Source organism: Melopsittacus undulatus, chromosome 6 (genome assembly GCF_012275295.1).
Source record: "Melopsittacus undulatus isolate bMelUnd1 chromosome 6, bMelUnd1.mat.Z, whole genome shotgun sequence".
NCBI lineage: Eukaryota > Metazoa > Chordata > Aves > Psittaciformes > Psittaculidae > Melopsittacus > Melopsittacus undulatus.
In genome coordinates this window covers 71,180,736-71,324,914 of record NC_047532.1, presented here as the reverse complement: position 1 = coordinate 71,324,914, position 144,179 = coordinate 71,180,736, and the positions used below count along the sequence as shown (strand labels likewise).

General features: G+C 40.5%; 1 protein-coding gene across 1 annotated transcript; it reads left to right on the top strand.

Moving 5' to 3' along the window:
* Positions 1-39,428: 39,428 nt before the first annotated feature.
* Positions 39,429-124,643, top strand: SPSB4 (splA/ryanodine receptor domain and SOCS box containing 4). Its single transcript, XM_005153934.3, has 3 exons — positions 39,429-39,881; positions 64,323-65,179; positions 123,357-124,643. Exons 2-3 carry the CDS (start codon positions 64,486-64,488, stop codon positions 123,482-123,484), a joined length of 822 nt encoding a protein of 273 aa, XP_005153991.1. The 5' UTR covers positions 39,429-39,881; positions 64,323-64,485; the 3' UTR covers positions 123,485-124,643.
* The last annotated feature ends 19,536 nt before the right edge of the window (positions 124,644-144,179 follow it).

The following is a 144,179-nucleotide window of genomic DNA, read 5'->3' as shown; positions in this document are numbered from 1 at the left end:
CCTATCTCGATTTACGGAAGGCTTCCTCACCATGCGTACGCTTACCAAACCAATATACAATGCTTTCTACAAGACGCCTTCTGCCACTGCGTCTTGCAGGATCCCCCCTTAAAATATAAAAGAATACCTTTTCTGAAGATGGTCCTTGTCTGCTCCCGCAGTGATCCGAATGAGTCGAGGGGTCCCTCCAGGAAAAACTCCCGAGGGCCCTAGGGAGCCCTGTCCTCAGCGGGTCCTGCAGCCGAGCAGAGAGGGTCCCATCTGGGTCGCCAAATTGATTCGGAGAAAACTCCATGAACAAACTCGCCAACAGAGTTTCAAGTTGACAAGCAGGTATTCTTTATTACGGCGCCGGGAGACACGGGGGATAGCTCCTCCTAACGTGTGTCCCCGTATTGCTCTACAGGTCATCCTTATATGGTCACTGAGAACATTACATCATTTCCAGAAAGTTTCCCGCATTCATACAAAATATGATGGTGGTTCCCAGCTTAATTAACATTACAGATATAGCAATCATCCTGTTCTTTTACTTATCAATAGGTTTTAACTACTGCCATCCTGGCCATCAGCTAGTCCCAGGTGCTACCCACCCCTTGGTCGTTTTCCATTCTGTTCTTGTCACACCTTTTGTATTGAGGTTCTGAGGACCTGAAACTGCCTTCAGGCAAAACGGTTACTTTTCATTACAAAGCCAAACTTATCATTACTTTAGAACTGATTACATTTTGTGCCTCTTTGTTTCAGTCTTAATGTCTTTATTGCAGATCTTTACTTGAATGTTTGTTGCTCATAGATGCCATGTTCTGCTTTCTGTGATAGTTAAGGTTTTCCTCTCAGATGCAGGCACTGGAGGCAGGCAAATTATTGATTGAGAGTGATTTAATTGGAGCGCTGGCTTATGAAGGCATTTACCTCTTTGGGCATGTTTCATGTTGTTAGTACCTGTTAGGAAAATGTTACTTGTTAGTAGTATCAGTAGTTTAGTTGTAATGATTTAAGCAACTGTTGCATTGCAGTCCCTGGTCTGTGTGCCCCTTTAGCAGGAAGCTGTCAAGGGTAGAAATACAGCAAGAGTGCAGGAGCATTAGTAACTGTGAAGAATCACTTCACTCACCACCGACAAGTTCTTTTCATCTTCCTGCCTTCATTTATTGCAGCAGCATACTTCTTTTTTTTTTTTTTTTTTTTTTGCAGTGTGGATGAGGGCATTTGAAAGAGGAGATTGAATTTGATTCTTCAGGATCATTGTGCTTGGAGAGTTCATTACTGGGATAGCAATAAATCCTTCACTGACTGCTTTGCCCAGAGGAAAAAGATAATATTTATATGGACAATTCATATGGAAAATTGGTATTTAAAAATTAAAACAAACAAACAAACAAAAACCACCACAAAACAAACCAAAACAAAAAATAAACCAAGCAAAAACCTCACAAAAACCCCAAACCAACCTGTAGCTTTTATGACAGTTGTTTCAAGTGATTTTGCGCAGTCTAGACATGTTGTAGTAAAGTCATAACCTGAAGGTTAGTGCTCTCTTTGTGTTTCACTTCTGCCTATCTATATATTTACCTTTGTGCTTATCACGGCTGAAATAGTTTTTGTGTCTTTACAGTTCTGGTTTTATTAAAGAAACAATGTGTTCCTCTGAAAAAAACCATAAGTATGCTCCCTCTCCTTGCTCCGATATCTTGGTAGTGCTTGTTCTCTGTTTGTCTGCTTCTCCCTGAGGATCCTTCTGTTCTTCAGTGTGGCTGCTTTGGTTCTGCAGAGAATGCTGTATCTATATTTATAAATAACACAGAACAAGTTTTGGGGTTATACTGACTGTAAAAAGTTGCTAAGTAACTTCCCTGTTACCTCTCATGTGCTACCTAGTTTCCACTATAGATCTACAGGTAATATACACAAAAATGAATCTTTTTCTGATTAGCTCATTATTCCTTAGTGCTCTCAGAATGTTTGGGTTGCCTGTTGCTGTTTTAGCCAAACTGATTTTCTGCCTTCCAGCTTGTGCTTCAGCTGGCTCACTGCAGGAAAGAGCTGAATGTATTTACCTTCCTTTAAAACGAGAGTGAGCTGCGGCTATGAGCACTTTGATACTTTGAGCATTAACTCAACTATTTGACAGAAGGGCTATGGAGAGGTGTTGGAAGGACTCTGGAGTCTGCAAGGTTCCATAGTTGGGTGGTCTGCGAAACAGCCCACTGAGAGCCTGGGTGAGGTAGGAAAGGAAAGAATGCAATTACAGCCTAATTAGAAATCCAGATTATTTCCTGCCACATGTGACATTGCATTTTCTGCCACAGAAGTGAAACAGGCCTTTCAAGCACTTGAAAACCAACTTGCCTGCAAAGAAATTACATGGTCCAAAATAGATGGTAACCACTGGTTAGGGTTTTCTGATTGATTCACATCTGCAATCTCCAACCACTTGCTTATGGGCTACTCTGATGGGAAAATAGAGCCTGGTCATGACAAATCTCCTCCACAAAACTTCCTTGCAGTGGGTATATTCCAAAAAAATGGTTCTTTTTCCCCTTTCTCCTCCCTCCATCTCCCAGATGAGTGTATTCTGACTAGAAGACACTTTTTGGAGTATCCCTAACACCTATAACTAACACCTACCAAGTCCTATTTGGTTTTGCTACACTCCTGAGGAGTGAAATGGTGTGCTCTGAGCAATGTGGGAACTGGCCTGTCTAGAGAAAAGGCAGTCACTTATGAATATGATTAATGACAAATCCATGCTGTGATGCTGACTTTGTACTTGCTTTGGGTAGTGCCAAAAGAATTTATAAGTGGGTAAAAACAGTTTGCAGAAAGATTAAATTACTAAATGGGTCTAGCAAAGGGTTTTCTTCAAATTGATGACACATTTTAGGATTGTGGGAAAGTATCTGTCTTCAAATGTGTCATTAGTTTCCTACTGGAAATGTTTGTGAGATGTTCACAGTCAGATTCCATTCCTGATTTAATGTCTACATAAATGTTAACTATATTTTATTAATTTTCTATGTTCATTATACAACCACTAACATTTTATTTTTTGCCCAACATTTTATATATTGCCCAACTACCCAGTTCTCAGATCATTTAGAAGCTGGTTTTGTCCCATTGATTTGAAAAGTTTTCACTTGATTTCTTCATCTCTTTTGAATCTAACCAAGGAAAGCAGAAAGCAGCAGTATTGCATGGAGCTGTATGAATCATAAACACCAGCCACGTTTGACCTTGGGGTATCTTTCCTTCCCTTGCAATGTCTATTTCGCTGTCAAGAGATGAATTATCTCTGAGTCCTGTTAGAACCAAGTTTCAGATAATGAATTTCCAGAGCAGAGAATGACTCAATACTTTCCAAAAAGCTGATACAGGAAAGAGCAAAACAAATGAGAAAGATCTGCTGTGAGGCTCAGTCTCTCATATCTGAGTCAGTACTGTCTGGCTTGGGCTTCTATTTCAGCATCCTTTTAAAGCATCTGTTCCTCTGCTGAGCACCATCCAGTTGAGGCTGTTTACAGTGATGTAAGCAGATTTTGTGAGCTGGGCCCTCTTAATTAACCTCAAATGGGGAAAAGTTGCAGAGTAAACTGGGACAGAAGTTCCACTTAAATCTATTTCCTTCCTGGAAGACATTGCAAGAGACAGTTTGGATGAGATTAAATTAAAATATTTTTACATAAAAATCGGTATTAAGTTACTATGTCAATGATTGGTATAGTCCATATTGGTGACTGTTCAGCCTGGAGAAGAGAAGCTGTGTAGAGACCTCAGAGCAGCTTTCCAGTATCTGAAGGGGGCCTACAAGGATACTGGAGAGGAACTCTTCATCCGTGACTGTAGTGACAGGACAAGGGGGAATGGGTTTGAACTTAAATAGGGGAAATTCAGGTTAGATATAAGGAAGAAGTTCTTTACTGTGAGGGTGGTGAGATGGTGGAACAGGTTGCCCAAAGAATTCCTGGCAGTATTCAAGGCCAGGCTGGACAGAGCTCTGGGCAACATGGTCTAGTGTGAGGTGTCCCTGCCCATGGCTGGGGGTTGAAAATGGATGATCTTAAGGTCCTTTCCAATGCAAACTGTTCTGTTATTTTATGATTCTATGACTGGCTGTTTTGGGGAAAAATAAATTAAAAAATGGAACAGCTGGAAATATTTTAAGGGGTTTGATGCACAAATGGAAGTATGTAACCTGAATGCCACTGGGGCAGCATGGGGACAGAGTAGGCAGCAATCCTGAGCAGTAGCAGAATCATGGGGAGCAGGGCTATACAGGATTTGCAAACTCATCTAATCTACTTCCCTGTCCAAAGGCAGCATTGATTTAATATTGTGGAGTTTCAGACAAAATAATATTTAAAATGTTCATTTCCACTGCCAGGCAGTATTTCGGTTTGTCCAGATTACAGATGTAGCTGGTGAATATAGCCTGAAGGAATGGGGGAAGCCTCTGCTTTGATGCTAGTCTGGGATCACTAATTCTTAATCCATGAAATACTTCTGGTTGTTCGTTCTCTGTAGTACTGCACACAGCGTTATAAAAAGGACTGTGTTCGCTGTGAACATAGATCAGTGGGGCCATACAGTGGTAGTAATTTTCATTCTCTGAAAGGCAATGTAGCCTCAGTGGCAATGTATGTGACTTACTAAACCTGTGTTGCTGTGACCATGCTGCTTTGTTTTATGTGTTACTTGTAGCTCAAGTGTCTTTTTACTGTTTTTTGCCAATGATGCAGATTTGCTCTGTGTGATATCAGGAAACTCAATAGGACAAGTTTTATAAAGGATAGGCACTTACATGCACAAATGCTTTTTTACCTTATGGGTACTCACACCACATGATATCTACATGGGTTATGCATGTCTCTGTCTACCTGGACATTTACATTGACATTTATATTTGCCAGAGCATTTGTCCCTATTCTGTTGGATTTTTGTGTTTTATTCCTATAGGTTTCCCATCTGTGAAATAAAAATAGCTTACTTCTGTTTTACTGTGGTGATTGTGAGGTACATGGTGACAGGGAGCGTAAAATACCTTTAGCAGAAAATCTGTATCAGTCTTAAGAAGTCTTTTGAGTCGTTTATTCCTTTGCTTTTATGAAGCTATTTCCAATTTATGTCAACATGATGGAATAATAAAGTCTCAATTGAAAATAAGAGCTGAGTCTAGCATGGCTGGAAGGGGAATCTTGAAAAATTCAAGTTGAGAATGTACACGGGTACATCACAGGTATAGTAATACAAATTATGCCTAATTCTGGTGTCCAGTTTCATTGATGGTCTTATTACTTCTCAACCTTATCACTAGTTTTGCATTTGGAAATCTCACACTTGGCTTTGAGGCATGTTTGATTTTTGGTTTTCAGTGTGTGACTCTTTTCCTAAGGCTATCACCAAAAATTCATAAAGGCGTTTGCTCATCCCTATCACATCAAAGGCACCAGGGTGCCTTGCCAATTAGCACCTGATAACAAGGGCAGGGCTCATTTGCATTCCTAAGGAGAACGTGAAGAGCTGTGTTTGAGTGTTGGGTGGTTTGGGGTCGTTCATTTTGGCCTGAGTTCTCTGCAGATATCCTGGTTTATCTTCTTTATGTTGATTTCCTCAGCAAAGAAAAGAAAACAATACTGAGCTGGGTACTTAAACTGCTAAGTACATTTGACTGCTTCCATAAAGGCCAGTTTACACTGACCTGAATCTGAGGCTGTTCTGTACTAATTCAAGTTACTTTTAATGAATACGTTTTATTTCTCCCATATTCACTTATTTTAGCTTCTTGCTGTTGAAATGTGTTTATATGTATATGATGCTATGTCAGACCCTATAAAAAGCTCATTTTAGAGAGCTTCAGAGATGACAGTACAGTATGAAACTGTTACCTACAGTATGGAACTGTTACCTACAGTATTGCTTAATCGCATTTCCCCCTTTTCTTCTTAAGCAGCTGCTATGGGTTCTGCCAGTCAGCTTAGTGTCACCATTCATCTAGAAATCTGCCCGTGTTGTTCTTTATCCTCTCTTCCTAAAGCTGAGTACCCTGATGGAATAGCTCCTCTTCTATTTCCTATTTATGTAATGGTTGTCCTTGAGAGATCTTTCATTTTCCAGCATTCTTGTTGGTCTTAAAAACAAACAGAAAAACCCCACGAAGGCTGGTGATGGCCCATTAAGCACAAATAAATTCAGTGTATGCCAGCAGTTTGCTGCAGTTATTCCTCATTCTAATTATAACAGAGCTTGCCAACCTAGTCAATACATTACAGAAATTCTTCCTGTTACTCAGTATTGCTGAATCTTTTCTCTCAAGCTGAATTTAGCTGGGTTCTTGTGTCTTCTGTCCTTTCATCCCTTTTAAACAGGCATCATAAGGCACCATAAGTAAATGGCTCGCTTTACCACTTCCAGTGCTAATGAGTACAAGGCAGAGTGGTGGGTCCCCTAAAAGCTCAGTGGTGAATTGATTTGCTTAATTCCCCTTCAAAAGAGACTGTTTTGTAATTGTGCTAAGTGAGGTATCTTGTTTGGCAAAGCCATGTAAGCACAGTGCTGTCCATGTAAGAGACAGCTTGATATTGACAGCAATATTAGTAGGTTCATTTGAAGTAACTTAGATTCTGATCATATATACCACTCCCTGCAATTTATGAGCAGCACATTTAGATATCCTTTAATATTTCTCTAGCCCTCAAAAAAGGGCAAAACAAAAAACCCACAACAAGAAGAAAATGCCACCAAAACCCAACCAACAAACTATTTAGAGTTTTAAGGTACTTTGTAAGCCCACAAAAAGTGGGATAGGTGGAATGTGTTGGGTTTGTTTTGGTTTTTAAATCTATCTAAAAACTAGGATGATAGTAGCACTTCAATTTTTTAACTATCCACCAAAAGCAAATCTTGTAACTTGGAATCAAAGGCAGATTTTCTGTGGATTTTATTAGTTGCCATTACATACTAGGAGTTACACTAACCAAGAAAACCTATAGAGAGCACTGTGCAAATCCCAGCTGTCAGTGTGTCTGAGTGAGATGTAACATATTACATCTGATATTTTTATCTTGAGTGAGACTTCAAGACTAGTTTACAGTAGATACAGGTTTACTTTTTTTCTATGCTGATGCTGTCATTATTTCTTATATTGGCACAATCTTGACAGTTTCTTCACTCCAGTTATTTCCCCTTAACTCCGTATTGGCAATTCATATCTCATTTGTTTGCTTGCAAGCCTCAAGAATTTACATACTGTTCTGGAAAACAAAGAAAAGCTCCAGGCTAATAAAAATTAGTGGACCTTAACATTAATTAGAAAACAGATAATAGAAAATAAAAGTAAAATAAACTGTCCAACTTGGCTGTTAATCTACAAGGTCTCCTGGAATTTGTGGCCTGACTCATCATCTTTGAACACTTGGACTTGGCAGTACTGCATCTTCCAGAACCATCAGCGAATCAAAAGATGGCCGTTAATAGAAACAAACCCCCATAAACTAGCATTTAATTTGCATTCCATGTTTAAATTTTAAAGTTCACTTTTGTAGTGGTAAAGAAAGTGGTCAGGAAACTCTTGAGAGCATAGTGGTACCTGGCAAAAACAGCACTACTCTCTCTCAGACACATCGATCCTCAAAAAGACTAAACCAAATGTAAGCAGTTTTTAGGTTATGAACAGTGTTTGTGCTCCCTTTACAACGTTTATTATCAGAGTACATGTTGCCACTACATGGAGATCCTCCAGCAGTGCTCAGATTAGTAGAGTTTAGTAAAGGATGAACTCTCCTTCCTAGAAGGCAGCATGTTAGCAGTGGGAATGTCACTGATAATAAATGTTTTGAAAAATTAAATTCATGCAAAGACATGCAGCAGGTTAAAAAATGTTATTAATTATTTTTTCATGTGCTGTTCTTTCCTGTACAAGTTGTGTCATTCTTTCACTTTTTTATATAGGAGAGCATATAGGGACTTTTTCCCTACCAGATTGCCACCCTAGACATTTTGATGTGGAGTTTACTGTAGGTTAAACTGAACCAACTATATTTTGTGTGAGCTTTCTCTGGACTCAGTTACAGTCAGGAGGAGCAATTAACTTCCTGTAAACTACAGATTAATTCTTATTGATTGCTGAGCCCCTAAGGCTTTACAGTCTCATCCTACAGTTATGCCCATGTATATTTTCACCTGTGAGAAGTCATTTTGTCCTGTGGCTGCAAACAACAGTGATGCTCCTCCCCAGCTGTGGCAGTGGTCCCTGTGGCTTCATGTTGTACCTGTATATGTTTTATCTGTATCTTTAGCAGAGTGTAGATTCTGCTCTCTGACTGGCAAAGGAGGCAGAGGAGGAAAGGGTTAAGAAATGAGCTTTACCCAGGCCACACACAAGCTGTAGGCATTCACGCCTCCCTGATAGTCTGATAGTGGAGAAACTGGGAGAGGTGTAGGCCTCCTGCCAGGATTAGCCCCTAGAATTCTCCCAGGCTCTTGTTGACAGGCTCCAAAGGTGGCTGAGATACCCAAGCCAAGAAAACTTAGAGGAGAGACAACCTGCAGACCTAGACTGGGCAAGTTGGAAGAAATTTAAGCAGCAGCTAAAGCTGGGTTTGTTTGGATTAAGACCTGTGGAGCAGAGCAAGGTGCTTTGGGTGCAGTGAGGCAGAGTTTGTTAGTTGGTATTTCTTTCTGAAGTTCTTTCAATGGTTCTTGTATTGCAAGGAGATAATATATCAAAAGCAGATCATCTTAATTACTCATCACTTGTTCAGTGTGATACATCTGCAGATGGCTGCAGCATGATTAGCTAGGAAAGGGGCTGTCCATATGCTGTTACATTTGGCTGCATGCTGGTCACTGCAGGAATGCTATCACAGACTGCTTGTATGCCATAGGAAAATATATGTGTTTTACAGAAGGTTTTCAGAGTTACAGATTTTTCTCTTAATAACATGGAAGGAAGTTTTTGAATCCCTCACACGTTTTGCAACTCTTACTTGCTCATGGGAGATAATATTGTGCTACAGGAATTGAGATGCTCAGGTTGTTAGTAGGTAATGAAGCAGAGTGCAGCCCTGCAACTGGAATCTTCCTGGCCAGGTCAAAAACTGAGCTGTAAGTAGCTGGGTATGTCCAGATGCTTTCCCTGGCCTGGCCAGGTGGATGGCTTAGTGGTTATTAGCACCAAATAGTGATCAGATAGAACATGCCACACAAAAGCTGCTGCTTATTTAGAATATTCTTCTCAATCAATGAAGTGACTGTAGTGGTGAATAATAGTTCCAAATTGATCTCACTGGCCAGTTTGTCCAAATGTTTAGCTGAAAAAAGGTTCCAATGCTTCAGTAATTTTTCTGTTCCTAAAGTAGAGCATGGCCTGGTTCCAGGTGCACCCCCTGCTTTACTCAGCATTGGATATAGAATTTTCCATGCAGAAGGAACTCAAAGTAAGCAGTTATTTTGGTTCTTTTTTAAACACCTGTCCTAATAGCCTTTTATGCTTAGGAACCACATATTAATCAGAAATAAATGGTAGGGACAATCTAAGTTTAAGATTGTTTTCCATAATATTTTTGCAGACATGAACAGTAATTATAAACTCTCCCTGAAAGAGTTTGAAATCTTAATGTTAAATCACTTGGGACACCTGATTGCTGTAAATGCATAATTACAGTTGGCTGTGCAATCTGCAACTGATTGATAGTGCATTTAAACGGATTCTAAACCCAGGAATGGCCACATGCACATCTTCATGCATGTAAAACAGGTATAAAGTTACAAACAGTGTGAACAACTGGGTTTCTTGCTTTCTGAGAGGGCTTGAGGATAAATTTTGTAGCAAACATACGATGTTATGAAATTTTCCTGTAATTCTTAACAGGAAATACCACAAACGCAATATTTGAAATATTAAACCTATTAATGTGTACATCCTTTAATATGGTTTCTTATAAGCCTAGTGTTGGTACTTAGGTGGTACACATGTTCTAATTTTCCTCCTTAATTCTTTTTTCTGAATGGGTTGATTGTTGTTGAGATGATGAGTTATGCCAAGAGAAACATGCAGGTCTTGTTCAGAGAGGTCCTACAGAAGTTGTTTTTTTGGAATAAAATCATTATAATAGGGCTGACATTTAGCAGGAATATCTTATGACTTTAGAATTGATAGTTGATTACTCCTAGAAATTGTGAACTTTTCCAAATAAAATCCCTTCATTCAATGGGATCCTACTACATTCTATAGGATAGTTTGGAATTAATACATTAAAAACTAGCCGTTTTTTATTTTACTATCTTTTTGATAGCATACAACCCTCTACTGAAAAACTAAAACAATTAAAAAAGAACCATGTGTGTGATTGACAGTCTCCTTGTCTTCTGAATTCAGTATAGTATCTAATGTCTTTTTTTCTTTTTAGTTGAAGTAGCAGCACAAAAGCATGTTGCTTTAGCCTTAATTTTAACTAATATTAACCAAAGGGAAGGATTCTGTAAATCTGTATGCTCCTGAGTCCCACTGGAGATTCATTTGTGTAGGATTGCACAGAAATGAACTCCAGTCAGCAAATAGCACCAACAGCATGCTCTTCTTTCTTTTTAACAGTTCATAGTAAACAATTCTGGGTACACAGCTACATGAAATCAGTCATTTATTTAAATATAGTTTTAAGGAATCTTTTAAATCCTTGTTTTTATGCTGTAGACTTTTTAATTTGCTTATGCAAATGTTGATCTCAGCTTAACTCTGTTCAGCTGAAGGTGATCAAAGTTGTGAGTCTTGTAAAGCAGTTCCTTAATGGCCTCTTTTTCTGTATGAAGTAGATTCCTTTCAATTATTTAAGTATTCAATTTAAAACATTTCTTTACAAAATTGGGAATGATATACTGTGGCACTGATTGTCTAATATGGGATGCTATTGACTGTACCCTGCTGCTGCTGACAGAACTGCTTTTCTTCCCTTTGTTGTTTTTTCACCTTCAGAACTTGCCTAAGCTGATTCTGGTGCCTTCAGCCACATCTGGTGATACATGAAATGGATGAATTAAAATATCTCCAAGCAGTCTGTAGCTCTATCTAAAAAGAATTCCTTTTTCCACCCAAAATTTATAGGTGTTCACAGGTAGTCAAATGTGTAGAAATCGAGTTCTCTGAGGTTTGCAATCCAAGGGACTGTCTATGCCATGTTTCAGAGTCCACAAAGGAGGATCTCTTCTTTCATTATGAAGATACAAAATGAAATTATATGTATATAAAACTCCCCACATTTTGTTTAGTCTCAGTTGAACCTAATTTTCTCCAAGCTTCCTCTTCTTTTGTTCAAAATAACTACCTTAAACTTTTCTTAATTTTATTGCAAGGACCTTGCAATTCCTCTTACTCACCACCACCCTCATTTCAGCAATCCATGAATTTTCTTGTGTTTAAAGAATAAGCAAGGAAGTAAGCAAACGTTCAAACTTTTTCTTAGCCTGGGAACAGCTAGAGATACTGCTCCCTGTAAAGTCCTCATTTGGATTTCTTATCTCTTTTCACTTTTGACATATTGTTTTTTAGCATTCCCATGTAGCTGCGTATTCTTTGCTTCCATGATTCCTGTATTGTTGAAGATACAGTTTGAGCACATTTTACCCATCAAAATGGCTTATGGAAGGCCATTGAGTGCCATTGGCACAGGGTCAGCAGCATCTTTTGACTTGAGCTTAGAGTAACCCCTTCAAAGAGATGGGGAAGCAGGACATGCTCCTGGGCTTGCTGAATATTGCTTCCAGCCCTGGAGGAGTGTGGTGCAGATCTGGACCTGGCTGGTCTTGCACTGGCCCAGAGGTGCTGCTTCTCTGATGCATCCTAGCAGCCCAGCATGGAAGTGTGAGCTGCAGCCAGCTCTGTTGCTGTAGGTAACCAGAGTATACATAACCTAACACCCCCCAACTTCTAACATTTATTTTCAAGCTTCTGCTGATTTCTATATGACATTAATACATGCACTGTTATTAGCACAGACTGCAAATATACAACTGCAAATCCCTTATCTAGTTGCTCTTTTGTGCTTTGGTAGGAATGGGTCCAAATCTAAAACCAACAAGCAAGTGGAAGTAGTAAACAAGAAAATGATCCAAACTCCTACAGCCATCTGCTTGAAATACTAGATTTGAAATCTATGTAATGGCAACCACCAGTGTTTGCTTTTCAGGCTAAAATGCCATTGTAGCTCAGTGAATAAATTAGTAATTGTGAATTAGCAAATGAGTCGTGGCTTTTTCGTCTTTTTTTTTTACCCACTGTTTTCAAGCAGATTGTGGAGAACTTTCCGTTTATTTGGATTGTGTTATTCTCAGGTTATCAGCAAATCATTTGAGTGCTTTGCTGTGGAAATTTGCTATTGGTTTTCTGATGGTTTGGGATTCTGTTCCACAATATGTTTCATATGTACAGAGTCTCCTTTAGCTTGATGCTCTTACATGACATTTTAGGAAGAGTCATGTAAGAGTAGAAACAGAAATTAACATCTCAAAACTGTCAGAATTGAGGTGTATTTTAATGTATGTTTTGGGACCTTACATACCTTGAAAGAACTGTAGTTCATGTAACCTGTACAAAATCAGAGACGGAAGTTGTTAGAAAAAAGGAATGGTGCAACAGATTTTCCTGTGTATTACTTCCATTGATTTATAATCTGAACTACTTTGGAGTCATAGGTTATTTTTGAACTGCAGAAATAAATTATACAAGTGTATGTGTAGAAATCTTCACATACAACTTTTGTTCTGATACTTTTCTATTTAAAAGGGAAACTTTTGTGTTGCTGTGGCACAGATTTTACCTAGTGTGTCAGCAAAGAGTGGGGCACTTGATAGTACAGGTGTTGTAACATAATCATTGAATCATAGAATGGTTTAGGTTCGAAAGGACCTTCAACGCTCATCTTTAAAGTTGAGTCTAACCCCTCCTGCAATGGGCAGGGACACCTTCAGCTTAGAACCACATCCACCCTGGCCAGTGCTCCTTATTTCATAGTTACTGCTGTGTATTTGAGGATTTGAAGGGGGAAGCAGAGAATCACTTTTTAGATAGAAAAATATGATTTGAATCTATGGGGTTTTTAATCTTCTTTGCAGGAAGTGCACTTAAGATGTGGATTGGTTTTTTGTTTGTTTAAGGTTTTTGTCAACTTACGGCCACCACTTTCCAAAGCCATCTGAATTCCTGGGGAATAAAGAGAGTGACCTCGCTTCAGTGCTTAGATAAAGTTGAGGCATTATGATCCACCCACTGGAGATGGTAGGAAAACTCCAGTGTTACACTGCAGTGGAAATTGACACAGGACTTACTGGTTATATGTGAAGCATCAAATGAAAAAGGATTACGTGAGTCTTGCACGGATTTGGATGTCTCACTGCTCTCAAAGCATTTTTAGACTTTTCAACTGTATACTCAGAGATTGGCTGATGCAGCATTTTACTGACAGTGTTTTCAGTGTGTAGGTGGCTGTGTCACTTGCTTCTAATTGTGCTCTGATTATGCTCTCCAGAGCATATGCTCTGGTATGCTATTTGTTTTACTGCTTGAGCTGTCATGGAGCTAAATTCCATGTTTGCCTTTCTGAACTAACCAGCAATAAGATATCCTTGCATAGCTATTCTGGTTTTCACACTCTTATCTGGGGTGTAACTGGTAGTGGAGTTTGCATGCAAACTATGAACATGTTTACATTTCTGAGGACTGAAGTGGCAGAAAAAGAAAATGATTAATGCCTCCCCAAAGAGTCCTACGCTTTCTAAACAGCTGGGAAATCAGGGTTGTCAGCACTTGCACAGATGCTGAAGAACATGTTTGATTTGATGGGAGATCACTATCGAAGGCAAAGCAGAAATTGAGGTGTTCAGCCAGTCTTTTGTTCTGCCCTTTAGACTCATCTGTTTGGATGGAGCAGCCCTTGATGCTTCCTACAATGAAATACAAGATAGACAAACAGGAGGCAGGGGTGGAATACAAGAAGTGTGCAATGCTCATCCAGGTCCATATGGGTCCGGTTACTGCCTATGACCCAGTGGATGCAGTTCTCTGTGCATTAACAAGTGGTGATGAGTTTGGACAAGTCCTTTGAGGGACAGCTTGATTGGTAGGTTCAATCAATGGCACTGATGAAAAAGGGGAGGGAAACGTAGGCCTCTTTCTGCTTTGCACTGAAAAAAACCCTAGTCACCATTTTAGAAAATTATTTATACTCATATCCTGTTGAGGGTTCCTTGGCTTTAAAAGCAAGATACTGTCTGTATGTGCTGGAATGAGATACACAGTTCTGTCAAGTAATGACATTTATTGGCAAAAAATAATCATGATAATGGCTTTGCATAATTGCAACTACATTTCATGTAAACATGATATTCTAGGCAAATATCTTCTGTGCAGTTGTACTACAGTGTGTGTATTCATCCTTTCCCTTGAGAGCTGTTGAGTATAATTTCTATTGAGTCATCTCAGACTGCTGTAGATGGGAGTGTATTAATGGCTGGTAGTAGTTGGTCTATCAGTAGGAGATCGGCATTAGATAGGATGTTACTTTAATCTGTGGTGGGGGGAAAACCATGTTTCAAATATAGTGATTGCAAAGTAAAGCTTCCTCTCTTAGAAAGAATCTGAAATATGTGCCTGTGGTAGGCACAAATCCATCCTGATTGCTTGTCAGCAAACACTTAATTTCGTGAGACCCTCCTTTCCTAAGGATCAAACCCTCTTTTTCCCGATGGTACAAAGAGTGAGATCTGATAACGGAGATGTTGCTATGCAGCTAGCATGCTCAATTTGGTCCAGAAGTCTTTTTCAAGAGAATGAATAATACAGAATGATTGCCTGTAGGTCTCAGAACTCATTTTGTCCCAGGCCTGCTAATGTGAACTCAATATGTATCTTGGTTTTTGTGTGTCTTTTTCCATAAAATACCCTGTATTCTATACCTTCATTTTTTTGTGTTAATGGAGGAAAATATTTCTTTTTAACATGGTGCCATTTAATCCAGAGTGTTTAAATTTTACCATTAGAGCTGCAGATCATTTGTCTGCATTAATGATAGGAATATCAAACAACATACATAAAGGTTGTCATTGCTGTGGCCGAAGGTGTCTAATTGTAGTACTTTAAGCACAATGAAGGCAGGCTACCCCCTTCCATGCTGCATTACTTCCATTTTCTACAAAGATCCCTGTGGAGTCATTGTCAGGGCTGGTTGAAGCAGTGTGCTAAGTTCTGAGAAGCTGAGTATTTTCCTTGCTTGACATTTTGTTCCAGTATAAAGAAAAGCTACAGAAGACATAACTCAGCAACATGACTACCAAACTGATAGTGAGTTTGGTATGTATGTCTGATAATGCTCTCTAGGAAAAAAGGTGTTCTTGCTTTCCCACACTTCATGATCCAATTGGAGCAGCAGCCCCTGTGATCTAAAACAGTAGCTGAAATGTGCAGACATGAGTAGAGCCACTTGTGCTGAAGCAGGACCAGTGGTACCAGTCCCACCCTGGGAATCTCTCCCCAGGGATGTGTCAGTGGAAGCTGTTGCACAACATATAGAATCATAGAATAGTTAGGGTTGGAAAGGACCTTAAGATCACCTAGTTCCAACCCCCCAGCCATGGGCAGGGACACCTTACACTAAACCATATCACCCAAGGCTTCATCCAACCTGGTCTTGAACACTGCCAGGGATGGAGCATTCACAACCTCCTTGGGCAACCCATTCCAGCACCTCACCACCCTAACAGTAAAGAATTTATTCCTTATATCCAGTCTAAACCTCTGCTATTTAAGTTTCAACCCATTACCCCTTGTCCTGTCACTACAGTCCCTAATGAATAGTCCTCCCCAGCATCCCTGTAAGCCCCCTTCAGATACTGGAAGGCTGCTATGAGGTCTCCACGCAGCCTTCTCTTCTCCAGGCTGAACAGCCCCAACTTTCTCAGCCTGTCTTCATATGGGAGGTGCTCCAGTCCCCTGATCATCCTTGTGGCCCTCCTCTGGACTTGTTCTAATAGTTCCATGTCCTTTTTATGTTGAGGACACCAGAACTGCACACAATACTCCAAGTGAGGTCTCAGGAGAGCAGAGTAGAGAGGCAGGATCACCAGCTTCGACCTGCTGGTCACGCTCCTTTTGATGCAGCCCAGCATACGGTTGGTTTTCTGCACTGCGAGCGCACACTGCTGGCTCATGTTCATTTTCTCATTGACCAACACCCCCAAGTCCTTCTCCTTGGGCTGCTCTGAATTTCCTTTTTGCCCAACCTGTAGCTGTGCCTGGAATTGCTCCGACCCAGGTGTAGGACCTTGCACTTAGCATGGTTAAACTTCATGAGGTTGGCATCAGCCCACCTCACAAGCATGTCAAGGTCCCTCTGGATGGCATTCCTTCCCTCCAGCGTATCAACCGAACCACACAGCTTGGTGTCATCAGCAAACTTGCTGAGGGCACACTCAATCCCATTGTCCATGTCAGCGACAAAGATATTAAACAAGACCGGTCCCAACACCGATCCCTGAGGGACACCACTCGTTACTGGTCTCCAGCTGGACACTGAACCGTTGACCACAACTCTTTGAGTGCAACCATCCAGCCAGTTCTTTATCCACCGAGTGGTCCACCTAACAAATTGATGACACTCCAATTTAGAGACAAGGATGTCATGTGGGACAGTGTTGAACACTTTGCACAAGTCCAGGTAGATGACGTCAACTGCTCCACCCCTGTCCATCAGTTCTGTGGCCCTGTCATAGAAGGCCACCAAATTGGTCAGGCAGGATTTCCCCCTAGTGAAGCCATGCTGGCTGTCACCAAGCACCTTGTTGTTTTTCATGTGCCCTAGCATGCCTTCCAGGAGAATCTGCTCCCAGATGTTGCCAGGCACAGAGGTGAGACTGACTGCTCTGTAATTCCCTGGGTCATCCATTTTCCCCTTCTTGAAAATGGGGGTTATATTTCCCTTTTCCCAGTCATCAGGAACTTCACCTGACTGCCATGATTTTTCAAATATGATGGCCAGTGGCTTTGCAACTTCATTCGCCAGCTCCTTCAGGACCTGCGGATGGATTTCTTCAGGTCCCATGGACTTGTGTACGTTCAGGTTCTTAAGATGGTCTCGAACCAGATCCTCATGTACAGTGGGCCCAAGGTCTAGGTTTTCACAGTCCCTGCATCCTCCTTCCAAGACTTGGGTGGTGCGATCAGAGCCTTTGCCAGTGAAGACCGAGGCAAAGAAGCCATTCAGAATCTCAGCCTTCTCCAGATGCTGTGTAGCCAGCTCTCCCGAAAGCTTCTGGAGGGGGCTTACTTTGTCCCTAGTCTGTTTTTTATCCGCTACATACCTATAAAATCCCTTCCTATTATCTTTAATATCCCTTGCCAAGTTTAGCTCCAATTGGGCCTTAGCTTTCCTAACTTGGTCCCTAACTTCCTGGAGAACATCCCTGTATTCATCCCAGGCCACCTGTCCTTGCTTCCACCTTTTATAAGCCTCTTTTCTCCTGTGAATTTTTCTCAGCAGCTCCTTATCCATCCAAGGAGGTCTCCTGGCCCTCCTGCTGCACTTCCTTCTAGTCAGGATGCAACACTCCTGAGTTGTAGCAGGTGATCCTTGAATATTAACCAAGAGTCTTGGGCCCCCCTGCCCTCTAGGGCTATATCCCATGGAACCATGTGTGTGTTCCTGCTTGTGCCAAAGCTAAGAGCCTATGTGGCTGTATCTGTGGCACTGTGTGTGTGTTTCCTTTCATCTGGATATTTCAGTTTCGCTTAGGAGTATTTTCAGTGCAGCAAATCCTCTTTACTGAAAGTTTTAAGTTAAATTCCAAGTAAAATTGCTGTATCATAATGAAATCTCCTGTGGTTTATTCTGGCATAACAGTAGCTGCTGCACAACTGGCAAATGCTTTCCTCTGTGCTGAAGGTCATTTTTGGTAATATGCATCATGCACAGTTTTCAAGTTAATGCAGTTTTCTGCTTGTACCAACTAAGGGCACAGTATTTGGCAGCATTCCTGCTATGACATAAAGGATCAGGTTTTAGTGATTCCTATTATTGTTTTTTTTTTTAACTCGAAGATGTATTCAGATCAGAAGTTAACCAAAATGATGACTTTAGAACATACCTTTGGAAATTATACCCAGCCAGAAGCTTCTAGCTTCTCTCTGTTAAACACAAAGGTGCTATTTTAGAGGTTCTGTTACAGAATCAGAGAAACAGAAATGACAGAATTCTCACAGATGTTAAAAGGTCAATTGAAAAATCTTCGCTGTTTCAGAGCCTTGTGGGTATCAGATGTTGTATCTCGTGTAAAATGCTTTCCCCATCATTATATGAGAGTTTATTAAGAATTCATGAATCTTTTATTGACTGTTTCTAAGTGTATCTTAACATATTATCAAGGAGATGTAGGCAAGAGTAATTCTGAAGAAAGCAGTGATATATGGTGAGAATTCCTATTTCTGTCTGCTGCAGGTTTTAAAATTGCTGTAAGCTCTCCTTGCTCAGGGGACAGCTGAATGTCTCCCAGGCAGTTTCCTGATAAATGGGACTTTCAGGTTCCATTCTTTTTGCCACTTCTTTCCAAAATTGTCAATATGTTTGTGACAGGTTTTTTTTCCCCAGTGAAAAGCAGGAGAGTGCTTGTGTTTCATTGCTAGGTTAGGTGGATTTCTAGATGCCTTGCTTATTATGTGTCAGGTGAGAAAAGTCCACACACCATCTTCCTGGGCAACAAACTTGGAAAAGAAGCCACCTGCTCTTGAGATAGGGATGCAATAATAGCTCAGGTCAAGAAGAGAAGGAAAGAACTGCTTGATGTGAGCAGCTGTACTGCAGGCTGGGAGAAGAGGAACTTCCAAGTTGGTCTGCTCAAGGTGTTTGGATGGGAGACCACTTCCTTGGAATAGTTATTAAATGCTGGGACTGTCAAGTTGGATTTAACACAGAATTTCCATTTTAACTCGCTCTGGTTTACTGTTCAGCTCTGTAACAAGATGTAAGTGAGGAATGCTGTCTGTATTCCAGTTCCAAATCTGTTTGGGATTTAGCTGTTTGGGGAGTGTGCAGTAGATGATGTTATTTAAATAGAAAGTTTTTCTCTTTTGGTGCCTTATGTTACTACTACTTCTGTTGTTTTGGAACTACTGGAGGACACTGCTGACCCATCTGGAGCTTTCTCTTCCAATTATATTTCTAAAAATGAGTTTCACAAATATGCCAGACTTACTACATACACACTAAAACTGTTCCCTCAAATTATAACTCACGCCACTAAAATATGTGTCTCCCTCAGATCTGTTTCATCTGCCTGCCCTTTTTGTTTCACTTGGCAGATGGAAGGTGGTAAGGAAAGTCTGTAGGATAAATCTTTAGATTGGAGTTGTCAGAGCAGCCTGGGGGAATTCAGGTGTTCAAATCCCTGCCTCAGCCAGAGGCTTTAAACCAGTGTTTTATTCCTGCCTACCAGCTCATCAGCAGTGATGGGGCCAGATTAAGTCTTTCAATTCAATCCATTTTTGTGGGCTAATGTTTACTAAGTGTTTGACACTGAGCCGCTGGCTTTTTTTCTGCAGCACCTGCTGCTACACCCCAGGGGTTTCCCTTTCAGCCCAAGTGTTAGTGAGACCCACGTTGGCTTTGCTGTGAGGTCAGTATGCGATTGTGTGTCTGGAAAATATAGTTTCTCAAAAATATCCTTTTTTGGGGGTAAGATTGAATTTTCCACTATTGATTTCATTTTAATGAGGGATTATGGTACCTAAACAAAAATGGGTAGTGGCTAAAATTTTCATCTTGTTATAGGATTGTGCCTATAAAGGATTTTATTGATTACAGTGTTGTGGATGTCTTGTTAAAAACATTCATCATTGCATGCTGGCATCTTTTATTATGTCATAAAACTGCAGTGCTACATAATGTCTATTTTTTTACCCTCCCATGGTATAAACCTAAATCCTGCATCCGTTTGAAAAAGCAGAGATTTATACTAGTAAGACTAGTGCTAAATATTGCCAACCACAGCCATATTCCTCAGGGGAAGATAAACCAAAATCCAGTGAGATGGCTTTGAGGTAGAATTCTTTTTAATCATAGTCTCTGCCACCCGATAGGTAGTGTATAAGGCAGGAAGTCTGTTAACTGGCTTAAAGGGGAAAAAAAAGCTGCCTGATTTAAATTTAAATTGTATTGTTCAACAATGTTGTGTAATTAGATGGGAAAGCAGGAAAGTCCTTTTATTAGAGATGTCTTTGTAGACAGTAGCCCTGAAAGCCACAGTGGTTGATGCTAATTACCATATTTTGTTTAAACTTCCATCTAAATGAAAGGATCATTCAATTCAGAAGCTGCAGCCATACAAAAAACCACAAGTGCAGTTGAATTGCTGCTGCCAAGCAGATGGGGCTTTGATCAGAATAAGTTATTTGCAGCTTTATTGTCTGGCTGCCAGGGTGGGTCTTGTGTTGAAGCACCTCGCTCCAAGGAAGGGGAAAGGGAGAAATGGGTCTTGCTGATCTTAGTTCATGGGAGAGTTTTCCCACTCCTTTATTATTTTTGCAGATGAAAACCCAGGCTTGAAAAGAACAGCAGTAAGGTACTCGATATGGGGCTACTCTGATGCGTAAGATGGTTTTTGTAGGAATATGTTGCATATTTGTTTTAGTTTTAGTATGGGAAGAGGGGGAATGGAGAATGCTGATCTGCATATTTTTCCAAGAGCAATACTTTCTAGAGCATATGAATTAAAACTTGCACTGCTATACTTTTTCACTGATGTACTCCATATTGTATGGGACAGACAAAAACCTAGCAGCTGCACACGTCTGAGATGCTTTCTGCAAAGACATTGTTGGAAACTGGTTGATTTACAAAGCTATTGAGAGAATAGGATTGGGGGTAAGTGAGAAAGAATGCAGAAGAAAGGACATGCTAAAAGTTTAGTGTGTTTGGGGGAGGGTAGATTTTTTCCAGTTATATAGCGTTCCTGCGATGTAGAGATTGATTGCAGCAATTTACTGATGAAAAATGAAGAAAGAGTGGAGAAAGTAGGAAACATTACCTGACACTGTGTAGATATGAGGTGGGAAATCTGTAGCGATGGAATATTCTACAGTGTATATATGAAAATAGAAATGACCACTGGAGAACAGGACTAGCCTGAGCAATACTTATGTTCTTATTTTAAAATTCTGTTGACCATCCTCAGTCTTGTTTCCCAGTGAAAGCCTAAATTAATAACTGCTTCTGTGATCTTGTTAGTCAAAAAAGGATAGCTATGAACATGGTCTTATTTTGACCTGTACCATAAGTATCTACATTCAGGCACTGAAGCTTTCTCCAACATAGCAAATCTTTCACATGCAAACCCAGAAAGCAGAGGAGTGGGAATGGAGGAAAAGCCAAACCCAAACGTGGTAAGTCTTGAGTTTCTTCAGTGTTGCACTACAGATACCGTGACGAAATGGTCTAATTTCTAGGCAGTTACAATTGAGAGTATTTGAAGGCCACTTCAGAACTAGGTGTTTTTGCTTTCTTCTGAGATGATAGGCTTGTTTGTGTGCATGTCAATACATGCTGGTGGTGCTCAGAGTGTTTGGGATTGGGCCTTCACTATGTTTATGAAGCTTGATAGTGGTTTACCCACAGATAACACTTCATGGTCTTAAATTGGTCTAGTTGTTGAGATAGTACAGACGAAGGGGACTCCAGATAAACCTGTAGATGTGCTGAGACTGACTTCCATATTCACTGAGTTGATACAAACCCAAACCTCACAAAGAAGCCTCAAACCTTTGAATCCAACAATTTTGATATATTTTGCCTTTTTTTACTTCAAGTCCTTTCTCTCTTTTACAATTTCACTTCTTGTAACCTCTCTGAAAACAAGAGGTGCTTTACACACAAGAGGATTTGAAAAGAAAACGTTATAACAATCTATTCTTTGTGTCAGACTGTCTTAAAAAAAGGCAGGAGAAAGTTTAGAGTCAAAGGGTAGTTCTTAGCACTTAGAAACTTTAATCACATTTTATAAGTCAAGCTTTGTTTTAGAAGCACAGCAACACAGATGGCTTTGTTCTACATAAATTGAGTGCTCCTCCTAGAAGAAATAAGTGTGAGAACTATGTGTATAGTAAAAGAGAAACTAGATTTGAGATGCTGTGTTAAATCAAGCAGATTTTGATGCAAATTCCTGCACTTGTTTGAGGATTCTTACCGCCTACCTTGTCTCCCAAATGAAACTGTAGTAGATGGTATGTTACAATAGCTTAGTCAGCAAGAGTGTTATCATGAGCAACCTGCTTTTCTAAGTGTAGTGAGCATCAAGTCAAAGGAATTTAAGAGGGTGTCTCACTGTCAAAAGTATGGTACCATAACAAGTGAATGAGAAGCTCAACAGATCTCCAGCTCTTCTGCAGAGGTGGCATGCTGTAAGTATACACTGAGATGTAAGGCATTCAAATACATGTTCCAAGATTGTGTTAATCTGATTTTCTGAAAGATCTTTTCAGAAGATTTTTTGAAAGAGGAATTTGAAACTTCCAAGGACATGATTTTTGGAAAGTCTGTTAAACTGTAGGACAGGCTTTTTTATTTCTTCCCAACACCCCCTCCATGAGTAGTTGTGGATAAACAAAACTTTTTTGTCTTAAGTTTGGCATTAGTATAACTTATAACTTAAAAAAAAAAGGATAGGAGAGGAGGAGAAGAAGAAAATAATTTAAAAACCTGCTTCCTATAAGTTTAGGCTTTTCTCCAGGTACAGAAGGCATCAGTGGTGGTGGAAAAAGCAAGCACTGGTGGCAGAGCAGAGACTTTGGGGGTTTTGGTGGGGTTTTTTTTCATTGTGATGGGGGAGTTTTGATTTCTCAGCTGTATTTGGTCTAATGAGAAGGTATGGGTAAAAGGCTCATGTTTTGATCATAAACATCTCAAATTCAGCGTGCTGCCAGCATAACAGAAGAGTTCAGTTGTCTTGCTCTTGAAAAGCCTATAGTGGAGTGTACGTATAAGGTTTGAGTAGTTAGTATAAGGTTGAATAGCTGAACATATCTGAATTGCTCCAGGAGATGAGCATGCTGCTTCTCACTCTGTTACTCTCTCATATCAGTGAAACTAGTGTAGGCTGGGGTATATGCAGTCTTGGCTGTTGGCTTTTGAGGATTTCACTACAATGTCAGAGAGCATTTCTTTGTTTAGTAAAAACTTCGCATCAGTAAAATGTTAAGATCAGCCCTCAAACTCGATTTGTAGGTTATATGTTACTGTATAATTGAAATAGTTTCTGCTGTTGAAATAATCATTGATATACAGTAAGATGCAGTTCTAAACTTTCCAAAAAGATGTTGTGGTAAAGAATAACGTGTCTCCATACACTTTAAAGACCTGTGCAGATGGCTAGTACTTCCCCTTATCCTGTGCATGAAGCTAAGGGCAGGTGCTGCAATTTGTTATCTTGATAGTATAATGAGTGTTGCAGTCTAATTTGCAGCTTAAAGAATTAATGGTGAAGTGATAAGAGGTGATAAAGATCATAATCTGTGTGAAGTAACAAGGACTGGGGACAGAGTTGTGTCCTCTTCTTTGATTCAAATAAGGTATTTGTTTGGCATTGCTCTGGTAGTTCAAATGGGATGGAAGAAATACATAAAGTCTGGGAAAGCTTGTTTATAAACAAGAGTATTTCTTATAGATGTCCATTTATCACTAAGTTATACTAGAGACCAAATGTATCTTTCTTGGCTGGATTAATATCTTCATATTTGGATATTTTTACATGACTAAAATATAAAATAATTAGCTAAAGAGCACTATACTAATGTACCTTGTTTTCTTCTTGCTTTCTTTTGTGAGACTTCAAGTTATTTCATGAAGCATTATCATAGTGACCTTCTGATTGACAAGTTTCTGTTCTTACTAGTGGTTAATTAAAACATATAAGGTCACAGCTTTGTGGATGCTGGAGTGAGGGTTTGAAACTAAGAAATGCAGCTTTTTACCCAGGCAAACCAGCAAACCAAATTCATGATCATATGTAAGGAATCTAAAACTGGCAGCAACTCGGACAAGAACTTCCCAAATGGTGTGGATTACAGCCATTTGGCAGGCTTTTCTCAGTTGTCCGATGTCATGTAATACAGTAGCTGGATGATTTTACCATATTTTGGGAGACTATGTAAGGACTTGAAAAGCTTTCATGCAGTGACTTCAGACTTTTCAGCTTCTTGGGAAATAGTGCTATTTTTGAGTATTCGAGTTTAATTGGTGTCTGTGAAAAGCATTAAGGGTTACTAAAGGAAAAAGCACTCTGGGTTATGGATTTCTCTTCCTTAGTATCTGCAAAGCTAGTGGTGCATTTTGGGACATTTTTTGTTTTATCTGTGGAAATGAGTGTTCCATAGGTTGAGGCTGAAATTACTGAGTATTCATACTGTTGTGCAGAGCAGGGATTCAAGCCTTTAGACTCTTAATTGAGCTGCAGAGGATTCTGACATAGCTAAAAGTAAGACATAGGTACCCCCAGCAGGTGATGTATAATGTAACTATAATCCTAACTTGAATTTAATTATAAATTAGATCATAAAATATCAGTAAATTATAATTATATACCATTAATTAATATACATATTACATAAATTAGAATTATAACTTTAATTTATAGCTTAAATATCATTATAATGTAATGTCTTCAAACTGACAGAGGGGAGATTTAGATCCGACGTTAGGAAGAAGTTCTTTCCTGTGAGGGTGGTGAGGTGCTGGCATAGGCTCCCCAAAGGAGCTGTGGCTGCCCCATCCCTCGCAATGTTCAAGGCCATGCTGGAGGGGCTTGGAGCAACCTGGTCTATTGGAAAGTATACCTGCCCATGGCAGCTTTTAGGTTCCTTCCAATCCTAAACAGTAAGCACTGTGGCCATCCTCCTTTCTGTCTAGTGGGTATGACTATATGGGGGCATAAATATAGCTGAAGTCACATGCTGTAAATTCCCACTGTTGCCTGTTGTGTGCTGTCTTCCATGGGCAAGTGCTTGGCAAAAGGATGGGAGCATTGGCTGTTCTAGTTCTGAACACACCCCAAACACTGTGGGCTCTGGACTTCCAACCACAACTCAGCTGTTACACTTCTTCAGATCTTCAGAGCTTTTGATGTTTTCATTTTCCAAATGTACTTGCTAGTGCCTCTGAATCACAACAGTCTGAGAACTGCTGATGTGGAAAGGTTGCTCCATACCAGATTTTGTTCTCAGTGATGTGCTTTAATTTAGATGTTGTTTATTCAATGGCTGTCACTTATAGCATGTGTAGTGAGGTATGATTAACTTCTGTATTCTGCATAGTGGGATTTTCATTACATAGTATTTAAAGAACAATGCTTATGCAAACAAATGTTCCTCATACTCATTTCAAAGGGAGCCTACTTAAAAACATGTCTAGGCATTGTGCCAAAACCAGGGTTTATTGCCTGGTGTGCAATAGCCATTAGGTCATCCTTACCTTTTAGGAGGCCCTTGTATCTGTCCAGGCTTTTTCCACAGTAACAAAAGTTCCAACTTCTAATTATCTGCCTACATAATATAAGTTCCAATTTTTGTTAACTATATGCCTACAACAGATTAGCCCTTTGAGAGTTACCCGAATTACTTACATTTCAGATGAGTCTCTCTTTCCAATTATTTGTCTCTAGAAGCTTAACATTTGCAGGTGCATTGAATTAACACATAATGCAAACAAAAACCTCTTCTTGTTTGGAATCTAAATGATACAGTGACTCTAAATCACTCCAAATGCAGTACATGTAGATTTCAGAAATTTCATCTTTAGTGGTTCCACTTCCTCTGAAATACACTCCTCATGTGGTGCCCTCTTTACTTGAGTGCATTTGACTCCTTTAACCTTTACGACTGTATCTGGAGCACTGTGAAAGGTCCTTTCTGCTTTTCTCTTAGGGGTTCATTCTTCCACATCCTGATATACACTTCCTCCCAGGCTGGAAGTCAAGGACCAGTGTGTCCAAGGGCAGAGGATTGTGCTTATTTAAATACATAGAGATAAGAGTCTGTGACAGAGAAAGTAGGTATTCCATTATTATAACATGCCCCTTTATATTCATTTAATCTGGTTTCTCTGTCCACATGGCAAGATACAGCTTTTCGTGTAGAATTCCCTCCCTTATCCTCAGTTTGAACCGAATTATTTATTAACAATGCTGTCAGTAGAACTTCTACCCAACTCAGCTGAGTCTCCTAACACAGTTTTGATAACTGCCTCTCTGATATTTGATTCATTCTTTCTACCTTTCCACATGTGGTCTCCATGTAATCTCCACTGAATCGGTAAAAACTTTACAATCCCTTGAACTAATTCAGCTATAAAAAGAGGTACATTATCTGATGATATCTCTTTGGGAATACAGAACCTGGGTGTTATTTCCTTGAGTAGAATACTCACTAACTCTTTAGCCTTCTAAGCTTCTGGCTATCCAGACAAGGTACCTACCAAACCCAAGAGATACTTATGTCTGTATTTAGAAAAATCTATTTGCCACTGCTCCCCTGGCGTTTATCTTTGCCTTATTTCTCCCAAGGGTGCCTTCCTTACTATTTTAGGGTTATTACCACAGTATAGATGACATTGACACACTATTCCATTTGCCATTTTGTGCATCCAAGTACCTATGATGTATCAACTGAGGCTAGCATCCATAGCACCAGCTCCCATATGGGATTCATTACAAGTTCTCTTCAGGGCTTCTCTTACCTGGATGTATGATTGCGTGATAGATGTGTGAAAATATGTGTTAATATTATTACTTTTCTAAATAAGAAAAAAAAGCTTAAAATAACAGACCCTAATCTGAGAAGATTTTCCTGCATATTACTAAATCTGTTTCAGAGTAGTTTCACTAGAACACTGAGTTGTAGTAAACTGATCCTTTTTGCTCTACCATAAGAAATTCTATGTGGTGAGTTGCTTGAAGAATTGTAGTTAACTCATACATTGAGAGTTATTTTTTTCTGAAGACAACCTAATTGCACATTTAACCAACCTGGGGACAGTCTCTTATTTAGAGCAAACTTTCCTTTTGCAGAAGAGGCTGCAAAGGAAACATGGAGAGCTTTCTCTGGGTTGTTTTGTTAGGATGGTTTTTCCCTTACAAGACTTCCTCCTCTCTGTTGGCACAAGGTCAGCAGTGACTTTCCTGGCTCGCCTGAAGTGCAGCAGTAATGAGAACACACTTCTGGAAATGTCTTTGTTGTATGTTGCCCTTGGAATCAGTCCTTAAAAAGGGTTTTTGTCCTTTAAAATGTGGAGGAGCAACATTCAGCCTTAGCTAAATTGCTTTTCATTAGATTAATAGTTTGTAGCATAGGAGACCGTATATGTTACTTAGGCTCTCTGAAGATTTCTTCCTCCTCTGTCACCTCCCTTGCTGACCTTGCAGAGGTATGTGGCTGCAACCAGGGCTGCAGTGGTGGTGGTTGATACAGAGGAATGGGAGAGAAGGAGATCCAAGAACTGCATAGCTATTAGAGCTGCTCTTCAGTATTTGCCATCAGTAATTCTTCTGGAGTTTTACATTAATTAAGACTTCAGTGCATTGTCTGGAAGATGAGTTAATCCTGTCATTGTTTTCCTGCTGCTGAGCAATACAATTAACAAGTATTAGTGCTATGCTTTTAAAGAAATGAACAACAATAGTATTTGCATATCAGCTCCTTTTTTTCACAAGCATCTTTCCTGAGCTACACCTTTATGACAAGATATTGCTAAATGGAGCTATTTGCAGTTCCGCTAGCTTTAAAAAGTCCATTTAATTTGAAATGGCTTAAGGCGTCCTAAAAATACATTTGAGTTATAGTCAGCTGCTTAACATGCTTCAGGGGCCTGTACCAAATATTGATTTTAACATTTCTTTTTTAAATTTCCATATTCTCAAAACAACATGACTTCAAATTACACATTCAGTTGTCAGCAGCGTGGATTAATATTATCAATCAATCTTCCTTCCTCCAGACAGTAATTTTCTAGAGCCTGCATTTTGCTGTGTTGTGATGAAAAGAAAGCTGATGCCTTATTTGGCTAAATCATACGATCATAGAATGCTTAGGGTTGGAAAGGGTCTTAAGATCATCTATTTCTAACCCCCCTAGAGCACGTTGCCCAAGGCTCTGTCCAACCTGGCTTTGAACACTCCCAGAGGTGGGGTATAAATGATAGTGGAGATTTTGTTATGTATATGGTTTGGCTATTTTTCTATTTCTTGTGTCTCAAATTGGTTATAATGGGTCCTAGACATAATGGGTTTTAATTGTTTCCCATCAGCACTTTAAACTACATGTCTCATGGTCTCAATTAAACAAGATCTTAATAATAAATGAGATCTTAAAGTTATTTAATTCAATTTTCAATAGACATGTTTAGCATCTTCATTTTAATAATCTCATTAAGAGATTATGTTTTACTGAGGAATCAGATGTTTCTGTTGTGTTGATAAAAGTCTGTAGATTTGAATTAGGCTTTTTCTTAGCTGGAATTTTTTACAGTGTAATTTTTTTTTAATGAGGAGAAATACCAACACACTTTTTGTGTAGTGAACAAACTTCTGTAGCGAAAATCTGCATGCACGTACAGCTGAACTAACATTTTGAAATGTTGGTTGAATTTAATTTCATTTTTTTCAACTGTCTGGATCAGCTTTTAAAAAAGAACCCTGAGAACATTCCTAAAAGTTACTTATTCGAAGTTGAGTATAACTAGCTAGAAGAGCAGAGAGGGAAACACGTTGTGCTTCTATTAATTAATGTGCTCTCATTTGTTCTCAGTGCATGTGTTCTTAGTTTTTCTGTAGCATCCTCCTCCTTTCATCTTCTAGATTTTTAATAGATTTTTGACAGTGTGATGTATTAGAGAAGGAAAAAGCTTTATGCATCTTCTATGCGGGTTTTTTTTTTTAACCTAAGAAAATTGTAAAGGAACTTGTCAAAGTTGGTATCTTTGTATTGACCTAAGGAACTGGAGTTAAAAGCTTTTTGAAGTGGGTAGCGACTGCAGCAGCAATTTTATATGGATGGGAGATCATAGCTATATAATAAATATCTAGCTGCATGTATATGTAACTTCTAAAAGCCTGCTATCTTGTCCATCAAATAACTTTTTAGTTTAATTAAAAATAGCTTCTAATTAACCATGTGATAATATTGTGCTATGATTAAGGGAAGTTTCATTTGAATTAGAATTCATTTATTTGCCAACGTGAACAGAATCTGGCAACATGCTATTTAACTCCGTCTCTGAATTGAGCTTTCTGCATTGTAGTGGTGTTATTGCAGTTTAATGACAGAGCTGCTGACTTACAAGTGAGCTAGCATGCAATTACAAAGCTTCTTGAGCAGCCTGTGCTCACCCCCAGCTCTGCTGTTAGAGACTTCCATGGGTGACTGCTCCAGAGATGTCTGACACACTGTGATCATGATTCACTTCAGCATCCCATGGCAAAATATCTGGCAGAGGGAGGCCTGTGTTCCTGAATTATTTCTGGAATAGGCTGTATCTTTAATTTGTAAGAATGCAACTGACTGTATGGAAGGGGTCAGAAAATGTCTTTCTGGCAAAAATGTTCTAGAAGCTGGGCTTACAACAGGAAAGTGCAGTTTTATATGTCTATATATGTATGTCTAGATATCCTCAGTGACGTATATGTATGCTTCGAGAGGTTTGTTGTTGTATCTTGCAAGTGTATAATATGGAGGGTAGCTAATGTAATAGACAGGTTGCCTTGCTGGCTGAGAGTGTGTGCTGGCTTTGGCTGGGACACAGTTAATTTTCTTTATCATCCCTAGCATAGGGCTGTCAGATGAAGGCAGGACAGGGCAGAGCTAGGTCAGTCAGCACCTTCTGTGGCACTGAATATAACTTTTTCTCTTTAGATCACAACTCAGCAAACAAATATTTGGGAGTGTTATTAGCATTTTTGGTGCTGAGGTTTTTTTCTAATAATACTACATAGACTTCTCATAAAGAAGAGAGGGGGCTTGGCAATAGTGTTAATTATCCCCAAATATGTTGCAGAGTGAGTTTGCTGTTTTGGAAGGCAATTTTGATGACTGTTTGTTCTGGCAAACTATGGGTATGTCTGACCGCTTGACTGTGCTGTTATTATCAGTTAACTTTCTGAACTCAGGCACTTTACAACACAAGATTGCTGTTAGGTTTTCTTTTTCTTTCTTGGCCAAACTGTTCTTCTGCCATTTGTCAGAACTGAGAAGAAGTTATTGTTGAAACAGATCCATTTTTCTTGACAGAACAATCTACAAATGTAGGTAAGAAATGTTCCATATCATAACATATATAGAATGCATCAAATACTTCATATTTGGGTGTATACCCTGATGAAATGGTTTATTAATAGAGGTAAACAATAACTAATTTGTTTCCATTAAAGATGTCTATTCTTTTAGTCAAAAGATTAAAGAAAAGAAAATGCTTCTTTCTCTAAAAAAGTGGAAGCAGCTGGAAAGTTCAGTATTATACCATGCAGTTATTATGTGAGATGCAAACCAGTTAACCTTTCAAAGGAAAGGAGCTCTTGGCATATCCAGTTTCAGGTACTGGGTGTGCTTCCTGGTGTCATCAAGAGAGATGGGTGACAGCACTTCTCCAGACAAGAAGTTCTGTTTCAATGTTTGTATGGTGGCATCAGGAAGAAATCAATTAGACGTGAATAGCTTGAGGTAAGAATGCTGTGTTGCAGACAATACATTGATCCAGTTAACTGTGTGTGGGAGAAGTAAATGAGAGTTTATGAAGCACTTATTTAACATCCAGAACAGAAAAATACCAGTTTTTCCTCTCTTGCTCTCCAGAGTTTCCATTAAATGTCCTTTCCTCCCAGTGAATTCAAAGAAGCTGGAGATGTCAGCTAGCTTTTAGGATGGTGTTTGTAGCATGTTGGAGTTTGTCTCAAGCTAAATCCAGGCTAAAATGTAGAAAATAGACTCACCTTAAAGATGAAATGTACAGTAGGGATAAGTCCTAAGAAAAACTGGTTGATACAGTGTAAATTCTGCCTAGCTCTTGGCTACATCAATATGAACAGGACCACTGTATTTATGACTTCATGTATAACTCCAAAGGTGGAGAAATAAATCATGTCTCCAACTGTACACACACTTCATTTTCATATTTGAGGGTTGGAGCTCCGCTGTCGTAGAGATACAAAAGAAATTGTGGGTCTGAAGGTTTAAGGGCTTTTATGCCAAAACTGCAGATAACAAAGGGGACTGTACAGGGGTCCTGAGACTAGCTCTCCCTTCTTGCCCTAAATAAATTAACATAGTCTTGTTTGATTTCCTCTTTACATCTTTAAGCTCATACTAGGTCTTCTCTGTGCTGCTATGGCAGTGACACATTTCTATCTTTGCTCATCTTGATCTCATTCAAAATTCACATACTTCCTGTATATTAGTTCTCTCTCGCTTTACTTCTTATCCTTCTGTGCCCTGCTATACCTGTGTCCTTATTAAAGCAGCTAAACACCACACAGCTGCACACTTACTCCCCACTTAGTAGGATCAGGGAGAATATTGGAAGAGTTAAAAGTGAGAAAACTCATAGGTTGAGATACAATCAGTTTAATGGGTAAAGCAAAAGCTGTGCACAAGCTAAGCAAAACAAGGACTTCTCTAAGCACTTACCATTGCAGGCCAACTCTAGGAAAGCAGGGCTCCATCACGCATGATGGTTACTTGGGAAGACAATCACCATTACTCCAAATGTCCCCCCCATTCCTTCTTCTTCCCCAGCTTTATATGCTGAGCATGACATCCCATGGTATGGGATATCCCTTGAGTTAGCTGGGGTCATCTGTGTCCCCCCCAGCTCCTTGTGCACCCCCAGCCTGCTCACTGCTCGGGTGAGGAGCAGAAAAGCCCTTGGCTCTGTGTGAGCTAATCATCAGTAACTAATACATCCCTGTTTCCAGCACAGATCCAAAGCGTCACCCCATACCAGCTGCTATGAAGAAATCTAACTATCCCAGCCCAGACCAGCACAACTTGTTGAAGCAGCTGTTACTATGATATTACCTTTTTCCCCATCTGCAGGGCAGATGGCCTAATCCACAAAGAGCCACTATTTGCTCATGGATCAGTTTTCAGAGAGCCTAAAGTGAACAACTGACAGTCTTCCCAAAGATGCTGAACATGTCCATGCCTGGGCAATGTTCTACGAAACAAGAAAAGGCTTTCAAGACTTTTATATACTCCCCTTTCTCTCTCTCAATAGGAAGACTGACCTTGGTAATATATTTTTAATTTAAGAGATTGTTTTGGGCAAGTGTTGGATCAGAAGACTAGAGCTTGCTTGCATTGACCTATGATCCCGTAAGTTTTTCAGTTTTCCTGCTGGCATCTGCTCTTTATTTCAATATTTGAGCTTTGTTGCCTGAAGGGTCACTCTATCCCTGCTGTTTAAATATGACGTAAAACTATTTATCCTCTGCTTTTGAAAACACTGGAGAAGAACACGAACAAGATGGGCTAGAAGTACACTTAGTCTTTGAGAGTTTAGTTAGCAGTGGGATGTATGCCATAACATATCTGACATCATGTAAACTGCAGGTACCTTACCATAAGAAAAAGCTCTGTTGGAGGGCAGCTTGTTATTTTATGACTGCTATTTAAAATCAGTTATAACAGATTAAAAAAGAACTGAATAATGGTTTTCAAGTGTATTTTTTTTGAGTGAGTTAAAGGATGAGATGATTTTCTTTTGTCTTCTCAGACCTTGAGTTTCAATTCTAAAAGACAGTGGGATATGTTCCCTTTGACGAACAATTAAAACAGACTGGTATCTCTACTGCAGGTCACACTGTTTTGCTTCACAGAGATTGTATCTCTCTTGTGAGCCCTGTGCATTGTCCCAGGTAGGGCAGGTAATCCTTCAGGGAAAATATTAACAGAGAATCTGCAAATACGGTAACTTGTTACAGGAAAGTGGCCCTTTCAGTGTGACAGCCTTGCAAAGACAGTGATACATTTTCACTTCACAACACAGGATGTCCCAGGACTTGTACCACCATGTAACTGAGTAGTGGAACTGCTTTCTTGAATAAGCTGGTGCACACATATTGTGTGTTCCTCACCATCTGTCCTTGCTGGAGCTGATGTCAGCCATCTGAGGGCTGCCTCCCTGATGCTTAATTCTCTGATTAGATGCTTGTGGCACCCTCAAAACCCCCTCCTTCCCCAATAGAAACTCAAAGACAATTGAGTGTCTTTGTACTGCACACACTTCCATATCCCCGTGGTGCTTTTGTGCATACACCCTTACGAACAGCCTTTTGTGTGTCCAGACCCCAGATGGTTGCCTGCAGTCACAGCCTTTAGGGGAAGAATCATATTCGAATTGTCTAATGGATAATAAACTGTACTGACTTTGCTGCTGATGTGAATAGACGTTTTCAAGTTTAGGAAACAAAAGATCTCCTTGGGTAAATTGTGGAGACATGTATCATTGTATATCTTGGGGGGGGGGGGACAAGCTGAATAAATTACAACTATGTATTGGGTTTGCCGAGGAAACAAGCACAAGTTGAAGATTTAAACCCAGAAAACGTGGCAGAATTAGAGTATCTCTTAAATCCTGTTGTTGAGATTATTATAGCTAAGCAGCTAGCAGGCACTTTTTGTATGTTCTGAATTCATACTTAGCAGTTTAATTTTACTGAAGCAAAATGCTTTCAAGAAGACTTTCTAGTTGCTAGAGCATTCCCAGGAATTTGCAACAGCTAGAACTTAAAACCTTTGAGGCTCTCTTCCCTGCCGTTGGCCCTTCACATCAGGAAACAGAAATGTGCTACATCCTGAGAGTTTCAGAAGGAGTTTCCTGCAATTTCAGATGCTGGTAACCAGCAAAAAGAGAGGCTTAAGTGGTATCTTCAAGTATTCCAGGGCTCGGAAAACAAAGTTGTGGGGTTTTTGTTTGTTTATGGGTTTTTTTTTAGTGTTTTAACATGATGAAAGATGTATTAATATAAATTTTTGTCACCTATGAAACAGTACAAGTCTTATTCCTGGTGTATTATATACATATATATATGTATGTACATATATATATAAAGCTTATAAACCTAAGGTGAATGTCTAGGATATGCTGAGCAATGGCAGTAGTGTATTTTTATAGGGAGAATGTGAATAAACCCATCTTTGATCCAGTTTCCATAAGTTACAGAAAGCGTGGGATTTTTCTGCCAGAAGAAAGCAGGGTAAACTCTGTCTTTTCCAAAAGAAGGATCTTTTTGGGGCCTACTTCTTCATTTATCTGCTAGTTGTATTTTGAAATCCTATAGAAATTATCCACTAAGTATTTTAGGAAAGCAGTTTGAAACCAAAACCAGTCTGTTTCTTAAAAAACTTTCTGGGCACTGGGTATAAGAGGTCCATTATTACTTGTATTTCCAGAAATATGTCATTGGGAAATCTGGGTGACAGATCTACCCACATTAGCCCCTAAAGACAGGATTTGAAGAAACAGCTAATGTACTATGGTTTTGCATACTCTAGCTGCCTGTGATCCAAAGTATGCATCTTGTGGCTTTCCATGGGTCATTATTTTGGGATGTTGTATCTGCATTAAAAGATAGGAGAGAAAGATCATCACAGTCATTTCTTGCTAACTATAAAGTCAAAACTTTTCCCATGGGGGGCTGTGCAGACCTTTTCTCTCACTTGAGTGGCTCAATGACCAAGTACCAGTGGTATCAAAAGCATAATTTAGTATCTCATCTGGGTTTTCTTCCTGTACAGTAGCTAATGTAACAGAATGCATATACAGTGACCTACTTACCTTGGGGGGTGTTGGATCAGTTACAATTCAGTCCAAATCAAACTAAGATGATACTGATGAATTGAAGAGATTGAAGTGAGCTAATGAGGATCCATTTGCACCCCAAACTCATTAGTATCAATCCCCTTTTCCAATACAAGCTCATCATGTACTGCAGTGGAGGCAGTCTTGTATACTGACTTGGTTTGAGGTGTTCCTGTGACAACCATCATCCCAAACTCTGCACGCATCTTTTCCTACTGAAAATTTTGTGTTTGATTTCTTCTCTGAAATGGACCCTTATATATTTGCATTTGATTGCTGTAATAGGGAAGTATTATGTAGTAATACCACTTGAAAATTAAAGCATGTGCAATATATGATTATGTTCATTATTAGATTTTAAAGCAGAGACCACAATGTCAGTCTTGTGATGGGAACTAGCTGCCAGTCAGGTTTTGATGGGGTTTGTGGCATTGTAATGACTCGAAAGGGTCTAACATAGTTTCAAAGCAAGTTCTAAGAAAACCCCTCTTTGTACCAGGCTGCAGTAGCCAGTGGAGGTACAGGCTTTTGGGCTTCCCAAACAGGAACTACCTCCTCAGAGTTCATTCTCCAACAGAGTTTTTTTAAATTCAGCTGCTGGAATTTGACCATTAGGTTGTGCAGAACCCAAAATAATTAAGGAAAATTAATTTTGGATTGTTTTCAGTACTGTAATAACTATTGTCATCAATTGATTCTGTTCTGTCCCTTGAGATGTCTTTGTGTACTGGTGGCAAGTACTCACTACAGTGTTTAAAAGAATCCCTTCCCTAAAAATCTTGAAGGGGCTTGTTTATGTGCTGGTGGAAACTTATGCATGTCTATGTACAACTAAATTTTGCATGGAGAGACCTGAATACCAGCTTCACAGAGCGATCAGTTGCTTCAGAAAGTCCTTGAGACCAGGAGTTCTGATTAACATAATACATGAGCAAAATGGAAGGGGACTTAAGCTGCTTTTAAGAGTATTGTGTTTTAAGAGTATTTTGTGGTTTTTTCCTTATCTGATGTGTCTGGGGAAGGGACTTGACTATGTTCTAGGATATGAAATATATAGTAAGCTTTGGAAATACATGGGTAGTTCTGCTTTTGGATAGGTGTACTTTTGACATTTTAAAAGAAGATACTTTTTCAGTGTTAAGTGTTTCTGAATGTTATCCTTATTTCTCAAACAGGGCATGCAGAATTTTTATCCTCTGTTTAGAACCTCTGAACTAATTAAACATTTATGCAAGTGCTGATTTCCTTACCTCTGTAGGTTTTCCTCATTATGGTTGCAGGAGGATGTACTCTAAGAAGGTAAATTCTAACTTCTACCTAGAGGCCTATGGGAGCAGATCTCGGTCTCAGCAGCAATTTCTCAATTCATTAAGAGATGCAGATGCATTAATCCTAGCGTCCTGGTTAATTGTTTTGGTAGACTCCAAGTGGCAGTGATTAAGTCTGAATTCACTGTTATAGGAGTACGTGGCTGGGTCAGAATGAAAACACCTATATAGAGAAGCTCTGTTATCAGACAATGCTTTGAATTGTTGGAGGAAGGTGTATGCCTCTGTTTCTCTGGAGCCAGCATTCGTGGAAGCAGCTTTGGGACTGGAATACTCTGAAGATTTAAACATCCTGTGTAGGAATTTTGTGAACGTTAGAGAACTAGAGCTAAGGTCATGTCTTTTCATATGGGTATCTAAAATGCATGAAAACAAAGATTTTTAATCATAATTCTTCTCTTTGGTTCCTGTCTGAGAATGATCACTGTAGCATTGCTGTACCTCAGAGGGATGTTAGGAGTAATACGGGTTGCTTAAGCACTGTAAATGGAAAAATACAATGCAGTAAAATATAGTTCTTTACAATCCATAAATCTCAGTTGTGTATTTGTGGTATCTTGTGGACTTCAAGGTGGGCTTTATTGATACTGTCCATTCTGCTGATAACCTTTTTTTTTTTGGACCTCACCCAACTCTCCCCTCTTGCCACCCCGAGTATAGCAATGCCCAGAAACCAGGCAGGTAAAATAATAGTGAATTGGTTTGTTATTTAGAAGGACTGCAGGATCAGGACCTTTCAGTACTTATGGCATGTGTGTAGGAAATGTTTTGTGATTACTTTTGAGTTGAGGGTGGATGAAGTTTCAGATTTGATAAGCATGGAACTAGCTTCTGAGGTGAATGTGTTTGGGAAGAACAAATTTGGGCAATTAATTCATTTTGGTCTGTTAGCCAAGCTCAGATGCCGAGATACAACTTCAAACTATGATTGTCATGTGTGATGCATGTAGAAAGCAGATTATTGCCTCACCTCTCTTGATCTAAGCTTTCTTTTTCCTCATCTTCTTAACTGCACTTAGTCTTTCATGGGCAGCAGTGGGCAGCTTTTCCTCTCCCTGTTTGCCCAGTGATTGCAAGCAGATAAGAGAGGCAGGGATTTCTAACCTGCCCTGGTGTTTCCCAGTCACGTAGAGAAATGTAGGTTATTCTTAAGACTTCCTTTCTGCTTGTGATTTTTATTCCATGAGGTAAATCAAACCAGTGGAAGACCTGGGGAATGAGATCAGCTCAAAAGAATTGGCTGCATCTATGCCATGTTTGAAGTCTGGTTTAAGATCGTGTTAATATTTAAAATGTGATAGTTTCCTGTTCCTTTAATGAGATCTGTGGAGAGGTGTATATACATTCTCATCTTTATACAAATAGCGTGTTCTAGCCTCATTAATCAAAATGACATTTTCTACACCCTCAAGTGTTTTCACATTTGCACATGAAGCATACTCCCAAAACTCTGTGCTGCCTGATTGATCTCTGCATTGTTCAGTTTTCAGATCTACATGTCTAAAGCTGGCTGAAAAGATACAAAAGTTGACTTCTGATGTAATTTCTTTAATCTTCTCTTATAGCTTTAGTATTACAAACCATTTAGAAAGTCTTTCTAAGTTTGCTTTTTGCATCAAGCTTGGCACAAGCACGAAGGACCACATCCTGTCTTACACTGGGAAACATTCCGCCTAGTGCCAGAAAAAGTGTTAGGAGGCACTGCTGCTTTGGAAAAGTGTGGAAGGGAAGTAAGCGTGCAAAAACTAAGGAAAAGAAACCAAAACATCCTTCACGGCACAGGCTTGCCCCATGTACTCTGTGCAGACATTACCTGTTCTAGGGCTCCTCTTCCAGATGAGTGCTGTGGAGCAGATATTAGGTGGTGCTCACATCCAGGAGGAGCATTTAAGTTCAGCAACTTGTCTGCTAGTGAAGTGCACAGACTCAGACAACTACTCATTTTAAGGCTTCCACATGTGTATATATAAACCAAACAAAGACCGCCTGAGGGAATGGGGAGCAATAGAAAGCCTTTGCTAGGCTAGAAGAACAGTGGAGCACATAGAAAACTCCCATTCATCCTTTGTTTCCTATTTTACTGTACTTCTACCAATTATCCCAAAGGTTGGGGGGGATATGCAGGGCCTGGAGAGAAACTTGAGTGTAGTGCTTTTCTCTAACGTATTTGGTAGGGTTCTGCAGTGCCTGACCCCTGGAGCCACCTCTAGGTCCTCGCAGAAGGGGTGCCGCCATTACCTGACGCCTTTTCTGCTCTCATGGCAGGCATGAAACACACTGCTGGGTTTACTGCAGCTTGTAATGAGGATTTCTTGACTGAAAGCTCTCAAAGGATTTGCAGAATTTCCTCTTCATTTTTGTGGGGGTATTTCTCTTGCCCAGCTCATTTTTTTTTTCCTAAAAGCCTGTCTAAAGATTTTAGTAAAAGAAAAAAGTAGAAATAACTATCACCATGAAAGAGCAGGGAGGGGGAGAAGTCTTGCCCTCTCCATCCCCAAAAGTGGAAAGCATAGGTAAAACAGTATTTTTTTGAGGAAAAATACTTAGTTCTTTACCTCTATAAATTTTGATTGTCTCGTCACCTTTACAGACTGCTCTAAAGTCTCTGAGAGAGGTTAATCTGGTTTTTGGGGTGGGAAGTGCACAAACAGCATGAGGAAAAGCAGCGTCCAACATTTCTTGTCTTGAGCACAGTGTGTGTGTGAGAGGGAAAACAGAACATCTCTGTCACCCTATGCTGGTGTTCCTGGTGGTGGTGGTTTTAGAGCCAGAGATTATTAGGATTAGGAAATGCCAGTTTTCGGGTTGGTATTTACTGATGTTAAGGCACAGCGATGGAAGTGCTCGCCTCTGGCAGTTTTGTACCCTGCACTGGTTCGACAGGACTTGCCTTGCTTGTAGATCACTCGATGCTTACCTAAAAGCGTGGGTTTGGCATGCAAAAGTGTAATTAGAGCTTCACCTGCATGTATATGACCTAGAGAGAGCAGATAACGCAGTCTCACCTGCTCTATACCCACCAACCCCAGGCATCTACGTGCCTTGTGTCTGTGGCCGGGCCGAGTGCCCGTGTGGTGGCCGTTTCTTCCCGGCGGTGCCCGGCACCCCGCCGTGCCGAGCACCTCCACCCGGTTCCCTCACACGAAGGCCGGCGGGGCGGCGGCCGCAGGGGCCGGGCCGGGGCAGGGCGGGCGGGGTATGTGTGTGTATGTGTGAATGGGGAAGGGGCGTCGCCATGTACTGTTAATTCCGCGGTCATTGGATTAGTAACCCGCGGGGATGAGATCAGCGGGATCGGCTTTCGCGAAGGGGGCACGGCGCTGCCCGCGCTCCCCACTGCGCCGGCCCTCGCATGAGGCGGCGGCGGGCGGCCCGCAGGCAGGACGCGCACACAAAGCCCGCCACAGGCCGCCGCACCGGGCATCGGGCGGGGCTCCCGGGCGGCCCGGCCCAGCCGAGCCCCGCAGCCGCCCTGGTGCCGGTCCGCAGCCCCCCGGCTCCCCACACACCCGCGGCGGCGGGAATCGAGCTTAATCCCGGGGAGAACAGCGTGTGGAGGAACGCCCCTGCAAGTCACGGCGACCTGGGTCTTGGAGTTTGTTTACTTGTGATCCGCGTCTCTTCCCCTGGATTCTCCTTCTGCCGGCGTAACGGATCGATAGAGGTGCTTCCATGGGGGTTAATGGTAAGTTTGTGGTGGGGAGTTCTGCTGTCGGTGGGAACGGTGCGTTTTGTTGCACAGCGAGGCGAGTTCGGTTGGTTCTTTTTCTTTAAACAGTGCCGTTTTTCAAGCTGCTGCTTAAAAGAAATGCACTTCTGAACCGTTTGCTCTTTTGTGATGAAATGCTTTCACGTTAGAAATTAATTTCCTGAGCTCTTAAAGAGGTTTATTTCTAGATGTTAGATAGCTAGAGGCTTAACGTTTCTTATAAACTGAGTTTATTTGACTTTGGGCTGGTGAAAGCAAAGCCTTCTGCCTGTCTGTTGCCACAAGCTAATATTTCACAGTGATTTCTTGGTGCTTTTTCAGGCAGTAAAACCCAGAGCTCAGTTCAGCTGTTTATACGGGTCTGAAATACTGAACTATCTTCTCAGCAAAGCTAACACGCAAGCTGAACCTCTGTCAAGTCAAGCTTGGATTTTTATGCGAGACTTGGGTTTCCACAAAGAAAGGTATTGACCGAATTTGCCCTCACGTTACTTGGGAAAGCTCCCAGGCAGGCAGCTGGGTTAGCTGTCGGGAGCTGTTGGCGGAGAAGAAGCAAGGGCTGGGAGCTGGATCCTTCGCTCACAGACCCCTCCTGACCAGGGCTTCTGTGTAAGGGCAGTGAAGGGAGTCGATGTGGCAGCGTCCATGCTGGCAGCAAAGGGTTCTTATTTCTTTGTGTCTGGGACTCAGTGTAGATTGCAACAGGGGGGAAAGTGTCCTGTATAGGGAGATGGCCAGCTACTACTTCAGCCTCTACAGCCCTTCGGTGCTTAAGTTAGACCTGGTACATTCTCAGTGCTCTGTTTGCCTTTTGGTGACAGAAGCAATCCCCGATAAGGTATCTCCACGTTATGAAAGAGCTTATTCTCCAGGGGAAAAACAACCCCAGAGAGTTACTCTCAATGCCAGTGGCTGAAACTGGCCTGGCTCGTGCAGCATATCTCAGAGGATGCTACATATTTAATACTGTTTCTGTAACTAAAGTAGCCCGCCAGAGACGTGAATATCAAATTGCTGTTAGATTATTTGGTGCTGCTGACAGAGCAATGCCAGATGCCGTATGTTCTCTTAACAACAAGCGGAAGTCTTATAACTGGCCTTTGTAATGGGAGTCTGGTTTTCTTGGTAGCTAGTGCGCCTCAGTGTCTTGCTGCTGACTCTGGATGTCCTTGGATGACCGTCCTGTGCCTCAGCGTCCCTGCCAGGGCTGGAAGGAGACCTGGTACTTGCCTGCATCACAGAAATGATAAAACTTCACAGCTCTGTGCCTCGTTGAGGCCCTCATGTGGGTGTTGCTCTGGAAGCACGTACTGGTGCTGTTAGGCTCGAAGAGCCCTGTTCATTCACACTGACACTGTCATACCAACAGGCTCTCTGGACCTGTGTTTGTGTTGGCAAATGTCACTTCAGCCAGTTTTGAAGCACCAGGCTTCCTGTTCAGCAGCCTCGGGGGCAGTGCCACCTTTCTGAAACGAGTTTTTCAGAGTTATGAGGGTTTTGTTTTGTTCTGTTTTTCATAGAAGCATAAACCTCCCCAGTGAGGTACTAATCAAGTATCTTGCTTATTGAAAGAATCAGAACTTCTTATGTTTGGTTTGAGCTAATCAGAGTTATCTTTATGACTTTGTGCATTTGTGCAGTTTAGGAATTTCTGAATGATAGGCCATCTCTCCTACAACTGCACAAGCAGCAGCTCATTAACTTGTCAGGCTTCATTGTTGCTGTGTAAACTTCTGTAATGGGTTTTCCATGTACCAAGAAAAAGTGAGCAAGCTATTTTTGTCTCATTTTCCTTCACACTCACTGCCTCTCTTTTGTCTGTAAGCCACTGTCCTCTTTTTATGGGCAAGGAAAATAATTTTCACAGTGGCACTCAATGCCTTGTCACAGGACTGTGTGATGGTTACTATGAGTTGGCTTTTGTTTAGCTGAGAGAGCTGGAGACTTTTCCTTTGAGGAGCTGTTTTGCCTGCACAGTTGAGGCATAGTGGTAGCAATTGAGGAGAAAGCAGAGTATGGTTTTCTGAGATGTTAAGTGTTGAAAATACTTAGAAGTTATTTGCAGCATCAATATTAGATACTCACCTGCCTCATCTCCATAATTCTTCCTGGCCAAGAAGAAGAGGGATAGATGCTTTTACCAGGTTCAAGTTCTGTAAACCATGCTGCATTTTAGCTGTCTCCTCTCTTTAGTCTATTTGGGGGCTCACTACTGCTGCACTAGCACCCTTTACCCCATTCTTTTTGTGCTGGGGCAGCATCACTTCAGTGCAAATTTGGGTCTTTCAGAGTCTTCCAGGGGTTGTAAATGCCAGCTTGAATTATAGCAACACAGAGCAGCCTTGATACCATTTCCTCCCTTGGTTAGTGAGGATAAATGCACTCTTCTTAATAGTACATCTGCATACAGGAAATAGATGTATTTTCTCTAAAGCAGGTTTCCCAGGAGAGAGTTTTGACGTAAATGTTGCTGGACTTCATAAACCCTGGCTAAAGGCCAAGTCAAGACTGATGGTAGAGAGAAGTAGAGGCTGGTATCATGGAGTGCTTACCTTCTTGATGCCATTCAGGAAGTAAACCTGGCTTAACGGCATGAGTGATGAAGGCTTCCATGCTAGCAAAACTCTGTTTAGAAGGTTGCAGCTAACTTGGTGTATTGTCTTGTGGAGCTATATTAATACAATACATGTGCAGCTTGAGGCTAGTGGAGATGTAGGCCATGAATGTCCTGGGAACATTTATTAAGCCAGTATAGATCCATTTTCTGAGGTAAAGGCATGCTTAAGGCTGTCCATGGAACAGTTAAGTGATTTTTTTTTTGCAGCCAAAACTCAATGTAAGGTTGCTATGTATAGCTAAATACTTGTTAATAATTCTGGAAGTTAACGTTTGTTGGGCCTGCTGTTTGAAAGCAGACATGTGCAGTAGATTCTAACTTGTCAGACCTGGTGGCTACCTTCCCACACATAGTTTTCATGGGATTGTGTACACGCTATTGAATCTATGCATGCTATGTACATGCATCACTCCCTGCAGCGCACACGTGCTTTGGATGGCTTTAAGCTGTCTTTGACATGCAGTTTGGGCAGTTGAGAGCTCTTGTTAGCTGAGGTACGGTTGTGCTGCCAGATAAGATGTTAATGCATCAACACGCTTCCTGGAAGAGTTGATTATGTCTTCAGACTTCTTTAGCTTGTATTCAACTTATGGTCAGGTTGGTTGGTTTGGGTATTTTGCTTATTCCCTTTGAAAAGGTGTGTGTGGAGCACTACACAGTCAGTAGACCGTATCCCACAAGTATACTAGAGTGTGTATATATATAGACCAGTATGCCATACTCCAAAAGGGCCGAATCCAGAATTTAATGATAATGAACAATCAACTCTTGTCCTTTGAGAGAGCTGTTATTTTACACTGCCCATGCTACTGTTGCTCAAAGACAGCTATGTACTCCACCTGTGCTCTCTCTGGGGTGAAATTATTTAAAATGGTGGGTACCATCTGAATCCACTTTAAGGTGATGTCCAGTATGATGTCAGGAATTGCCTCAGCTGCTTGTACTGCTTTATAGCCCACAGTCCTTTAGATTGAATGGCAATCAAATTGAGTTTGTTTGGGGTTCTTTTGTGTGCTTGGAAAGCTGACAGTATAATCAGTAGCATTCACCACCTATCAAGGAAAAGTCCTTTCCCTGAAGTAATCTAATTTCAGAGCAAAGCTTGAAGAACACTGTGCCCTGTTAGCCTTGATGGCAGCATGGAAAAAAAGCATTAAAGAGGGGAGCAGGAAAATGTGCCTTATGTTTTGAGTGCAGTGCTGCATAAGGGAGAGCAGTGCTCATGGGGTGCTATGACTTCAAGCTGAGAACTGCAGTTGCAAGTTTATTGGCCATGTTTGATTAAAACCCAGTGGCTATATTTTGGCTACCTGTACTCTTAAGTCTGGGCCTGCCCATCAGGAATTCTGGGTCGAGCTCACTACTTTCCTTCCTTTTCCACCAACAATGGAGTAGTGACAGCTACTAGCTTATTTAAATATACATGTGTGTGTTTATATTGTTTTCAGTGGTGTCTTTCTTACATGGATATTGTATTTGCCTCAGAGGCCAATGCAATGTGGCCCCTCATTTATGTAGCAATTGAAATGCTGAAATTAAACATAAAACTGTGTTTTGGCGATAGCAAAACAACACAGGAGAGATAGTTTATGTCTTATTTTTTAACTTAGCAAGAGGTGAAGTGCCTAGGCTGAATATGGGTGCAGAGCTGTGACCTAAATCTGTTCGTACTGATGTCATGTGAACTTGGACCAAGGCTGAGCAGTATTTTATGTATTTATTTTTGCTTCTCTGTGCTTATTTAGTGTACCTGTGGGTTGAACGTCACCAGGTAATCCTGCTTCTGACTCGTCAGATGACAAGGTTTATTGTATTGCACTGCAGAGCAGTGACTTGGCAACTTTATCTTTGAGGATTTGTCAGAGGCTGAAGTGACAAGTCAGCCTTGGTGTGCGGCACAAAGCGCAGCAGTGTATGAAATCCAGTCCACCTCTCAGCTGATTGCAGACTGATTCTTTGAGAGACATAGATGAGACTCTCCAGTTGAGTTTGTTTTCTCCATTTAAATACATGCATTTCCAAAAGCATATTCTACTACTGCTTTATTTTAGACTGGTTTGTCCCTTTATGTGTTAATAATTTCCAAAGATGATCTTAGAAAGGGATTTTGAGAGGGAGGAAAAGATTGCCTGTGTTTGCACTCTTGTCGGAAGAACTATGATTTCCTTCCTGCAGAAACAGGTTTGTGCCTTGGGACATAACCATGGTTCGAAGTGCAGTAGCTCTGTCCCCCAACACCTCCCGCTGGTGGGTACCTGCTGAGCCTCACAGTCATTCATTATCATTAGGGTTGGAAGGGAATCATATAGCCCAACCCTCCTACTACAGCTCCTCTGCCTTGAAGATGTCCTTGTATTAAAGGGCTGCAGCAAGGATTGCTGGCTTGCACTTCGGTACTGTATTTCCTCAGCAGTTTTCTGCTTGGTCCCTGAGCAAAGCTCTGTGTGTGCGGAGGGCAAGTGAGGCTGGGACCTGGAGACTATTCAATTCCTTCTACACCTCACAGCAGTAGCTACCTCATGTGACTTTCAGCTCTCCAGACCACACTACGATGTTCAGCAGTCTGAGCAATGCTTTTTCCATTTCATTTTATTAATCCAGTAGTCTTTGTTAGAAACGGTGTTTCTTGAATATTTAAAACCCATCATATTTAGAATTGCCCTTTCAGGGGGGTGTTAATCATGTGACAGCACTTGCATAGCTTTAGGCATGGAAAAAGGTATGATTTCTCAAAACTGGGGAAAGTTGTAGGTACTTAACTGTTGTTTACTTTTAACTGCTTCTCCTCCATCTCTTCTTCAGTGAATGCAAAACTAAACTACCTCCAATGGAAGGATGTTTCTTTTTTTTTCTCATCAGATACTGGAGGCCATAATTTTAAAAGAAGGCCTGGTTGCACAAAGTATGTATGTCAGTGATACGTTTTATACGGGGAATGTGCTGTCCACAGCAATCCCTAAGTGATCATTTTAGGCATAGTCATGACCTATGTGGTTGGATTTTTGTTTTCCCTTAAGAATTTCCTGGAAAATAGTTTTTTTTAGGGAAGGACAGAAATTGCTTGGAAGACTCCTAGAATAGTTTGGGTTGGAAAGGACCTTAATATCATCTAGTTCTAACCCCCTGACATGGGCAGGGATGCCTCATACTAGACCATGTCACCCAAGACCCTGTCCAGTCTGGCTTTGAAAACTGGTTGTTGTCTTTGAACACTGAACTAATTCCCCAAAATCTTGAGCTTATTTTCTTATTAAAGAAACTGTTTTATGATGGAAGCCACACAAAATTAAAAAATAAATGCATGATGCTGTTAATGAGGATTGTATTTCTCCCAGGTGAGAAAATGCTGTGGCAGTCCAATGTGTGTATAGCCAAGGAAATAGCTGGATTAAGTGTTGCGTAAAGCGACTTGAATTTGGAGCTCTGTTTTGTAAGTTTCTAGCTAAATTATGATAGGTTTCTGTGGAACACAGCAGCTAGGTGGTTATTTTGGGTGTTGACCCTGAAAGGAGGTTTAGGTACATTGTGATGTCTTGCTTTCATAAATTATGATGCAGCATGAAGAAGCCAAAATACCATGTTCCCTATTGTTAAAAGCTGCTACCAAACATGTCAGAGATGACAGAAGTTGAACTAAAAATAATGACATTGAAGTGTATAAAAGATGGCAAATATTGCCATCCCCACCTCATTTTGACTGTGTTGCTGCATATCAGTATCACACCTGGTTTGTGTCAGCAATTGGCTGTGTCTGTGCATCTCAGTATTGTCAGTCTGTGATGCTGTTAGCATCTGGGTAATACTTACTGTGATACTCTCACTTCTAATTCAGAGTGTGCTGATCACTCACTAAGTATTTACGTAGTGCTCTGGTTTTGATGTTGCAAGATAAAAACGGTGTGGTTTCTGTCATCTTTCATATTCAAAGGCAAATAATGCATTGAGGCTGCTGCTGATTGAAGATGATTACAACATGAAATAAAGAAGTTCCTTTGTACATCAGTCAGTGCTGATGTAACTGTTTCCAGTAGTCTAGAAGCTCTCATAGTTCACTGATGGCTTGTTTGGAGCAAGATGCAGTGATCACCTCTCAGAGATGTGAGAATGTGCGCAGGAAAGATTTGTTACAACATGTACTGTATCTTATCCTTTGAGGTTTAAATATAACAAGATGTATTAAACAAGCATGAGCGTGAGACCTGCAATATGTACTTGGTTCTTCTTGACTTTCTTAACGTTCATATTCATGGTATTTGAAGCAAAACGTGTGGGTGAAGAGAATGAATTGAGGCTCACCTGTGTGAAAAGTCTCCCAGTAGCCGTGTGCCAAAGCATAGATGTAGTGAGAGGAGGGAAGGAAGGAACATTCAAGAGCCCAAGTTCTTGGAGTTCAGTGGAGAAAAGGGGATAATTTTGACAAAGGGACTAAGCCTACGTATTGGTCAGGATTTAATGGGAGTGAAAATAGACTGACTTTATAGGTACAGTGCACAAATGTAACTGTCGTGAGTTGCTGCAAGATACTTCTGTGATGCTTAAGCCCCTATGAGGAGTCAGCACTGATGTGGTAATGTACCTTTCTTCAACTCAGTAAGCTGCAGTGGGATGGGAGAAAAGGCATGAGACTGCTGCCTTGAATTCATGTTTAGGTAGTTTTTCAGTTTATACTTACTTGTTTCTTTATTTTTTTCAGTGAGCATGATTGGTTTGCATTTGTTACTCTCAGGCCCTATAACAAGAAACAACAGGGTTTTTTTAACTCAAATACACCTCTTTCTAGCAGTGTTGAATGATAGTGCAAGAGAAGAAAAAATCCATACGTGCTAGGCCATCACAGTTTGACTGCTGGAAGAAGGCAGCAAAGGGAAATTCAAGCTGAAATGTATCGACACCACAGTGATGTGGGAGTGACTGATGAACCAGCTTTTACTGTTGTTCTCCATCTGTATCCTGCTAATAGAGGATGTTGGAGCAGGAAGTCCTAATGAATACAGAAGCCAACCCTCTCCCTTTACTCCCTTTATTTTTAGACTTTCTGTTTTCCCTGAGGTAAAATAGTTTGGAGTTGGGGGAGCTGTGTCTGAGGCTGGGCAGAAATGGGACTTAGTAGTGAATGCTGCCTGGTATAAGATTATTTGGGAGATGAGGGGAGACTGTTATTGCTTGTACCTGGAAGTTGGTAAAACAGTTTGCTTGATTGTTGGTGTAACACAGTTCCAGTGCATGGAGACCTGACACCCTGTTTGCTTCTCAAGATGGGTGAAGATGGTGGATTAATGCAGAAGTGTTTCTTCTGTTCATTTTGGCTATTGGAAAGAGAGGGGAAACCACTGCCTAAATGTGGCCTCTAAATTTAGATGCTTGTATTAGCAATGCAGGAAACATAGTAGCGAGTGTAGCAGGCAGCTTGGTTCCCCTGTGGCACTGCTGGCAGCAGAGACAACTTGGACATCTCTTTCTACCTGTTGAGAAAAATCTGTGTGGGATATGCTTCCTCTGGATATCCTTACACCAGAGCATAACTGGCACTTTAATATAACATTCCTCAGACTTCCCACTGACGTGGTCTTCCCAGTGGGTATTCTGCTTGTACTGTTTTTTGATCTGAATATTGGTATGTAGTTGGTTTTGCTTCCACAGCTGTTCTGTGTTTGGTTTCCTAAGAGGTAAGAAACGTGGTATACTGAAATCAAAGCTGAGCCTGACAGTCTATTGTACAAATGTAATTGTAAGGGGAAAATCCCAGCATCTACGGTGTTACAGCAAAGATGTGTGGGTAGATGGTCTTGGTAGAACTCAGTTTTTGCGTTTAGATCTCTTACATTGCAAGAAGAAATCGTTACATGTAATTAGCTTTTGAAATAAAAGGGATTATCTTTCATTTTAAACACTCTGCCTTAATAGCAGGGAAGAAAAATCATCATTTTATAAGAGTCGCAACTCTGCTCTCGGTGTTTTCTAGAATGACATTTTAATTGAACTTTATATTGATGTGACAGGTACTGAAAACTTGCCGTTCTTGTGGGTTCCTACCCATTCCCCCCACTGTATATTAATCAGTTGTATCTTTAGAGAGTGTCAACTTCTGTCCTGCTTGTCTTGTAAACAAAAATTCAGTAAACAGTGTTTATGAAGAGAGTTGTTACTTTTATTGGTCATTTTTTAATGTGTGTCTCTCATACTCAGCTGCACTTCTCTGTTAACACGAAGCATTACATAGTTGCTTCATATCCAGTATTTGTATAGCTTGTAAATAAGAAACACAAGTAGGTTACAAACTTCATGCCTGTGTTTAGCAGAACTGCTGGATGGTAATCAGCATGAGGGACTGTACTTTGCCAGCTTGTGCCCAGGAAAAGTTACGCAAGATGAGGAACAGCTGGAGACTGCTTGGCCAATGTGTTCATCTCCAGATGCTTTCTTAATCCCTTCAATTAACTTGATTAAGCAGCTTAGCTTAAACAAGCAGAATTTGTGACTTGGAAGTTCTCCCATGTAGTATTTTCCCATTGCCTCAGGAATTAATTCCTTTAGTATTTAGTGTGTGTGAAGCAGGCAGCTTTGGTTGCTCCTGTGCCTCACACAGGCATGAGATGGTGTGTGCTTAGTTGAGAGGCACACACAGGGTGGGTTTTTTTTTTCCTCCCTGCAATTGGGTCTAGTCAGAAGTCATAAATCACAGTGATTTCTGCATAGTGCAATTGCAAACCTTGTATTTTTTATTAGTACTGAAAGAACCCCCCCTGCTTAGATCACTGTGGATCCTCTGTTGGTGGGGAAGAATGTGCCCTCTTTTCCCTGTGCTTTTACTTTGCTTTGGAGCTGTGGAGTGCAAGGTTACCTCCAAATGCCATCCTCTGGTACTTGAGCTAGGTAGCTGCTGCATCCATGGTAGAGTCTGGACACAGCAGTGACTAAGAAGATTTTATACATGGAATTCTATGTTTGAGAAGACTGTGTGCCATGTTCCAGTTATAGCATTTGTAAGGTGTGTTTTCTCATTGTTCTGGGGTGTCTCTGTTGGCTGCAGCACGGTTCACCAAATGTTTTTGCTCCTACAGTTGCCAGTCAAGTGGCTGCTCTTGTATTCTTCTGACCAACTTATAAGACAGTGGTTCCTGAGCAAGGGAATAGCTCTCAGGGACCTCTTGGCGAGTATAATTCAGCTTCTTTATTGTACCACCTATGTCCTTACCAGATGACCTGGTGAATCCTCTTTCCTACCCAAAGGCTCTGTTTTCACAGTGTGTGTCATTAGATAGGGAATAGGAATAGGGATGTTGATATGGATGTTAGATGGTAGCACAGGGTTCCTGTCCATCCATCTCTGCTTTCCTTGGGGATGTCTTCTCCCTTTCCAGTAAGGATGGTGGTTATGTTATAGTGTTCTATATTTTTCAAAGCACAGAAAAGCGTCCTTAGGTGTAGAACCAATTTCTGTGTATCCTACATCCACTGATGGTAGTAGTGAACCCACCCATTAAGGCAGCGCAGAAAGGGTTGACTTTGTGGTGTTGTGCTAGCCTGGAGCTGTGTGTCTCATCTCTCCTGTTCTCAGCTGCTGGTCACATAAACTTCCAAATTACAGTTTTCAGTCTGGTTCTGGCTTGCCCTTCAAGCAGGAATATGCTCTCAGTCCCACTGATATACATCCATAGGTTATGTTGAACAGTTTTCTGAATAAATACAAGTATTTCTGCAGTATTAGACATTGTAACGTCTTTCACAGATTGTCATTATTTCCATGCAGTAACTTTAGAAATTGGAATTCGTGTTTATAAATGGGATTGTTTTTTCTCTTGACAAGAATTTCAACTTGGTTTCAAATTACTTCTACCTTTCCTCCTCCCTGTGATTATACTGTATTAGTCAAAAGTGATAACATGCTTTGGTAATTACTGGCAAATCTAGATTGGGATTGAACCAGTTATCTGCTACCTAAATGAGAGGTGGTAGTTGAGCTTCCATGAGATTTTTCTTTCCAGAAGTGCCAGGGGCTGCACTGGCCTTAAGAATTTGTGCTGCAGAGTTGGAGGTGAATGTCTTAAAAGGATACTAGAAAGTAGGAAAAATATTAGTGTGGGTTTAGTGGTCTTGGTATATGCCTCAGTTTCTTCCCCTTTATGTTGATTATGAGGGGAACATTAAACATTGTTTGATTATGAAGGGAACATCATGTTGATTATGAGTTACTGTGTTGATTCTGGAAGTATGAGATTAATTCCTTTGTCTTTTCTCCTCTAATTTTGAACAAGATTTGCTTTTATGTCCATTGTTCAAAATGGGCATTTACTGGGCCTTAATTTTATGCCAGCAATGAGCTCATCTGCATCATAGAATTTAGATTTAGTCCAGTGAATCCCATTTGTGGGTCTGGTTTATATATCCACCTGCTTTTTGTAATTTGGAAACAAGAGGTCTTTCAGGAATTGAAGTGGGCCAATGCCTGTGGAGAAAATAGGAGATGCATCCACTGGTGATTAGTTGTAACGATGAAGCTTCTGGAGTGAGATCAGGAAGAATTATATGGAAAAGAGCTCTGAAGTCAAAGCCTCAATTCTTAAGAAGGGAAAATGCAACAGAACCACACAAATAAGGTCTGTCCTGTCATGTTTGGTGTAGAATAGTGAGTCCTGAAGACGGATGAAAGCCAGTTAGCTTTTATAAACTACTCTTGCATAATTTCAGGCAAATCTTTCTCTATTTCAGTGAAGTTGTGGGTTTTTGTGAAGAGTTGAGTCCTAATATGAGAGCAGATTCAAGTCCATTGGGAAGGTTGTATGACTAAGCGAGACACTTGTGGTTTCCCAGTGTTAAAGAAGCTGACAATAGGATCTAGAGGGAAAGGAGGGAAGGAGAAGGGAGACTGTTAAGACAGGGATTGTAACAGAGCCCTTGCGTCAATCTGTGATGAGGATGGTACGCAGGGCATTTGAAACTGCCTGGTTTTCATTCCTTCCCCCACTGTGGAGAAAGATCTCTGTTCATGAGAGATTCTGCAACTAATAAGAAGCATTATAAACTCCTGGATTTTAACACTTGGCTTAACTTCCATACTGTGTAAATGACTTTCTTCACACTTGGCTCCATTTTTGACCTGTCTTTACTGTAAATTTTAAGAGTTAGTGATACATATGAAAGTGTACAACTGCTCTTGATCCCACAAGTCTAACGAAAAATACCACGTCTGCACAATGCTTCTGGGAAAAGTATATGTCAGTTTGTCTTTTGAAAGAATGGTTGGAACTTAAACCCCTTCATATTTCTAGCTTCTTTAGATATTCTTTTTTTCTTAGCCTGTTGCCAAAGGGCTTGCTTTCCTCTACGGAAACCATTTGTATTGTTTACGTAGTATCCAGCATGGTTTTGCACTCAACAGGCTGGAGTGGTATACAAACTGCCAAGCCTTGTGTAAGAGTAAACCACAGTTTGCTTGATGAATGCATATCTGTGTTTATGCTCATGCGAACACTGGTTGGATGTCAAATGATTCTGGAAGGATCTTTGTATTAATCAGCTGGGTTTTATCTTGCCTGTGCTGTTCTTGGGGGTGTAGTAAGCAAAACCAAGTCTAGCTCTGATAAGATTGATGAAATAATCAAAACGAACAGTATTTCCCCGGGATTTGGGAATGCAGGCCATATTGAGTGTGTAATGGTTTTTAGAAATGAAAAGGCAAATGATTTATTTTTTCCCCTCCTGAGATAGTCTGTGGAGACAGTGTTCTCACAGGAGAATGGATATTTGGTACGTGAGCTCTGAATAACTCCGAGGGATACAGCAAGGCTGTGGGAGGCCCGAGGAAGCTTAAGCAAGCAAGATAAGAAGCTGTAATTCACTAACTTATGAGAACTGTGGACTGTTGGCAAGCGTTCGAGGTCAAGTTCTCACACCTGTGCTTAACCAATTATATGTTAGTCACTAAGGGTCTTCAAGACAAGTATCCAATCGTGATATGCCAAATTGCTGTAGGTGTGTGTAAGCAATAGTATATAAGGAGTTAATGCTTTGCAATAAATGGCTTTTTGTCTGATCATATTGATCTCTGACTGAGTCCGTTCCGGCAAAGCATTAACTCCTTATATACTATTGCTTACACACACCTACAGCAATTTGGCATATCACGATTGGATACTTGTCTTGAAGACCCTTAGTGACTAACATATAATTGGTTAAGCACAGGTGTGAGAACTTGACCTCGAACGCTTGCCAACAGTCCACAGTTCTCATAAGTTAGTGAATTACAGCTTCTTATCTTGCTTGCTTAAGCTTCCTCGGGCCTCCCACAGCCTTGCTGTATCCCTCGGAGTTATTCAGAGCTCACGTACCAAATATCCATTCTCCTGTGAGAACACTGTCTCCACACCTCCCCCTTTTTAGTTTTACTAAAAGTTTTTTACAATTTGGTGTGTCTGCTCTATCATTGCTTGACTTGTGTAACATAACAACCCACTACTCCAGGTAGCATTATTTCAGTAAGATTAGTCTGATTTGAAGTCACTTGAACCTTTGTAACATGTGGCATACAGGTAGTTTTATACACAAAATCACAACCTCTAGTTATAGGTACTTTACAAGCATGCATATTCAAGCTGTTACTTTTCAGTTGCCCCCAAGTGATGTTTTACAATCATTCATTTCTCTCTATCTCATTCTGCTTGGGGTTTTCACGGTCAGCTCCTGTAGCTGATGCATCGAGTTCTTCCACTCATCTGTCCAGCTCATGGCAAGGCTTGACAAACTTTGCAGACAGCCGCTGTGGACCTTTAGGTAGGAGGACAGAAATATACCCCTTCCTCCGGGTTATCAGTTCTTGAGAAATAGACAGGTTAAAGTGATTCTTTAAAGCAGAAGCATTCTGATGCAAATGGAATGTGAAGCAGCTGCAGAAATAGACTGCACATTTTTAACAGTCAAAGGGGTTTGCTCCATCAATAGTTAATTTTAAAGATATTTCTAAATGTTACTTTTATGCTAGAAGGTATTTCCTGATCTACATTTTCTTTGTGTGTAGTATTGCCAATCCAGATATAGACTGGGCATACTTTTTCTCTATGGCAGAACAGGGGCCTGCCTTGAGTTACTGGAGAATAAGTGTCTGGCACATTTAGACGATGTTTAAAGGTTCTTTGCAATTATATCAAATATAGGGATTTTTTTTTTTGTGGTGATGGGGCAAAGATTAATTGGAGCATGCTCATTTTTTGTATAGCTTTTTCAAGATTTCCAGAATATATTGCTAGTTATTTTCAGTGATGGTCCACATTGGCCTTTTTTGTCATCAGCGCACTTGTAGTAAGTGTGGGTAAAGCCCTTCCCAAATCTTTGTTCACGAAGTCAAGCCATGACACCTAGAGAGTGAGTACTAGTATCTTTTTATTCCTATCAAATTCCCAGCATTCAGCTCTGGGGGTAACAACACAAGAGGAATGTGGAGCAGTCGGAATGAGTCCAGAGGAGGCCACAGAGATGCTGCAAGGGCTGGAGCAGCTCTGCTCTGGAGCCAGGCTGAGACAGCTGGGCTGGTTCAGCCTGGAGAAGGCTCCTTGAGGGGAGATCTTAGAGCAGCTCCAGTGCCTAAAGGGGCTACAAGTAACCTGGAGAGGGACTTTTGACAAGGGCTTGTAGGGGATAGAAGCAGGGGTAATGGCTTTAAACTGGAAAAGGGTAGATTTAAATGAGATTTTAGGCAGAAGCTGTTCCCTGTCAGGGTGCTGAGGCGCTGGCACGGGGTGCACAGAGAATCTGTGGCTGCCCCACCCCTGGCAGGATTCAAGGCCACATTGGACAGGGCTTGGAGCAGCCTGGTCTAGTGGAAGGTGCCTCTGCCCATGGCTGATGAACTTCAAGGTCCTTTTGAACCCAAACAATTATCTGATTCACCCCTCTGAGACCCATCCTGGGTTCTCACCAAGGTGTCCCTTGTGTTTTCAGGAGTCATAACAGACCCCTCTGTAACTGGCTGTATATCTTTTAATTCTTTAAAGCCCTGTGGTCTTTCCCAGCCTCTCCTGCATCCCTGAGTGCCCTATTTCCTAGATAAATAGCAAACACAAATGCAAATATTACTCTGTAAAGTGGGAAAGCTTTTATGTGCATAAGGAAAATCAATTTTGTTGCTTAGAGCTGGGGCGTTTTTTTTCTATATTACTTTTTTCATCATCCCCATTTGTCTGTGCTATTGTTCTCTACTGACAGATGGTCTTTAGCAGAAGTGTGTGTTTAAGACATGAAATGCACTGCTGTTGCTTTAAAAATGTTGAGGGTTTTTTCATCTTTTATTTGTGAAAACATTTGCTTGTTTGTTTACCAGAAGGTTGGTTTGCCTGCTAGAGTTTAAAAGCTGTATGTAACTTCATTTGTTGCCTTACCTGAGAAATACAAAATCCTCTGTGGAATCTGCATTTGTGAGGGTGCTTCCTTAACATATGTAAAGTATGTTTACTTGATTCCTGTTCCTTAGAAGCAGTCACTTGAGAAGCTGCATGACTGGTGAAGCTTTGCTTCTTGCATTTGTCTTGTGGCTGACTTGACATGAAACCTTTAGGACGTATTGCCTGCAGTTACAGCTTTGAAGTGAGCTTATTCTCATCTGGGTTTCTTGGCAAGATGTGAACTCACAGTCCAATGTAGACTTCCATGTGGTCACTTCCAAGATGTCTTTCCTCTCCTCAGCTGCTGCTTGTGTAGAATCATGGTCATCTTTGAGCATGCTGCTGTTCTGTCAGCTTTGCCTGATGGTGACTGTTGACTGAAATACTTAAGGGGGAAGGGTTAAGGAGGGGTGCAGATGGTGTGATTGTGTAAACCTATTCTCCTATTAAACAAAAGAATATGCTTTTGTTCAGGATGGAACTTGTTCTCATTTATTCATCTCCTACATGTTTGTGCAAGTACAATGGCTGGGTTCCCTCCAACCCTGCCCTCCCACTCTTCCAATGCAATCCCGAGTGGAGAGAGTGGACTGAGCCCATTGTCTGTTTGTGGCTTCCCTACAGCAGATCACCCATGGTTTGTCCAAGGCTGCCTTTTTGAGCATCTCTCCTGCATCAGTTTGTTCAGCTCGTTGCAGGGGGAAGAATTATCTTCAACTCCAGTTTGCTGTGTTTGGCCAGAGGCACAGTATAGTTTCTGTCACTGAAGTTTGGCAGCGCTATTGAAGGCACTGAAGTCATCCAGCTCAAATCAGGAACTGCCTCTAATGGGCTTTTTGAGCTGGAGCATCCAGTGGATTTTCCTCTGGCTAACCAACAGTGAGAGCATGTGACAGGTATTGTCTGTATGCTGCCACCTCAAATCAAATGAGAATTAAACCAAGTAAGGCTTGAAAGCAAAAGAAGACAAAAGCATCCTGATCATTCCAAGAGCATTGCAAATGTTAAACCATTAGTGAATGTCTTTTTATAAATGGCACAGAGGCTAAGCACTAGTCATCCATTGGATGAGTGCTGTGAGAGTGAAGACATTGCTTGAAGAGTCTGGTAGGTGAGTCATGAGGATTTCAAGGGAGACAGTGTCAAAAGCCTTGCTTGAAGTCCAGCTTTACAACATCCACTGTTCTCCCTTTATCCTGTCCCATTGTGGAAGGCATCATGTTGGTTAAGCATGGTTACCTTGGCATTTAAGACTAAAGCAAAGAAGGATTTAGCATCTCTGCTTTCTCTGTGTCCTTTGTTGCCAGGGTCCCTGTTTCATGAAACCCATGACTGTACTGAATTAATACCTGAAGTTCAGCCGTGCCCCTTAGGGCAGCTTGAAGTGACTGGAAATTCACTCCACAGTTTGGGCTGCTGCCTAAATAGATGGTGAATTCAGCATTGTCTCTTGTCTCATGCCAGAGCAAGTGTTTACGTGACTGTCTGATGTGCCAGATCCAGAGGGCTTTTCCACCTGAAAATAACCTGGCAAAATGAAACACTGGATTTTGCCCACCTCACTTTCCTGAGGCAGACCCATCTCAAGGCCATTTGAATGCAGGTGGCTGCAAGACAAAAGGGAAAAATGAATAAATGGGTATTCCTGTTAAATACTCTGAAAAGAAAGTAAATGTTTCCTTTCAGTAACTTTAGAAGGGGAATGTGTCTGCTTTGAAGAGTACTTGCAAAGTGAAAAAAAGAGTATGTTACTGTATCTGTTTTTCAGATTGAATTGCTGTACTCTGAGAAGTCATTACACAAAAAACCTGTTTACAGAATTGAAGTGGGTTTTTTGTCATCTTTCTTCTTCAGAATATAAATGATTGCATCTAAAACGAGCTTTCAGTACTAGAGAGGCAAATTCCAGGAGCACATGGAGTAAGGAGGAAGGCATAAAACCAGCCCAAAACCTCAAACCAGCTCAGTTCCAAAATACAGTAGATGGAAGTATTTAAAAATATACACACTGCTGTATTCATAACTACTCAAGATTCTTTCTGCATTCTTCATCATGTGACTAAACTGCTTCTAACTGTGGTGGTACAGATGGTGTGGTATTTCAGATTATTCTAATTCCAAGCAGCTAAATGCACTGTCTATTTCAATAACAAGCATATATTGAATTTTGAAACAGCTAATGTCTGTATCATTACCAAAAAGTTACTCTTTACGGAGGAACATCTTTGGAATTTTCAGGATTTGCATTCCTTTCAGGGATTGAAGATGTCATGGTTTACTCCTGCATTGTTCATCCCACATGTTAAATGTCATTTGATAAGTGTGCACGCAGCATAAAATATTCTCTGTATCATGGGATAGTTTATAGAGTATCTGAGCATTTTTGGCTGGTTGCATATTGTTACTGTATATTCCCAGTTTGACAAAGAAAGCCAACATTGTTCACAATGGACAATATATCAGCACTGTTGGATACCAGGATCTATAGCTGAATCCAAGCTGGCCAGCCCTTTTAGGGTGCCAAAAATGTGCTTAATTCTTTGTCACCCTCAGAACAGTATTGTCATGGTTATGTTGCGGTTTGCACACTGGGAACATAGTCAGTGCACATTGGGCCTTGTGCCTTTACGTTGTCTGGGTGGAGGTGAAAGTCCTTGTTCTTGAATTTATAAACTCTTCTTCATTAACTTGTCCCACACAGCAGAGCTGGTGGTTTTCTTCTCCCTATTCCTCCTGTAGGGATGTTAGGACCAGTGTTAGATTCAGAGTACACAAACACTTTGGGTGTTGGTTCTCTTCAGGCATCTGGGGAACAAACAGCTTTGGTGCCAATGGAGAAGAGATCTTGGTTGAGAGTGTTCTGCTCCAACTCTGTTAGCATTCAGGAATCTTTGCTTGCTGATAATGAAGCCCAGGTTGACAGAGAGTTGGCACTGAGATCTGGCTGCAGCAAGGAAAAAACCCAGTGAGGGTCAATAGCAAAAAGAATGGGAACTGCTTTGTAGAAGTTTGAACTGCTGGTAGATAGAGGCAGCACCTTCCATGCTTTTTCTGATAGACATTTTCACTGGCCAGTACTGTTAGTCAGGACTAGCCTACCTGATTCTCACTTCTTTCATAAGTTCTGATGGTTCAGAACATCAGAACTTAGGAAAACCATAGCACATTTACTGTAGTTTGGAATTGCGTTTATGTGTGTCACTTCTTGTGCATGTTTCTCAAGCTTTCTGCACATCTGGCTCATAATCCAGAGGGGAATACTACTATAAATGCTGAAAGCTGACTTTGCAGAAAGCCCGTTTCTTTTATCAGCAGCAATGTTACATTGATGCCAACATACTGAATTGTTAACAAACCTCACCCTACTTAGTTACAACAAAGTGATGTCCCAGCAAGTTGTTCTCTGGTAAGTATAATTTGTATTTTTATTGTGAATAACTTCCCTAAATATTTTGGCAGCATGCGTAAGGACACTGTTAAGCAGCGCTGACACACTTTTCCTGTTGGGAGTTGGCTTGTTCTTGTACAGTAGGTTTAATCATCATATCCTAAAAAAGAGTAGCATGAGTGAAACTGAGACAGAAGTAATTTAGGATACAAAAACTAACAGTCTTTTTAACCAGAGATTTCCAGTTGCTGAAGGAATGTACTAAAATGATGCTGCTTCTCTTGCTATGAAAATACTCCTTTATTTTCCATAAAATAACTTTTATCACAGGGATAACTGAAGAAATTCAGTGTGTTACTTGTAGCTGCTGAAGAGATATAATGGAGAGATTGAAATGTTTTTTTATTTCCAACCTCCTGTAGTGGTTTGAAATCACTGAGAGAGCAAAACTTCGAAGCAAAACTATGCAGTAAAAATTAATGTGCTTTTAATTGCAGACTATGTATCTAATAAGATACAGGCAGTGTAAGAGTACAAAAAGTCACAGCAGGTCAATGACAGTGCTGTACTTTGGCAAGACTTCATTAATTCAGGAGATGGTAAGAAGGTTTTATAAGGAAATATTTCTGTAAATGGATTGAATAGTACATTATCTGTAGGGAATAATTCTCTCTCCTTTCAGACTGACCCACAGCTTTTACTAATCCTATGTGGTGTATCCATATAGTCCTGCAGACAGGAAGCCAGGTTATGGTACTTTTCCTCAACTTCCCTTGTGGGTGTTGTGCTTGGCTTTCTCAGCAGCCTCTGGTGTGTGGTAATTGTGCAGATCCTTGGGGAGAAAGCTGCTTGGTGATCTGACAGTGATGGTGCAAGTGTGATATTCCGAAGGCTTCTGTGTTGGAAGTGTGATGGTACCTGTAGAAATAGGGAGGGGGATGTTTTTTCAGTGGACACAGGCTGGGCCTTGGTGAGCTGTGCTCTTCCAACAGTAGCTTCTGACAGGGTGAAGAATAAGGTGATGCCTCTGCTGCTGTTTCTTGCCTCACTGTGGGTCTCTGCCATCTGCTTGGTGTAAATGGACAGCATGTATCCAAGAAAACAGAATAAGTGATCTTGCATTGAGACAGGTTGTCCTGCAAGCAACCAACAGGACTGTTGTGAGCTGCCGAGAAGACTTTTTGTATGAGTTTCTCCCTGTGGAGCTCGCATTCCTGTTGCATGGGTTGTGAGCAGGAGGTATGTGTTGCAACCCATCACTGCTTCCACATAGAAAGTTTTCAAGTCAGCCACTACTAAGCACCACCCACCAATCAGAGCTGTTAGACCACAGCCAGCATGTGGTTACACCTTTATTTCTGTACTGGTACAAATGGTTAAATGCTGACTTCCTTTTTTCATTTACTTGTTTAAGTCCACTAATATTTGAATGAGATCAGCATGGCTGTAAGTAGAAACTAACAACTACCAGCTACACAGAACTAGGATGCAAGAGAATGCAATATGATGGGTGGGAGAAAGTAGTGGATAAAAAACAGAGTAGGGACAAAGTAAGCCCCCTCTGGAAGCTATGGAGAGAACTGGCTGGAGGTTCTGAATTACTTCACTGGCAAAGGCTCTGATCGTACCACCCAAGTCTTGGAAGGCGGATGCAGGGACTGTGAGAATGAAGACCTTGGGCCCACTGTACGAGAGGATCTGGTTTGAGAACATCTTAAGAACCTGAATGTACACAAGTCCATGGGACCTGATGAAATCTATCCGCGGGTCCTGAAGGAGCTGGTGAATGAAGTTGCAAAGCCACTGGCCATCATATTTAAAAAATCATGGCAGTCAGGTGAAGTTCCTGATGACTGGAAAAAGGGAAATATAACCCCCATTTTCAAGAAGGGGAAAATGGATGACCTGGGGAATTACAGAGCAGTCAGTGTCACCTCTGTGCCTGGCAAAATCTGGGAGCAGATTCTCTTGGAAGGCATGCTGGGGCACATGAAAAACAACAAGGTGCTTGGTGACAGCCAGCATGGCTTCACTAAAGGGGAAACCCTGCCTGACCAATTTGGTGGCCTTCTATGACAGGGCTACAAAACTGATGGACAAGGGTAGAGCAGTTGACGTCATCTACCTGGACTTGTGCAGAGCGTTCAACACTGTCCCACATGACATCCTTGTCTCTAAATTGGAGAGATATCAGTTTGATAGGTGGACCAGTCAGTGGATAAAGAACTGGCTGGATGGGTGCATGCAAAGAGTTGTGGTCAACAGCTCAATGTCTGGCGGGAGACCAGTAACGAGTGGTGTCCCTCAGGGATTGGTGTTGGGACCAGTCTTGTTGAATATCTTTGTTGGTGACATGGACAATGGGATTGAGTGTGCCCTCAGCAAGTTTGCTGATGACACCAAGCTGTGTGGTTCGGTTGATATGCTAGAGGGAAGGAATGCCATTCAGAGGGACCTTGACACACTTGTGAGGTGGGTTGATGCCAACCTCATGAAATTTAACCATGCCAAGTGCAAGGTCCTACACCTGGGTTGGAGCAATCTCAGGCACAGCTACAGGTTGGGCAAAAAGGAAATTCATGGTAGTCCTGCGGAGAAGGACTTGGGGGTGTTGGTTGATGAGAAAATGAACATGAGCTGGCTTCAGTGTGTGCTCGCAGTGCAGAAAGCCAACCGTATGCTGGGCTGCATCAAAAGGACCGTGACCAGCAGGTAAAAGGAGGTGATCCTGCCTCCCTGCTCTCGTGAGACCTCATTTGGAGTATTGTGTGCAGTTCTGGTGTCCTCAACATAAAAAGGACATGGAACTGTTAGAACAAGTTCAGAGGAGGCCACGAGGAGGATCAGGGACTGGAGCACCTCCTGCATGAAGACAGGCTGAGAAAGTTGGGGCTGTTCAGCCTGGAGAAGAGAAGGCTGCATGGAGACCTCATAGCAGCCTTCCAGTATCTGAAGGGGGCCTACAGGGATGCTGGGGAGGGACTATTCATTAGGGACTGTAGTGACAGGACAAGGGGTAATGGGTTGAAACTGAAACAGCAGAGGTTTAGACTGGATATAAGGAAGAAATTCTTTACTGTTAGGGTGGTGAGGCCCAGGGAGGTTGTGAATGCTCCATCCCTGGCAGTGTTCAAGACCAGGTTGGATGAAGCCTTGGGTGGTACAGTTTAGTGTGAGGTGTCCCTGCCCATGGCAGGGGGGTTGGAACTAGATGATCTTCAGTTCCTTTCCAATCCTAACTATTCTATGGTTCTCAGTATTTGATGAAAGGTACCTTTTGAACCCGCATGTTGCTTAGGAACTGCCATGTCTCAAATGCATCAGTAAGTGCATAACTTTGACACTGTTGTTTGGTCCTGTGTCCATTCAGAGCTATTTGGCCAAATGTGTCATGATACGTGATTTTGGTAATGTCTGAGTGAGGAAAATGATCTAATCCTGTGATACAGAGTTTCAAACCTAAGTGGCTACTGAGCACATCCCAGAGTAAAGGTAGAGTTGTACATGTATCATGGTAGTTGCAATGATGCATTTTACTCCTCTCTATTACTGATCCATCTACTAGCAATGTGCCACGATTTGGTGTACGTTAGGAAGAAGGTCTGTGGCTTGCCAAGGGAGTCACTGCAATGTTTGTAATCTCCTGGTGATTTGTCAGGTAAGTCATTTGTGCCAAGTTTATTTTCTCATGTAATCAGGAAGTGATGAAGGAAGATTCACTGAGGACTTCCCTGGCCATCTCCCCTCAACACTCTGACAGGAATGGGGCAATTGTCTTGTGTTTTAAAGAGGGAATTTTCCAAGGCACGTAGAGCTAAATCTCATACAGAAATAACTGAGGTTCCCTTTGAATATCTCAAATTTCCCCTTTTCATACCCTTCTTTAAAGCTGAAATAACTAAGCATGTTTTTAAAAGGATCTACCCAATCCCTGACCATGTCTCATCCAGGAAAGCTTGCTTACCTGTTGTTTTCTTGTGTGCATATTGCTATGTCACTTTCCCCATGATTAGAATAAAGTATTGAGCTTGCTTTCGTGGGCTAGAGTTGTCATCACATCTTTGGAACAACCTGTGAGTGCTTCTGCAATAGTGGAAATGGCATCAGCTTAAATGTAATTACTGTTTAAACTTTTGGATTCCTTTTATGTGGTTTGGAAAGAAGGGATGGAGACTGAGCTGATTGCAGGTGGGGAGCTCCTGTGAATTGTTCTGAATCCTCATGCCAGAGTGATAAAAGGGGCTGGGGGGGCTTATGTTTAGTTTTGATTTTTGAAGGTTAAACCCAGGTGCAGTGGAGGTTGTTTGATGCTGAGGTATGTGCATGTACCCATGTGGGACCAAGGCACCAGAAAATAATGCATTACACAGTAACTTAATCATCACATGGATTTGAAAATCAACTTTTTTACTTTTGTCTTTTGGAAAGAAAACTGTCACATAACAAAGGTGTTGTTTCATTCTGTATTTAATACATCCAGAAAACACTTCACATGGTATTGGCCGTTGTTAATAATACAAGGGCCTAATGTGCTTCTAAAACATGTTTTGGATGGTAAATTTTACAGGTGTTCTTTTTCTAGACTTCCCTTTTTGTTTCCTTCCATAGTGAGTGCATGTTTCTTACTCATCAGCTTTCAGTAATGATCTTTGCAATGGGAGAATATATCTGGGGTTAAGAGTTCTTTAAAAAGAAGAACATGAACTTGGAACTTTAAAGTCTTTTTGTTGCAAGACAGCTATGTCCCTGTGTGCTGTTTGATGCTCTATGAAAGAGTTGTCACCTACTTTCCTTAGACTTTTGAAAGTGTGGTGATTTTTGCTGCTGCTTGAAACACTTCATCACAGAGTGGTTTTACTCCGATATATTCAGCTATCCCCAGACCTGGCACTTGTTTTTCTAGAAGGCAGAGGTATGTCTGCTGGTGCAGATACTCTCAGTGATCCCATGTCAATAGTCTACTTGAGTTTATAGGACTTTGACTTCATTTTTACTCCTTTAGTACTTTGAGAAGTTCTTGTCTTCCCTTTACACTCTACCCAAGCTCTAAAATATGCATGAATCTAATTTATCCAGGCTGCAAAGAATCTTTCCTGGGTGCTTTTGACCATTTCCAGCTAAATTACCATGTTTGACTGTGGAAGCACAGGAATAATACATTTCAAAATCATGTATTCTCTTTAAATGTGTCTTACTGCCCTTCTCATCAGTTGTATGCTGAAACTTGGATTAGCCTCCTGTCCAGGAGCATGAGGAATTTACCCAGCTGTAGTAGCTGCCCATTAGAAAAGTCTGCCAAAGAACTGGAACTGCCATCCTTCTTTCTTCCTTTGTCCTTCCATGGCTTCTCTTCCCTCATTCCCTCTTTTTTTGTTGTTTTTGATTTTTTTTTTGTTTGGTTGGTTTTTGTTTTTTGGGGTTTATTTGTTTGTTTGTTTGTTGATTATTTTTATCTTTTTGTTAGCTCCTTTATAAAATACCTAAAGCTTAATGAATTTTTTAATTCAAGTACAGGCTATGTTAAAAGAAAACACTTAAATTTTGCAGCCATTTGCTGTTGGCTGCATTTGTTTGAATAATGGCACAGAAGGTTGCCAGTTGCCCTTTGTTGCCAGGACCCAGAGCAGAGAACAGCTGGAAATAAAAGGAGATTCTCACATAGTGCCTATTTCTAAGGCTATGAAACAAAAGCAGAAGTGAAAGTGAAGCTGCAAGTTTATCACTGTTGCTGGGGAATAGCATACGCCTTCTTCAGTACCACTGTGAACTTGGCCATACAAAATAGGTGGAAGGGCAGAAGCTGGGGAATGTCTGCATCCTTTTATGAATAGGAGGAAATGACTGTCTGCTCTCTGAATGCTGGTGGGCTCAGTGTCCTGCTGGCAGACTGGTTAGTGCTGTAGGATACGGAACAAAAAGTGGTGAATTGTCAGCTTTGGTGTTTAAAAATAACTGCTAGGTATGAAACAAAGTTCTTTAAAAATAGGGTTTTCTATTGGATTTCTTAAACTAACTGGAAGTTTTCTGCTTTTTTTCAGGAGCATTTTCTTCTCTGAAAACATTGCTGCTGAAGAGCTGCGAGCAGGAGAAGTAAATCCAGTCAGCTTGTCGGGTCACTGATGCGGCGTTAAAGTGCTTTCATGAGGTAACACTGGGCCAAAGTCAACTTTTCTTTCTCCTTTGTAAAGCTGCAGCCAAGCAATGGGCCAGAAAATCTCAGGGAGCATAAAGTCTGTGGATGTGAGGGAGCCCCCTTATAGACCTGTTAAACGAGAGCTGAGAGGCCCAGATTTCTGCAAGCCAGCACGCCTGGACATGCTGTTGGATATGCCCCCTGCCAAGCTGGAGATCCAGTATAAACACGCTTGGAACAATGAAGATCGCTCCTTAAATATATTTGTGAAGGAAGATGATAAACTGACCTTTCACAGACACCCTGTTGCCCAAAGCACAGATTGCATCCGGGGCAAGGTTGGCTACACGAGAGGCCTCCACGTCTGGCAGATCCACTGGCCCACGAGGCAGCGGGGAACTCATGCTGTGGTAGGGGTCTCCACAGCAGAAGCTCCACTGCACTCGGTGGGATACACGTCGTTGGTTGGTAGCAATAGTGAATCGTGGGGCTGGGATCTGGGACGCAACAAACTCTACCATAATTGTAAAAACCAGCCTGGGGTCACGTATCCTGTCTTTTTGGAACCGGATGAGTCTTTTGTACTCCCAGACTCCTTATTGGTGGTTTTGGATATGGATGAAGGGACGCTTAGCTTCATGGTAGATGGACAGTATCTTGGAGTGGCCTTCAGGGGACTCAAAGGGAAAAAACTTTATCCCATAGTCAGTGCAGTTTGGGGGCACTGTGAAATTACAATGAGATACATCAATGGACTTGACCGTAAGTGTTACCATGTTTCTTCATTACACTAACGTTTCTCACGTGGGATTTTCTTTATCCTTTTGTTGTGAACAGAGTGTTCAGGGAGGGGAAGGAGTTGGCTGTGAGTACATTGCATCCCATAGTTACTGCCACAACAAGTAGCTATCAGTTATGTCTTGTAATGATTGGATTGTATCAAAATGCCTTCCCTTCTGGCAAGCAGAGTGGCAAGAAATCTGGGTCCACAGAAAGTGAACAAGCTGAGAAAAAAGATCTTGGGGAAGCTTCCTGGCTGTGTTTAACAGTAAAATTCTTGTTTAATGGAGGATATGTTTTAAATCTGTGGCTTTCAAATAGGATTTGTGGATCCTGTAAAAATTTCCTGTAGTAGTGGGAACTCTCCCATAAACATACTTGAGTTCAGGCCAGTAGGTTTTCTTTCTGTAGTTGCCTTTCCAGGACCCTCAGAAGCAGCTGTGGATCCCAAGGAATCTGGGAGCTCAGATCAGATATAGCTTTCAGCAGTTTTTCTGATAGAGAGCTCAATTCCTTAGTTAATTTCAGAAGATGCTCTCTCAAGGTACTTTGTTCTCCAGGAATATAGAGTTTTGGGTAAGCATTAGCTGGTTTTAGTCTAAAGGAGTAATATGAAATTAAATGGTGATGTAGTAAGGAGCAATGTTTTGCTGCTGTGAACTTGAAGTAGTAACCCACCAGAAGATGAGTTGCAGAGCTGGGTATTGTCCAGTTCTTCTTACTGCTCAGGAAGACATGTGCTCTGCCAGGCCCATACAGAGCACAGCAGACATGCAGTCGTGCCCGGTCATCTGCAGTTGGCTTACTGGCTGCTGTGAATGGGGAATGGAAGGCTGAATGAGGCAGTAAGTGGAACTTTGTTCTTTTTTAAGACTGTATTAGCTGGACCATAGGAAGAATCACAAATATAAATACATAGATTTAACAAAAATAGATGATTGCACAAAATTTTCATGGTTTTGGGGCTCTATGAATGTAGCTCATTTTTGTAAGAAGGGAGTATTAGTGTGTACAACCCCTGCCTTTCAATTGGTGATTTCTAAAGGAATTTACTATTCTTTCCAAGTGGGATTGGGTGGTCTGTTTTTTGTCAAAAATTATCTGCTCATTACCCTACATCTGACATACAAAGTAGATAATTAAATAATTTGAACCTGTTGAAGATGGGTTTTTTTTCATAAACATCTGTAATAAGCAGTGGGGGAAAGAATCTTTATCCACAGAAGCCCTGCAGGTTATTGCAGCCAGATGCTAAATGGCAGCTTTCTGAGTGCTTTTGTAGGGGGGAGTATGGAGGACTCTTAAGTACTTTGCTATTTGCTGACAGCATTTTGTTTAATTTCATTTTGGAGTGTGGGGGAGAGATACTTTTGCAAACTGAATATTTCTGTGCAAGACCAGGTTTCATAATGCTGGGAATATCTCCCAGACTAAGCAAAGTACAGCTTGGTCTACCACATGCATACATGGAATTGTCCTGCATTCTTTCTGTAGCCTTCACAGGGCTGCTCTAGAAAGATGAAAACACAGGATGAAGATGTGAATGATATAAAATAAAAGGGGCTAAGTACAGGAGGATAACTGTGGTCTGTGAGATGGCAGAGAGAGAAATTCCCATCCGGTTTCTCATGGGATAATTTTGCTGGAAGAGGCAGGATGGCTTCCTAAATTATCCCTGAGAAGTCAAAGTATTAATTTTTCTTGAGTGTGAATCCATGGCTAAAAGTAAACTTATAAACTAAACTTCTGTGTAGGCCTGGGTGTTAATCTGATCATGTGAAGAGGAAGTTTAAAGCTACTTCGCCGTGGGGCAGTTTGACATCCTGGAATCACATCATTTATTATCTCATGTTCACTGGTGCATTTTCTGCAACAAAAACAGTGTTCAGGAAACCAAAGAAGCTTGTTTAGCTAGTGCTGTAAAGCAAACTCATTCTCTTCTCTGTTGAAAGGGTTTCAATCCAGCCAGCTTTTGTGTAGCAGTGCAAGTTTGGTTGTGGCACTCTCATAGCACTTAATATTGCAGGTTTTTATAATTGCTTGTTCCTGTGAAAATCAGAGTAGATCTTGTGGACTGCAATGCTCATGTTGCATTCATAGTTAAATGTTTGAACATACTTATGTGAGGGGTTTGTTGTTGTTTGCTTGCTTTTTAACCTCACAAATTCTCCTTTTCTCTTCTTCTCCTGTCCCCTTCCCTGGGAGTATCTCATGCTGCTGATTTCAGCTTTTAGTAGATTTGGCGGTAGGAGCTCTAGCTTTCCTTGAAACTGCTGTCAAACAGTGAATTGTAACTTGCTATTTAGTGATTGATTGTTACTGCTCAGAATGCATACCACAGCTTGCAGTGGTTGTTTATATGGTGTCTTACAGGGCAAATGGAGACCTTGACTGCAGGGATTTCTAGTGTTTTCAATACTTGCTATTTAAATGGGAGACCTCCGAATACTTTAAAGGCCTGTGTATTTCAGTTGCCTGGCAAAGAGCAAAAGGCTTGCAGGAATGGAAGAGTGAAAGGATCAAAAGATGGGCTTGTGCAGCTGCAGTGAACTTAAACATATGTTGTAGTGGTATAGAGATGATGCAGACTTTGAAGTATGTTAATTACTGCATAGATGGCAGAATCATAGAAGGATAAGGCTGCAGGTCAAAGATCAAGAACCTGTGTGCCCTCCAGGCTCTGGATATTATGCCTAGAATAATGCTGTAATTAAAATCAATCACAGTTCTTCCAGCTGCATCTGGTACCCAGAGCATTCTGCTTCAGAAGCTACTTTGAGCATCACATGCTGATGTGCTGTGACTTTCACAAGATGGATTCTCTCTCACATTTGAGAGACTCAGAGTTGCAAATATTTGTCATGGCTTGTGGGGGAAAACAGAGGGGCAGGATGGAGAGTGCTCATCAGAAGCACAGTGTTTTTTTTTTTCCCCAGGACAAACTTCTTTGGTCAAATGCTATCAGTATTTACCACACTGATATTTGCCCAGTGCCTGTTGCACTGAATTTTACATCAGACATCTGCCCATTGCCTATTGCAATAAATAACCCCCCCAAATATAATTTTAGTATATGTTATTTTTCAGATACTCTTTTCATCAGGGTATGTGCATGTTTAAAAATAGCTGGGCTATCTATAGCTGTTGTCTGATGAGGAGTTCTGAGGACTATTTATAGACTGAAGCAGAGAAATAGCAAACTACTTTTGTATAAATGTACATTGCAGGATTGCAGATCATGGCTGATACATCAGTATTTGTGTGTTTAAATGAAGTGGTGGGAGCACAATGTAACTGCTGTGGTAGAAAACTTGGTCATTGAGTAGGTGAGTTGAAGGCAGTGATTTATATTGATCCTTAAAAGTACCTGACAGAATAGTCAATAATTTGACTTCTGGAAGTCAAAATGCTTTTTTATGAGCATGCCTTACAGGTCTGGCTCTGCCCTGTTCTGAATCAGTGTGAAAGAGCAAAGCAGATGGTCTGTGTTCTGTTTATAATTTCTATAGGTGATCCATAGACATAACATTTGATAATGTTGCTATGGTTGCCCCTGCATCTGCAGCCCACCAGGTAGAAGCCTTTGGCTTGTTCTGTGTCACAATGTAGGGAAGGAGGAAAGGGAGCTCAGGGCACATCTCCTCTGTTTGCTCATACAGCTACAGTAGTTTTGGGATGTGGGGTTTCCTCAAACCTTTTGCTCTTAGCCTTGTGGAACACTGCAACTTAACCCTTGAATCACTTTCAGACCTTAGGTTACATATATCTAATGTTGTGAAGTAAGGATATTTCTATACTAAAATAAAAACTTCGGAGATATGGAGCTAAGCACAACTTCTTTCCTCTTTCCTACAGTTCTCAGTTTATTATTATTTGCATTGGTCTATATCTAACATACAACAAATGCTGATAGCAAATATGGACTTTTCCCCCTGAGAGGCCTTTTCACCATTAAGAGATCTAAGTCAAAACTGCAGATTTCTTAACTGCCAGGAGAAATACATAATCTCTCATTAGACTCTGAGTTTTCCCCCAGATGGTTATCAGTGAAAACTTTTAGATGGGTATGTTTTTTGTTTATCTAAACCTGTTTGTTATATGCTATTTGTGTGATGCATTACTCCAGAGGCTGCAAGGGGAATAATGTATTCTGAAAATCCAGTATTGCTAAACCTTGGGAAGAATTTTCCCTATAGACATGCAATCAGAGGGTGAAGCGGTAGTAATTAAGCAACTAGGACTGTGAAGAAGCAATCTTTAGCTTTCAAGATAATTTAACAGGAAGCAGCATTTTCAGTTCCAACTTTAGGAATCAGCTCATGGTTGGGTTTTTTGCTTTCCTCCACATGCACCCCCCTTCTGTGGGTTAAGTGCATTTCTTGTCCTTGAATCTTAATTTGTTGACACTTTAATTCTCAGCCTTTTCTCAGCAGGTTGAAACTGCTACATTGTCAGTAGAATATGCCATTTTGTTAAGTGACTTTTTGCCCCAGCCACCTCCTGCCCCTTCCTTGCCCCTGCATTACATCTCTCAGATACTCTTCTTTTCTACAACTCTTGCTTCTTTGCTCCCTTCCCCAGCTCAGTTTCTCTTCTTTGGTGTTACCACACTCCGAGTAATAATAAATTCTTACCCTCCTCCATCCCTAACTTCAGGTAGGGCAGTGTGTTACTTAAAACATCAGAACATTTGGTGCAATGTTGCTCTTCCAGAGGAAGAACGTTGTGGATTTAAGGGTGTGGCATTAGCTGTAATGGTGAATGGTCTTTGTAGTGTCTTTTTGGGTGAATGATGACTATTTTTTCATTTGTGTAAATTAACCGTAGTTATGCAGAGAACCATATGATTACCTCATGTTGGCAACAAATAGCTGCTTATGGAAGTATGTAGCTAGAAAGATCTAAAGTTCCAACATGTGTAAGATTAGCCTTGTCTTGTTTTATACAGCTTTTATCTCTTAAGACTTCCAGCAACAGAGACTCCTCAGGCAATCTAAGGCACTCATCAGCTTCATAGATAACATGCTTTATTCCACACCCCCCACCCCCCTCTGCCGCCCTCCCCTTACAATCCAGTCTAGCTTGTTTATTTAACAGGGAATCCAGTTATTGTTGGCCTAAAACATAAGGAAGTGCTGGCATACTCTTATTTTAAGTTCAGTAGCTCCTAAGGCTAAGAACACAGCTGTGTTATGGTGTATTTGCATCCTGTTATACTTACGCTTTTTCTTCCCACTCTGATTCATAGCGAAGTTGTGGCAACTGCCAAATCTGGCAGTTTTAAGGAAAAATTATATGATGGTGTGTTCTGATCATGTTTCCACTGATTTCCCATGTATCCTCTTTGTAAGACATAAGAACCTTCAAAAGCAACGACTACATCTTTGCTCTAATAAGTGAGATGAGTGGTGTTATCTAAAGTTAGTCTTTGAATATCAAATTTTTCACTCTAAAATAATAATTAGAAATTTGATAGCCTGGCTTAATCCTATCATGAATTTGCTCTAGCTATGATGCTGGAATTGCTCAGCAATGCGAACTGAGTCTCACAGGTTTGTATCAGCGTTGGGAACTTGCAAAGGGTGTTCGGTTTTGCATTTGTGTTATTCTCATTGTACAGTGTAAATCCAAGTTTCAGTGCAAATAATGATGCTTCTGCAGTACACTATTCAGTGATATATTTATTGCCAAAAATGTATGAGCTATGTTCATTTTGACTGTGATTTCATACGAATTTCCTTGTAAGTTATGGTTCTCCTCAAGATACTACTTTATTTGTGTGTCTAGCCACGGATGTTTCTTCCCTTCTCTAATCACAGGCTGTTTGTGCAGATGGTTTCTTTTTGATTCCCTTAAAAACAGTGCATCCTCTCTATTATGAGAAGGAGATAGCAGCCTAATTCCTAGTTCGGACTCACAGCAAATTCCACTTTAAAAAGATAAATATGAGAAGTCTCTGATCTTCCTGGAGCATTTATATATGAGTCTTCATATTATGGCAAAATCCATCTTTTAATAGAAATTGACAGGCAATGTGCCTGAAAACAAGCATGTCCAGAGATGCTGCAGATGGTTCTACTGACAGTAGTGCTCCCTGTGTAAATGAAGGGAGAGCTGACCCAGAAGTAGCAGTGTTAAAATGATGCTGAGGCTGTGAAGTCAAACACTCAGAACCTAGCAAGTGGCAGAATGGGATTTGCTTTTTTGCAGCTGTAATCCTGAGCTCTGCAGCCTTCAACTGTGCCATGTCCCACTTTCTCCCACATAGTGTTTCACTCTGGTAAAAGGTGGTAAGTTCTACTGCAAGTCATCCTTTGTGTTCCTTTTCTGCCAGTCATTTTCACCTTGAAGCTTTTCTCCCCAGTCCTCTGTGTCTGTAAGCTATTGTGTTTTTGTAGTTTCTCCAGGGTAGCTAGTGGGGAAACCTGACAGAGCGTGACAGTCCTTGTGTCCTTGGATTCAGTTTTGTTTCCCTTTGAAGATAACGAATGGAAAGTCCTGTCAGTGAGGACAGGACTGGATCAAAGCTCCCCCTCATCTTGTTTCATTTGTGCATATACAGAGAACTTAAGTCTTTCACTTTAAACTGTGTTGGGCTGGGACTGATGATCAGATCTGTCTTCAGGCCTGTTATCAAACCTGACTTGTGCTGAAAAACCTCCAACTAGTGCAAGATGAGGCATTTTGGTCTTCAGTGCTAAAAGTTGGGGTTGAGGCAGGGGAGATGTTACTTTAGAAGTTACTGGTACAATTGAACTTGATGTACAGGAGCTATGAGCATTCTTTCAGTTATTAAAACATTTTAGAGTATTAGTTGGTGGTGAAATACAGCAGATAAAATGACACTCCTAAGAGGATTTCTGTTGGTAATTTGAAACAAACCAAGCATTTCATATAGCCACCTGTGTGTGCATTGGCCAGGATTCAGCATTGACTGGTTTGGAGTTGCACATCTTCAGTGTTGGTGCTAGAGAGTGGCTGTTGCAGTGGGAAGATTATTCACTAGGAGCATTGGATAAAATGTTGGTAATGCACATTTGTAGAAGGCAGGTGTCTAGTGTTAACTTACTTCAGATCAGTTAGTTAAAGCTGTACCTGTATTTTCCATGGGCATGTCTAAGAAAACACAGATTTTACAGATCTGTCCAACTTGTATAATGATTAACGATAGAAGAGTCTCTCCCTGCCTTAGGTGAACATTTCTTTCTGAGAGTGATGAACTTCCAGACCTGCCATATCTTTGATATGAAACCAAAATGTATTTTGAACAGGGGAGTAGGTAACATGAACAAAGGATCATTTTTGTTTGAGATGCACAGTTACATTTGCTCCCAGCAGACAGTGATTTCTGTAGCATGCTGCATCCCTGTGCAAGTGGGAATTCATGTCTGTATGTATTGTGTGGGTTTGAAGTTTAAAGACAGCATGCTTCTGCTTTTCAACAGAAAGTCACTATAAATGTTTAGTAATACTCTTCTTGAGTATACTGCATATTTGTCTGCCTGTTCAGTATGCCACTTGAATAGGCCACCAAGGCTTCATACACCACCTTGAAGCTAAAAATTTGCTTCCTCTTCTGTGGTTTCAGCAAGCTTAACAGCTACAGTATATTTAACCAGGAAAAGTGATTAGTTTCTTTTATATCCTGGTGCTTTTCCTCATTTCTTGTAGTCTTTGCCTTTTATTGTTTGGTCTTATCTTAAGCTTGTAGAGCCTCTAATTGCACTTCAAAATCCATTCCTCTGTCCATCAAAACAAAACAAAATGTAGGGTTATATTAGTACCCCATTCTGCAAATGCCTTGTTCCCAAATAATTCATATTAACTGAAGTAAGCTGTTCAGAGAGGCTTTTTAAAAGTGAATTCTCTATAAAGGTTAAAATAATTTTTCAAGGCTTAGGAATTAGTCTATTTTAAGCACTTAATATTTTTTAAATAACAAGCCTTAATTTTAAAGCTGGCATAAGTATTATGAAAATAAGCTTTTCCCTGCAGGAAGAACTTCTCCCCAGTAAATTACCTCTGGTGAAATGCATCATCCAGCCATGGGCACCAAATCAGAGTCTGTTGCCCAAACAAAGGCAACCCAGCAGTGTGCTTGGAGTTGTGTATCTTCATGACAGCTTCTCTTCCAGACTTCCTTTGTAAACTTCTGTACTCCTAGCAGTAAACTTGTGCTTAAAAACTTGTGAAGTTTTGGCATCGATAGTGTCAAAGGCTGCCTCTTCTTATGAAACTAGCTCTGTTACAGTGAATGACCTGGATTGTGCTGGACTAGAATGTGTGCATCAGCTTCTGAAGAAATACCAGTTAGTTTCTTAGTTCGTACTGAGTTTCATTGCACTGGAAGGGCTCCTCATCATATATGTGGCCTCACTGTGCCTTTGTTATTTTAACTAGAAGCAATTGCTTTAATGTGCTGTGCATGGTTGTAGCCATGACTACATTACCGCTCATGCATGCTTGCCATATGTATAAACAACTTGCTGATTTTAGTGGTATGACCTATTGGCCTCTGTCTGTATAAACAAATGAAGGCCAAAGTTCAGAGAGATCAGAGGGGAAACTTTAAACATCCTGCAAAATCTGCAGTCCATTAAGTGTACCTTAGGGTTTGGTTACAGCCAATCCTTTTGTGCTTCTAAGTAATTTGTTCATGGCACATCTGGGAAAGGAGGAGAGCTTCACCTGGAGCATAGAGACCTCAGGGAACATAATTGCATTGGTCTGATGTTAAGAAACCAACCTCGATGGTGTTTTTCTGTTTCGGGAGGGTAACTGATGCTAACACACAAGCTCTACTTACAATCTACTTTTCGTTTAGAAAATGTTAAAGTTGTGGGGACAGACCATTGGAAAAAGGGCTATGGTGTTCAAAGAATGAACAGTATCATGAGAGACAGATGACCCACAGGAAACAGAATGAAATACATGTCAAGGGAGGAGGAAAAGCAAGACGAAAAGTGAAAAATGCCAGCAAAATCTAGGAAGATACATTTGAAAGAGCAAATGTGGAGAAGGCACTAGCACTCAAGAGGAAGAGAGGAGACAGAGAAGTTCAAGAGGGTTGAAAAAGAAAAGATGCTGAGATTTTTACAGAATATTCTTCATATACCAGATCTTGTATTCTCTGACAGTATTTTATTAACTTCCAGGTATAACTGATCACCAGAAAGAAGTTCAAGGCCTTTTATTAATTTCATTAGCCAAGAATAAAGCAGAAGCTAAATCATCTGTGAGGCACATGTTTTAAAAATCCAGCCTGTAACTTGATGTGCTTGAAATACTGGAGTTACAGCTTTCATCCTCATCTTGGACAACAGTTCTGAAGTGAAACTGATAAAACTTGCAGCATGAACGATGCTAGCATCTGTATGCAAACAGCAGCTTCCCAGATCACTTATGCAGAGGAACCCATTTTTTCAAGTGCGTTTAATACATAATCCTTATATAAGCTATAATATTAAGATATTAATGCAAGTAAGTTTGTCTTTAAAACAGAATGGAGACAGAACAAAAGAAAATGGCAGTTTGGACTTTGATGCCTACAGCAGCTTCTCTGGCTGTGGAGCAGCAGAAGTTCTGTACTGGTGTTCCCTACCTATGTACTGCTGCTCTGGGTATCTATGCTCTGCTGTGGCCTAGAGGCACTGGATGTGAGAAGCTACTTGTTTGGGGGTGTATATGAGATGGTGCACACATGAATAACTCATGGGGGAAAGCTCTGCTGAGAGGGAGTTGCAGTAGAAGTTGGCTAGAGACAGATTGTTTCCAAAAGTGTGTCTTTTTGGTCATGGTGGTGTGGGGTGGGTGTCCGTCTGCTCAGAAGGGCCTTCCCTGCCATGTTTTGCTGTAGTTCCTAGAGGTTTTTCATTTGGGAATAGAGTGTTGTGAAAATAGCCCATCATTTTGTGTATAGTGCTACTTTCAGAGCAAGAACAACCATGACGCTGTTGTGGCTGATGGGTTTCTCAGCAACCCCCTTGAATGTGCTGGTCAACAATTTTCAGAGCTTCAAGTAATGTCTTATCAGAGTATTTGACTGTAACCACTGTAAGTTGCTTTCTGTTCCCCAGATTCCTGTGTTTGTGCAAAATTCCTCATAATACAAGTATCAAGAAACATTTTGTGTATGAAATACAAATAAGGATAAAACCTAAACATCACTTTTGCCATAGTACACTAGATCACTATTCCCCATTATTGTGAATTTGTGTCATTTTGGTTTAACAGAAATTCACTTTAAGTAGTACCTGTTTAATTTATAAGACATATTAATAAACAGTTAAAGTAAGCATGTTACATTAAATAAGGAAAAGGTTTGCTTTTCTAGGTAGACGATAACAAAACACTGTGTCTGGCAAGGATGTCAATTGTCCTTTGTATACTTTGTAAAGGACAACTTCCTTGCAAATGTAAATATTCAGAACTCTGTATTAGCTTTACCATTAAGTGGTTCTTATACTTGTACATTTTCACAGATCCTAACTGACCCATAAACAGAATTCTGATTTTAAGGATTCTTGGTAATGTCATGAAGCTAAAGTCCTTTGCAGGTAGAGGATGACTACTATATGAAAGTAAAAAAAAACATGCTAATAATCATTAGGCAAGAGGGAGTTGAATTAACATTTTGTACACTTGTTTGGTTTTCCATCATTGACTTCTAATAACAATGTTATTTGCTGTTTTTCCTGTTGGTCACCCTTTTATAAACAGGATAAGCTGCAGATCCAAACCTCATTAATTTTAATGTCTTCTAGGTACATTCTCTCCTCAGTGCACAATTGCCTTTGCAGTGTTAATGTTTAAAAAAGATTTGGCTTTTGAAGTAGAGCTTTTGGCTGACTTTACATGGTTAGTATTTTAAGTAATACATGAGAGTAGGTTTGATAGGAACTGACCTGCTCTTAGAGCAGATGAAAATGGTAATCAAAAGCTCTCTGAACTTGGAAAGTTGCTCAGTACTAAGAAAAAAAACCCCATACATTCATATAACCAAAATGAGAACACATATTAACTGTAAAAACCTTGTTTTTCAAGCTCTTAGGATTAAGATTTTGAGCCCAAAAGGCAGATGGTAAATCCATTACCCAATGCCAATGTTCAGATGCTCTGTGGAGTTGGGTAAGGCTGTGTGCTTGTCTGAAATCCACAGCCTCACAGTAAACGGTATCTCCTTGTGCAAAAAAGGACTTCTGTTGATTTAGCTGGTGATGGAGGAATGTCTCCTGTTTGTGAGCAGGTGTGATAATGCTGTGTCTCTAGTTTCTCTCCAATGAGTATTACAAAATACTGTGTTTTTTCAGGAGGTGAGAAAGGAGAGCGCTGTGTTGTCCTTATATGAGAGGATTGCTATAAGCCATCTTTTACTCATTCTTTATCTCTTACTTTAATCTGCAAATGATACCGTCTGTTCCTATAGATTTGAAAAACGGGCTCTGTTCAGCCGATTCTGCCGGTCGTTTTGCAGAAGCATTATTTAAAAATACTCTTTGGAGGTGAAAGGTGAAAAATAACTTTTGAAGAAATTAAGGCAAGCCAAGTGAATGAGCCACAAAAATGCAATTGTGCAAAGCTGTCCGGATATGTCTTGAACACCTTAAATTTCAGTTAATCCCTTGAGTAAACTAAAATTTTAGGGTTTTTTAAGAACTATTTTCTTTGGCCGAGAGGTCATTACTTTTGCTTTATGTAGAAAATCACAACAAAACTGATTCAGTTGTCAAACAGTCCTTTAACCTTAACCTTGCAAGAGTAAGAAGCCACCAAAAGGATGGGTTTTCAGCTGGGGTAGGTGAGGGAGGCACTGACTGAAGACCCTTCTGGACCTTCTTGCTGCTGATGTAAGGGCCTATTTTGCTTCTCTTTCTGTGTCAAAGTTGGTGTCAGTCACAGAGCCCCTTACGGGCTTTTTGACTAGGTTTGGCGGCTTGCTTCTCTGTTTCACCTGGAGTGCAATAAATTGGTAAGCAAATAGAGCCTATGTCACATAAGGGCCAATGTCTGGTATTACATTAAACTTTTAAAGAGCAAAATGCTCTGGATTAAACAGGATTAGGTCTGTAATATTTCCAGATCTTTACCTGTTTTTTTACATGATGATTTCCACATTTGGCTGCATTATAACTTTACAAATAGGCTTCTGTAGACAGAGCCAAAGTAACCGTCCCCCCATACGGGTCATCCAAGATGAATTAATACATGTATTTCATTGTTCCCCATTTTAGGGCCTATCTTGGAATTCTCATAGTTGTTTTTGGAAAAGAGAAGCCAACTGCTTCATTAAACACAATTGTGTGGTGCAGACAGCAGTCTCTGAAGGTGTTACTACCTCTTTTTGTTAGGGAATTGTAGTAGGGAATTCAATGCCCTCTGGGGCACTTCTCCTGCCATCAGTCTCTGGTAGTTTCCTGCCTCACAGGAAAAACAGTGAACAGTAAATGATTTCTGGTTTTAATTAGGCTGACAAAGTTATTTGCCCTCAAGTCCATTAGATGGTAGTAGTCATTAAACATAGTGTCCCTGTGGGCGTTTTCCTGGATGTCCCTTACAGTTGCATGTGTTCAGGGATTTTGCAGTGGTGTTTTTGATGAGTGCTTTAGACTCTTCATATAGAGGGGTTTAAATGGTGTCTTTTCAGCCACTGCAATTTGAGTTCAGTCCCTTCTTAATAAATGTATGAAACTAGTTTCCACCACTGGAATGGTGACTGCAGCACGTCAACAGGCATTTTTATGCTCAGACTACAGAAATTTTCATGTTGAGGCCTCAGACCTACTTCTTCAGTGCTTTTCAATTTATCTAGGTGTTCCAGTTGATAAAACAAGTATGTTTTGAATTACTTAGTCAACATTATGTACAATAGATTCTGTTACAGAGGGGGGAACTCATTGAGTTTTTGCTTTTCTTTGGTCCAGGCTGGAGATAATTGTGTTCAGGTAAAGATTAAATTAAAAATGTGAGAAGAATTTGGGCCTCTCATATTAGAAACCTGGTTATGTTATTGTGGCCAGCTTGTATCTTGAGTACTGTGTGCTCTGGTCTGTATCTGCCCTCCTTTAGCCCTCCTCCCCACCTGTAAAAATACGTAAATACTAAACTACATAAATACTAAAACTTGATAGGCTGAATAAGAAGGAAAGTGTGGTTTCTGCACAATGGAAGAATAAGTAAACTTGGATCTACCTAGCTTGGTATTCAGCCTTTAATAAGAAAGAGTATGAGAACTGGGTAAGCTTATAGGGTAATCCATATTCTTTCCCTGATTCCTGGGAGTTTATTTCATCTGGGCAATCCCATTAGTCTCTAATCATCTGTATTTCAGTGACTTAGCCAGATGTGTATGTGTTTAGTAACCTTTAATAGTTAGTTTCCTAAATTCTAGTCTCCTTTTCTGGAGCTGTGTAAGCTTTTTGCATCCGGAGCATGTTGTGGCAGCTTATATAGGTGTTATGTGACAAACCGCCTCCTTTGGTTTATTTTGGCTTCACTCTTCAGCCTGAAAAAGAAATGACTGCAAAAAATACTAAAAGAAATGTCTATACATTCATAAATGGCACAGGAAAAAGTGACTGTGGAAGGTGTTCTGTCAAAACCTGATGAGTGAAGTGTTCCAGGGAAACATCAGGTGCCTTATTTAAAAATAAAACCCATACCTTTAAAAAATCAGACCGGTGAATCACTGTGGTGAGATTATGTGGAAATCAAAGCTGTAAATAGGTTTGAGGATGGGATGAAATGTAAAGGATCAACTGATACTGAGTGTGGCAATATGGTTACATCCTTCAGCACCAGAAGTGTCAGAAAATGGAAAACCTAATTGCATTATCTGCTCATAAGCAAAAGTTGAACTTTCATACAGTGCTTCCCTGTACGTTAAAACAAATACAAGATTAAGCTGTATGTGTATTAAAAATAAAATGCTGAAAGGTAACAAAATTTGTGGCTCAATTTATAATGATCTATGATAGAAGGGAAATTATCTATGATAGGAGGAAGAATATAACTTGATTTTTAGTAAAATGTCAAGTAATTTTGAAGAGCAGTGAAGATGTTATATGAGTTGCAGCAGGGATTACAGGTCTGCTTTTTTGTCATATAGGGTGAATTTCATTTCCACTTCGCCTCTATGAATAAGATTAAAATAAAGTATGGAAATACTACTGTTAGAATTATTTGATATTCTGTTTCTCACATGTGTTTTCTATTACCAGCTAAATGCTTAAAATAGTTCCAGGAGACTAAAAACAAGTTTTTGTCAGACACAGTTTATAAAATATTTTCAACAACTTAAAATGGAAACAGCTTAAAATGGATTATTATAGGTAAGCCTAAAAACTGCCCTCAATAAGGGTTAGACCATGGCAAAACTGCTGTTGCTTGATAGTGGAGTTAATTCCACCTTTTTTTCTTGAGCTGAATACAGGCATCTGTTCATATTTAGGTAACCTTTAAGCCTAAAAGGAAGCTGTACATGTTGTTTGCTTGTATCCTTATACCCACTCACTGATCTTTCATTCAGAACTGGTCATCACAAGCACGTAAATATAAAACCTTCCCTGCTAAGCAAAAGCAGCCTTCTCTTTTTCTTGAAAGTAGATGCACCCAGTGTGTGAAGCAGGAAAATACTCTATTTAGAATGAAGCACATTACTGAGTCTGATCTAAAAATTCAGCTGTTTAACCCATCACCAGTGCTTCAGGATAGCCAGGAGGCAGCATTTGCTTCCCTTGCTAATTGTGTATCTGCTTCATTAGGCACATCTAATGTTGGCAGTTATGTTAGCAGGGTGGCACTGATCAAGTAACTGTTAGAATGTCTGAAATAGGATTTCTGTTCAGAAAATGGGTAAAACCTGGTATTGATAAAATTGCTGATATGTACCTCGAAAAATGGTTCACTTTAAGGGAGTTTTGTTTGAGTACATGACAAATTTGACCTTCATGGTTTATTTCCACTATATTTGTGTGGATCAATTCCTTTTAAAGATCATGTATTTATATCCTAAATGTTTGGTGATTGACACTAGTCTCCTCTGTCTTGTTTCTGCTCATATTTGGCAATAGATGCTCTGTATTATATCCCTAAAGCATTATGCAGCATGGGACAAAAGCTGCCTTGTGTTGTTGCATGCTGTTAATATAAGTGTTGGTGCAATTTCGGTGTCAGTAGGCTAGTTGGGGAACATAATTGCTATTGAATCTGAAGGCAAGGGAGTAAAGCATCAGAATACCTTCCTGGCAGTCGCTGGAGTTGGTATGACACTCTTGCAAATCTTTGCCTCCCCAAGGCATCACTAAAACATACATCACTGAAGCAGTGTCCCCATGAAGCTGTCTATTAGCAGTACTTTGCTATGTAAAAAAGATGCATTGCAAGAAGAAAAAAACATTCATTGTTAACTTGCCTATTTTTAAGCCTGAGTAGTTTATTAAAGAATACAATGAGTTTTAAGAAAACTAGGTTATAGATTCTTCTAATCATTTGAACAACCCTGGAGAAGTTCATTTGCAGATTGACTTATCTACCAGCAAGCTTAATGTATTTGATATGCATTGATCCAGTGCAGTAAAGAAAGCCACCTTCTCATTATTCCTGAATTGCAGCTTAAAATCCCAAACTGCCCAAATTTGGCAAGGTAACCAAGTCTTCTCCCAGTCCAGAATGACACAGCTACCACCTCTGCCTTGTTTCTGCCATGTTTAATCCTTTAGAGGCACCAGATGTTCAGTAAGCTTGTGTTTTCAGCAAAAATCTTGGGCTTGTTTGTTTTCAGAGTTGCACTGGAGAGTGTTGGGGAGGTCAGAGCCTGACCTGTTTAAAAACAAAAGAAAGGAATTGATTTCAGAGGAAAATTGAATGCCTTTAGTGTGTTGATAATGTTTAATTTTGTATGAGAGAATAAGCAAGCCAGTGCTGTTTTGTTGTTGGTAGCTGGTGGTAAGTTCTTAAATGAACTAAGGGGAAAAAAAAGAATCAAACTGGCTTTTAAATTCACTGAGCAGGAAAACGTGTGTTAACTTCTGTGTGATGATTAAAAACCATAGCAGAAGTCTGTACTTTTAATTCCCTCTCGTCCTCCCTCTCCCCCTCCCCAGTTCAATGCAGTTCAGTGCTCTGTTCACTTTCACTTAAAAGGTTTTCAGTTTGAGGTGTAAATGCAGTGATCCAGCCCTCTCAGATGCTGGTATTGTATGTCAAGACAAATTCTACTTGCTATCTAATACACTCTCATGACTTTTCCACTCTTCAGTTAGATCTTAATGCTGACATTAAGAGTTTATTTTGGAGCTAAGAATGCGTTCCTCTGGAGGAGTTACCTGAACTCTGTGTATTTTCTAGTTTATTATTTTTTTTGTCTCTTAAATGCTCTTTTTTTCTTCCAACTGTTACTTTAAATATGGGGTTTACCTTGATGGTTTGGTCTGTGCATTCCTCCCTGTATATGCCCTGATGCTGATTTATTGAAGGAAATGAACCTCTTAAAAACCTGTAAATTAACAGTGCTGTAGTGATGTTAGGGGTTTGACATGCTGCATGTTCTTTCCTGATATTAGGGTGCCACTAAACTGCCAAGAATACAAAAAGAATTGATGACATTGTGCACATCAGACAAAGGACTTGGCCATGGACAATTTTGTTTTCCTTTTAATGTTTCCTTTGATTGTCAGTTGTTTCGGTAATTATCTTTAGTAGTCTTGATTGATAAGCCAAAGAGGGGTGCATTTGAGGGAAGTGGTGGTCTTCCTCTTTTTTCCCCCATCTTTGCATCTGTGTTACATGTACTTTGGGGTCAGTTTTGGTGTTCAAGTCATAGTTTGTCTTTTTCATCCTTCAGGATAATAGAATTTGCTTTCACTTGAGAAAATGCAAGTACTGAAAGTAAGCAAACTTTGACTGCAATCACAAGATAAGAGACTTAGTGGGTCAGTGTTGTCCAGTGACATTTGATACGTGACTAGATTGCTTACCAGGCATAGGAGCTAAGTTTAGTTACTGATGCTGTGTAGAGCCTATTGAGTTAAGCTTCAAGGGGGAAGAACAGCATGTAAAATTGCACAGCCTAATCCTTTGCCTTATATTGGATGTATATATTGCCTTAGATTTGATAAAAGGAAGAAATTCTTTACTGTAAGGGCAGTGAGGCACTGGAATGGGTTGCCCAAGGAAGTTGTCAATGCTCCATCCCTGGCAGTGTTCAAGGCCAAGTTGGACAGAGCCTTGGGTGATATGGTTTATGGTGAGGTATCCCTGCCCATGGCAGGGGGGTTGAAACTAGATGATCTTAAGGTCCTTTCCAACCTTAACTATTCTATAATTCTATATATAAAGGTCTGTTCTAAACTATCTGGATAGTGTATTGTATAGTATGTTATTGAAACTGTAATGAATTCTGGACTGGGGAGAGAGGATTGAATCCTGGACTGAAAAGAGAAGAGAGTAAGATAGATAGTCGCTTTTGAGTATACGATGATTTTGGGGATAGGCTTCTTAAATGTGATTCCTTTAAGAGAATTATTTGACCTTCCTATTGGGATTGTCTCCCATTCAAATAGAGAGCAACATGATCAAAAATAAGTCTTGTAAGAAACACGGAAAATGGACACGACAGGCTTTTATAGAAGAGTTGGTTTTATCAGATGGTTATTTTTATTGGTGTGCATTCATGTACTTTATTTTGGAAGCATTTGTTTGTTGCATACACCCTTAGTGCAAACTTTTATTCGCTATTAAATTTTACTACAAAAAGCTTTTGGCTAGAGTACTACTGTATCAGAAACACAGACTCTATTATTTCACTTCTTGCTTGATGTTACTTTATTACAAAGAAACTTCTTGTGGAGAAAATGGTTCTGCCTGTTTTGCTTGAGGTAGCTGTGATTACTGTCGAGTTAATGTGGCCATGTGCTCCTAGAAAGTTCATAAGGCAAGGAAAAAAGTTTGGCACTTCTGGAGCTAAAAAGCTTGTTTTGGGATAAGGCCAAACTAAACATCAGTACCTCTCTGGGTTTATGATTTGCATCTCTCTCTTCAGCTGTTGGGCTTCCTTGGGATTCCTATCATTGCACAGGGTCTGCCTGCAGGCACTATGGATGCCATTATAATATAGAACAAATATATGGACTGCAACTGGGGAGAAACATTATATATTATATATTATAACCATAAGTCCTCATTGAAACTTACTGAAATTACTGATGTGTGTATTTTTATTAAAATCACACTCATGCCTTGTTTGCTTTGTTTGGAAAAGTTCAGAAATATTTAGAATCCCAGGCTGGTTTGGGTTAGAAAGGACCTTAGATCTCATCCAGTTCCAACCCCTTGCCACCCATTACCCCTTGTCTTATTGCTACAGTCCCTGATGAAGAGACCCTCTCTGGCATACTTATAGGCCCCTTTCAGTTACTGGAAGCTGCTCTGAGGTCTCTACACATCTTCTCTTCTCCAGGCTGAACAGCTCCAGTGTTCTTAGCATGTCAAGAATTTTCTGAAGATGTCATTCAGAAAACTCCACATCAACTCCTCTATCAGATTTTTCTGTCTCTCTATATATATACATTTACCTATCTACACAGATAGAAATAAATGAAAAAAGCAAAAGTTCTAGAGCTCAGAAGAACCTTCTGTCTTTGTCTGTCAGAGATGAAGTTGCTCTCTGCACTGTGGCTGTCAGCTGCCTTGCTCCCTTCCCTGCATGGTTCCCTTCTCCTCAACAAATGCGCCTTTGGCCAGAAACTGCATCATGGTTTAGGAGTTTGTATTCGAGGATAAAAATGATGAGGAAAAACTCAGGTAATTTATGCAGGGCCTGGAAGAATTTGCTGGTTAGAAGGAAAATATGAACTGGAAGTTGCATGTTTTAATAGTGAGTGTAATATATTATCTCTTTGAGCACTTTATCAGGGGATATGCAGTAAATTCCCTAGTTGAGGTGTTTTTAAATTAAAATGAAATTCAGCTACTTTGGTACAAGTGTTCCATTTATCGGGTCTGATGGGGGGTCTCAGGGTGAGATTGTGGCTGTTGTTATGCAGGTTAAAGTCAGGTGGTTTAAACTCTTGTGGTTGAAAAGGAGCTACTGAGCTTCATTCAGTCTCAGCAAAGCCAATGCTGATCTGGTTTTGTTCTGCTACAGTCAGGGCAGTTCTGCTCCTGATTCTTCAGTGGGAGCACAATTAAGTTTGTAGCTATGGCAGCCAAGGTTACTTGCCTGTTGCTACTTGGGGCAGGTTTATCACTCTTACAAGTAATGTGAAGTGGCCATTGCACTCTCCATTTCAGAAATGGAAAGTCAGCACAGGCTGGTGTTCCCTCTGTGTTCAGGAGGCAGCTGCTATTATTCCTCTCTCTAGGAGATCTGGAAGTTAAAGGTTTTCGGGAACATATGTTGCAAAGTAACCTTTAATACTGGGTGATTTACATGGTTCATGGTTTACATGAATCTCTTCTTCATCTCTATGGGACTGGAAGCTTTCTTTCTGTTTGAGATGCAGTGTTGCTATGTAGCAAATACTTCAAAAGTGTTATTGCTGTTACTGTTAATCCATAGTTTAATATAGATTAGTCTGGGTGTTGATATTCCTAACAAGTTGGATAGGGATTTGTACAGAAAGGAAAAGGGTTTATAGATGTGGTCTTCACTTTGGCTGTTGTGGGTGGGCTCACCTGGAGAGTGGCACCACAGGGTCCTTGTCTTCTTCATTGCATATCGTGTACTTACTAACCTTTCATTTAGACAGCAGTTTATGGCCATTTTATGTCATCTGTACATCAATAATGCAGTATGGGCCACATAAAGAATTGTTTTGTTTCTTTGGGGAAGGAAGCAGAAAGATAATTTACCTCTTGGTAGTAGTAGATTTCTTTTAGTACTTGCAGTCTGATGTAAAGTCTCGCTTTGACCTTGAAGTCACATCTAGAAGCAAGGAGGCTTATTAGTAAATTTTTATAATGACTTTGGGCAACTCCCTAAATTATAGCCATGCAATAAGATCAATATCCCCTGGAGCAAAGCAAGTTCTACTGCAAAGACAACTTAGTGCTTAGGACTATACTGGTTGTATTACTATGCTAAATAGGTTGTAATGTCAGTATTTTATTGTGTCTAGAAACCAGGTTGTTGGTTGGTGTGTTATTGTTGTGTGGGGTTTTTGCATATGTTGGTTTTGGGTTTTTTTTTCCCTCCATGGGATAGCCTGTGAGTAGACTTGTGAATTCTTCCATGTGCCATGTCCATGCCTGTTCTCCTGCAGTCAGAGAAAATCAGTGCCTTGGTTTGCTGGTACCAAGTTTGCTGTGTCCTTTGAAAGGATCAGTGGTGTTCTCTTAGCTGTTTGCTAAAAGAAGGAATAACTTCACTTTGTGCCTTTGCAGATGGTAAGGGAATGCCATGACTTAGCAGAAATGATCCAAGTCAGGAGCATATTTAAAAAGAGATGGTGATTCCATGGTGCTGTGGAAAGCACTTGGAATGTTTGCCACTTCTAGATACAGAAAGAATGGACATTATAAGCTGCAGTTTTGGTTGACAAAACTTGCCCCAAAGGCTGACAGTAAACATGGAATTCAGAATTTCAGCAGTCTGAGTTTTGTATGCATGAGTTAACATACACCTGTTTAGTTTGGCTTATCCTGAGTTTTAAGGACTTAAAAACCAGCATTGATGTGTTTATTGCTATAATTTGATGGTTTTTTTTCTTTTGCACACTGTAAATACATATTCAAACATCTGTACCAAGCATGCATTTGGGGAGATGATGTGCAAGAACTGGAGTTCTTCACATATCATTGCCTTTTCTGAGATAAAAAGATTTCAGTTGAAGGTTTTCCTTATCCCTGTGGGACTGGAAGCTTTCTGTTTGAGATGCAGCATTGCTATGTAGCAAATACTTCAAAAGTGTTATTGCTGTCACTGTTAATCCGTAGTTCTAATACAGATTAATCTGGATGTTGATATTCCAAACAAGTTGGGTGGGGATTTCTGTGTAAAGGATAAGGGTTTATAGATGTGGTCATCACCTAAAGTTGCTAAAGAGAAGGCTTCTTTGGATACTTCTTCTCTTCAATTAATTCACTTTGCTAAATTCCCTTCCCCTCCCCCCACCCTGTACTCAAGATTAATCTTTTTTTTTTTTTTTTTTCCCTTGCCATTTTGGTTCCTTACACTGTGAAGGAAAGTAACTAATTTATGAAATATGCTTTTTTATTTTAGGCTTCTAGGCTGCCTGAGGCAAAGTTCATTTATCAGATCTCTACCCATCACCATAGTAGGATTCTTACAACTGATGAAATATGAATGTTGCTTTGTCTAGAAAAACACAGGGCCAAGTGGATGATTGGTTAGGTAAAAGTTTGATCATGTCCTACTCAGCAGGTCATTGCAAAGATGAGATGATAAAGATGTGTTTAAACTCCCATTGCTTTTGATGGAAGGTATGCTTCAGGTAGCATTTCCATATAAAATACCTTGCTTCTTTCTTTGTTTTACACGGCAAAGTGTAAGTACAGGTTCTCTTCTGTGTTGTTTTCTAGTGGTTTCTGAGTAATTCCTTCAACTGGCAAATGGGGTACTGGGAAATGATGAAAGCCATTTTGGTGCTGAACACACACACACATGTGCACACACCCACACACACCCACACCCATATACCATTCATTTCAAGGGAAGCTTTCATTTGCTAGGCTAAATCTTGTGTCTTGATGGAGTAATTTAGCAGATGCATTTTAACTTCAAACCATAAGCAAGCTTTGTAGCTGAAGAACCATGCAAGTGGTATGAATGTGTTGGATGCTTTTTACATACTACACAATACTGTATTTTATTCAGCTCAAACATCCTAGTTCCATGGTATACAACAAACTGCTCCAGGGCTTCCTTGTGTTGCTCAAGAAGTTCATATGTAAACTGTGTGTGTTTACCCAGAAGCTCTTCACCCAGTGCTTATGGTCACCAGGAGAGTAAAGCAGTCAGATTTCAGTGTCCTTATCTTGGATAGTAAGAAAAGCTGAAAGTGCTGATGCCATGCCTGTGTGCTGAGCACCAATCCCAGTTCAGGGCATCATCTCTATTTAGCAAATTCTCCAAGTGTGTGCCTAAATTAATTTGAAGTCAATGGGCTGCAGGCACACACTTTACTGTGTTTGAGGACTTCCTGGTGCCTGGCCGAAATCTGTAGAAAGAAACCAACTACCAGTGAGGCAGAAGTTGGTTAAATGCAGGTGTTAGTGAGCTGATTCATTAGCACTGAGAGAGCTTACTCAAGACCTGCTCCTCTGTTGGTACACCATATATTAAGATAATCAGTTGGGATTATAAACTGACTTACCTGGTTTTAAAGAAGACCAAATCCATAAACTCTCTTCAGTCTTTCATCAAATACTACTTTGCTGATGCAGTCAGAGAGGCATGCTCTGAATACATTTACCCTCTTTTACATTTGTCTGTGACAATGGAAACTCTCATCCTTCCCCATTGACACAAAGGGCAGACATGCTTTTTGCTCCAGAGTTGCTGAGCTCACAGTCTCTGTGGCGCACTCTGTGCTATCAGCCCATCATCTGGTCACAGTTTTATTCTCCCGGCAGATCTGTGCCATCAGACATGTGATGGAAAAAGTCCAGGTTTTATTTTTATTGACACTTCATCTTCCTGTGATATACTTGTGTTTATGGTCATTGGTTTTTAATTTCTTGTATCCTGCTTAATGTGTAAGGCCAGGCTGGACAGGGCTTGGAGCAACCCGATCTAGTGGAAGGTGTCCCTGCTCATGGCAGGGGTTGGAACTGGATGGGCTTTAAGGTCCCTTCCAGCCCAGACCATTCTGTAATTCTGTGACAAGGGGACCTGAAGTCATGGCACTGGGATATTAGCCTTTGCAAGTGCAAAGGTACTGGGACTTCAAAACAAAGGCCAGTTTATTGGTGGCTCTACATATACTAAAATCTTAATAACGATTTATTTTCTACGATTATTTTTTGTCATTGCCTACATGCATTAAGACTTATGTTTTCATGTTTTTTAAATAGAGAGCAAGATATTTTTAGCTCATCAGCTTGTGCAGGAGTCTCCTGTGGCAGGAGAGGGGAGCAGGGGCAGGGATCCTCTCTTCCTGCTGCCTGTCCCTGTCTCCATCCTACTTTTAGTGATTTCAGCTGAAGTGGGGAAAAAGGATGAGTCATCCATCAGCTTATTGTAAGACAGTGTAGACAGCTGTAAATATATCCTGTCTGGAGATTTAATTCCAGTAATCAGCACAAAATAGCCATTGACATCACACAGGGTAACTCTGAGCCCATCTTGCTGGAAGGAAGCTGGGGGATGGAGGGAGGGAGGGGTTAATGGTGCTGAAATAGCAAAGAGTAATATTTCTTCTTGTGTAGACTCTGTGTGTGTGTCCCCCTGTGGTGTTTGTTGGGCTCACAGACTACATGGAAACAATTAAACTGTACACTGTTGCTCTGGGCTGGGATCTTAATACAACTTTCTTTAAAACAATAATAATAATGAAAATCTAAACATGAGGATAGGGCAGTTTCTGTGCCTGAGGCATGGGGAATGTGTTTCTTATAGTACATTTCTTAATTGTACACAACTTGGGTTGAAATTGTGAATTTAGTGTGCAGAAATAATTTGAGGAGGATGTGGCTGAAATGGGCAGTGTATTTTATTTTTATGAGCATGGCTTTTGTATTTCTGTGGTTAAAGGCTTACGAATCACATGTCTCCATCTAAACTTTGAAATAAGTGTGTGAAGTGAACCAATTTCCTCTGCATACCTTGTGCTGGTTTATTTGAAGTGCTTGAATCTACCAAGGTGTTAAAGCAACATAGCTGCTTTCAAAGGCAGGTCCAAAACATGGCCAGAAATTAAGAACACCATGAAAGTCTGACTTTCTTTTCTGTCTGTCTGTTCAGCAGCCATGCAGACAGCAAATATCCAGAATGGACTGAGTAAGGAAGAGGTTCCACTTCCTCATTGTACCTGTGGCCAGCTCCTCAAGAATAGTATTTTAGGAGTATGGGTGTTTATTAAAGCCCCTTTTGCTTTCTGAAGCTGCTGCTGCAGTTAGGATCACTGCATAATAACATTGTTCAAAACAGGATTTACAATTCATATGTTTTCTTTTATCCAAGATTATGAATTTTTTAATTGTTAAATATGTGCATAAAGTATATTAGGGATTTTGCATTCATTTGAAAAAAGCTAATTTGTAATGCCCCATACAAATCACCTCTTTAGCAAAAAGCCTCAGGGAGCATCTGTATACTTTGTTTTCATGCCTTTCTCAGATGGATCTGTAGGTTGGAAGCTTTCACAGAACAGAAGAAGCAGGTTACTTCTCTGCTTGGCATATGGAAATGAGATTTAAGAAATCATTCAGACAGTGATGTCTAGATTTGCTGCTTTGAAATGGAAATTGGTTGCAAAACAAAGATGTTGCTTTCATATGGGTCTCTGATAGTCTTGCTAGTGCTGCTACAGGAGGCAGGAATGAAGTGTAAGATATTAAAATGACAAAACCACCAAATCCTCTTTTTTTTCTGCTTTCAACCCAGCTGTATGCGGTCCATGTTCAAAGAGCTGCTGCTTCTGTCAAAAACTTCTCAAATTAACATAAAGTCTATAATTCTGCTAGGCAAGTATTTAAAGTGTTCACATCAAAGGTACATGCAGCAGGATCCCCCTAAACGGGTCTGGGAGTGGGTAGCCTGAAAATCCTGCCTAGCGTGTGACTTGCAAAGCTCCTGTGCCTTCATGAGTCCCTAAATTCAATAAGTACTGACACTCCTGGGCCCCAAGTATTGTGTGTGGCTCAAGACAAGCAGGAAACTCTATGTCCTAGACTGGAGTTTTAAAATGCTTAATGTCTTGGAAGTAATGAATGTTTGTGAGAGCATGTATGAGTTAATCCTTGCTGCTGTGTGTTTTTTCCTGCTTGTTTTTCTCCACATTTTTGGAGCCCACTGTTATAAATGTAATCCTAGGTGTTTTAATGTGTGTATTCTTCCCTGAAGCAGGAGTGGGTCTGAAGTGGCTGTGCTGTACATGGTGGTGTTGAGGTCAATGTACAGGTGACTGCAGCCCACACGATGCTGCTAATTAAAGAACACAACCAGGACTGGGCAGAGCATCAGTCCCCTCTCATGCATCAAGTACAAACGATGAGAAGTTTCCTCTTCTGATTCATGACTGTGGAGTTTTCATGCATTAAAAACTGTAAAATAAGAGGGGTGGTGATTGTGTGTGGTCTGAGGAAAGAGATTCACCAGTTTAATACTAAAAGATGTGCATTAACTACTGAGTCATCCTCTTGGGGATCCTTTGAACTTGAATGCAGCTGAAAAGAAGTGAACATGCTTTTTATGTGCAGTACAGCATAAATACGATGTCTTCCTCTTAATGGCTTAGTATTCAACAGAGATTTTATTACTTGCTTTAAAAAACTTAGTTAAAAGTTTATAAGTAAGCACCACTCACCAGTTAATGATTGGAACCAGCATGTGAAAAACGCGTGGTCTTTCCCAGAGGGAATTTTGGACGAGCACTTTGAAGTTTATCCTTTGTGCAGCTACCTAATTTTTTCTTTTTGGATGGCTGAAAGGCTGCCAGTTTCTCTGCTGATTCAGAACAAGCTGATAGTGTTCTCACTCTCTGCTGTAGAGATAGCTGTGTCTTTGATGACTGGTCTGGATGAATTAATGCAATGTTTATGGGGTAGAGTCCACAGAGCCAGTCAGAATATTTTTTGGAGAGCAGTGGTCTCTTTTGGTGTAAAATCAAACAAACAAACAAAAAAGTCTATTTCATATACTTGTAATTAGGAAATTTCCATGAGGTGTGCAGTGAGCATTATTTCTAGGAAAGGTCAGAATAGGGTGGAGATAGATGTTAGTATTTGTGTGTTTTCTGGTCATTCATAGAATCACAGCATGATTTAGGTTGGAAAGGACCTTAAGATCATCCTGTTCCAACCACCTGCCGTGGGAAGGGATTCCTCACACTAGAACAGGTTACTCAAAGGCTGGTCCAACCAAATTAATGTTCTGCTTTTTGCTGTTAAAATACAGCCCTTAACATTGCACCAACACAGTCTGATAATGATTCAAGATAGTTTTGCAGCAAGCTTGAGGAAAGGAATAAAGCCAGAAAAATGCAGAATATGAAGAAGCAAGTGCAGTCAGTGCAGAGAGGGTGTGCTGTTTTTCAGGATGGTTCTTGGAAGTTGAGTCCATTCCTGGCTGGTCATGATCCAGGATGGTGAAAGCCTGTTGGGGTGCAATTGCAGGCTATCAGATTTAATTATTTTCACAAATCCTGGGTATGAGAGTATGAGGAGAAGGAATTCGGTCCAGGTCGTGTGTGTGTCTGTGGATAATATTCCTTGGGAAAGCAGGCTCAGAATAAGTATGTTTTCCATGAAGGAGCACTTGTTGCTTTTCATGGAAGCGATAATCCCAGAGCAGCTGCTCTGCAGGACGAGTACTACCAGCTCTTGGGCCTGCTATTAGCACAATGTGTTTAACACCCCATGTGTGGACTCGCTGATGTGCTTTATGACAAACCCAGGCAGTCCTTGAACTGAAGGGACTGGCAAATGGAAGGTTACAGAAGGCTCCTTGTTGATGCTCAGCATAAGTTTCTTTTCCCATTTCAAGAGGCAGCATTAGTCATCTGCAAGCGTTAGATGCCATGGGTCCATGCTTGCTTTTCTTTAATCAGCAGCTCTCCCAGACTGCTGTAGGTACTGCCTACTTCTGTCTTTCCCTTCCAGCCTCTCCAGAGGACAAAAAAGGCCCAGTGTCTTAAAGTGAATAAATGTGTGTATTTCAGTTTCTTGAATCTGATTTTTTTAGATGTCACAGCATAGAAAATTGCATCAGCCCACCTCACAAGCGTGTCAAGGTCCCTCTGGATGGCATTCCTCCCCTCCAGCGTATCAACCGAACCACACAGCTTGGTGTCATCAGCAAACTTGCTGAGGGCACACTCAATCCCATTGTCCATGTCAGCGACAAAGATATTAAACAAGACCGGTCCCAACACCGATCCCTGAGGGACACCACTCGTTACTGGTCTCCAGCCGGACATTGAACCGTTGACCACAACTCTTTGCATGCAACCATCCAGTCAGTTCTTTATCCACCGAGTGGTCCACCTATCAAATTGATGACACTCCAATTTAGAGACAAGGATGTCATGTGGGACAGTGTTGAACGCTTTGCACAAGTCCAGGTAGATGACACCAACTGCTCCACCCCCGTCCATCACTTTTGTAGCCCCGTCATAGAAGGCCACCAAATTGGTCAGGCAGGATTTCCCCCTAGTGAAACCATGCTTTCTTTCATTCCTATACCTGTGCCAAGGTATAAAATTGTGTGGCTCATGTAAACAGACACATATATTGATAAGCAGAGGATAGTACTTCATAATTGACCACTGCATTTTTATGTGCCCTGTGAAGAAAATTCCATATATGCATATGTATACATGTGCACACCCTCTCAGTGTCAATACCATGGAACTTTGGTTGAGGCACAGGATGAGCAGAAGAGAAGCTTTGTTCCCAGAAAAGCCTTCTCAGCCCTGATGGAGCTCACAGGGAAGCAACTCTTACTAGTAAAGAGAGCTGTGGCTTCGTCAGTCATCTGAAGGTCACAAAACATGTCATAGTCATGTGGAAGGAGAGATTAAAAATCCCTTTTTCTGCTTTCTCTCTTCCCCACTGTCTCTCCTTCTCTTGTTTTTGTCTGTTTTGGTGTATGTCTTTGTAACCAAGATCTGTTCAAAAGGAGTGGAAAGTTTGGGGTTTTAATCAGTCAGGGTGTTCCTTTAATGTATTAGAAATCAACTTTTCCTATCTACGTTTACACAGTGTCTCTTGGAAGCTGGGAGGAGGAAACCTGTTGAATGTTCGTGGCAGCAGATGTAATTGCAGTATTTTTAGGCATGCAATGCATACTACTGCTTGTAGTAATTTTCTTACTATGCCACATTTATTCATTCTGTGTTCCGTTTGCAAACTGTCAGAAGAAATGGTGCTAGGTTGCACAGCAGTGTATATTGGGCCTTCAGGGCACAACTTGAGATTGATGTGTGTCTAAGTTCTGTATATTGACTTGAAAATGGGGTATTTGACAATATGTTAATTGATTTGGGTAGCAACAGTCAGGCACCATAAAGAAAAATGTATAAATGCTATTTAAATAGCTAAGGGATCCATAGCAGCCTGTCGTGGTTTAAACCTAGCCCCGCTGCTTGTTCGCTCACTCCCCCCCTTCCTCCCCCAACTCCCCAGGAGTTGGGGAGGAGAATCAAAAGAATGTAGCTCCCATGGGTTGAGATAAGAACAGTTTAATAGCTAAGGTATAACACAGATTACTGCTGCTACTACCAATAATAATAATAAGAAGAAGAAGAAGAAGAAGAAGGGAAATAACAAGTGAAGAGAATACGACACCTCACCACCCGCCAATCAATAGCTCACCTCACTCCACATTCTTTGGAATGTGCACAGATGGATAATTGTAGGCCATGCTCACATTGTATCAGCAGAAAATAAGGTCCATAGTTCAGAAGATGGAGTACGTATTACACAGCATGCAGCCTTTCAGGAGTGAGCTGTGTTTTGTACTAGAACAAGTCTTGTTGGGTAGAGCAAGGTAAGCTGGTGGGTGTGTCTCCTGAGTCTGAGAAGTATTAGAAAGATTAGGCCATTTTTTTGATAGCCGCCTTTTGGACGTTTTGATGTTTGCCTGCAGAGGATGAGCCTTCGTCAGTAAGCATCTACTGTTACAAAGCACAGCAGCATTCTTTTGCTGACTTCAGTGGTAGCAGATGAAGTCCTGTCATGTTCATAACAGCTGAAGCTCTGTTTTCTACCTCACTTTTCACTATGGCAACATCTGGAGAGCATCTGCATGCTCTGTGTTGGAGCCACTATAATGAGGCTTTTGTTGCATTGAGTATTTTGGAGAGGAGGAGTGTGAAAGTTAGTTTTGGGTAATAGCTCATCACTGTTAGCATGTTTCCCATCCCCCTTCAGTTGATGCTGCTGATGCAGTTGTATGTTTCCTGGTAAGGGAAACACAAGCAGTGTTTTCACAATGGAAATCATAGAATCATAGAATAGTTAGGGTTGGAAAGGACCTTAAGATCATCTAGTTCCAACCCCCCTGCCATAGGCAGGGACACCTCACACTAAACTATATCACCCAAGGCTTTATCCAACCTGGTCTTGAACACTGCCAGGGATGGAGCATTCACTACCTCCATGGGCAACCCATTCCAGTGCCTCACTACCCTAACAGTAAAGAATTTCTTCCTTAGATCCAGTCTAAACCTCCCCTGTTTAAGTTTCAAGCTGTTACCCCTTGTCCTGTCACTACAGTCCCTAATGAATAGTCCCTCCCCAGCATTCCTGTAGGCCCCCTTCAAATACTGGAAGGCTGCTATGAGGTCTCCGCGCAGCCTTCTCTTCTCCAGGCTGAACAGCCCCAACTTTCTCAGCCTGTCTTCATATGGGAGGTGCTCCAGTCCCCTGATCATCCTCGTGGCCTCCTCTGGACTTGTTCTAACAGTTCCATGTCCTTTTTATGTTGAAGACACCAGAACTGCACACAATACTCCAAGTGAGGTCTGACGAGAGCAGAGTAGAGGGGCAGGATCACCTCCTTTGACCTGCTGGTCACGCTCCTTTTGATGCAGCCCAGAATACGGTTGGCTTTCTGGGCTGTAAGCGCACACTGCAGCTGGCTCATGTTCATTTTCTCATTGACCAACACCCTCAAGTCCTTCTCCTTGGGCTGCTTTGAAATTCCTTTTTGCCCAACCTGTAGCTGTGCCTGGGATTGCTCTGACCCAGGTGTAGGACCTTACACTTGGCATGCCAGTGTAGAGGACATAATGTCAGGAGGAATAGGCAAGGAGGAAAGGGTGGAGGGGTTGCCCTCAACATCAAGAAATGGTTAGAATGTGAAGAGTTTTTTTCTGAAGAATAGCCATGAGCAGGTCAAAGGCTTGTGAGTAAGAATCAGGGACCGAGGCAGCAAATATAGCCTTAGATTTGATGAGTGAACTGTTCAGTGGATGAGGAACTGGCTGGATGGCTCAATACTGGGCACAAGTGATAAGTAGCATCCCTTAGGGATCGATATTGGGTGATTCTGCCCCTCTGCTCTGGTGATACCCTAGTGGAGTACTGTGTCTAGCTCTGGGGTCCTCAGAAAAGACATAGAGCTGTTGGAGAGGGGCCAAAGGAGAAACACAAGAATGGTAAGAGGAATGGAACATCTCTCTTAGGAAGAAAGACTGAGAGAGTTCGGGTTGGACTTAGATGAGCTTTGAAGGTCCCTTCTAACACAAGCTATTCTATGATTCTATGATTTGGAGCTGTTTGTGGTCTCCTTAATGAGTGGGAATTTTGCTTTTCAGCAAACTGTAGAAATGGGGGAACTCTCCCTGCCTTGCATCTCTGTTAGCTTATGATTATGAACTTGTTTTTTATATTCAGTTATCTCATTTTGTCTTCTACTGCAGCAAGGTTTGGATACACATGCTTATTAAATTATTTAGTAGTAATAGGTCTGAAGCACTGAGGTATAAATTTACAAGAATAATAAAGTAGTCAAATGCTATTCCAGGTGGGAAATAACATGTTGAGCAGATGATTCATAATAGCATGAGCTCTTAAAACTTTCTCAGAATTGGGGGAAGGGAGGTAGTTTGGAAACACAAACTCTAAATGTCAAGTTTATTGCTTGGTATTGTTAATATTTATATATTATTCATAGTAATGTCTCTCATAACTGTGTTTTCAGTTAAGCAAGAGGGTTTAGTATCTGTAGGTATTGAAAAGCAGGGCATGAAAGTAAACCATTAGTAGTCCATGTTTGTGTTTACTGTCAGCCTGTTCCTTATCACAGGGATAGTACCTGTTTGAGAGACATGTTAGGTGTTTGTGGGGTTTCTGTCTGTTTGGTATTGTTTTTTCCAGATGTTACAATGGAAATGTTCCATCGCTGGTCACACTGCTGTCCTCTGTCCTTCCTCCCTATACATGATACAGGAGTAGGACGAGTCTGTGCCTACCTGATTTCCTCCTAGTTCAGTGCTTAGTTACAGTTTCTCTTTTCATGCATGTCAAAACTTACTCTAGTTTAGCTTTTAAGCAGTCAGTAAGGTTTCTACATTTAAACATTTGTAATAATGTCAGAAAAGACAAATGTTGGCTTCATGGTGAAGGCTGAGCAAATTCTACTAAAAGCTAAGAAGGTGCAATGGGTGATACAAGTGCATTTATTCCCTATTTACTGAATGTTAATTGCTAGGCAGCCAGCAATGAGACTGGTTTGGGCCCTCCATCACATAAGGCCCAAGGGCGGGAAAGGAGTGACCTTTCCTTCCTAGGAAGCAGCCCTGTCTGCTCAGCTGAGGGGTGGAAGGGGACACAACCCAGAGGTGTCCTCGAGCTCTGCAGGACTCTGGAAGCTGCTGGGAGGAGCCGATGCACAGCCAAGGTGTGTGTCTGAGGTAATGGGGAGAAACAGCTTCTCCAGGGACATGGCAGGAGGAGCTTCCAGCTCCAGCCCAGACAACTGCTGAGTTGATTAGTGAAAGGCAAGCCAGAAAAGACAAAGGTTTCTTTACAAACCTTTTAGCTTGAATTGTCATACCTATGGGAACCCAATTACTTTATCTGATATCATCTTGTTCTAGTTTGTTCTGATGAAATGAAGTTTTTAGAATGAGATCTCCTGTTGCGTTTCTGGGGTGCTTACTCTAGGGTAAAGGTTTGGGAAGATTTTTCCCAAATATTTGTGGACTTGCACATCCTTTTCTGTGGGTGACTGTACCTATTCTAGTGTACCTGCCCAAGCGTAGTGTCCATTTGGTTTGAAGCTAATGTTCCTACTAGAGGGGAAACTTCTGGGTTCTGTCTGGAAAGTGCCTCATATTGTTAAACTCTGTGGGAGAGTTATCCTGGGGCTATAATTTGTCCCCTTGTTTGTTTTGGGTTTTTTATAAGACTATTTTTCACATGGTGCATATTTTACTGGGCTCTTGCAACAACCCATGTCTTTGGTAGGGCAGGTGCCTTATCCTGAGATAGACGGATGAATTATTTCCCCTCTTTTGTTCCCCCCCCTAAATGCTAGTTAAATAGAATATTAAACTCTCCATGTGATCAAATTGTGGATATTACCATTTTAACACTGCATCAGTTGAGACTAGAACTGGCATCCAAGAGAGGAACTTGTGATATAAGCAGGAAGACATGAAAGGCTGGTTGTATTCTTGTAGTTCTTACAGAAAGGGTGAGGATATACTTCCTGATAAACTGTACAATATGTGGCCATTAAGTTTTATCCAGAGGTAAAATGACAGCAGTGTACTCGTAGTTAATTTTACTCTGTTTTACAGTTTGGCTCCATTACCACATCTGTGGGACTGGACTAGCACATAGTATATCATGTGATAAAAGTAGAGCTTTAAAAATAAAAGAGAAAAGGCTCTAAGAGTACACCACAGTAAGTAAGAAAAAAAACTTAGGAATGACTGGTGTTTATACTTCTGCTCTGAAAGTAATTACTTCTGAGAGAAAAGCTTCTAGTGACAAATCAGTTACTAGTTTCATTTCTCCAACAATAGAGGGTTTTTTCAAGCTCGATTGCCAGTATTTGGACATTATGTATTACTTGGTCTATATTGAACATATTTTTCCTTAATGATCTTAAGACCCAAGTATTAAGGAATGAGTAATTTTTTAAAACTAGAGTGCAACTGGAAAAATAATGCTTCTGTGTTACCAACTGAAGCAACTTCTTGTTTCATATTTAAAATCTATTACATCCATAAATAGAATAGCAAGCCAAAGATAAAGGATTTACTCAAAATACTTGAGAGCTGCAGAAGCAGCATGTATATGTTATGAAGTAATTGACCTATGAAGGAATATTACAGAAGATACTGCAAACAAGGTATTTGACTGAGGTCACATGTGCTGATGAGTTCAAAGCTGAGGTTTGTCATGGGATTTAATGTCTGTATCCTCTAGAGAGGAGGAGAGGAACTTGTGAAAGGAAAGTAGCTGCATAAAGCACTGAAAAGGTCTGTGGTGCTGCTGTAAAGAAGTAGTAATTCATCAGTTAGGTGGCCAGCAAAGAGAGGAGGGGTGTGGGGAAACTCATGGCTGAAACGATGTTTGATGGATGAGTGCAGCTTTTCCATACATTTACAGAATAATAGAAGAAATATACTTGAAAACTCTTTAGATTTATATTCTTAGTTAAGCCTTCATTATGGCAGATGTGTGTGGGACAGCCAAGCAAGTTGCTCTTCTCTGTCTCCACCCCTGCATTGTACAGGCTGGGGGGAGACTTTCTCCCCATTTGCCCTGCCCACAGAGAAGCTGTCAACAGGAAAAGACAAGATTCAGTGGGGGAAAGTACAGCTAAATCTGTAAACCATGAAACTACAAATACCTTAGTCTTTGTCATGAAGTTCTGGAGGTTCAAGTCAGACCCCAGCCTGGGAAGCAGCAGCAAGCTGGATCCTTGGGAAACTCATAGCACCCTGGCAGCCCTCATAGTGGAAGAAGAAAGGAGCTGTTACAGGTAGAAAGATGATGAAGCAAAGAGGTTTGGACAGTCTCAGTGAGCATTAAATATTTTCCTCTGGGGAGGGATTGGGCTTGTAGGTGTAGGAATAGGAGAAATCACTTGGAGTTTATTTGCAAGGCACAGTAAATGCTACCAAATGCTTACAAACCAAGCTGGAGCTGGGGTGAAATTTTCTACAGCAGCAGGGCTTTCTGTGAGGCACCTGGCTTGTGTAACCCCCCTCAGAAAGCACAGAGGGTCCACCTGTGTTGGAGTGTGGAGAAGGGGTGAGGAGGATGGAGTGAGCAGTAGTAGATCTCCCACCTCACTTCACTGGCAGTAATGGGGGGTTTCAGGGCTGTGAGAGCAGGAGGTGACAGGTATGTACTGCAGCAGGACAGAGTGTCAGCTCCCTTGCAGTGCTCTTCCATTGCTGAGCACAGCTCAACATGCTTCTGTTTGGAGTGTTTTGCTCAGATACCCACCATGGGACAGACCAGCAGCTATTTGGGTATAGAAAGGCATGGCTGAAATAGAGATGATGAGCCTAAGGCTGTACAGGAAAGGAGGTTTAGATGGTGGAGGATGAGCACACAAAGCAGAAAATGGGGGAGGAGGAAAGAATCAATAGTTCATTAGATTTGTAGAGTAGAAGGAGAAAAAGGATCGATAGTTCATCAGATGTGAAGACTCGGCTTGTGAGATACGGTTGGTTAACACAAGAATATTTTAGTGGAATAATTGTTCATGTTCCATGCTTTAATTAATGCACATCTGTAACAGCTTATATCAGTATATGTAAAAGAATAAGGAATAAGTAGAAATTAAGTATATTCAGCTTGCAAAGCCTACTTTAAGGGAAGGCATCCTCCTAAAGAAAGCTTGTTGACAAATATGACATCGTTCTTTGAGGTTCTTCATCCTTCCTTCGCCAGCACTGTCTTTGCCATTGAGAATTGCTCAGAATTCTGCAGTTTTCCATGAGGATTTCAGTGAGTGTGAGTTCTGTCTGCGAGATTTGGTGTTGTGGTTTTAATAGTTTACAGCCAGAGTGAAAAGTAAATACGGTATTATAACAGATTTCAGAAATGGGTGTGAAATTTGCTACAAAATGAGCTCACTTATTTAACACATGGGCTAGAAGTCATGCAGTCATGCAGTTTCCATGATTATACTGTTGAGCAATAATAGCTACTGTACTCTAAAGGTGTATTTTTAGAAAGAAGGTTGCACACATCTAGTATTAGTTTGGACTGGCACTTTGTAGTGGATGTAAATAGTTGGAGAAGGCTACTTGTACCACAAAGTAGCTATTTTCTGTGGTTTTATTAATTTAAAAGATTGTGTATTGGCTGGATTTAAATGCTGACGGTCTGATTAGGGCCCATGAAAGCATGATGTATGACAGTCACATGCTCTGACATTTTCTAGTAACACAAGAGTTCTTCCTTGTGTTCAGTTGGTTTAAATATTCCTCTGTGTTCCCTTGCTGCATCCAGGGGGGAACAGTTAACCTCTCATGTTAGCTCTGCACCAGCAGGCTGTGAGAACTGGGAGCAATCCCTGTGCCTACCTGTGGCTCTGTAAGAAGTACAGCAGTTAACTATAATTTGTTTTCAGATAAAATAATGCAGCTAGCCTTCTTAATGGCTACAAATTATGAGAGCTTCAGATTCAGAGTTCCCCATAGTCCTCAAAGCTGATGAGTGTGCTCCTGTCCTCCGTACATGAATAATGCATGGACTTGCTAGCTTTAGTAAGATAGTTAATTCTCTTGGCCTTTAAGGGTTTTTTTTCTCTCTGTTATTACTTAGCTGTCATCCTGTTTGAAGGGAATGAATTAACCACAAGTCTAAAATTGCTGGTGAACTTAGGAGACAGTTAAATTATATGGATAAAGCAGCTCCAGTGTTCAAATTCTTCACCCGACACAGAATCACAGAATCAGCTAGGTAGGAAAAGACCCTCAAGATTATCAGTCTTTACCCCAGCATTGCCAAGGCCACCACTAAACCAAGTCACTGAGGGTCTGGTCTACACAGTGTGTGAACACTTGCAGGGACGGTGACTCCAGCACTGCCCTGGGCAGCCTGTTCCAATGCCTCAGCACCCTCTGGGGAAGGAATTGTTCCTTAATATCCAGTCTAAATCTCCCCTGGCAGAGCTTGAGGCCGTTTCCTCTTGTCCTGTCCCTTGTTCCTTGGGAGCAGAGCCCAGCCACCTCGTGACTCCATCCTCCTATCAGACAACTGTAGAGAGTGATAAAGTCATCGTCTCCCCCGCCCCCCAGCCTTCTTCAGGCTAAACCCCCCCATGTCCCTCAGCTGTTCCATATCACTGCTGTGCTCCAGATCCATCACCAGCTGCATTGCACTTCTCTTAATTAACGCTTAAATCTGTTGCTTTCTACCGGATAAAGCTGCAGAGAGATTTTTTTTGTGTGTGCTGTGGTAGTTATAGCCACATATCCTCCTGACATTGAGTAGGTAAGGCAAAACTTGAGAGAATGGCAGGGATTGACAGTGCACCTGATAAAACAGACTGCTTCTTATAATCTGTAATTCAAATGTTTGTTTTAAAAGGAAACACTGTGGTTGGCAGCCTATGAAGTGTGTGATGATAGCTGAGGAAGCCAAAGCCTATCTGGATAGCAGGAGGTAGAACCAGGTCGTGACACGCTGTGCTTTCACTCGAGGCACTATGTTCAACTGTTTTTCAGCTAGTTAACTTGATTTGCTGACCCCCATAAAGAACAACTGAACCCTAACCAAATTATTTTTGATTCACGACAAGCTGTGGCTGGCCTGAAGAATTGGGAACATTAAAATTCTTGGGTAGTATCTAGTGACATTTACAGTCCTTAAATAGTTGAGAATAGGTGAGATTTATGGGTCTTAACATGCTACCAGCTGAATGCTGGATTTCAGGATTTAGTCTTTATATACTATATTGCATCAGTTTGCTGTTACTACTGGTACTGGCAGGCTGGCGGTGAAGGGCTGGATTCTCTACTGGTGTGCATCAGCCCAGCTTTGGCTTGATCACATTGTTACAACAAAAGCTTAGGCAGTAAACTAAGGAGTCTGTGCCATGTAGTCAGACACTCTGTGGGCATCCAATCAGTCTGAATAGTTTTCTTGCTAAGAAATTGTTCTACCTGCACTGCTGCTGCCTTCCCTTCCACTGCTGCATTTCCAAGATCAAATTGCTTATTTCCACTGTTTGCTCTGAAGTTGAAAAGTATTTGTAGACATTGTCCCATAGAGAATGATCATGTAGCATCAGGAGAGCATGCAGCTTTTTATTAAGAGCACTGGATGGGATGAATTGGCACAGAGGGTGCTGTGCTGCCTAAATTGCCTTTACCTGTGTGGTGCCAGAGGTCTGTGCAGGCAGAAAGCTCGGCAGAAAGCTGATGCAATAACCAGCTGAAATGGTTTTGTTGGATCCCTTCATTGCTTTTCAGGTGGAAACAGTCACACTTCTTCCAGACTCATTTAATGTTGAGCCTGAATAATAATTATTATCTGTTTCTTTTTTGAATACTGAGAATCATCCAGGCATTTGTATGTTTTTCTATATATACATATTCATACATGTGTGTATATATATATATTTAAATTGTAGTTATCAGAATAAGATTATAAATGTGGTGTATATAATTCAATCACTTTGTAATATTCAATATCACTATCATGCTAAAGGCATACAAATGGCAAGAAATTATTGCAGCAGCTAGCTGGTTTATTCCTTGGATAGCTGGCTCACTTTATTTAGCATTGCCATAGATAAAATGAGGGCTTTTTCATAGATAAAATGAGACTGTGCTATTTCATGGCACAGGAGAAACTTTGGAGAAAGTAATTTGGTGCTGGTAGAAGTGGTAACTCAGGGTGACAAATCTGTGTCTTGCTCGCTATGCTTAACTTTGTTAATAGAGAGAAGTGGCATTGTTAGATAAGATTATAAATCCACATGTTATATGCTGTATTTGTCTGACTTAAGGTTTTCAAGTTCTATCAGTTGTTTAATTGTGGTATATAAATTACTTAACTTTCTTGTTCTTCTCCCTGATGATGTTCCACTGCATTTTGTAAACACTAATTACTGCCATCCCCAGCAGAGTTGCTCTTTTACATCAGTAATCATTCACAACTTGCTGGATGCCTGCAGCTACAAATCAGCCAGTTAAGCAACCCTGGGAGGTGTTTTGTTACTTTATTTTTTACATTATATAGCCCATCTGATAATGAGAGCAAGCAGAGGCCGTGGCCGGGCTCACTCCTGTGCTCCTGGATATGGCAACACCCAGCCTCGGATTTCAAAAGGAAGGAAGTGGTAGTTTGAGAACTGATCTGAAACTGAAGTGTGACCAGCAGGTCTAGGAGGTGACCCCTCTGCTCTGCTCTCAGGAGACCTCACTTGCAGCACCGTGTGCAGTTTTGGTGTCCCCAACATAAGAAGGACATGGAGCTCTTGGAGCAAGTGCAGAGGAGGGCCATGAGAATGATCATGGGGCTGGAACACTTTCTGTATGAAAACAGGCCGAGAAAGCTGGGGCTGTACAGCCTGGAGAAGAGAAGGCTGCGTGGAGACCTCAGAGCAGCCTTCCAGTGTCTGAAGGGGGCCTACAAGGATGCTGGAGAGGGACACTTCATCAGGGACTGCAGTGATGGAACAAGGGGTAATGGGTTCAGACTGAAACAGGGGAGATTTAGGTTGGATATTAGGAAGAAAAACAGTTTATACCTTGAGACCTGCTGCTTTTGAATGAGCTTTTATCAGGGTAGTGGCAAGCTTTAATTTGGGATGTAGTGACTCATCTGCAAGCCTAAGAACTAGAAGAAGGGGAGCATGGAGCCAACTCCCAGGATCTGGCTGGGAAGAGCGGTGCCTCTGTGAGCAGCCCTAATGCTCCTACCTGCTTGGAGTGTGCTGCAAACCAACACAAACACAACATGAAACCCCTTAGAAAGTCATGTTTCATGTTGGTCCATGGAGATGGGAGGTACATTTTACAACAGGAGTAAATGTAAGATAAACCAACAAATTTAAAAGGAGGGTTTTCTTAGAAATGCTTTGGTTTAAACACACTTTGAACAGAAGCCAACCAGAAGTTTACTACAGAAATGCAGAACTTTTCTGTAGGTCAGTCAATACTTCTCTTTAGATTATAGCTGTATATGTAGTGTTTCATTTTCCAGTGCCTGTTTGAGTAATAGAGGGGGTTAGAAAATAAAAGTTTTTGCTTATCCCTTTTCCAGTTTACCCAGTCTGATGACAGATGTTAGACCTGATCCTCTGCTACTCTTTCTAAAGGCTTGTTAGAAGGGAAAGACATTTAGGCTGCTCTAAGATAAGGCTCAATCAGTTAATGAAATAGTCTCTATTGCACTACTTACCATGGCAAGATTGTAAACTTACTGAGCTAGGGTGGTTTGTGGTTCTTCAAAAAGCTTCTGTCCATCTCCCAGAAGACTTAGTTGTTCTGCGCTCAGTGGTTTTAGCATCTTGCCCCTGCATCCCCTTCCTGTTCTGCAAGTATCAAATGATGAAATTCCCATACTCTGGCTCAGGAGGTTATTCCACAGCTTATTTCTGATACTCATCTTGGACCATTTTTGTTTCCAAAGCTGTATGATTTCCGAAGCAATTGCTTTTCCTGCTGAGAGCTGTGATACTTGATTTTTGTCTGCCCCATCATCTCCTCATTGCTGCCTTAATTTTAAGAAGTTCTGTGGTGTGAGTTATTTTAATCTCTCCTTCCAAGCTAAATTTAGTCAGTCTTATATCAGGCTTAGATGTTGAATTATTGCAAGGAAATCTTAGATAGAACATGAGAAGTGTACTAATGTAATCCATTCATATTGCCTATATTACAATTTAATGGTTCTGCACCAGGAAACTGGATTAGGGATTTCATTTTCACCAAATCTGGGAAACTGAAGGCTGTTTTTAATTCTTGTTACAGTCTAGAAGGAACTTGGGATATGTCTGAACTTTGCTTTTGACTCGCACTCCGTAGTTCACTACTGACACTGTCCATCTCTTGACATGTTTTGCTGCCTGTTTTCAGAACAAGCCATCTGTTTTGCTCTTAGTATATTTCAAAGTCACCTTTATTTAAATATGCTGAAAGCTGCTTAAGGAAGAGATTTTTTTTTTAGTCAATTAAGTCTGACTATGTGGAATGAGTGATGTCTTTATCGTTCTTTAAGACGAAATGGTTTAATAATGGAATTAGGCTAGGCACATCCAAATTGTAGCACTCCAATGTCATTCTTGCCTGCATGAGCAGCCACAGTGATTCTTCCCAGCTTGTCATGATAAACCAAAGACAGATGACAGTATTCACCATATGAGGAATTAATTTGACAGGCAGTTTTGATACTGAGGTAGCACTAAAGAGTGTACTCAGGCAGTCCTGGTGCTGGCAAGTGAGTAACCTTGTCTGTGGGCTTATTTGCAGGCACTGCTGGCACTTAGGTGAGCCCTTTTCTTTTAATCTACTTCAGAAGAACACTCCAAAGGCAGTCTTTATTTGCTTTTAAATTTGGTGGTTGGGCTTCAAAGGCAGGGATGCTGACAGAGCAGTAGAACACTGTAAATAATTCAGACCATGGTTGCCACTGGCTTGTTGAATGCTGTCTTTGTACTCCACCTTTTATGAGCAGTGACTGAGTGTAAGTGAAGATGAAGCTTTACTTTAGATTAAAGACCTTGCAGTGAGTCAAGTTGTGGTTTGTAGTCATCTTTTAATGACTTGCAATAGGAGAACGTGAAAGTATTTTCATGTTGGTCTTTAATATATATGTGCTTTGGAAAGGAAATGTATTTCTTCTCCAGTGAGAAAGGCAGATATGGCGATGCAATGTCAAATGTTGCCAACAGGACAGAGGTCCGTTCTGAGCTGTGCTTGTCTCCTGGCTGTCTTGTTACCATTATAGCTTACCAGCACAAGGAGCTGGACAGAGCTCCTGCAAGGCAGAGCCAGCTTTGCCTCCTTGGCACATGGCTCTTGGCTTGCCTGGACCAAATAGGTTGCCAATACTAAAGGCAAATACCCATTTCCTGTTGGACTGGAATGGCTTCTATGGTGTGTGTGTTGGGCCACATGGGTCCATGCAGCAAAACCAGTTCAGTGCTATATGCTTTCCAAATTTAGTTATCTGAAAAATTTGCTGAACTGCAACTAACAGGAGACTAAAATGCCCTGAGATGTGTAAATCATCCTTCAGTGCTAAGGAAATCCAGTCCGTCAGTTTTTGCCAGATGAAAGCATTTACTGCTGGCTGGTACCTCTGTTTGCATTTCTGCAGGTTTAGGAGCTCTGCTTCCAGGCTGACATCCTTTCAGAATGCTCAGCTTCTGAGGAGACTTCATTAGTCATGCATGGTCTCAATTGTGCTTAAGTTATTCCTTCCTTTCTCAACATCTTTCTATAAATACTTGGAAATCATTTAAATGCATTATTATTAACCTACAGTGACCTTTCTGAGGCAATCTGATTAGGAGATTGTTAGCAGAGGAATAAATACAAGCCAAAATTGGAGGACGTATGTATAGGGGGGAATCAACTGGGGAAAGAGTGTATGTGCTTTGCACACTTTGGAGCTCTTGTGCCAGAGCTTTGAAAGGTGCTGCCTGTTGTCTGACCACAGATGCTCTTCTCTTAGGATTTGAAAAACTAATTTGCTCTTGTCTGACTGCCCCTTTGAAGCCAAGTAAACTCTGCATAGTGTTTTTATGCATTCCCCAAAACTTTCTTCAATCCTTGTGGTATTTGCCCAAGGAAGTTGTGGCTGCCCCATTCCTGGGAGTGTTCAAGGCCAGGTTGGTCAGGGCTTGGAGCAACCTTGTGTTAAGATCCTTTCCAATCCAATCCAAACCATTCCATGATTCTGTATTTGTTCTGTTTCAGGTATAGCAGTTTTCCATAAAGGCTAATTTAACTTCCTGTTACTATGGCTGTCAATCTGTGTAACATATAGTTAATATAGAAATAGCAAGATATAATTTGCTTCTGCAGATAGACAACACTATTTTATTGTAAAGAGTTTAGTAAAAGTTGATGGTTTATCACTTAGGAACATAACTTAAACATTCAGAGTCCATGGTATTTCCCCAGAGTGATCCATAATACAGCAGCTTAAGAAAAGGGAGGAGGATTTGGATGGGAACACTTAAAATTTCTTGGCAGATGCTTACTACTAGGGAAGCTTATTTTTTCTCCTCTTTCCTTCTGGGAATGTGATATTTCAAGGAGGAAATGGCTGATGTGGGTTCGTGAGAGTGCTGTCTGAAGGCAGGCTGAGAGAGGAACCTCATTTACATTGCAGACCACATCCCTGTGAAAAATGGAGCCTGTGCTTTTAACCTGCCGAGGCTGGTGGGTACTTTTGGGAACACAGCCACAGCCGCCTGCCAACGCGGCTGGCACTACTGCATGGCCGGGGCTCCCGGCACTGCCAAGAGCGCCTGGTTGAGCAGTGATAAATAGCCCTTGTCTGTTGGAGGGATGCCTATGTGCAACTAGAAACTTGTCTTCTTGTGTCTGAAAGACAAGGTGAAAGACTGGCGGAAGATGTAGAGTATTCTGGCATTGTGTGAACGGTGCTGTTCTGCTCTTATCATTTGAACTGCAGGTTTTCGAAGTGATATTTTAAGTTCTTGCAAATGGATGATGCAGAGGGGCATAGTTGTTGCTATGCTTTCAGAAAACACTGAATATCCAGCATCATGAATTGTTAATGGCACTTAGGAGAGTCCTTATTAAATTTCTGGTACAGCTCTTGGTTTTACCTTCTTCTGAGTAGAGCTTCCCAAAGACCTGGTTTAGTGCTGTGGTAGGAGCTTCAGTGAGGCATTAAAAGGATGATTAAAAGAGCAAAAGAGTTATGGTAGTGTCCAGAGGGTGGCAGTTGTATGTGAAGGTTACTTTGGTCTGTTCTGTGTTCTCATTTCATGATTAACAACTCAACATTGTGATCTTTCTAGATTTGGGGGGGGGGGGGGGAGCTTTTTAGTCCAAACAGTGATATTTGGGAGCATGTTCTCATTTCAGGACTCCTTGAAGATTGTTTTCCATTAGGAAAGTTCTGTAACCAGGATGTCTCCATAAAGTAAGACAGATTTTGTTCAAACACCTAAATAGCCTCAAAGGAAATTGTTTTTTCTGAGACAACAGTGTTTGAGTGGGCTAAGCAGAATCTTCCATCAGAATTGGCTAAAGCCGATACGGAAAAATGCACAGAAAATCAATTGATCTTTATGTATTTGAAAGCAAGGATTCAGTCCTGCTGTGACTACTGAGCATGAAAGAGAAACAGACTGTTTTGGAAGAGGCAAGATTTCGTGACCTTTTTCTGTCAGTGGTGATTGCTAAATCTGTATGGACCATCCCAAGCATGAATCTGGTGAAGTGAGAAGTATTATGCACAACTGGCTTATAAAAAATGTGATGCATCTAAGAAATGAGTAGAGGAAATGTCTTTATTGGGAATGTCTTCATGCTGTGCTATAAGGTTACAAATGAAGGGTACTGAGCCCTAGGTCACACTTGAAATCTCAACACAAGGGTTGCCGTACGCTTTTGCTGCAGGGTAACTTCTGCTAGTCTGTGAGATCTTTAAGCCATGATACAGGTTGCTCTCTATGAAGTTTCCTTTTGCTCCAGCACAGGAGTTTCTTGTTGAAAGTGACATGGGAGAGAGGTCCAGAAGTTTTGAACAATTGTCATCTGGCTTTGGTGTTTTAAAGGGAAGAGTATCCTGGAATAGCAGTTTTAATTGATGTTACCTATACAAGGGAAAATAAGTGATGGTCCTGCTTTTGCCTTTGGAAGACATATTGATAAAGCAAATAGTATCAAAATTTTGCTCTTTTTTACTAAGCTGGAAAGTTACCTTAGAGACAGTGAAGTGCATGTTTCAATTGGTACTAGGTTTCCTAATGTACAAACCTCAGAATTCTGGTTTTGTGTCAGTAAGTAAAATTTAGTATTTATTATGAAAAGGTTTCATTCCAGATGTGAAATGCATGACATCAACATACAAATATGTCATTAATAGCAGAGACAATGTAACTTATAAGGTTTTGAAAACAATACCCTAAACCATAACACAGAGAAAGGGAAAAAGACTTTAGTTTTCTTTTTCCTTTGTTCATTGACATTTTCTACTGATCCTGGTTTAGTGCTTACCCCTCCCAAGTTAATTTATTTTTGGCGATTAGGAATGCTTTCTTTAGTATTCTGATCTCCTGGTCTTTCCCAGGTGGGCAGTCCCAGGGGGGAGTGTGTCCTGCTTCCCTCCCTCCCTGCCTGCAGCAAAGGAAAACAGGAGGTGCAGATGATGAAGAGCTCCAGGTCTCCATTGCTGGCAGCATGATTGTACTGAATGAGCAGCACACACAAGCACTGTGCTTTTGAGTTCCCTGGGAAGTACCCTGGATGGACACTGCCCCTCACTCCTTAGTCTCTTGAGCTGGGAGATACTTGAAAATAACAAGGAAATGAAAACCAAGTATGAGCACTTTGGGAAATGGGATGCATGAGAGGGTCAGGTTACCTTAAAGTCTTCTTGTCCCTAGTGCTAGACTACAGGCTCCTTTGGGGTTGTGGTTTTGATTGGCTATGCTTTTACTTGCCTGTCAGTAGAAGAAATCAAGGCTTTGTGCTTGTCTTAAATCTTACTCAGCCATACACACAAAGTAAACACCTAACTAATGGTGAGGATGGGTTAAATTGAATGCTCCCCAGGAAGTCTGGTCTGGGTGGTTATTCCCTCCCCTAAAAAGGATGATTTTGGAAAGCTTTGTGTAGCTTTTTACTTGGTCATTGTTGACATGATTAACTTAATTGGTTAAGAAATATCCAAGACATAAAATGGCATGGCCATCGTCATATGCCCAAGGGATCAGTGTTTATCTCAAAACTGCGAGCACTTGGACAAAAAATAATCCGATTCATTTTTTTTTTCAGGCAGATTGACATTGAAAATGACTTGGCAACAGGGAAAAAGCAAAATCTCTATGGATGGGGGACCCCATTTAGCAGTGTTTACTTTGGCAAAATTCCCTTTGGCTTTGCTGACAATGCTGGTAAAGTGAAAAAAGCTGAGTCAACAGGGAATTCAGTGGGAAACATTCTTTTGTGCTGTGTGTAATTCTGCATATGCTTTTAGTATTTTGGGAGTTTGTACTTTGGATTACATACTGAGTTAAAGAATTTGTTTTGACAACAGTGTTTCGGTTGTTGCACCAATGTCACCTAGATTATGGATCTCAAAAAGCAATGCGTGATATTTACAGATCCACAGGTGAAAAGACTTTGTTTTTAAACCTCAGTTCACTGAGTGCCAATGCCTTGGGAGTAGGAGCACAGAAGAAAGGGAAGGAGACTGCTGTTAAGAGGAGAAAATAAGGCATACTTAAATGATTTAAGAGGTCAGAAGATTTGATTGAAAAGAGTCGTAGTGGAATTTTATATATATATGTATATAATTTTTATACATGCCACATAAGCATAAAATAGGATAGATACATCCCACCTTTTTTCCTTATTGTAATCACATTAAGAAAAAAATAAAAAGCAGTGTTCAAAATACAAGGCTGATAGTAAAGGTCAGGAGCTATTAAAACATAATGGGAATGTAGCATCAAACTGATATTCCACTAATTTACTAAAGCAAAACCCCAAAAAAACCTAAATCCCACAATTCTTCCCATTAAAGAAGGTAATACGTAATTTTGAAATTGTCATATCCCAAAGTGTAAATAAAACATCAAAGAAAAAAATGTCAAAAAAACCCTTCTGGGGGGCTGGAAATGGCATTAGTGTCTTCACCAAGCTCTGCTGCCTTGCTTAATACTGTAATGAATCATGTCATTTATTGTGGTATCTAAGTATGAGCTTGCATAAACTCACTTGTTCTTGAAAACCTTATCCTGCATATTTGCCAATGCCCAGATAAGAAAATGCATTCTCTGGTGGCTGAAACAATGTTGAAATTAGGTTATATTTTGTACAAATAAATTATTGTACATCTCCCCAAATTGTACTATTGCAGAAGTATTTTTTCTGTACTGTTAATCACAGCATTGTTCTTACTATAAGGAGAACAATATTAATTCCAGCTCATAGCTTAATCTCTCCTTATTTCGCTTTGTTTAGGCCTAAAATGAAATATTAATGGCTATTTGTGTCACTAATCTCCATGGTCTGGTATTGCCACTAAAATATGTAAAGTATGCGTGTAGGAAGAAGGTAAGGATGGTTCAGACATTTTCTTCTTTCATACTTTTAGTGTTGTGCATTTATTTATGTATATTTTACATATACCTATAAACACACACACATGTATACACTCACATACATAGTAGTGAGCCGAGTGCCTCTAGCTACTACCTGAATCTCTTCAGGAATCTGAAAACACAACCATTGTTACAAGGGTTTTAGTACAAACTCTATTTCTTTCATTCTGTTTTTCTATATAAAATCATCTGTATGAGTGGGTAGATGGGATGTCATTTCCTACAGAAATAAGGCGTGCAGTACATTAAAGAGATGAGTGAATTGCTCAGCTTTGCTTTGTTGTTCCCAGATGCAATTTTTTAATTGCCAGCCTTACAAATTGACTTTGGTATTTGAAAATCGAGATAAATCTTAGTACATAATAGCTGTTCTGCAGGCCGAATGATGCTTTCATTTACACCTGCGCAACTGCATTAGCCAGCTGGCAGCTGGGGGCAAAGAGAGCTGCAAAAGGCTGTTTATGGACAAAGGGTATTTGATAATGAATCGGTAAGAAGCAATAAACACAAATGCTTTGTGGTGTTTTATAGTTCCTTCCAGAGCACAGTCACACTGCTTGGTGGTTCAGCTGCAGTTTTCCTCTTCATCTTGTTTGACATCAGTGATGTGCTGTGCAGATGATGGTTATAAAACCACAAGTGAGTAATGTGAAGCACAAGGACAGAAGGACCAAGCATGACAGTGTGAGGAAGAGAGAGCTGAGGCAAGCCCCTTGCTGCCCTCCCCTTTGTGTCTGAATTCATTGGAACAAGAACTGAGTGCTGCAGGGGAAAAGCGTGTAGTTTGAGGGGTCTGAAGGAAATGTGGTGAGTTGGAGTAGGACAGGGAAGAAGCTGTGAGTGGAATGCTCCTGCAGGCCAAGTTCTCCAAACAGACTGAGCAGTGCAGTGAGGAATGAGAGGATGGATGGATGGATAATGGCAGCAGTTCCACCTCTCCTTTCAGCCATTCAGGCCAGAGAAGACAGCTCAGAGAGGACTCCTGCTGTTCGTGTCTAGGAAGAAGTACATGGAAGTAGCGAGCAAAACGAGTTAGCTGCAAGAGTCTAGTGATCTCATGTGAAATGCCAGGGATGTGTGTGTGAGTTTTAATGTTCGTCATCATTGCGGGAAGGGGAGAGGGAGAGGGGGGTAGCCAAGAGGGCTGAGGGGGAGAGCAAGGGTGGCTGTGAGGGGTGAGGGGAGATCTTAAGGGAAGATCAGTTTGCCCTTAGTGACATGGGTTATTGGTGGCCTTGGCAAACCTGGGGTAGCAGTTGGGCTCGATCATCTTAAAGGTCTTTTCCAACCTGGTAGGGATCCAACACAGAATCATAGAATCAGTTCAGTGGCAAACCACACTCCCTACCCCACCTACCCCTCTGCTTTCCCTTCCCATCAGTGGGTTCTGTGCTCAAAGGTACTTCAGAGGCTTGGTGTACGATAACATACCAAATAGAGTGGCTGTAGGAGTGCATAATATGGGAATAATCTTTCCACACTATTTCTCACAAAATGACCAGATCATTTGTAAGAGAACATGCCAGGAGTGCTGGTTGTAGGTGGTGGCACAGCAGTGTGGAATTTCAGATGGCGCTTTGCCAAAGCAGGAGGATGGTAACACAAGCTTGTGATGGGAAGAGCTGAGCAATGATTTTAGGCCTAAACAAAAGGAAATAGAAGAGATTAAGCTGTGAGCTAGAATTAATATTGTTCTGCTTAAATTAAGAACAGTGCTGTGATTAATAGCACAGAAAAAGTATTTGTAGAACTTTATAATTTGGGCAGAGAAGTAATTTCTCCATACAAAATATAAACTAATTTCAATATCATTTAAGCTACCAGAGGATACATTTTCTTATCTGGGCAGTGGTAACAATGCAGGTTAAGTCTTTCCAGAATAAGCGAGTTTATGCAAGCCCATTCTTAGATAAGACAATAAATGACTTGAGTAAAGGCAGCCCTGTGTGCTCTACCTGTGATGTGATAGTGTATTTGTGTTCAAAATGAATGCTTTAGAAATGTCTCCAGAGAGCAGCAGCTGTGTTTGCTTACCAGGAGTGATGACAAATCCTAAATTCAGTATTAAAATAGTTCAGATTGTCTCCAGCACCCATTTTCTGCTGATAAAGATTATGGTACTTAAGAAAAAAAGCCAACAAGAAATCAGAAGTATAAATGGCACTAAACCAATGGGATCAAATTCATTATGTTGAGCCTAATTGCAATTTCGTTACTGCAGATTGGTTTCAATGTAATTCTATTAATATCAAAACTAGAGTAACAAAGTGATGAGTCAGATCTGTTGTTTGTGGATCTCCCCTAGAGATCATCAACTTGTATACAGCTGCATTCAAATGTAAATGACATGCCTTTCTTCACTTGGTTTGAGGAAATCTGCATATGTTGGAGCCTCTGGGTAATTTGGCTTGAAACAGATGGGAAAATACCATGTTACAAAGATAATGGGGATGTAGTCAAGTCTTAATTGTCTTAAACAGTATGATTTCTATTAGTTTAAGGAGGAGAATTATCAGTTCAGTTAGCCTGACAATATGGTAAAACCTTGAAGAAAGCTGCAGTGTGATGCAGATGCTTTGAATCAATTTAGTTAACTAGACTAAATAACTTCATTATTTAGTGTAATACTAAACGTCCATACAGAAAACTGCTGTGATAGGTTCCAGGTGAGAATATATGAGTTCTTTGCAATGAAAATCTTGAATGAACACATGTTATTTTAGTATAGAATCATAGAATAGTTAGGGTTGGAAAGGACCTTAAGATCATCTAGTTCCAACCCCCCTGCCATGGGCAGGGACACCTCACACTAAACCATATCACCCAAGGCTTCATCCAACCTGGTCTTGAACACTGCCAGGGATGGAGCATTCACTACCTCCATGGGCAACCCATTCCAGTGCCTCACCACCCTAACAGTAAAGAATTTCTTCCTTATATCCAGTCTAAACCTCTGCTGTTTAAGTTTCAACCTGTTACCCCTTCTCCTATCACTACACTCCCTAATGAATAGTCCCTCCCCAGCATCCCTGTAGGCCCCCTTCAGATACTGGAAGGCTGCTATGAGGTCTCCATGCAGCCTTCTCTTCTCCAGGCTGAACAGCCCCAACTTTCTCAGCCTGTCTTCATATGGGAGGTGCTCCAATCCCCTGATCATCCTCGTAGCCTCCTCTGGACTTGTTCTCACAGTTCTATGTCCTTTTTATGTTGAAGACACCGTAACTGCACACAATACTCCAAGTGAGGTCTGACGAGAGCAGAGTAGAAGGGCAGGATTACCTCCTTTGACCTGCTGGTCACGCTTCTTTTGATGCAGCCCAGAATACAGATTTAGGAATTCTTGTGAACCTCCAGTGTGCTGGGCACAGTGGGAGTAAAGATGACAGGGTGCACTTCACTGTCCCACACAATGAATATGCCATATAAAACACAACAGGTTGATAAAATAGGTCAGTGGGAGAAGAGCAGATGGGAATTGAGGGATGGGAAAAGATTCACCTGAAATCTCTTTCTGATCCCTCCCCTAAGCAATAAAGACCTGTTTTCAGCCATGAAGGCTACACACATAGGTGTGTACCTATGCATGTGTGTTTTGTATGCCTATTTATGAAGCATGTTTCTCCACAAGGAATTGTTTAGGCATGTTGCAGTCATTATGTTGCATATTGTCTGCAGTTTGGGAACTCCTGTTGCAGTAGCTGTCTGTAGTTCTTTGGCCTTGAAACCTGAACTTCAACTTTCTCCATTATTACTTTGCCCATAAATCTGTTCATAACCCCTGAACGATATTGTCTTTGAACTCAAATGCATCTGCTCAGTGAAATTCTCATCTGAGCTTTAATCGTCTCTCACCTTAATGTATTTTAACTTCTCTCTTTATGGCCTGGCACACAAGCTGAATTTAATGGTGATACATGTGTTCCTAAGAGTAAAAGATATAAAGTGTACATTAGAGATTAATCTAAGCCAAACCCTCATTGCCAAGATGTTAAACTTGAGGGAAATTTTAGCTGGGAGGAGCTAAGGAGCCAAGACTTGTAGCTCAGGCCCATCTCTAATGTCAAGCACTTTTTGCTGGTTGGTTTTAAAGAGGGTGTATTTATGTTAGGTGTCTTTTCTAGTACTGAACATTTAGATCATCACTGAAGTCACTTGTCTCAGTTTACCTTCATACTGTGTTCAAGAGAAAACAAAGAGTTGTTCTGTGGAGGTATTTGAGGGGAGGAAAAGAACAAACAAATCAAGGACAGCAAACAAATCTTTCCAGCTCATATTGCCTATTTGCATGTTCCTGATGCACACAGGGAAGGTCATCGAAAGTGTGCTTCCTTTTTCAGAAGGGAAGAGGCCACTGTTCTTGTTTATGCTCCCTGGCAGCAGGCAAGTCTATCAAGCTGTAACTCTGTTCCTTTTTAAAAGAAGCCATTCATTTGCTGGTAAAATCCATTATTATCTAGGTCTGTTTTGCAGCGTCTGAATTATACAGAACAGTACAATTTACTAATCTGTAAATTGGAGAAATAATGTGCTAAAATGTTTTCCAATTTGAATCATAGCTGTGATACTGGGCTTTTCTTGCTATTGGTAATAGAATTACTGTAACACCTATGTACATTTAAACGAGCTGTTGTAATTCAGAAATGAAGGTTTTCAGTAACATTTCTCCTGTGAACTTGACTTGCAGATTTGGCCTCAGCCAAACCTTGGGTTGCTCCTGTTGCACATACTACATGTGTTTGATCTGGAGACCTTTTTAGGTACATCATAAACCTGCCTAGAGGATAAGAACTGTAGGGCACACTGAGCCTCTCAGAAGAGGGTTTCTACAGATACAATATGTAAGCCTATATATACAGCCTCGTAAAAATACACACAGGCAAATTAGTTTTCTAGGAAGAACGCTTCTATAACCAGTGATTCAAATAGAGTGTTTGGGAATATGCTTAAGTCTACTAAATAGAAATCTTTAAGAATAATTTTTAAGCCTGTGTTGAATTAATTTGATTTAGGCATGTGCTCTGGTGCTCAGGAATCATTACTCGTTGTCTAAGTCATGTGTCTTCTTCATAGGAGATTGCAAACACTGAAAAGCAAAAAGAGTTGCGAGGAGATATTTACTTGTGCTCAAATGACAGATTCTTTATCGAACCCCTAACAAGAGGCCACTGGCTTTTGGGATTGACTTTGGTTTGTTTTCTTTCTGTTCAGCTTCTCAAGTCTTTCCCTCTCAAGACAGCACAGCTGGAGAGCATTAACTGAAAACAAATGATGCTGCAAGAGTATCTGCTTGCTCAGTGTTGCTTTTTCAGCTTAATGCTGCTAAATGATGCCCGATTGAAGTTTTAAACTGTAACTGCATTTAACACTTAAAAACCAGAGGTAGCTGTAAAACAAACCCCCCCTGTCCAGGAGGGAGGAGGGAGGTTTACCCCTGAGTCCTTCCACGTATTCAAACTTTCTTGCCTTCCTTTCTACTTTTAACATATTTAATTTAAAGTACCAAATTTCTGTGGGATGTGGCTTAGTTCAGCTTCGGGGGTGGGGGTTGTGGTTTGTATTATTTCTATGGTTTTGCTTCCACACTCTGTCTGATAAAAGCAAGGTGCCTTTGTGGTACAGCATAAGGCTTTATTTGTCCTAGCAGACAACTGCTGGAGACAATGGCTTTATCAGCCTTGGCTGATAAAAAAAAAACATCTTTCCATCTGCCACCCATTGCTCTTTAGAGGAAGGGAGGGCAATAGTTTCCAGCTGGGTATGAACAAGCTGCATGGATGGGAGGGTGATGCTCAGGGGCTGAAGGAGGGTGTGTGGTGCTCTTGGAGCTTTGTAGCACATGGCTTCTGTCAAGTTTGGTCGTAGTGTGCCAGAGCCCAGTGCTCTTTGATTCAAAACATGGGAGTTAGGGCGAATGGCAGTGCTCTGTTGAAAAAACGTAGGATTCTTGAGTGGTGATTCCTTTGGATCACCTGAGCTGTAACTAAGATGTGATGTTCTAAGGTGCTTCATTTCTATGGTTTGCTGGCTTAGGCTGCAGAGCTTAGACATCTGTGGGAAAAATAGATAAGTGATTTCTTTTATCCTCCTACCCTCTGACTGATTTTTCATTGCTGTTATGAGATTTATTAGCCTTTTTATGACTGGTCATAGCCTGTGTTCTTTAATATATTATTCTCAATTTCCTTTCTCTAGATTGTGCTGTTTAAGGCACACAACTCACATTTTCCATTAGTTGCATCAGGGAAGCCATAAATATGTCACGGGGGGTGTATTTATGTACCATATTATGTGGGGGAAAGAATTTGGCCTGTACTGTGTAAAATTAAAACAATAATTAAGCTTTGGCAGAAAGGTCGGAAGGAAAACTCCTGGCTTACATATATTTGTGTGTTTATTATATGTGATAATTAAATGGGAGTTACAAATTTCTGCATACCCTATATCACCCTCACGGAAACACTTAGGCCACGTTACCCTTTAGCAGGCGCTTTAATACCTGGAGGAAGGGGGGAAACTCAAGTGAAGGGATTAACAAAAATATTGTCTGGAGATTGGTGGGTTCCAAGACTCGTTGCTGAGCACCAGGCTGAGGAAATTGGGACTGTTCAGCCTGGAGAAGAGAAGCTGCATGGAGACCTCAGAGCAGCCTTCCAGTATCTGAAGGGGATCTACAGGGATGCCGGAGAGTGACTCTTCATCAGGGAATGTAGTGATAGGACAAGGGGGAATGGGTTAAAACTGAAACAGGGGAAGTTCAGGCTGGATATAAGAAAGAAATTCTTTACTGTGAGGGTGGTGAGGCCCTGGCAGAGGTTGCCCAGAGAAGCTGTGGCTGCCCCATCCCTGGCAGTGTTCAAGGCCAGGCTGGATGTGGCTTGGAGCAACCTGCTCTAGTGCAAGGTGTCCCTGCTCATGGCAGGGGTTTGGAACTGGGTGAGCTTTAAGGTCTCTTCCCACCCAAACCAGTCTGGGATTATTTCTTTTCTTTCTTTTTTTTCTTTTTTTTTTCTGTATCTGACTTTAAACCTGCCTTACAGCAGTTGGAAGCAGTATCATAAATCACTGAATAGAAGTGGGTTTTAGTAAGTTTGAGGCCCCAAAATAGCACAGCGTAATATAGTTTGGTATTGTAGGTAGACTTATAAAAGAAGTAAAAATCCTTATGTTTTGGTGATGACTTAAAAAAACTTCCTCTCTTTTTCAATAGGTTTTAATTTTGTATTGGTTGTGCTGTTTTTTTCCTGCCTCCAGACAACTCTGATTTTATAACTGAGATCAAAATACATTCTACATAGATTAAGGAAAGCTAGGAACATTGTGTGCTATTAGAGCTTTAAAAATTCTTTTAAAAACTCCGTATTGTCATTTGGCAAATAACTGCTAAAAGCTGCTCTTTTGTATGAGCCTTATGTAACATTGCAGTTAATAACATTTAGTGTCACTGGATGCTAAATGACTTCAGTATCTCAACTATAAAAGCCTGCTTACAGAGATGAGGCAGTTTTGTTGGGGTGCCAGATTGTTAAATAACTGCAGGTTGCCAAAACTAAATGAACTTTTCAGCTGGTAACGATGTGCAAATTGCCATCGAAGATGCATATTTACTGGGGAAACACTCACAAGCACATCGTTGTCTCTAGCTACAAACATTTCTTTGCCTTTGTCCTTAAACCATGAGTGATACCATTAGAAGGCATGTATCCAGCTACATAAGCAGCTCTTTTGTGTTATAGTTACTAAATAGCTTTTGTTATTTCATTAAATAAATATAATTTATTGAATAACTATTTAAACTATTTTAAGCTGTTAGCTCTTATGTTAAACAGCTATTTAAGCTATTTTGTATGCCACTTGGTGAAATGCAGTTCTGCATGGGAAGAAGGGCTGTTGTTGTGCCCTACCCCCTGCTCCCAGTCTTTCAGTTCTCTGTAACTGTTGCGTAGGGAAGGGAAGGTCTGTGATGGACGACCCCGTACTGCAGCCAACAGTGGGCCTGTTGCAGAGGAGTGGAAGCACAGGTCTCTTTCTTAGCTGGTTCTTTTTGTTGTTGTGGTTGAGTTTTGTTTAATTTTTGTTTTCTTGTACTGGTCCAAAATTGGGAGATACGGGAATTAAGCTCTGACACATTAATTAAACAGAATTATTTTTACACTTTTTTAATGCTTTATATGTTTTGCATATTTTATGTATGTTTTTATACAGTGTTCTGTAACGTGGCAGTTATGAGGAGCTACTTTGAGTGTAGAGCTTTCATAGTAAACTTTAAATGAGGAGATGATTCCTTAAAGTACGTTGCAGAGGCTCAGGGTGTGTGTTACCCAACAAGCTGTAGCTGCTCTTTTCTCTGGAGCCTGAGAGGAAGCGCTGGGTTTCCTGTGCAAAGCTTGCTCCAGCGCCCCGGCGCGTCTCGCTTTGGATTTCTTAGCCTGGTCGGGAATTTAACACAAAGAGCCATTCTTGTGAATCATGTTTTCTTTACAGTTTTGCATTCCAGCTCAGCAATTCATTCCTCCTTTTCTCTGATGGCAAGAACATTACTGGAGTTCACATAACTTCACCTAAACGGCTAGTTCATGTTCTGAGGGGGCTTGAACTCTCTAGTTCCATTCTGCTGTGGGTTATTCTAAAAACACAACACTCATCAGGCATATTAGGCATGCTGAGGAGATATCTTCTGAGAAGCAGTTAATGTCCCTGAATTTCAGACGTTTTCAAATGTAAATATTTAAAGTTGTAAAAGAGAGACTTTTTCAGTAGCCAGACTTACCACTAACCATGTGGCTTCAAAATTCATCTTCCCATCTCTTGCATTGTTAGTATTTTCTTCTCAGCATTATTTGTATGATCTCAAAGGAAATGAGCATTTTGGAAATAGTGGTTTGAATGCTTGAATGTACTGTTGAGTGTTTTGCATGCATCAAGTCTGTGTGTGTTTTAGGTGGGGTGCATAGTAGTGCATACTCAGGGTTGTCGAACTTTTCCTCTCTGAAAGGACCAAGTCACAGTGATACTTATGTTTATGATTGAATTTCCCAGAAAACCAAAGGCATTTTTGGTGTTTGCATGCGTGTGAAAGAGACGGTTCAGCCGCTACAGCAGATGAGCAGCAACCTCTGCAGTGGTTCATTTCCTTGCCAGCATGCTGTGCTGTGCTAACATTGCCCCACTTCCCTCTTCCCAAGGAGTTCCAGCACAGGAAAAGCCTCTCAACTGGTGGAGGACCATCTGCAGTGGGGGTATGGCAGAGCCTGGGCTTGGCACCCAGATATTAGCAGCCAGGCTGTGTGCCAGACCGTAACACCTGATGGATGTTAAAGTGCCTCTGAAATCACCACTTGCTTATGCTTGGCAGTCTGGCATGTCTTTGCTCTGCCAGCTCCCAAGGCAGGGGACCTGTTGGAGCACTTGATGGCACCCATCTCACCCAGGGTCTGATGGGCTGGAGAAGGGTGCACAGCGGAGTCTGTCTTGCTAGGATTCAGGGCAGGGTGCTGCTGAGGGATGTACCCAGATGCCAGAGCTGAGGCGCACTCCCAGCCGCTGTCAAGGGTCTGTACAGTCTTTATACAAACTTCTTTCTGCCTCTTCCCCATGTTAATACAAATGCCTCCCCCTGGAACTCACACAGTTTGCAAACCCTAACTTTTGCATCTGGAAAGCTGGACCTCTTTCCAAATGATCCTCCTTTTGTAGTATATGTAGTAAAACTGGGAGATGTGGTGATGGACGGGAGAGTGCTTGCATTAAGGTGTGTGCCAAATGTTAATAATGCTTCTGAGCATTATTGAGTTAGGCTGCCCCAAAATTGCCGGTCTTTAAACAGTTTCACGTTTATCCCAGAAACTGTTTTGAAAACTAAGATTATTTCTATTCCTGAATTTAATTTTTGAGCATTTAGGACTATTCACAGTTGCCAAATGCTATTATTACATTTTTTTTCCTCAAGTTTGTACTGGGTTTACCCCAGAAAACAACTTTTATTTACTATTGTAGGACAAACTTATTCTAATTTTGTTGTAGGTTTGAACTTCTGTTGGATAGAAAGGACAATAAAAACTATAGCTCTATTTTCAAACACATTCAGTGTGTGTAATTTAGCAGCTGTTGCCAACACTTGGGGGCATTTTCTGTAGCATTTGAAAACTCCCTGTAGACGTGAGACAAGAGACATTCATTTAGCATTTGAAGCTTGCAAAATATTCTAACCTTTCCTTGAATTGTGTTCTGAAGTTTAGGATTAACTCAGTGACTGGCTGCACAGATGGCTGCATTTTACATATTCCTTTAAGGGGAAAAAGAGACCACAGGGTCAGGTTAATGGCTTCTCATAGCCTTTATTTTATATCTTCTGAATGGGACCTCAGAGATTCTGGGAAGATACTCAGAAAATTATTGTTTATGTTGTAGATCTTGTAAAATGTGTTGTATTCCATCTCCTGGAACTCATAAGCCAGTTTTGCTCCTACTTATTAAATCCCTGTTAATGAATTTTACAGCTTCATCCTGTAAGATTTAATGTTCACAATTCTGGTATTAAAAAAACGCAACTAAGATCACCAGTGTATAGAAGATGTTACTTTATTACTGGAATGTGAAGGCTCTATTTTTTTTTTCATCTTTTAATAGACAAAATTATAGATTAAGTGTATTTTTATGGATAAGTAGACTCCATATGCAAGTCACGGAAGTGGTTATGAAGTTAAATAAGCTTTTTAGTCTTTCAGCATACAACAGAATGCTTTCTAAAGTCTTTTGCCAGACACTCCTGGGAAACACCAGAGTGAACTGTGGACTAGACAAATCAAATGGGATGCTGGGATAAATGCTAGGAAGTCCATTAAGTGAGTGGTGTCTCACCAACCAGACAATTCTGGAATATAAAGGAAATCCTTCAATTGGCTATTTTGTGCTTTATAGTGATTTTTTAAAGTAGGTTTTAAAATAAAGTCAGCTTTATTTTAGCTGACTTTAGGATGGGCGGATTAACATAGTTTGTGTCAACCAGTATGTGGCATGTAAGAGAACTCTTTATAACGCCACTGAGTGCTGTACAGTGTTGAGCCCTTGTAAGTTGTCAGGTTTATAAAAGACTATCACTAATATAATCACATGACATTTTTCCCCTCCATTTGAAAGTATCAGTAATGTTTTAAAGGATACTACTGTTTTATCATGTAAAGAGGAAGAGTTTCCTGTAGTCTCTTAATCTCTCACCCTTTTAAACTAACATGTGCAACCAAATCCATCTGGTTAAAGTTGTTCTTCAAGATAATTGTAACTGGCTAAAGGCCTCACAGCTTTATTCCAGTCCCTGCTTCAAAAAGATTTTCATTGCAAGCTCTGCAGTCACAGGGGTTGTTCATGCTACTATTACATGGGAATTCTATGATATTCCTGCAATTCTGTGCAAGTTTGCAGGCCAGAATGGGACGTGGTGAGATGGTTTTTGAGATGCTGCAGATCACTGTGGTTGGGTCCCCAGTCTTAAGTGCTATCTGCCAGGTATTTCTGAAAGGTACTTATTTCTATTAAACTAAACAGATGTTTGCAGATGTTTGTATATTTTGGGGCTGGTTGTGTATACACATATGAGAACACACCCCCTGCCCTTGAGTCACCTGGATCCTTCTCCCCTAATTTGTGCATGGAGATGGAGGAATAGGTTAAAATTTCTCTAGATTTTTGAGGGTGTTTTGTTTAGGTTTTTTGCTTCCAAGGAACATCCTAGAAAGAAAAACTGAGAGTGTGCTGCAGGAAGAGCAGTGTTTGCTGTGAAGTTTGGTTACCTTTAAGTGCCATTTCCAGTTCCTAAGATGTAGGAAGGAACTGGTATGTCAAGGTCAGAAGTTGCCAGAGTAGTTCACATTAAGGCTACACAAGATGAATGTTGTGTTGTAAACGGAGTAGAAGGTCTTTGTCTTTTTAGACATCTGGAAATGCAGCAACTTCTTATGCTGCAGCTTGATGAGCCTGCAGAGTGGTTTTGGAATATTATTTTAAGCCTTACAGATAAGGAAGCTCAGTCTGAAACTTCACAGTCACTTGTTATGGGTGAAGTGCATCGAATTCTGTCTTTGCTTCTATTGATTATCTTAATTGTCTCATGGTCAGGTTTTTTCACAATACCATTATTGTCTTTATGGCTGTTTAATACAATCCACAATCTATGTTAATAAATAAAACATTGCCTGCAAATAGAGAGGCTGAAAAATTAACTCTTTTTTTTCTTTCTTGTTTCTCCAGCGGAACCCTTGCCTTTAATGGACCTGTGCCGAAGATCAATTCGTTTTGCTCTTGGCAGAGACCGCCTGCATGACATAGAAATTCTACCTTTGCCTCTGTCTCTGAAGAATTATTTACAGTACCAATAAGACATCTAGAACCCTCTGGCCTCACATTGGACTACATCAATGCAAATGGCAGAAAATTGTTTACAGCAAAATATAAATCTTGATGATGGACACTGAAGTGTTATTTAATTTTTAATATATATTTTTTTTCTGAACCAGTGAAAGCAGATCACTGTGGGGGACTACTAAAGAATGTGAAAACATTGATTTGATCGACATTTGTGTGTTACCTGTTGCCTGTTGTGTTTACAGTCCTAAAGGCCATTATTCTCATCTCTCATATATTGGTTTATCTTTGTTGCCTCTGGTAAATGCCAATAGAAAGTGTGACTTGCAAAACCTACTGTCGTGCAGGGCAGAGCATTCTTCAGTAATGTGATTTATTTTATTTTCTCTCTCCTACACCTCTCCCTAACAGATAAAACATAAAGTAGCAAAGGCAAAATCTTGACAGTGACTTTTATATGTATTGCCTTTAGTATTCAGAGTTGTTGAGAGCTTTGAGTGTTCAGCACTCAATGTAATCAGGCCTAAAGTATCTAAAAGTTCTGATGTTTAAAAAAGCAGATTATTGGTTAGAAGAAGAGTATGTGATTTAAAAACATAAGGGGAGCAAAACTGGTATATGTGTCAAATCTTCAGGTGTGGTAACAGTAAGATGCAGTCCACTGTGTTCAAGACCAAATCTAGTCCCTCTAAAGTTCTGCAGTGTGTAAGGAGGTGTTCACTATCCTGGGAATTTAGGATATTTGTACTTTAGAAAGCTTGTCACTTTTTTATTTGAACAAATTTATAATTTTTATGTGGTATGAACTCTTAAGTACTTGGTTTTCTTCTTAATGTATGTGTGGTTACAATGTTTATTTATCTATTTAGAGTCTGTGGAGTTCTCATTTAACTGTTTCCCATCTTGGGTTGACTGATGTTTTTTTTCCAGAACTCCACCTGAAATGTATTAATTTTTCAGGCTCATCCCATTTTTTTAAGATGCTGCTTTCTATTTACGTTTCTTACATGTTTCAAGTTATCTGCCTGATCAGTTATCTAGTTTCTAAACTGGAAGTTGTTGTTATGGCAGGATGTCAAACGTTCAGACTGAGCTGCCTCCAGCGTATTTTAATGTGAATTTACTGATGAATGAGGAGAAAATTTCTAATAAAGTCTACTGTCCAAAATGAAACTCATGTCTCCCTTGATGAAGTGCTGAATAACATAACACTGCACGCAGAGTTGAAGTTCAGTTCCTCCTGCAGCTTTGCAAATGTTTCTGTTCAGCACTTCTTTGCAAATTGCTGCTTTAGGTTCACATGCAAGAGGCATCATCTCCTGTTCCTGGTTTATCCTACTCCCTCTGAATACAGCTGTACTCTTGCTTTTAACACCTTTCTTGCCTGATTTGTCTAAACAAAGCTTTAGTTTTGTGCTGAGTTGTGCTTTGAGACTCCATGCTTCTGAGGCGGATTGAAGTTCGACCACTAAAGCACTGATGGTTGCTCTTCTCTCAGTTAGCCCAAGAGAGACGACATAATCAAGGAACAACACCACAAGCAAGAATGGAAACAACAAGGGCAAGGTAAAACAAGGATGTCAAAAACTAAATAAGTGATTTGGTTCTCTGGGCTTAACTATGTAAATTGATGGTTGTTTCAGGATCAACTTACTTTTTTGACTTGCTTTCACTTAAGGCAAGAGGTACATACTGTATTCCGTAACTTAGTCTTGGAAAGGGAAAGAATTATAGCTGTGACCTGTTTCTTATTTTTCCACTTGCTTTGTCTAACTTAAACCTTTTGTCTCAATAGGTATGTAGGAAGAAGGATATAGGAGGGTATAACACTCAAAAGGGAAGATATAGAATCATAGAATAATTAGGGTTGGAAAGGACCTTAAGATCATCTAGTTCCAACCCCCCTGCCATATCACCCAAGGCTTCATCCAACCTGGCCTTGAACACTGCCAGGGATGGAGCATTCAAAACCTCCCTGGGCAACCCATTCCAGTGCCTCACCACCCTAACAGTAAGAATTTCTTCCTTATATCCAACCTAAACCTCTGCTGTTTAAGTTTTAACCCGTTACCCCTTGTTTTGTCACTACAGTCCCTATAGCTGTGTCAAGTGATCTTTCATAAACAAGATAAGCAGCTAGCTGTTCAGGAATGGCATAGTAGCATAAAAATCTTGGTAGATCTTACTTTTCTACCACTGAAGCCTGCTTTAGGTAAGCATTTCCTAAAATGAATGTTTTGCTGTGTGTAACTAGACTTCATGTTCCTTTGAATAACTGCAGTGGCACAACTCTGAAGTGTTGTTTTCCCTGTTCTTTCATGTGACCCAGGCTGACAGCTTTTTAATGTGACAGTTAGGTGGGAACTGATATCATGAGACAAATTAATGGTGCCTCTGTATGTTAATTAACCTAATTATTTTACAGTTGTATTGGAATTTTTGTTGATGCTCGTTCTGTGATGCTTCCTCTAAACTGAAATTAGTGTGTTGCAACAGCAAGTGTTTTACCTGCTCTTTGGCATTTGTGTCTCTAATATAGAGTCATAGAATCATAGAATCGTTAGGGTTGGAAAGAAACCCTTCTTAGAAAGTATTGAAGGTGCAGCATTCCTTTGTTAAAGCTGTGGCTAAGACTTGTGGCTATGTGCATCATACCTTCTCTTCATTATTTTATCAGTATTGCCCTTCTTCATCCTTCTGCAGCTCTTGTGAGGAACAGGACTTGATTTCTCCACTAAGAGGTGCTGCTTTTGTGATCACAAATCACACGTGCTGTAACCTCAGTGATGCTCTCAGCTTTTAGACTTACTGCAGCTGTAATTTTATAACACCTAAATTTGGGGTCAAATTTGAGAAGCAGTTGTCCTTTGGTATAACAGTTGTCACACTCATGTCCCTACTACTAGGCTGACAAAGTCAGTGCTATGAAGGCTTAATTTCTGCTTCAGATTGGACCAAGGGAAATGTATTGAAACGTCTGCATTCTCATCTAGAGGTAATGTAATACAGTCTGTAGAGAAATTGTCAAGTCTGCTTTTAGACTTCACATGCAGTCTTGCTGGCTTTCAAGTTTTATCTCAACAGACTGACTCAAACTGTTGAGGTAGGATCTAACTTTGCAAGTTTCTCAGTGTTCACTTGAGGCTGGGAAAAAACTATTACAGAAGCAGATATGTACGAATCGTTTGAGTGTTTCTGATAGTTATAAAAGGGCAGCAAGCCAGGAATGCTATAAAATTTCCTTCTCATCTCCATTACAGTTGGTATTGTTAAACTATAACCATATGTTCTCACATCAGTCAGCGGTAATCACTACACAGCCAGCTTTGTATCAGATCCAGCAGGACTCATTCAGGTACAATTCCCAGTAACATCAGTGGGAGATCTGCCTGAGTCAGCACTGCTGCTTTTGGTTCCCATGTAAAGATCTCCAAACATTTCCAATACATTGTATTGAGCGATACTTTATTATATGTAAGCAATGTCAAGCAGATGGTTTCTGCAGCAAAGCATCTGGCAAGTGTAGTTAGGTAAATGTTGTGAGAAAGCTGAACGAAAAAATACGTCTAGTTGAGGCTGAGCCCCATACGAAAAGGAGAAGCCAGACTTTTTGGCTCCTTGATTTCCAAAAGCCTTATAGTTTATAAACCATTAAAATTTCATGGTGGTTTTCATTCTGTGTACTTAAAGGAACCTGGGATCCTTATCCATTCCTGTTTATCTCACAAAAGAATGCTGATCATGAAGTGGAAATCCTTTGTTTGCCTGATTCAAAGAGACACCAGGAAACCTCCTTCCTCCCTGGGAGATGTTCTCTGTAGACACAGAGCCATGAGAAATACACAACACACATCAGCCTGAATGCACACCCTCCCCTCTTTTTTTTTTGTTCTTGAGATTGCAACTTTTCCTTTAGGGAAGAGCTCAATGTGTTCTGCAGGCAGTGTCCAACATAAAAATGCTACAAAGCAGAACACCCTACTGAAGATGCATTGAAACAAATCTGAATGTACTATGGTGGGGACACAGAATAAAGGACCAGACCTCTAGGGAATAGCCTCTTCCTGAGGGTTTACAGTCATGAAACTGCATGTGCTTTAAAAGCCTCTGAAGGACTGGAGTCTGCAGTTGTGTGGAGCAGCATCCTATTCCACATATGGAACTTAATGAATTAACTTCTAGGCAAAGAGCAGGGCTGCTCTGTCAATATTGCTGTGATTGCTGTAACACATGGGAGCACCCAGACTAGCTTAAGTACTAGCCAGAGAAGCCCAGTTATTGGCAGGACAGAGCTCAGTATGGGGCAGTTTACTTTGCCAAGCAGCAGTGAGATAGCAGTGTCAGCATATCTGAAGTGATTGATAAATGGCTGACCTTAAAAGGGTCTACAGTTTGGAGGCATCTTTGCAAATCCTGTTTGAAACAGGTGTCGAGGTCAGAAACTTCTAATTTAATTTGTGTAGCTGTGAAAATATGGAAGTTGCAGAGCCTCTAACCTCTCTAGGTGACTGTAGATGTAAAAGGAGAGCTCATGTTTCTAATAACTTTAACATATTAGAATCATAGGATGGTTCTACAGGGGACACGTACAGTTGAAACAGCTATGCTCTTAGATTTTAATGTATTGTTCCTCTGGCTCTTGAAAGCTATAGCACAAAAGGCAGGTGTCTTCAGGCTTCTAAGGAAAAGCAAACAAAATACAGAAATGAGCTGCTGTTTCTGACAGTCCTCATGTATAACAAATTCTACTTGTGACTGTTTCAAATACCAGTCATAAGCCGTCATTACAAAGGCACTTAGTTGAGATCCACATCTGTTCACTTGTGTCTGGATCAGTTTTCTCTGTATTTATTTATTTTTAAAGGTATTAAATAAGGTTATTCACATTGCAAGCTCCAACTGCAAATGCAATCTTTTAATGAATAAAATGTTCATATTACACTTAGACTTTATTAACAGAGACACAAGTGATTGCTGCACACATAGCTGGGAAATTAGTGCATGTTTTTAATGGCAGAATGCTTCAGCATTTCTTCACTAGGAAAATCACTTTGGCAAGTGCATTGCTTCTCATGTAGCAAAATGTGAACAGCTCTGAGGCATGGGGCCAGAATTTCAATACATGCATTTGGAAGAAAAGGTGTCCGTGGGATTGTTTGAGGGTCTGGAGTTTCACCTTACTTATAAATAAATTTTAAGTTCTTGTCATTCTTGCAAATTAATAGGCTATAGAGGGTATGAATCCTCCTAGCAAAGTATTCTGTCAGGGCTTGTCTAGAGATGGAAGAAACCAAAATCAAACTCCCCCCCAAATTAATCTCCCTTGGTAAATATAGCCTGGCATCAGGTGCTTCTGCTATTAAAATGTTTCCTAAGCCCTACCATCTAATTGGAGCAAATAAGCCTCCACTGGAAAAAGCCCTCCATAGAGGAAGGCATGTTTTGTGTATTAAATTGGCCTCCAGAAGATCTACTTGAAATCCAGGTTCTGCCAGAAACAATTTATCACTTTGATAATTTTCCAGTTTATTCTTTTTAATAATTTCCTTGTGTACATCTAAACCAGCAGTCACTTTTCTTCCATCTTTAATAGCCAGCATCGTCTAAGTTCCAATTCCTTTGTAGGACTGACTGTTGTTTTAGGTCTAATACTCTAAATTACTTCTGTGGTGCTGCTTTAATGCAGGTAACATCTCCAGCTGCATAGTCACTTGTACCAAATGTCTGTTTACTTGTAGGTTGGTTTGTGGCTGGCATAGCAGGACATGGACTTCTCTTTCCATTATAGTTGTTATGTAGGAGCAGGCTCATTGTTAGTCATGGGTAACAGTACTGAACTATGGACAACATAGTACTTGGGTCTGTCAGCAGACTTGCACCATAGTGTAAGTGGCTTTGCATGGAACAGATGTTACCCATAACCCAGTCAAGTTTCCATGGGTCTAATGCAAGAACTCCGATAACAGCTAAAATGTTATGCTTTAGATGGAGGAGTTGGATCTCTTTGGTAGATAGATGCAGTTTAATCCACCAGCTGCTTCCTAGTCTGTAATAAAGCCAATGTAAGCTGAAACATGGCTGTGTAATTTTTCCAGTTTTTCTTTTTCCCTAAGTCTTCATGATACAAATGAAGCCATCCAATTTATTTAGTGATTCTAATCTTACTGCATTTTTTTTACCCTACAGGTGTGTGGAAATCAGGCTCTGTTTCTCAAGCTAACCCTCCTGAAAACACAATTCCTTGTGAAATATTTGCTATTTTCCAGTGGCAGTGTGTGCCATGTCATAGCTGAACAGAAGTGATTGGTTTTGTTTATTTTTCTGCCTTGTAATTTCATTCCTTTCCTCACAATCCAGATCAGGGAGAACACCTTTACTGTTGAACTAAACTGCTCGTGACCCCAAGAACATACTTAAAAGCATGTTGAGACACATATCATGTTAGTGTCTTCCTGTGTAAACTGTCCTAATTTGGTTTTAATCTAATTGCCATCGTGTTATTAAGTCCAATGCCCCCAAATGGCCTCATTCTGCATATACACACAAAAGACCACTGCTAGTTTGCAGCTAACATGTCTTTTGTCTTCTGCGTCTTGTTTGCCTGTTATAAACAACTTCTCTTGTCTCTTCTACTGGGACCTTGACTCTGGGAAAACCACTGTGGGCGCTTTAACCTTCAGTGAGCTCGGTTTAATTTTCCTCCTCAGAGGATCAGAAGTATTTCAAATAAGAATTTGCTTCAGATCAGAGTTCTTGGAGCTGTCACAAGAGTCTTTGAGCTGTCACAAGAGTGTTGCAAAAGATTGGAATAAATATGAATCCTAACAATAGAGCAGCTTATCATTGAGGTTTAAAACTCCACACTTTGGTTCCTCTCACATCTTTGGCTCTCCCACACTATATGTTATATGAAACTTTGTTATCAGTGATGACTGTGACATAAAATAAATAAACCTGTAACTGTAATTCATAAAATTCCTCCTCTCCGAGATCTGTGACCTCCAGCTTCCTTCTGAATCCAAGCTGGAAAACAGAGATCTGGAGAGCCTGGTTTCTTGCATTACTTGGTGTTCCCATCTTCTCTCCAGAAGTGGGAGAAAACAATTTAGTTGTCAAATAATGGGTGATGAATGAACAGCAGTGATAGAAAACTCTCTAGGATGTTGTGTCTTCTGCACTGAAAGCTGAATTGAGTGATAGTCTTTTTTTTTTTCCCAAAGAGTTTCTCTTTCCAGAAAGATCTCCTAAACATTTATATTCCAAACATGTGCCTTTCACAGAGCAGAAGGATATGGTCCTCATAACTTTGAAATACTTGCTGTTTGGATCAGGGAACTTTCTGACTTGGAAAAAGGAAGGACACATTAGATCATGCCCTCATTTTAATTCTTTTTTTTAATTAAGGCTTGGAACTTTTGTTTGCTTTCTGGCTTTGGAATTTACTTGTAGAAATATAAAACTACTCTTTTTTTTTTCTTTTGTGAGTTTCCTTATTGAATCTATATAGTTTTGTCATGCTGTAATTAAGGAAACCAGAAGGGCAAGTGACTTATCTTTCATGAGACCCAACTAATAGAAATTCAAATACACTTTCAGGTACAGAAATTCTTCTTCTCCACTGAAACACAAATGCCAAGTTTCAAAGTTAAATTCAGATTAAGAACTGCTTAAACTTAATTCAGCTACACAGAAATTTTAGTCCATAAATATATTGTGCCCTACTATTTTTCACATCCCCGAACCACCAGCAATTTCTGTTTGTTATGAGCCCGCCTTTTCTCTCTCTAAGAGGAGATAATGGCTTACCGAGTTCCTTCTTAATGTTCTTCCCCCTCCATACTTGCATGTACAAACTCCTTTGATGGTGTAATTGATTAACTTGTGCAAGTTAAACTCGTATCACTAGTTTCAAGTTGCATTTTGCTTTGAGGATCAAAGCTGCAGCCTGCATATCCTGAAGGCTGGTCTAGATTTTAGAGCATAGCATTAGTCTTATTAAAGATATTATCTTTGTAAATTTGCTCACTTTTACACCCTGCAGAAATTGTGTGTGTTCGCACCGTTACTTCTACACAGAAGATTACTAAAATTTAGTTGAGATCTTTCCTTTTCGTGATTTTCTTATTTAAAGAAAACAAAGATAAATGAGTTCAGAGAATTTAAATTATCTTCTATTTGCACAGGGCTCCCTTTTTAATGTTTTCCTAGCCCTACCTACACTGTTATCATGGAAAAACATGGTAGGAGCATGCTATGAATTTCTGTAATGAATTAAAAAGAAGGAAAAATCATTCCAAAGCACTCCTTTAAATAAAATAGAGGAAAAAGCAGACAAAACAAAATTCCTCCTCTTCTGTTTTTTACCAGTTAGGAGGCTAATAGTGAACTTATAATTTGAGTGCAATAGATGTATTTTGTATTCTGCCAGCCATCTGATCCAAACACTCCCAGTTTGCTTGTCATAGGGCTATCTGGTTTGCCTGCAGACTTAAAGCCAGTTTGTTAAAGACTCTTTTCTACATAGCAGTCTTGATCCTGCTAATGCCATACGAAGTCTTGGCTTTCATTGGCCAGCATAGGCTACCACCACCAGCCTGTGGCTGTTTCTTGGCTGAGAAGCGCTCTCTGTTGGTCTGTAATGGGAATGGGAGCTCTTTGCTTACAGGTCCCTGTGACTACAGGTAATTTCTAACTCCATGAAGTCTCCAGAACCTGTTCCAGAAGTTCATCTGGGAGGTGTTTCTAGACTTAGGGTTGTTCATTGGCACAGGCAATACTGAAAGTAGCCTTTCCATGAGTTTAGCTACAGTTCTTAAGTAGTTACTCCTCACATTGGGTAGCACAAAGGTAGTATAGAAACAGACAAAACAAATTAAAACCAAGGTGTATTTCCAAGCCTCACTTTCCTTCCCATCATCAACTATGAATAGGGGGTTTTTAAAGTAGTTTAGGCTGGAGTGTTTAGGATGCCCTGACATTTGCATATCAAAGCTTCTATTTTAGATTCCACATACACTTTTCTTTATCCAACATCTTAGCTTTTAGTCAGGAGCTGTGTCTCCTGGCACAGAAGTATGCCCTCTGCTTTCCTCTTATGCTGTCAGTTCCTGGAATTTGTAAGTATTTTACAATGATTTGTTGTCTTTTGTCCTGGAGCAACGTCTTTGCTCTAATTCTTTTCTGCAAGAAAGCAGTACAAACCTGTTACCTCCATCTATCTGGAAGTGCTGCTCCCTCTATTAGCAGAAGGGTGTGGAATGGTAAGGAGAACGCAAATAAGCCAGAATTTATAGATTACAGAGATAGGTTCTTCAGATCACAAACCTGTATATCTTGGCAGGCTAAGCTGGATCAAAAGGCCAATTTCACTCTTCATAGGAATTGCTAAGCACTGCATGGGAATCACAGCTCTAACACACATCTCTGAGTTCCTCTGTCAAACTCAAAGCAAATTTTCAGCTGTCAGTGGTTCCTAACTCAAGGAATTCTAGGCAAGGAAAGCTGCTCTTGGCCACCTGTAGCTCTCCCAAGGTCCCTATGCCAGATGTTTGCTGTCTGCAGCACAAGCAGAGCAAAGAGGTCCCAGAACATTGTTATCTGCAAAATGCATTAAGCAATGCAAAGAAGATTTGTGTTTCTTTGTCAGGTTGTGCTGCTTGCCCTTGCTGATGAAGGGAGGGAGCATGATGAAGGAATATTTTCTTGAGAACAGGTTTTGTTTTTTTTTTTGCGTAGCATCCATATGGGAATAGAAGGGGAAAGAAATCAGATGTTTCTACAGATTTGTAAGTCTAGAAGAAACTGTTAGCTCATTTAATCTAATAGTTTAATAAAGAAGGTCATAACATCTCACTTCAACAAGTCAAAACCTTTCTGTTGGACTGTGATGGTTAGCTGTAAGACAATAAATGTGTTTGTCATTCACCATTTCTTATTATAGCTTATTATACATAACAGCAGCAATTAATGTTGCAGATTGAGGTTTTTTCCCACACACACCTAGAATTATCTACCTTAAGCTGTGGACCACAAGTGGTTCTTTCTGTATGAAATGAAAGAATGATGTAGCACTCAGTAGTGTCTTCCCAGGCTATACACGTACATTGTAAATGAGCCACAACTTGATTATCCTTTGATCTATCCATACAGTTAAATTCTAAGGAAACATCTTTTGATGAAGGACATGCCTCTTTCTATATGCCAAATCCTACCTTATCTTGAAACTGTTTTTTGTTAGTCAGTGGTCTACAGACAGGTAAAAATATTGTCTCTTGCCCCATCCCCCACTTCATGCCGATGTGAGGGACAGATTACCATTTCTTTACTTTCTTTCCTTCTTTGTTTCATTTGCCACAGCTTTGCTATGAAAACTCATATTTTAGCTGCATATCTTTTTGTGACCCTTGGTTTTTAGCTGCTATTTCCTGAAATAGTCTCCTCTCTTGTAATTAAAACCTCATGTGTTGTTCTTTGATACCTAACTTTGGCTTTTTCATCAGCATTGTGTTTGAATGGGTCTCATTCTTAAAATGATCCATTTTTTTCTGTATAACTGCCCACATTACCTATCACCCATCCCTTGGTAGTCTGTAAATGTGATAAAGTGTGGTTTGGTAGCTGCAACCAAATCACCAAGGAAACTTCCACCAGCCCCGAACCCAACCAAAAATACTTTTCACTCGTGGTGCCCTGTGGATAAAGCTGTTTGGGAGCTGTTGGCAGACAGTGCTTGTCTACTCAATGTGCACTTTGCTGAGGGTGCTGTCACTTTCTAAAATAAGCTATTGGGTACTAGGTCAGATTATTCACCAAAGTTAAAATAGTGCTTTCTCTTTTGCAGCTTAAAACAAAGTTCAAAAGAAGTGTGTGAAGAAGAGGTGGAGGAGATTGGCAAACAAAAGTGCTTAGTTGAGGAAGGGAACCAAAAGAAAGAAGGTAATGGGAGGGGAAAGAGGAGTTTTGTTACTAAGTAGAAGTATAGTAAATTTTCCTGCTGACCCAGCATGATTGAATGCAGCCATTCTGACATTCTCTGAAAAGTACTGATTTCCTGGCAGTGAGGTCTTTACCAATTTCCTTTTTTTTTTTTCCAGTCATGATCTTGCTGCTCCTGTGCACTCTCTGTGCATTGATTTATTTCTATTCATGTTTTCTGACTGGAACATTGAGGCATTGTCAGTTCACTTCTATTTGACAATATTTCATGCATATATTTACAAGCACTTCACCAGAAAGCTAATATTAGTACACTGGTTTTGTCCCATCTTTCTCATGTCTTACATTATCAGATCTGTAGAGGGTGTTGCAGGTTGGAAGGATGATTATATGGAGTTAATGCTTTACAAGTGGTTGCCTCAAAAGAGAGTGCTGAACTGAAAAGCAGTTCATATAGAGACATAATGGCTTAGCTAAAAACACAATGAGGCAAGTTCACTTTCTGGTTTTGTACCTTGGCCACTCCTGCATTTAGGTGTCTGTGTGCAGTCACCATTTCCAAGGAATTAATAGGTGAAAATAGTTTTTCTAAAGGCATACCAGCCCTTGGTGCCCCAAAGTACTTCAAAAGCCAGCACTTTCTGAACAGGAAGTTTGTGAATGCACAGAGCTGCATGTCTTGGAAGTCTGCCCCCTGATGCTAGGTGGCCTGTTGTGTGCTTCACTGCAGCTCCTCTAGCTGTTTCAGGTTTCTCATAATTTGGAGTAATAGTAAATATTAGAAAAATGTGGTTATTCTATGATCTTACTTTCCCAGGTTTACTGCCATAAATCACCCTAAGAGCCTGTAGCTGCTGCTCAAAAGGGCAATCCAATCTTTTCCTCTTATCCGTAGAAATGATGTGCACTGCCTTCCCTACGTTGGTGCTAGCAGCTGTGTGGCCGTGCAGGCAGCAGAAGAGGAAGAAAACAAATTAACTTTCAGCTGTGTCAGCAAGTTGGTCTGGCTTGCCACTTACCAGTGATTGCTGGTGGTGACACAAGAAAGGGCAAGAGCATACAGACATGAGCGTGGGTTCAAACGGGTGTAAGCTGAAAATGAAACCACATCTTACGAAGCAGCACAAAGGGAGGAAGTGTTCATCTTTTGTGCAGAGATGCTGTATCTTGAAAGAGACTTCTGTGTTGCTTTCATCTTTCTAGCCTATGGACTATTGCAGCCAGCCATCTGTTAGCACCTTTCTGCAGTGTGATGTTAAGCAACACAATATCTCTTCATCACGTTCCCATTTTACTTGTTTTTCCCCAAATAAGCTATTTGCAATTAAGTTTCTCAGTTTTCATGTGTGCTTTTTAAAGCTTCCTCTTGCGCTGCTTATCCGTTATTCCTCAAAACAGCAGAGTATTTACTGAGCAGAGGGAAGTGAGTAGCTGAGGAATCAGGAGATTGTGTGTGAAATCCTTTCGGTAACACTAGCTTTTCATGCCAGCATGTTTTTGTTTTCTTCCTGACTTCTGTTGCTCTTAAAGGGTAGGTAGATAGCTGCTATGAGATTATGAATGGTAGCCCATTATGTCTTTTTCAGGCTCTCCTAAGTCACTCTTAGTGCAGGTACTCACCTATTTGCCTGGTTGAACTTTTCTTTTGACTTTTTTTTTGTTATACTTGAAGCTTGCTCTGTGTTTCAGGCACTTGTAGAGTTCTCTGTTTCAGAAAGCTTGGTTGTTTGTGGGAGTATTACTTATTTTAACCTCATAAAGGTTTTATTTTCATTATTTTCTGAATATTTACTTGATACTGAATGCAGTGTTTTCTTGTTTTGTTCTGTTTTAACAATATCCATCTTACTGACAAATCCATTTATAGTCCTTCTGCTGTTAGGGCAATATTTAACAGTAAATAATAACTTTTCTCTGAATTTTCTTAAAAAATCCTAAGGGTTTTCTAACCTTCTCTTAAACACAGTATGTATTTGAGATACTGATACAGAATCCTTACTCCCTGCTTCATCTATGAAATACCACAAACAGCTAACATGGCCACGACACAATATGGTACATCAGTGAGCATTCTCTTGGATAATGGCTCTTTCATAGAGGAATATTGAGTTTGAATGTTCAGGTAGTTTCTCTGATTATATGGATTGAGTGAAAGACTATGTGGATTTTCAGCATGTTTATTTTTGGCTTTGTTTTCCTTGCACTGCCACACTGTGGCAATCAGGAGATGTTACTTTATGATGGCTGAAAAACCGCTTTCCCAAACGTTCAGCTCTTTGGTTTTGTAGTTCTTATTTCATGGTGGGATCACACTAGAACTAAGTCTCAGTGTTAAAAGTAAGCCTTGCTACATTGCCTGGTGAAATCTTGTTTAAGGTTTTCCAGCAATGCAATTGAATCCCATGCCAAGAACTTGCTGTTCTGCTGTCGAGAAATATGGTTGCACTTCCATTTGGAGAAATGAGAATTGTGTAAGAGAGAAAAGTTTTGCTTCATTGATTTTAATTCTCTTGCTATTGATGTTTTTTATGCATCCTGAGCTCTTATCTAACTTAAGACAATTTATCCCTCCAAAGGCCATTAAAGAAACCATGTGCATTTGGTGTGTAGTGGACTTTCACAGGATGCTGCAAAACAGTCATATCAGTTAAGTTTTAAGGAACGGATCACTGTTCATCCTTCTCTGGGAATGAGTGAAGAGATTAGTGGCACCCATCTGTGATCAGTTTTCAGCTGAACATGCCTGTATATCCTCTAGTACTTTTCTAAGATTGTTTTTCAGCCTCTAAGCTTGTTGAGACAGCTGCGTTTTGTCATTTGAATTCCTGTTCTTTGGTTATCTTGTGAAATCATTTTCCAGTCCCTGATAGTGTAACAGTGGCATCTTCCAACATATAAATTATTAGATGGACAACTTGGATATCCAGCATATGTTGTTGTGAAATGTTCCTGCAATTAAGGATGCTTGTGAAAATAAGCACTGCGCTAAGTGCAGGAGTCACATACAGAGTGGCACAGGACTGGGGCATACAGCATGCAATCACCGGTGAATTGTGCTGGTATTTTTCAGTTAGGAAGGTTTATGGGTGCTTGGGGATTAGAATGTTTAATTTCTTTATTATAGAAGGTGCAGAAACATCAAAACTGTTCTCTCCAAAGCTAGGGGGACACTTTCAATGCTCCCTTCTCACTACATGTCCTTTACCAGCTGCGTTTTGTTGATGGAGTTTGCAGGGCAGGGGTGTGAAAGGCTCAATGAACAGATATTTTGGGAGAAATCAGAAGGTAACTTTCTGTCTAGAAGCATCTAAGGCAAGGAAAGCAGCACAATATAAAGGTTTGGGTTTTTTTTTGTTTTGTTTTTTTTTTTTTCTCCTGTTTAAAATGAGAGATGTTTGGGAGAGCATTATAAAAGTCATGGACATGGAGGACACCACCATTGACTGATCTGGAAGAAAATACTGTTCATTATAGAAAGCATTAGATATTATTAGCCTTATTTTACAAGGTCATCTTTAGAAAGGGGGATAAAATGAAGAAGAAATGATGGTTCATTGAATTATAATGGCAGAAACACCATGCAGAACAGAGCAGGCAGCATTTTGCAGTTGTGGGTGCTACTTAGAACTGCTTTGGGCTTCTGCTGTGCAACGCTGGCTCTTTTACAACAGGAAGGGTATTATCAGTGAGAGGCAGTGATGTTCAGTAGCTAGGATGAAACCCAGTCCCAAGACATCAAGGAACATGTAAAAGAAATGCTTCTGGTTTCTAGCCCCCACTAGACATTATTCTTCAGGGACAAACTGAAGGTTTATGTTTGGAGAGGAGGGAACAAAGCAGGTGGAAGCAGATGGCTTATTGTGGTTACCAACAGAAATGTGATAGCCAGAATGAAGTAAAAAGCTTGGTCTATTTCTATGCTGAAATAAATGAACTGAATAAGGCTGCAATTCAGCAAAAGCTTTTCAAAACTATCTGTGAATCCAGCCTTATTCAGCAGCAGCATAATTTTTCACAAATGCCAACCTGCAAGTGAGCAACACTTTGCTAAAATGCTTGAGTGCTCTTGAAAATGTCACACCATAACATGGAAGTACTGATTCAGGAAGACATCCCCAGTAAGGGAATTGTTTAAACAAGGACTTAGATCCATTTCTGAATTCAGACTGTTAAAGTTTCCTCCATCACAAATTGATTTTCACAAAGCTTAAAAACATGTTTAAAGATAATTAAATGGTCTCTTGAATAGGGCCTAGCTTAGCAGAAGAAAACAACTGAAGCAAGTATGATAAATTAACTGAAAACATCTAGAAATTGTTTTAGGAGGAACATGACTGAAAATCAGGAAGATTGGTTTAAACTAAGCTGTAAAGGATTGTGATAACAAGTAAATGTGTTAATTTAACCTTTCTTCTTTACTTTCTCTTATGTGTCATGAACAGTTGTAAAAAAAGCCTGATTTTGTACCTATGGGATAAGAAATGCACAGGTTCTGAGGAGTATGCAGCAGTCCTTGAAAATAAGTTTCCTGAGGCAGGAATAACTAACAGAGATGAGTGAGTACCAGCGTGGTGGATTTTAGTATCTTATCATGCTGATGGTGCTCTCCATTTTAAACTTTCTTGCCTATTTATCATCCAAATCAGTACAAGCTATCTTCTCTCAGGTTTTAGGCTCTCAGAGTTCATGAAAATGTGAAGTTAGTCAAGCGAAATAATTCTGTCACCACTCTGTAACAAATCTTTAAGGTTTATTGAACACATTTGAAAACAGTCCAGGAGAACAGCTGCATAGGATTAATCATTCTCAGGGCAAAAGCTGTTTTTTCCAGACCACTGCATACATTTCACAGTCTCTCCTTCTCAAATGAAAAGCTTATTCCTATTAAAAAGCTGAAACAAACAAATAAATAATTAATTTTACAAATGCTGTCTTGACAAAGCAATCAACTAACAGTACTGGCAACAAGCAACTAAATTATGACCCTTTTGATTGTGGGCTTTTGCTAAATTCCTACCCCATCACTGCGCCTTCTGATGGCTCTTCAGTCCTCATGTGAAATTAGGTCTCTGTATGTCAGTTAGGATCTCCAAGCCTACATGACAGGTTCTTTTGTTGTACTTGGTGGTAGCACTGGGCCTGAAGTGTCTGAGGGCTGAAGTGGTCCCTGAAGAGGTCTGGAGTGTAGTTTTGTGAGGTTGTATAAGAACCATACATTGTCACTACTTGTTTTGTATAAACAGCATGGATTTAACAGATGTCTGCCGTCTGTCTCCTGGGTTACCAATCGAGTATTTCTAAGTTCATACACATGCCAAAAATAACAGAAATTGCAATTTATTTTTATTTCATCTGGTTTTGTCTTCTTTAAGAAAAGGGAAGCAAATAAGGAGTTTATTTATGACAGAAGGAAATAATCTGTTTGCAAAAAATTCCATGATCCAAATTGCCCTCTGGCTTTACCACATCCCCTCCAGGATGAGAGTTTTCAATCAGCTCTTCCCCAAGCTGTAGCTGTATCAATATTAGTGATTAGCAATGTTGAAGTCTGGGGGGCAAGAGCTGCCTTGTAATGAAGGGTCTCTTTAATGGAACAGCAGCCTTTGCTCTGTGGAAGCATTTTTGCAATAAATCAGTGATTTGTTATGTATGTATTCCATTTAAAATCTGGAAAATTCATTACTTTTTCTTCTTGGAAGAATGGAACTCCTAATTCTGGTCTTGCCTGTGTCACTGACTTAGTGGGAATGACCCCAGAACTAAGCAGTATGAGATCAGGCTGAGAGCCCTAGGTGCTCTTGTACTGAACTTTGTCTGGAACAGTCTATACTTTTGCAGATAGCTGATCTCTGAAGATGAACAAGCGATCACCACCTGGCAAGCTACTAGGCCAAATTTTACATCAAGGAAGATGAGAAGCTTGGTTTTGCCTGAGAAACTGAGGATGGGTGTAGTGCATTCGTAAGTAGAGATGGTAGAGGTACAACACACTTTTCTGGCACTTGAGCTTTCTACGGACATGAGTTCTAATGTTTATTTCATGGAAGCATATTCTTTTTGGATTATATTCATAAAGGCTGCCTGTTGAGGTACACTGAATCTTCAGCAGGTATGAGCTAGCAGTCTGGTGATGAACAGAATGAAAAAGTATGCAGTGGGACATATTTTACCTTGTACTTTTTCTTCAGCAAGCTGAATTCTAAGTATCTGATGAACCTGAAAGCACAGTGACTCCAATTAAGAGCTGGTTGGCTCTTGCTAGACAAACACTTGTTGATGTTTGCTATAATTTAATAGTTGAGGTGCCAGAGAGAACATCATCATCACCTGCCAGTGATGTGGTGTATTATTCTGTACTGTAATACATTTTAGAGATAATCAGATCAGAAATTTGGGGCTATATTCTTAATTGTTAATACTTAAATGATATTAATAATTAATTAATAATATTGTAATAGATTTTTCCACCTTATTTCAAGGACCAGGAAAATGAAAAATGTTTAAATAAAAAGTAGCATGTGGGCATTGCTGAAACAAGCCTGTTAGATTTTTCCAACCAGAATCCAAGAGCAATAAGAGATCATATTAGAATAAATGAATGTCCTGTATGCCACCCTAGTGATTCTGGGTTTCAGTAACCATAGTGAACCCAGCACCAGACAGTGTCTGCAGTTTCAGAGTGTTTCTCTGGATAAGAATGATCCAGCTGTCAAACAGAGTCTGCAAAACTAAAGACAAGACTGATACAGATGTACAAAACTCTCTTGTCAGACTATGTTTCTGAAAGAGATTAAAAGAATTCATCCAAAAAAAACCTCACTCTAATTCTTCAGGACAAAAATAAACATAATCATTTTGGGGAGAAGTCAAATACTAAACAGGAGACAACTGCATATTTTTAGGAGTAAGTAACTGAGCTAAATAGGGTTGCATGGAGCCACATGCAAACACATAAATTATTAAAATGTGTTGCTGTTATTACTCAGATGCTCAGTAGGATGAATTAAAATTTTCCTGCGAAGAACTAGGAGGAATCCTTTAACCCTACTACTGCTGTTTATAAGCTGTGCTCAGTGCTTTGTTTGGAAAAGGGACAGAGGGCTTTATGGCAGCTGTTGCATGAAATTCACTTTGATGGGAAGTTATTTATATCGACAATAACAAATTACAGTACAGTGTTTTATGGAGAGCAATGTTCTGCTTTCCAGCATCAAGCCCTCTGTAGCCTGAATCTTGTAGCATTATCCCATTATTATATCCTTTGCATCCCACCATCAAAATGGTGCCAGTAAAGAGCAATGATCTTTCAGACAAGTCAGCTCATGTGAGGGAGTGACAAATACTAAGGTTCATTCTGTTGTACTTATTTTTCGTTTGTGGAAATCCAAGTATTTTTCAAGGTAGTCACAGTTATATGATGTGGTTGGGGGTGTCGAGGCTAATTGGCTTCCCCGGGGTCACAGCAAATATCTCTTGATAGATAGCTATTTCCATCCTGTACTCAGACCTGCACAGGACACAGATCTCTGTGCTTGAAAGGGGTGTTTCATGAACAACTGAGCACATTCACATTCTTTCAAAAACATTTTATTACCACAACAATAAGACAAGGAGAGACTGATAACTCTAACATAACGTAGTCGATAGGCATGTTTAAGTTAATTTCTATGCCTCACTTATCATTTATTCAAGTAAAATCTTTGGCATTTAAAATGAGTGAGAGCTGGAAGCACTGCACTCCAGGAAATTGAAGTGAATTTTATGTTAAAGAGCACAGAATAAAGCCTTTTTAAAAAGCTATGCAGATAGGCAAACTTTGCATTAATTTGAAGTTCTAATACATACTAATATATTTTAAATGTTGGTGACTCAGAGATGGCCTTAAATAATTCAGACCAGTGTTTGCCAATGGCTCTGCCAACCAGAATATAAATACATACAAAATCTGATGTAGATATAATAACCTTCTCTTCTAAATCTCTTTACATTCAAATAGTTCATGAGTCGTGGTGTTCCTAGTATGCCTATGGAATAAATATTTAATACAAGGAGAGAAATAGCAGTGGCAGTACGAAATAGCAGGTTTTTATGTTAACCTTTCATAGGTCAAATATATATCTCTGTGTAATGAAACCTCATTCATCTATTTGTATGTTGTTCCATTTCTTCACAAAACCAACCCTGGGTTTCTTTGTGAAAATATGTTGAAGCTCGTTGCCTTAGTTTGAGAGTGCTGTCTGTTTGTGAAGGACTGCAAATATGAACGTCCCCACTAAGTATGATCAACAGCCTCACTTTGGCTCTCCAAATGTAGTAATTTGTAAGTTGGACTCTTTAATCAATGGAAAAAGAAGGATAGTTTAAATTATGACCTCTTTCTCATACCCTAGATACCTCTATTACAATGTGAATGTTAGATTATTTTGCATTGTCTGACACATATTAACAGACTATGGAGTAAAATGGTCATTGTAGTTAAGTGAGTAGTAAGATTAAAACACATTGCAAGATAGTTCCAATGAGCAGTATTTGGACCTATATCCTGTGCTTAGTTGTACCCTCCATTCTCACCTGACTTACACATTTAAAAGTTTGACTGCAGTCTAAGACTGAGATTTTGCAATTTTAAGGATTCTTATTGTGTCATTCAAGTTAATAGGAATTTCTTGCTATCTTGCATGACAGCTGGACCATGCCTAAGAAGGTATGGTGCATTTGCAAATAGCTTGCTACACATTCGTGGTGTGTGGGCTGCATTTAAATCTGAGGCATTAAATTGGATGGGTTTAAAGGTAGGGCGGTTTTGACTTTCTCTTATGTGTGCATTTAGGGCTAAATGTATTTACTTTGTGGGTCACGATATATATAGTGTGTCTCTGATACGACAAAGCAAGTTTCTAATATGAATTTCAGCAGGTGTATATTTGTCATGGTTTAAACCCAGTCAGCCATAAATCACACAGTCTCTCTCTCACCCCCTCTCCTCCCCTTCTTGCCCTCCCCCTGCTCCCTGAGGGATGGGGAGGAGAATCAAAAGAATGCAACTCCCATGGGTTGAGATAAGAACAGTGCAGTAACTAAGGTATAACACAAATCACTGCTGCTACCAACAGTAATAATAATGATAATGGAAATAACAAGGGAAGAGAATACGACACCTCACCACCTGCCAACTGATAACTCACCCCACCCTGCCCAACCGAGCACCAACTGATACCTCCTCCAACCCCCCCAGAGAACTAGCCCTTTCGGGTAACTCTCAGTTACATCCTGGGTATGACGTGCTATGGTATGGAATACCTCTTTGGCTAGTTTGGGTCAGGCACCCTGTCTCTGCTTCCTCCTGGCTTCCCCTCCTCCCTGGCAGAGCATGAGGCTCAGAAAGTCCTTGGCCAGACCAAACATTTAAGCAGTAACTAAAAACATGGGTGCTATCAGTGCTGTTCCCAGGCTGAAAGTCAAAAACACAGCACTGCACCAGCTACTAAGAAGGAGAAAAAGTGACTGTTACTGCTGAACCCAGGACAGTATTCTGTTTGTACAAGTTGTCCTATGCCGATTCGTTATGAACACAACTTGGTGGAAGAATCTGAGTTAGAAAACCTATGTGATCCCATGTTTCTGTATAAATCCATTGTTGCCACCTTTTTCTTTTTGCACCTGAACTATTATTTGAATCCTTATCTTGAATCACCCAGAGAGATGTGTGACTGTTAGAAGGCAAAGCTGGATTCACCATACCCAGCTTCACTTTCTCATTTTACTAAAGGTTTT

Bases quoted from the DNA above. Each gene is read 5' to 3' on its own strand.
- SPSB4 (XM_005153934.3), top strand. From the start codon at position 64,486: ATGGGCCAGAAAATCTCAGGGAGCATAAAGTCTGTGGATGTGAGGGAG. The intron at 65,180-123,356 runs GTAAGTGTTACC...TTGTTTCTCCAG, and splicing joins ATACATCAATGGACTTGACC to CGGAACCCTTGCCTTTAATG.